Source organism: Nesoenas mayeri (assembly GCF_963082525.1).
Source record: "Nesoenas mayeri genome assembly, chromosome: 2".
In the NCBI taxonomy this organism is placed as follows: Eukaryota; Metazoa; Chordata; class Aves; order Columbiformes; family Columbidae; genus Nesoenas; species Nesoenas mayeri.
Window position 1 is genome coordinate 142,594,616 of NC_137543.1, and position 106,339 is coordinate 142,700,954.

A 106,339-nucleotide genomic window follows, 5' to 3' on the forward strand; every position below is an offset into this window, starting at 1 on the left:
CTCATGATTTCAAACCCATTGCTCCACAGAATGCCTAGATAAGACGACAATGGCTGTATGAAATGGAATAAAAGAGAACAAAGTTGTCGTGTCGTTGCTGTCCTGATTGCTTGGCAGGCTGCCGCAGCGTGTGTTCCTGCGCAGTGACACGCTGTGCTGGCTGACATGACAAATGGCACAGCTGCTGTTGTGCCTCCAGAAACTGTCTGGGAGGATCTCTGGTACCGAGCTGAACGCTGCAGCTATCTGAGTCCTGGGACTGCGACTGGAGGCAACCAGTCTAGTCTGGGTTTGAAGGCAGATAGCACAGTCAACTACTAGTCAATGAAAATGTTTTATCTATGGACTCTCACAGTGCTTGAATTTACAAAAGTGCTTTGAAATGTTAGGAAGTTTATTTTTGAAACCTCTAGGTTTGAACATCTTCCGTGAAATGGTGGTGATGGCAAATTACGGAAAAGACATTGTTCTAGATGAAGTGTGTCCAAAAAAAGGAAGACCTTTACCCTATCATGTAACTGTTCCAAACCTAACAGAGTAATTGTTTCCATTTGAATTTTTCTTATTTAACTGCCATTTTGCAGTTATCAATGTTTTTAAGGATCTCATCATGCAAAGTGATATATTGATTCCTCAGTTCTGAAATGATGAGGCGCAGACTAACGTACTCCTTCTTGTCATTCTCCGTCACTGTGCGGTGCTAATCCTCCACATGAGGGTACTTAGCTATTTTGGAAACCAACTTTGCTCTTGTGATATAATATCTAGAAATCTGGTCCAGGTAGATTTGCCCTCATCAATTTTGAGACATCACATTTAGCATTAAATCAAGAGCCGGGTTTCATATTTTCATTTTGATGCTCAGCTCCCCATGAAACTCACACGACTGTGGCCAATCTCTTGCTTCTAGCCAAGGAACCAGGGCAGGCAAGTAACTAGTTTCAAACTCTGCCTTGTCTTGAGATTATGTTACTTTTCTCCTAGGCACCTTCTACCAGATGTTCTTTCCCAAGTGTGGAGCTTTTTTTTTTTAATTGGACATACATAAGAAATGTCTTGTCCACCTATGGAAACACCTACAAAAGATGGCATCTGGGTCACTGATAAACAACCTGCATCTGTATGAAAAGAGGAGATGAAGATCTCCTGGTAACAGGACCATTGGTCTTTGGCCAGGTAGGATACAGGCCAATTTTGCAGGAAGGGAAGGGAGACTACATGAGGCTTCTCAGCTCTATAGTGCTGTCGATGTCCACATGTGGCGGGGCCGATCCCCACTTCTGGTGCAAAGAAGGATATAATAATTACAGAAAATAGTACTCTACTCTGAATTGTTTTGTGGGGCAGGACATTTTTGAGCTAGGGCCCAGACTGGATGCTGTTGCCTACTGGTTTGGTCTTTTACATGCTTTTCAGAACCATGTTGGAATTTGGCTCCCTGCTATTCCGAGGAAAGCTTTCATGATGGCAGTTTACCACTCACTCTGCAAACAAGTTTTACCATGATGAACGTTACAATCTTGCCTATAAGCGATCATCGTCTTGTAAGTATTGATTGACCTACACACTATGCTGTGTTAGCGTGCCTTAAACTACTGAAACGAGGCACACGCTGACTGTGCCGTGCACCACCAACACGCAGAAAGCCGGTAGCTGAGGTTAAATTCCAGAGGCTCTGGACTCTGGTCCTGTTTGTGCATCGTGAGAGTGCTGTTTCCCTGGATTCAAAATCTCTTGGCGTAGCTCCCAGGAATCTGGACTACTTCCCTTTCAAATTTTACAAAGTCAATATTCATAAATATTCTCAAGGAAATGCCTGTTGGGTCTGCTACACACTGGTACGAGACGTTTCACTTAAATCTCAACATTTTAAAATATTCCTTTTTAATTGGAAACCAGTTGGACAAGTAACAGTGAACTTGGCTGTTTTCCTTACGTATGCAACAGGTATAGCTTGGCTTTGAGGTAGTGTGAGATTTTCTGACTCCTTGTAATGCTTCCCGGTACAAGAGAAAAAGGTGATTCAGTCTCCTTGCTTTTTCATGCCAGGGCATTTCAGCTGAAAGTGCTGCCCAGGGAAGAGCTGAAGTGATGACTTACATTAGGATGCTTCTGGTCTGAGTCAATCATTTCACTACTGGTTCACTGAGCAGTTTTCAGATGGCAGGTTCTTTGGGGCAGTGTAGTGCTGTTCAAGTATTTAACATGTTGCCACATTTCTTAATCACTTTGGAGCTCTTGCCAAACTTCACAAAATTCAAGGCAAGGCTGTTGGAGTTCCCAGAAATTACAATTTACTGACTTAGACTCATCCCTCATATGTTATCAAAACTTCGTAAGAGGAAGGGAGCGGTTTAAACTTCTGTCTTCCCTTCACCTTTTTCCCGCTAAGACCTAGTGCAGGGGACACGGCATCAAGAGGAGGTGGTTCAGTGTTTATTGCCTGGAACAACGCTGCTCTGAAGTCCAGCTACAGATAAGCAAATGGAGTAAAAAGCCAGAAGGCTTGTTACTGCAGCTCCAGCGGCCTCGTGAGATCCAGGTAAGGATTAAGCCCCAAGGTATCATTTCACACCAGTCCCAGCCTCCTGTTTCAGCATGTACCTTCTCACAGCATCATCCCAGCCCCTCTTTCCCCCCAGCAGGTCTGTTCCCTCCAGCAGAGCTATTCCAACATTGTAGGTAGTACCAGCCTCCCTCCTTCAAGCCATCGTCCTTCCTGCATACCTCTTCAGACCACAATCTACACAATTGTTCCATTATTTTCATTTTACTGGAAATAGGCTCGAGGGTGGAATTGCTTTGAGACTGTTTCAGCCACTTTTTGGCTCAGAAATTTCACTATATTCAATAGTTAATGTACACATCACTACATTTGCTCCTCTATTAAGTTGAGAGAGGTAGTTAACCATGTCATTTTAAGGGTAAGGAAGTGGAGGGAGGAGTACAGTGAAACAGCATCACTCAGTGAGGTACTTAGAACTGGATTTATGGAGAACTGTGTGTTCATCAGGCCTGGCGATGGTCTGGAGTGACACTGCAGTGAGAGGACACGTGCTCTGCAGATCTGAATCTCACTGTGGGAGGCATCTGTCGCCGTTCACGTGCCCGGATCTAATGCACCCTGCTGTGGTCTAATGAGTCATCCCCTCGTGTGAATCCAGCATGACAGTCACTTCTCAAACAAACCTGGTGAACTGTGTCTGAACGTATAAACAGTGCTGGACTGATCAAAATGACATTGTTTGGCAACTAAATAATGGTAAATAAAAACATCATTATCCATCTTGGTCATTCTCAGGAGAAACAAACATAGCACGTTTATGAGCAAAACACACAGTGATGGGCAATAAGGCAGAGGGACAGCTCGTGGTTCTGGTGCTGGTTGAAAGAGACGTCACTGGGAGGGATGCTCGGTCTGTTCTGGCACTGACACAAGTGAGGTGTGGAAATTTTATTCTGTTCTGCAGGGAGTGTTACCAAAAGAAAAAATCCTGTTGTTGCAATTAGAATGAAATGTAACAAGGTTCTGCAAAATAAATTTTCTTTTTTTTTTCCCTATTATATTAAAAATGCAATAATATGTAACTCGGTGACTGTGTAGTTTACATAATACTTCATAATATTTCAGTTTTACTGAGTTCATTTTCTGATGAAAAAGGCTTTTTAAATTCTGTAAAAATGGTGAAAAAATCCAGACAGCACAGGCTTAAGGAGTTCATTGAATAAGACAAGGGGTTTGAACGTTAAATTATAGATGTAACTGCAATTTTCAGTGCCTTTAGTGAAATAAGGTGTATTTCTTTCAAAAAATCCAGTATTCTGCCCATGGATAAACCCTGTACTATGGGTAATGCTTCATAAACTTGAGGTTAGTATATGTTTAAACTTCTGTAACAATATCTGGCTAATACTATGGATAGTATCAATCTTTTAAAACATATGTACCTTTTTTTTTTTTACTCATATTATTGTTTAATTTCATAGTTCTTTGGGAAATTGCACTGCAACTTATTTCCTTTTTTCAAACAAAACTCCTCTGTCCCATGTGTGCAGTACTTTGCTGCTGTAAGAATCATGAATTAATATTCATCATCACATGGACTTACTGGCATACTGTTCACGGATGTAGACTTCTATTTATCATAAAGAATTTAGTAATGTCGCTCATATAACACCCAACAGAATAGTTGCCAATAAATGATTTAAAGATTTCTCAGGTACCCTCATAATACTTACAAGAATGACATGGTAGTGAGACAGGATCAAATCTCTGGTTAAGGTGTGTGGCCAAAATTAGGTTATTTGAAGTAAAGTTAAAACAAAGAAAGCCCTGAACACCCCTCTTTCCTGCAAACAAAGCCAACCCAAACTCTCTCGCTGACAGTTACCCAGCGATCCCATAACCCGCTCAGAGGAAGGTTCTTCCTAAATATTGCCTCCTACTGATTTATTTTTGTCCTAAAGGATGACAGTTCTTGAAGGACCTCTTACAGCTCATGTCCATGGTTATATTTTGAATTGATAGTGACAATGGATATGAAGACTGTTGTCTTTGAAAGAAACTGGATATTCTTGTGCTTATCCCACTGCATAGAAAATAGAAACAACTGACAAACTAGTTCTATATGGATTATTCTTTTAGCTTCCTCTTTCATGTCTCAACATTTGCCTTTTGTTTCTAAAAAACCCTATTTCCTGTTAAGAAAATGTATTCATCCATAAACTCTGTTTCATGCATGAACTATCCTATTTCCACTGCATCTCTTTTTATCCTTGATAAATAACAAGAAGTAAGTGTACAGCTCAAAGCTAGTAACTGTTATCAGTATGTTATGGCATTACATTAATTTCAAGGTGTGTTCTGCTCAGCTCCCACCGAGTTCCAAATTTTGCTGAACTTTGACTCTGCAATAATTTCCACATAGTTGGATATTATTATCCATGAAGAAAACTTACAGAGAACACTGGTGTACTTGTAAAGTTATGAGGAGGATTAAAGCTGTGTATGCGATAATTGACAAGTAGTTTTATTAAAAAGCTTATGGCACCTAGATAAATGAGAAATGTCAGTTTAGAGCTTTATAATTGTCTCTTGTGCAGATAATAGCACCATGGCTCCCACTGCTCTCACTGTGTACAGTTCTTTGCCATGTAGGACACTTTAATTAAACCAAAATTCCCACAGTTATCATTAGGAGTCCTTTAAAGAATGGGAGAGAAAACTGGATAGACTGAGCTAAAAATGGTTACTACGGTGGTGTTCCCTTTCTGCCTCCTGTCTGGAGGGGATTTAGAGCACAGATTTCATGTTTGAGAGCAATTCTACTCTTTTTGTTCTGGGAGTAAACTAAGTTACTTTACCTCCCAAACCAGTGATGCATTATTTTCTTGCTGTACAACATATATCTGCCATAGCTTGTAGGTAGATAGAGAAATGAAGTTAACCTGATTTGCTTTATGCTGTACATCTGAAAGATAAAAAAAAAAAATTAAAAGTTTTAGAAATTAAAGCATGTAGGGCTTCACAATAAGGTCTTGAGGTCTTGTATTGAGAAAAATGGAATGGTTAATCAGATTTAGTATTAATTCTATTGCTCTGCTTAGTACAATGGTGTTGTATCCTGTTGTGGAATACAAGGTCAGGCTCAAGTTAGATGTTGGACATCTGAGGTGTTCACACAGTGGTAACAGATACAAATTGCTGCTCTCTTTCTCTTCATGGACAGCAAAGGGAGGTTATGATGATTGTACTGCTGTCTTTGAAGTCGTGTAGGTAGCCTGAACACACCTGGTTATTTAGAGGAAATGTCTTTGAAGGGTTTGAAGTAATTACAGAATAATGAATCTACTTACTTGTCAGTGCTTTGCGGTTTTTTTTTTCTCACCAGTGGTCAACATTTCTTGTTGAGATAGAATAGTATCAGAGAATCGTTTATGTTGGAAAAGACCTTTAAGATCATTGAGTCCAACCATTAACCTAGCATGGCCAAATCCATCACTAAACCATGTCCATAAGCACTATGTCTACACGTCTTTTAAACACCTCCAGGGATGGTGACTCCACCACTTCCCTAGGTAGCCCATTCCCATGTCTGAGAACCCTTTCTGTGAAGAATTTTTCCCTAATATCCAATCTAAACCTCTCCTGGTGCAGCTTGAGGCCATTTCCTCTTGTCCTATTGCTTGTTACTTGGGAGAAGAGACCAACACCCATCAGCTGTGTCAGGAATTTATCTTCCACACACTCCAGGAAGCTCCTAGACTGTTTCCTCTCTGCTGGGTTGTATTTCCACCAGACATCTGGTAAGCTGAAGTTCCCCCATGAATACAAGGGCTAGTAACCGTGAGACTTCTCCCAGTTGCTTGTAGAATATTTAATCTGCCTCTTCATCCTGGTTGGGTGTTCTGTAACAGACTCCCACCACAATATCTGCCTTGTTGGCCTTCCCTCTGATTCTTACACATAAACATTCATTAAGCTCTGGACAATCAAACCACTTGCTAACACACAGGGCTATCCCAACTCCTCTCCTTCCTCACCTGTCCCTTCTGAAGAGTTGATCGCCATCCATCGCAGTGCTCCAGCTATGTCAGTCATCCCACTGTGTTTCTGTGATGGCAACAATATGGGAGTTTTCCTGCTGCACAATGGCTTCCAGCTCCGCCTGTTTGTTGCCCCTGCTGTGTGCACTGGTGTATATGCACCAGTTTTGTGGGGAGAAGCCCTAATTCCTATGTGACCATTCTCAGGTACTTCCATGGTTTCTAACACATCAAAAACCCTTACACCTTTGTTGCCACATGGATCTCCATCCCCTGTCTCCACTGAGAGGCAAACTGAAGGACCTCACTAGCACATTGTCCTTTGATTACTGGCATGCTGCCCCCAGGCTTATCTCTAGCAAGCCTGGTTTTATCCCTTTCCCCCTTCAAATCTAGTTTGAAGCTCTTTCAGTGAGTCCTGGTAACTCCTGTTCAAGGATCTTCTTTCCCCTATGAGACAGGTCTACCCCATCTGTCACCAGCAGGTCTGATGTCATCTAAACTGACCCATGATCAAAAACCCCAAATTTCTGCTGTTGACACCAGGCTTGGTGCCAGATATTGATCTACTGGGTCTTCCTGTATCTTTCGTCATCATTCCTTTCAATTGGAAGGACAGAGGAGAACACTGTGCTCCTGATCCTTTAAACAGTCGGCCCAAGGCCCTGAAGTCTCTCTTGATTGCTCTCTGACTTCTTGTTGCAACTTCATCACTACCTACCTGAAAAATCAATAACAGATAATAATCTGAGGGCTGTACCAGGGTAGGAAGCTTTCTCTTCACATCTTTAACCTGGCCCCAAGGAAAATGGGATTGTAAAATGAGTGCTGAACTGGATCCTACTTATGCACTGTTTTATTCACTCTTCCTATGAGCTGCCTTATTTCTATGTGCTTGCAGAAGTCAGTAGGATGAGCTCCAGCCTTGCAAAGCAAGAGATGAGAGGAATAAGTGCTGAAAGTTTTCATAACCCTTCTTTCTGCTAACTCCTCTATGGAGGAAAAGTGCCCAATTCAGCCTTTGCTACATTTGAAATCAGCTCCAGTGACTGTTGGTCACCATCCATAAGTTTGCATCTTGGTTCTTTTAGTTCATATGCATTTCTTCCTCAATTTGACAGTTACATTTAGTTTGCCTGTCACAGAAAATTATTGGAGAAACTTCAATCTTTCTATCAATTTCCTGTGTTTTTTCTCTTTTTTTTTTTAACTCCTCTAAAAGATTCTCATTTAGATAAAGCTACATTCTCTGACCTCTATGTCCTGATTAGAACGTATAGACTAGTGAAGTTCTTGAATTGTCTTCATAAATAATGTTTTAGCCTGTGTTTGTTGTGGGTTAACCCCAGTAGGCAGCTAAGCCCCACACAGCCACTCATTGCACTGCAGGGAAGTGGAGAAGAGAATCAGAAGGACAGAAGTGAGAAAACTTGTGGGTTGAGATAGAGACAGTTTAATAGGTAAAGCAAAAGCTGCATGCACAAGCAAAACAAAACAAGGCATTCATTTGCTACTTCCTCTCGGCAGGCAGTTGTTCAGCTGCTTTGCAAGGAAAGCAGGGCCTTGGGAAGACAAATGTCATAATTCCAAATGTTACCCCTTCCTCCCCCTTCTCCAGCTTTTATTGGTGAGTACAACATCACACATGGTACAACATCCCTTTGGTCAGTTGGGGTCAGCTGCCCCTGCTGTGTCTCCTCCTGACTTCTTGCTCACCCCCAGCAACAACTAAAACATCCCTGTTGTCAACACTGTTTTGGTCATAAATCCAAAACGTAGTACCACCTGAGCTGCTATGAAGAAAATTAACTCCATCTCAGCCAAAACCAGTACAGTATCTAACTTTAATTAGCTCTTCATAACAAGCTAACTTTCAAAAATCATTCAATAGTGTAAGAATGTTGCTTAAATGCTCTAGGACAACTAAAGAAATTCTGAAATATTTATAGGCTATTGTTACAGGTAACTCATTATAGCATCAAAAAAGCCTTGCTTAGTTGCATATAAACTACTTTACTGTTCACAGAATAAAAGCATAAGGTTTATATCAAGAGAGAAAGCATTTACAACTTCATATCTCACAAGCAAGTTGTAGTCAAGCATTTAAGAAAAAATACTGAGAAGAATTAAGCTAGAGAGAAGTCATCAGCATCTTCCACTGCAGAACTTCCAGATATCAGTGTCTTAATGCTGGAAGGCTTCATGATGCCCGTGGAAGAAGTCTTTCAATACAAAAGTCTTTGATATCTTTGGATCCTGTTTAAACTACGTGTTTTTTCTTGGTGGGTGGATAGAAAGTGGCTCGGTTTATGGTTGTATTCCTCTCTGTCCCTAAATATCTTTACTTTCTAGGCTGTCCTCTGAAACATATATAACTTACAGAGTTTCTGGTTTTAGTATAACAAAGTCATGTACACACTAAACTGGTGGCTTGTCTAAGGAGAAGTCCTTTCATTAAAAGAAGGTTAGTCTTGGCTGCATTCACCAAGTAGCCCCTAACATGCTAATTTTAAGATGTGAACACCTTATAACTAAGGACCTCTCATCTATACTTTATATGAAACATTCCCCACCTCACAATACAATATCTAGCTGTATTTTTGAAACATGACACAGTAGAATACCATGGAAAAATCAAATTAGAACTGATAAAAGGGATCTACAGGATCTACAAAGGCAGACTAGGTGTTTTACAGCTATGGATCTTCTTTCCTTTGACACTTAAGACTCTTCTATGATGATGGAAAGCAGAAACTTTCTGGAATTTCTTTACTTGGCCTGAGCAACTAAAAACTTTGGGCTGTATTTACTGTGGCTTTTACTATGCAGGCGACACTTATTTTAGCTGTAAGCAACCAGAAATGCAAGAGCATGGAAATTTCTCTTTATTTTCATAGTCTGGGTTAAGCATGAACTGAACTTGAAACGTTACAAGTCATAAGAGTACACATACATTCTCAATAGCCATCTATCTTTATGAAGCAATTAAAGTATATGCAAGGAACAACATTCTTGCTTTGCAGCGAAGGCAGAGTGTTGGAATTTTTAATGTTTTAAAATTTAAAGCACAGATAGAAGACTGTATCGGTTTTATTTAAAGTGAATATTACACATGATATTAATGGTATCCTCAAGGGACTTTCACTACATAAAGGTTCTCTGGTGACAGATATTAAAGCCTTGATTTTTCTCCTTCCTAAAACATTTTATTATATTTTCTTTTTAGAAATCAGAAACCTCAAAATTATTTTTTTGATAACATTTCAGAGGAGTCTGATTTGCATAAAAAAAGAAATATTAACTTTGCCAATTCCTACTTTTTTCCCTGCTCAACCTCTTGTTTCAATAGCTTCTTAATATAGCATAGGTATTACAAATGATGCACATGTTGTTCTGAAGTATATGTTTATTATATATGACCATGCAAACATCAGGAATGTATAGAAAACTACTGAATGCCATCTGAGAGATACAAGTTCACACATGAGACATCAAAAAACACCTTGGATGCAAATGTAGCAGGACTAGTTGTTTTGCTTCAACACAAACAGAATAGTCATAATATGTTTCAGGTCTGGATATGATTTAATTTAAACTGAACTTTCCATCTTCCTGTTGACTATCAAAGTCAAGGGCCACTGTGACTTCAGGATTTCAGGGTATTTTGCCAGGAACAGTCACCAGTTGCAAGTACTGGATATGCCAGAAGCAGAGAGCATGCGACCTGTTTCAGAGGAATTTAGGCCTTTTTGTTCCAAATGTAAATGACAGCTGGCTCACTACCCATGTAGAGAGATGAAAACATATGTCTATCTGGGGCACGTATCCTGTCATTAGTTATTTAGCAGATTGGACTTCTGGTAACTATTTGCCTACAAATCACTGTAGCCTGAGACTCTGATGAATCCTTTTGTCTCAAAAGAGAGAAAAATCTCTCCCTTGGACTATGTCAGATCAGAATATGGTTCATGTTTTGCATGACGTTTCCCAAAGAGCAAGTCAGATCCACACGATTGTTGAGGACTATGCTGCAGATCAAACATGGAGACTACATGAATAAGCTCATCCAGACCAGTGCTGCACTAGGCAGGGTATCTCTCTCTTTTTTTCTCTCTCTCTCTCTATATACACACACATGACACTCAAAATAGCTTTGAAGTGGCAGTATCTCCAGCGTGTGCAAGGACAATGAGAAAAAGGCAGTTTTCAGATCAGGAAGGGAGCTAATTTGTTAAGGAACAGATCCCAAGAAAGATTGGAATTCTTATCTTGTAAGCAGGTCTTCTGATGTCTCATTTTGACTGGAAAGAGACTTCTGGAGGTCATCTTGTATGACCCCCTCCCCAGAGCTCAGCTACCTTGACATTTCTATCAGCTTGCCCAGCTCCCTGTCAAGTTCAGTTTTCAGAATCTCTAAGAATGGCCTAATACAGTTCCTTCTGTCACTTCAGAGTATAGTTCATTCCTGGTACAGCCACTGACTGGCAAATAGGTGTAACTACTCAACTACTTACTGTCATTTTTCTGCCTATTCGTGTGACACATATCACTTCAGTTATGTGCAGCCTCCTCTGCTATTTGAATCATCTGTGTTTGATCCAAAATAATACCACAAATTTTGAAACTGTCAGTGACTGTCTTGCAAAAAACAGTATTGTATTGGGCAGCAGCATTATTCTTCATCTTCTGACTTGTTTCTTCCAGCCCTAGGTGCCTTCCTGGGCTTCCAGGTGTTGCTAACTGCTAATAAAGTAAATCTGTAAAGAAATATTAAAGTGACTTGAGAAAAAATTTTTTTCCACCTCTAAAAATATTTTTCATACATGCTTTGAATGCCTGAATATTTTGAAGATTGTAGTGCCAGAATATGGAGGGATTATTAATTTCTGAATTGTATTATGATTACTTAAGTAAGCTGTAATCTCCTCAGTGCAAGAGCTTGAATTTTTTTTTTTTTGTTCATCATAAAGGTCATTGCAAATAGCTAGTGACTAATATATATCTGCCATATACTGCAGCAAGTGATGAAGTTTCCCAGGTGAGAATTCATCAACATAACAATATAGAACATTGCCAATTACGGCTGAAATTCTTCCTACCTCCTGTCCCTGGGCCAGGCTGTTTCTGACCTTTACATGGGTACATACATCAAGTGAAATTATGAAGCCCTTCCTTTTCCCTCCTGCACGTGTTCCACATAGGGCACAGCACAGCTGGTCTGCCTGGCTGGAAACCCTTCCGATGTTAATGGGAGTTTCATCGTTGACTTCAAATGAGCTTGGACTTCATTTCCATTGTCTCTTCTCCTCTAATATTGTCAAAGTACTTCTTCACACTGCCTTGTCTCCTTCTATACTAATCTCACATTGGTGTTTCCCTGGACTTGCTCTACTTTTGCACCCAGAATATCTAGCAAGGATGCTCTCAAAGATTTTCAGTATTTACCAGAGATTTCTGAGTGCATGCCAGGATAGGGAGACCTGCTGTATAATATGCTTCATACACATGGTAGGTTTGATGCTTCGCAAATTCGTGTAAACTGTATCACAATGCTCACTGAGTCCCATATGTTACAAAAGCCTCTATATTTAAATCAGCAGCAAAAGTGCTTCCCACAAAAAAGCACATGGGACATCTACCCAGCACAGCAAGAAGCCATAAAAACCTCAAGGCAGATTGTGCTCTAAAATCACCTTTTCAGAAAGATCATTTAATTCCACCTAGGTGCTTCAGCTTGTGAAAACCCAGCTAGCAAGCAAGCTTCTGTTTTTCTCACACTCTGATTCATGAACAAGATTTGAATCCTGTCAACAGCACATACAGCCACCACAGTCAGATGACTAAATAAACGAAAAGGTTGGATTTCATTTATTGGAGCTCAGAAAGTGCCTCGTTAAGCGTTTCTAAGCCATTTTGTCCCCCCCGGCTCTCCCGTCCACCCTGCGGCACGGCACGGCACGGCACGGCCCGGCCGCCTTCCCAGTCCCGCTCCCCGGCGGCCGCCGGAGCGACCTGCTCGCACATGGGGGAGGAGTGATGGGGGACGGGGGCGGCAGCCCAAATCCCGGTTCCCCAAAAGTAGGTCTCTGCTGCTTCTGCAGCCCTCGCTCTCGGGATACACCCGGCCCTGCGAGCGAGGGTTTTGAGGTTCCCCTCTGGGAGGAAGCAGGGAGGGGGGTGTCCTGCTCCCCCGGCGCGCGTTTGGTTAATTTTCTTGGAAAACAAACCACTGACCCACATGCAGCGCTGACAGGGTGGCAAAGGGGATAAATAAAAATAACCACCACAATGACAACAAAACAAACAAACCCCCAGCCCTCCTCTCAGCTATCACCACTTTATCACCTGCGTGTGCCTGGAAGGAGGCTCTTCCCTCCCCTGAGGAAAAAAAATCAGCTTAGGAAAGCAAAGTTTGAACAGCGAATTCCTGTTATTTCAAAACGCCCCATGTGACAGGATATTTCCTTATCATTTCGAGCGCAGAGCTTTCCCCTGATCCACCAGCCCTTCACAAGTGCGGAGGACCTGCCCCGCGGGAAGTCCTCTCCTAAGGGCGGCGATGGCTCCCGCCCTACTCCTGCTGCTGCTCGCACTGCTCCCCCAGGGGTTTCCGCTGCTGGGTAAGTGCCCGCAGGGGCTGTGCGGGATGAGACGTGCCGAGAAAAGAACGGGGTCGCGGCGGGACCGAACCCGATGTGACCTGGAGCTTGAGTGGGGGGAAACGGGGGAGAGCATCCACATTTTAACCCCCTCGGTGCTGCTGAGGGGCGCCTCGATGCTGCAGGACGGCCGGCTGAGAGAGCCACCTGTGTCCCCCTCCTTGCCCGCACCCTGAGGTGCCCACGGGGCAAAGCTGCCCGACATGGTGGCCTTTTGGGTACCCACGGTGTCGTGTCACTGGTGGTGCCTCAGTTTCCCCCACTGCTCTGGGGACTCAGTCTCTGATTGATTAAACGCCATTATCCAGCTTCCCCTGAGATACCTGCTCACTGCTGAGGTCTGTAGAAGGACCTGGTGTTGGGACTCTGCCCTCCGGTCTTTGATGCGTGTGGGGATCTGCTGTTGGCAGATGGCTTTTGTAGGGCGATGTTAAGGTGACTGAGGCATTGGCACAGATTAGAGTTGTGAAACCAGGTTAAAGCCGTGGTTCTTGGTAGAACCTAGAACTTGAACCCCCTCACTCTGAGAATTTCCATGATTTCCAGTGTGCAGCTATTTTTCAGTGAAAGTTTTGCATCTGCCGTTCCTCAAAGCCTCTCAGCATCCTTTGCTCCTCAGTTGCAGGTATACTGAAGCAAAACTTCATAAGACTGCCTTGTAACCTTTCTTGCTTTGTGTAGTTAGCAGCGATCATCATAGCCCATCTGGTGAGTGAAAGTCTGCGTGGACAAGACAGTCATTCTACCTGCTTGCTGCCTCATTGCCCCCAGTCTCTTGCTTATGGGTTTGGGTGCTCTTCTGGTGCTCTCCATTAGTGTTTAACACTGGTAGCACTTCACTGGCTTCACAAGTTATTTCGTGATTTACACTTGCATAATCTGTGATAGTTTGCAAATGCAGTGGAGTGTGAAGGCACCTTGACATACTGAAAATCTCTGCTGTGGAAAAGATAATTGGTCAGTGAGATTTCACAGTACTTGGCACAATTCTTTGGATATAAGCTAGGTCAGATATATCCAAATAGTCAACGTGTGGTGGGTGAAGAAAAATGAAAGCCTGTGAGAAAAATTCTATCAGGATCTGCTTTGGACATTTAAAGGGCAAGATGCCATATCTCCCTGGATGGTTTATAATGGTGAGGTTAGTTCCTCTGCCTGGCATGTTCTGAGGCATTTTAAAGAACCTGCTTCCAGGAGTGAGGTTCAAAATAGGGATTAATCTGCCAGAAATTAGTGTAATTCAAAGTACCAAGACTGTAGTACTCATGATCAGGCTGTGGTGGACCTTTAAGTGTACCACCTGCAGCTCATCTACTATGAAGAATGGCAACCTGTTATGGGACCTATAACAACTATTGTCAGTAATTCTGCTCATCCCATTTTACAGACACAATTAATCATGTTGACAGGAGTGATATCAAGTGTTTACAGGGAAGAGCTGGCAGGGCATAGAAAGTGTTGCACAAATGCCTGGCTTATTTCATATTCTTCTAGACTATCCAATAACTCACAAGGAAAGTGTGGTAAGGGAATTCCCTTTGGTGTCCAAGCAGGCAGAAAAAACACAGAAATAGAACTGTAAACTAGAGCAATACAGGACCATGCTACAAGTCTGCTGTATGGTCATGGATGAGACAGCAGCAGCTCTGAGGGGAAGGAAATCCTGCAGCTGTAGTTTCAGCCACAGTTGGTCCTGCATCCTGCTACCTCCTGTTGTGTCCTCCCATTTTGGTGCCAACTTATTTTCAATGCCTGGTTATCTGTGTTGGCCCTTTAACTGCTTACCTATGTGTTATTCCCTGTCAGAGCCCTGTGTACCCTGGGTCTGTTTTATAAACAGCTGTGTTGTGTTTACATGCTGCTACTAGCAGAAAAGGGTAAAAGATATGTCTTCTTTTTTTCTTTTTTTTGTTTTTTTTTTTTTTTCCCCCCACTGGCCAGACTTCTTTATTCAGCTTTCTAACCTTGTTTCTGAAGCCAAAACTGCACCCTTTCAGGCTTGGTTGCAGCAGCCTGGGCTTTTGGCTTTGGAGTACCTTCTTCATGTGCATAGCATCCTCTCTTTAACACCATAAGCTGTATAAAATAAGGAATGTTATTTTGGACCACAAATACAATTTTAACAGTTTGAAAGATCAGGCAGTGTTTTCCATACATGTGAATGTCTGATGTCTCTTTTATCCAGAAATTTTAAATAAGATTTCAGGAAAAGGATAGTTGCAAGCCTTGCATATATCAGTTTGCAATAACATTGTGCTAAATGCTAGCAGCAAAGCAGAATAGAAAAGCTATCACCAGCAGTGATAATTATACATTTCCTTGTATTGTCTGTGAGTGAAACAGATTGGCAAAAGGCAACAATTTCTGTCTCCAGTGCTCATCAGTTTTACACTACTTCCCAGTAAGCTGGAAGCCAAAGGACAGGAGAAGGAAACTGAAACATCAATGGGATAAGCCTAGGTCAGCTCTTTCTCTGAGAGAGAGGTTGTCTGTTCCCAGGTTGTTCTTCTGCAAAAAAGTATGTTCATTGCCACAGTGGAGCCTCAGCAGAGAAGGGAAATTTTTCTGTGGTTAACCTGTCTTCCCTTAAATATTTCTCCATTATAGAATTGGTTTAACTTGGTAGTCATACACTAAAATAATAATATTTTAATTAACTTCAGTCCCCAGAGTCAAATAAATTAGTAATTCTCTTTCCTACCTTGTAGTCCTGTTAAAATACAGTTTTAAGACCTTGTTCATCCTATTACATTACATCCTGATTCAATAGCAGAGATAACTACTAAGTTACTGTGCTAAAATGTATCTCAAGTTGATCAGAAAAGAGAAATTCTCAGTCTTTGGGCAAGAGCAGCTCAGAAATGTTGCACTCCAAAATACGCTCCAAAATGTACTCCAAAAAGCATAAAAGATGCCAAAAACATTTCTAGTGGTTACAATCTTGAAATAAACCTTGAATAGATGAAAAAGCATGCTGTGAAGCACAATTTACTAAGAGGGAGAAATAACTTTGGGAGCTCTGAAGAGCCTAGTAGATTTTCCTAGGTCACTAAGAGTCATACCTGATGATGGCGAATCCCACTGTTGTCAGTATTTCAGCCATAATGGCAAAATGTAAGAACAGAGAAAGAAATCACTGATTACTGCACTTGAGTGAAAAATGAGTATGTTGTTCTAGCCCTACAAGCAGTATGTATAGAAAGCTTACAAATAGATCTTTCCTCTCAGTTAAGACTTGGAGGATTTTAGCACAGTTTATGGGAAGAGAGCTCCTCACTGTGGGGAATTGGAGCCAGAAGAACTTAGTGGCTCTTGTCAGGATGGAGGAGCCGGTGCTGCTGGAATGAATGCTCAGTGTGGGGATCTGTAGTGTGTGCTGTGCGAGCTCCCTTGTTTCAGGAGCTCCCACAGGTACAGCTTGGAATAATATAATGAGTGTGGTTTTTATCTCCAATTTAACCCATGCTTTAAAGCTACAGGAAACGCTGGATCTGCACCTTGGTTGCCTTGCACTTTTGAATGTAGATGCTTTCACTAATGCAAAATTGTTAAAATGTCCTGAAATCTGAACTAGTTTCTTTTTATAGTCACTTTAACAGTTGTAGGCTGCTGGAGTACTGCACTTTCTTCTGCTGAATAGATAAGGTTTTAACCCCAAGAGTACTGGCCAGATTCATATTTCATTTATATAGTTGGTAAGATTACGTCAAACCAAATGATTCCAGTGTTGTTTTTTTTGTGTGTGTGTGTGTGTTACAGATACTAGCATCTTCTTAATATATAATGAAGATCACAAGCTCTGTGTATTGGCTCAAAGTTCTAATTCAGTGACTACTGCTCCTTGTGTTCAAGAAAATGAGTCACAAAAATTCAGGTGGGTCTCAGATCACCAGCTTATGAGCATAGCATTCAAATTGTGCTTGGGAGTGCCTTCGAAGAAAGACTGGGTTCCGATCACTCTGTATCCTTGTGACAAGGCTAGTGAACTTCAGCGATGGGAATGCAGAAATGAGACCCTCTTTGCAATCCAAGGGGAAGATTTGTTTTTCAACTATGGAAACAGACAGGAAAGGAATATTATGCTGTACAAGGGATCTGGTTTATGGAGTAGGTGGAAAGTCTACGGAACCACAGACGATCTGTGTTCTCGAGGCTATGAAGGTAAAGTTCTGTAAATTTGTATTTCAAACTCATTTCTATGTATATCTAATAAAAATATTTAGAAGTGTAGGCAAATATTGTTGTTTTCATTAATGATCTGGAAGTGTGACTTCTGGTGAAATCAGCAATACTTGAGTGTGTGTTGTATGTTTTTTGAGGGGTTCATTTTGCTTTTTTTGTCAAAGTTGTCTAAGCTCTGATAGATAATTAACCATGCATGGTACTGATTCATTTGGAGAGGGGAGAAAAAGTCTATGGTTATTCAGAACATGCGTATAACTATTACACAACAGTTAATAATAGCTTGTACTGGATATCTTCAGCTCCACTATATTGAAGATGCTTCCTAGGTGTTTGAAGTGAGTCTCAGAATTGATGCTGAAGTGCTTGACAAAGAAATGAAGTATTATAAATAGTTAAATTTGAAAAAATTCTGTATGATACATACATACATACATACATACATATATTTATGATAAGTATCCGGAAATACGTTTAGCTTACAATTTAGTATTCTTTGATAAACAGAAAGGGTCACAGAGTGGGTTAAGGATGCATTTTGTAGGGTTTACACAAAGGCTAATTACAGTATTAGTCCTTGGTCTAGAGCCAGAATAAAAGAACCCTAGCAGAGCAAATTATGTGAAAGTAGGTGGGGGAAGATGGCGTGCTGGCCTGCCAGCCTGTCCTCCTTTGTTTTCTAGTAGCTCTGTGAGACAGTGATCTTGCAGTCCTTTTCAAGTAATGTTTCATTCTGTGTACTCCCATTGATGCACGTGCATTATATGTGCACACACAGAAAGCTGCTTTAGTTACCTTGCTAAGTTTCGAGTCAGGTTTCTAATGAAACAAAAAGTACCTTTAGATACCAATGGAAGTTTTATTTGGGCATAGTATGTTGGAGTCACTCTGTGGTATACATCTTCCAAGTACATACATATGTCCTCTTCCCTGTCTACAATGGTTAGTGATTGAGTGGGTTATTGACAGAAGAACCAGCAGTTGTTTGTGCTTAGAAAGAAAATTGCTTAACTGTGTGGATTTTATACTTTTGAGTGTTACGCACGTAAAATAGGAATGTACTTGTCTTGGCTCTGTCAGTTCTGGTCAGTGTTCTCCTTAAGCAATAAAAATTTGTCTCGTTATTTACATGGGTATCAGCTTAGAGAGTAAAGTTATCAATGTCCCATTTCTGGTACAGTTTGTATACTAAGCTAGCAAGCTCTGCTTGCTATGATATGCTATAATATGATCACAAAGCTGAACTGATATATGTTGCACGTTTATTACTGCTTATACATTTTTAAATTGTGTCTCCTTAGATACCTACACAGTAAAAGGAAATGCCAATGGAGCACCTTGCGTATTCCCTTTTAAATTTGGTGATAAATGGTATGCCGACTGCACAGATGCAGGCAGATCAGATGGCTGGTTCTGGTGTGGAACCACTTCAGACTTTGATGTTGACAAGATATATGGATTTTGCCCATTGAAATGTAAGTTTTGTATGTTCAAGATTCTGCTGTGCTGTTATTCAGCTGCTTGGAAATATTGGTATCTTTATCATGTGCTTTCCTGTACAAAATACAGTTTGAAATCGTGCTTCTTTCTGTGTCCATGACCTCTGCTGTCCTTTTAGGAACTACTCAAATATGCAAATACAGGGGTTAGCATAAAAAATAACGAATTACTTCCAGGTGAAAGGCATGCAGTAGAAGTTTATTCAACAGACTTGGAAGCTAGGATATAGCTTAACTGAAAATTAAGACTACTTTGTGTAATGAGTTGTCTTTTAAACACAAAGGGGCTTACATGAACCTTTTACTAAATCCCAGTATTTACCCAATCTGTGTGCTGCGTTGCAGTTCTGTATTTGAAATCAATGAGAAGTATTTATATTCTAAATTCCATGATTTGAGTAGTTTCAAGTGTAGTACTATGAATATACAGAACTTCATTTAGAAATGTTCGTATTACTGTAAGTAAATTGGAGTAATATGCCCATATGTATTTGAATTCTTTTAAATTTGGATAAAGTTACTCCGGACTTCTATAAAATACGTACTAAGCATTTTGCCTGCAAGCTGCTGCTTCTGCTGTCGTGCTGAGAGAGGTAGCACTTCTCTCTCCCTTCTTTATTATTGTGTTTTGCTGTAAAGCTCCAGCTGATCACAGACAGAGCTAAGGAGAAAAATATGTCTTTCCTTTGATGTGAAGAGAACAATGTAGGTTGATCTTAACTGGTTTGAAGAAATATCAGTGTCCTTGCCTGATTTCCATGAATGTTACATTTATTATTTCAGACAAATAAAAATGGCCTTTTTTTTTTTTCTTTCTATGCCAGTATTATTTTCAAGATATTAAAAACGTGTTGGGAATATCAGTCTCATTAATACAGCACATGCAAGATCAATTTAATGCTACCTGTCTAGCGTTCTTTGAGTAAAGCAAATAGGAGGCATCATTAAAATTTTGTTTAGTTCTTTGGCATAATTCAAGGAAATCCATTCAGATGGTTGTAATTGTTTTTGGAAAAAGCTGCTTTATGCTGATTGTCTGCATGTTTCCTTCCTGATTCTTCAGCCATAAAATATTCAGCTTTGGCTTGTATATTTTCATGAGAGACGGGCTGTGGTAGCAGCAGTTTCAGCCCTGTGAAAGAGGAATGCACTGCATAAGAAAGTGATAAGTTAGTAAACTTCAACAGCACCTTTAAACATAGAACGTTTAAGTCTTTGTCTGTTAGAGTTTATTAAATAAGATTAAAGTGTTTGTTTTTACTTAAACTGTCTGGGGCAGCAAAGATGCCGATATGAAAATACATGATGCAAACTGTTATAACTGTACTGGGGCCTGGACATGCAGTGGAATTACCATGATTGATTTTTCACTGTGAGCAAAACTGGCTCAAATGTTCTCCAAAATGAAGAGCACATAATGCTATAGTTGTAACAGTTATTTTACTCAATAGAAGCCTAGAAATTTGACCAATGGAGGTAATGTAATGTTGAGTATGAGCTCCTAACTTGGTGCTTTAAAAATGGGTTCTGATAGTGAGTGACAGTGGAAACGAATTCCACAAGAAGAAGCTGAGAATTGTTGCTATATCAGACAATTTTTAGTAGCCTAAGAAATACTGGTTCTTTACAGGTGACACTGCGTCTTTTTGAGCTGTATGTTGAACTGCCATGTAAAAGTAGGTGTTGGGGAAGAAAACAGGTTGCACAGTGTAAGAGCATTGGGAGAGTAAGTCATGAGGTGTGCTCATAGCTCTGTTCAAGTGGGCAAAAGTTTATTGAGGTCCCTTTCTTGACAGATGAAACAGCTAGAATTTCTGTGAAGAATTTAGAAAGCCTTATAAGTGGTCCATAAAACTTGCAGCTGACTAGGAAGGAAACAAATACTGCAGAGAATGAGGAAATATTTAAATAGCCTTGTATGTTAATCATTAGATATCTCTACATCCTTCTATTAATTTACAAACACAGATTTTTTTTTCTTATTTTTTTCTTTTTTTTTTTTTTCTTTTTTTTCTTTACAGGCTTTTGCCCTATGCTAGTGTTCCAGGATTTTTTGGAGGGTTTTTCATTATGTTTTTGTGTCTGGTTCAAAATACCTGGTGAACTGATCAATTAAGTTGTATGGGGTGGTTTGTGTTGTTTCTTCCGATTTATCTGGAACTCATAACCTGACTTTGGACCTCATCAATTTATGTAGGAAAAAAAATGAGAGCAGCATTTTAGGAAAAGATATCTAAATGAAGATAAGTATATGAAGGAAGTTTAGTGTACATTTTTACTGTTGACAGCAACATATCTTTATATACCACATTATAAAATCACATAAACCGTAATGTCTTTATTATGAGATTTCTCCCCTATTGTGTGCTCAGAGAGGAAGCGATGACAGTTATATTATAGACTGTCTAACAAGATTTATATTCAGTTTTTGTTTCCCATGATTCTGTTCATGCAGTTTCAAAGGATATTGGACCAAGATTACAACTTGTTTTAGGTGCATAGCTAAACAGGCAAGAACACTTTTATTTTTACTACTAGTCAAAGGCCATATTTCAGCTTGCAATTTTTAACTTAAAATCTCTCAAGACCATTACCAATCCCCTGATTTGTCCATTTCATAATTCAGGAGAAATACTGTAGTTTGATATGATAATCAAGTTGGCATTTTAAAAATTATAAATGTAATAATATTCGCATTGGTCAGGACTTACGCCTTTCCTATAAATTTGATCTTGTCTGTCAAGGGCTATGCCTGAAATTCAGTTCATTTTTGGTCTGCTTTGCTTTAAGGACTGAGAATGCTCAAAGACACAAATGAAATCTTTGGACTTACTATATTGTACTTTTGGGACTTTGATAGTAATCATAGTCGTAATAGCAGGATGTCACTAATTTCAGTGCACACAAAAACATATTGTGAGTTCATCTGTGTGGGCATAAAATTCTTTTTTTTTTTTTTTTTTTCCAGTTACAAACTAAGGACAGGTGTGGTTTAACATTAATTTAATTTAGATGCTAAAATGTATCATTCCAAGAAAAGTGATTCATCTTCTGGTTTCTCTGGGTACACTAAGCTTTAAACAATAGCATATGGATTTTCCAAAATCCTGCTCTGTGAAGACATTTGACTGCATTGAACTAAAATACCTCAGGACCTGTTTGCTCATTTGTTTCCACAGTGTTCAGAATGAACTTTATGTTTATGAAAGACCAAAGTTCTAGAGAAGAGCACGATATGCAAGTCAGCTATAAATTGTGAGACTGGAGGAGTGAGGCAGAAGACTGGTTGATGCCTGACACTTGTTTACCTCTTCCTCTGCAATAATTGTACAAGACTTATAAAATCCTTTCTATCAAGTCAGAGACAGTTTTCTTTATTGAATTACAGATTTCAGTATTTTTGCAATATCTGTTTTGTTCTAAGCTTGTACTCGTGCACAGGAATTTATGGTCTTCTAGAACATAGTGTTGTGCAGAAATTTTGTCTTCTGATAGTCATAAAATATTTTGGACAGAACTTGGTTTGTGGGATGAAAGTTCCCATATATAGTCATATGTCAATATTATAGTAGGTTTTGTTTGATTTTTCTTTTCTAAGGCTAATTTGAAAAGAAGCACTTTGTATTATCTGTAGACTATCAGATTTAATACAGGAAAAAGTGGAACTGGTTACTGACCTGGTGACATTTAACATGTATCATCTTTTGTCTTGAGTTTTGTTTATTGTACTGTTTTCCTCTTATTTGTACACTTAGATTTTCTGTGCTCTCTGAATTCAGAACAGGAAAAGACCTCTTTCTCTCAATTTTTTCACAGCTTGCAAGTTGAGAAACTGATACCGACTGCAGGAATTTCAGTTGTTATCCCGTTGTCAGCAGACATACAGTGACCTCTGCTATATTCCACTTTTGTCATGCAACCTTAATCTCTTTATGAAGTGATATTTAACTCGGTGTTGGGACCTCCATTTTGGGGAGAGCAAGATCACTGTTGTCTGTAGCTTGTTGTGGGTGTTCGATTGAGATGAACCAGGAGAGGCTTCAGCTGTGTAGGGAGTATGGTACCTTTTGAGGCCACGTCTAATGTTGGGCCCTGCTGGATGATATTTTCAGTGCTTTGGCATTGCCTAAAAGTGCCCAGTTGAGGTGTTCAGGGAGATCACAGTCAGGCCATGTGGCAGAGAAGGCGGCGTGGTGATGTGTCAGATACATGCATGAGACAAATCAGGAATTGCAGGAAAGAGTGAGATGGATAATGATAACGTAAGTTTTGTGTTCAGTGCTTGTGTCTGATTATATCTGTCACAGTAAGAAATTCCATAGGCACTTTACACAGTACGCAGAATTTGTAAAAAAATCTCAGAAAAGTGATCAGCTTGATGTACAATTTAGCTAGCGTGAGTCTGGAAGTTTTTAGTCTTTTTCTCCACAGTGAGAAATCAACTCTTTTAGCCTAACTTTAGCTACTCATGTTCCATCTTAAACAGCAGCTTTGTTATACGAGAGACAATGGTGGCATAATTTCATTATCTGTGTACTGTCCAACACGGTGTCATGGCTGAGCTTGACCCTGGTTTTACCAACACATTAGAGAGCTTCAGCGCTCCTTTCAAACGAGTTCCTTATTGCAGTGGTTAGGTTTGTGTATTTCTGCTCAGCGATTTATTCTGTGTTTCATCTGGTTCCATCTTCATGATCAGTTACAGCATTTCTTTTTCTCCCTACAGTTAATAGTATTGGTTTGTTGTGGAATACTGATCCTTTAACAAACGTCCAGTACCAGATAAACTCTGAGGCAGCTCTGAAATGGCACCAGGCAAGGAAAAGCTGTCAACAACAGAAGGCAGAATTATTAAGCATCACAGAGTTGCATGAACAAACATACCTGACAGGTATGACAATATTATCCATCGGTGTTGGTTTTTTTGTTTGTTTGTTTGTTTGTTTTTAAGTGCATTATTGTAACAGCAATATTCATATAGCATTTTCAGTCTCAAAAATGGGTATTTGTTCAGTCCATGTCACTGATGAAGATGTTTAATAGTATCATTCCAATACAGACCCTAAAGGGCCAACACTTGTTACTGGATTCTGCTTGGGCATTGAGCCATTGACTGTAACTCTTTGGATGCAGCCATCCAGCCAGTTCCTAATCTATCTAATAGTCCATCGATCAAATCCATATTTCTTCAATTTAGAGGAATGATAAATGTATTTTTAATGCTATGAACAGTCTGTTCTACCTAAACTTTTACTTTCAATTTAAGGATTTGGTCAAAACATGGGTCTTTTTTTTTAGTGAGTGTGATGAAATTATTGTTGAAATTAGTGCTCAAGGGAGCAATCTGGCACTGACATATATGAATGAGTTATTAGTAGGTGTGTTTTCATTGCAAGCTAATAGATATTGCTGCCAAATGTGTGTGAAAATCAGTTTTTCATTCTACAGCTCTGTGGGCAGAAAGAAGATTTCCTGTTATGCTCAGTTCTTGATTGTAACCACAACTTGTTTGTATAGAAGGAATACTGGAATGTATTAATGTGTTGGTGCCAAATCAGGCTTTGGTATGACATTCCAGTCCTTCCAGTGCTTAACTACCCCTCCTTTCAGCCTTGCAATGCTTCAAGTGCTACTCATAATCATGGTGTCAAAGAAAACTAAAATATATAGAGCAAAATTACATAGTGGCATGATGCCATTGGTAGAAGCAGAAATAAATATTATATATTGAGCAATGATTTTCTGTGAGCTATGCAGAAATACATCTAATTCAAGCAAATCAATGGTCATCCAACTGGGCTTCTAAGTCTTATATTAATACGAAAAGCAGCGATAGACAGTTGATTAATAATGACTATAAACAGTGCTAGAGAATTCACCAGTACCATAATTAAGCATGATATTTCTCAATGCTTTGCAGGCTGGAGGATTAATTTGAAACTTGTTTTAGAAGCCTGACTTATCCATGCCTAAAAAACTGAAATCAGATGAGTCTGAAAAGTGTATAAGAAGTGCTGTTAAAAATATGATATTTGGAATGATCACATTTTAGTACAGACTGGTGAAATGCAAACAATTTTTTTACTCTACAGTATTTTGAAAATTTGAAACTCACATTTGTTAATTTTGTCGGAAGCGAAAATACACAATAGGGAACTATTCGCATTTCATTTTAGAAAACAGATTTTTGGTTTTGTCACCTTTTGTGCAATTTTATTGATTTAATATTTAATATTTTTTTTCATATTTATAATCAATGGTTTACAAAGAGCATGCAGAAATGTCATTTTGTTTTCTCTTCTAATACAATTTTCCACACCTAATATTGTGAAAACTCTAAAGTGACCCAAGTGAGATGACATGTTGTGCAGGTTTAGAACAGCCACCTTAACTAAAAGGTTAAAAGTTGTTAAAGCTGGTATTGGAGAAAAAGAAGAAACAGACAGTTTAGCTTGAATTCACCTCTCAAGTTTTGAGAAAGTGTTTGCTCTTGCCATGCACTTCCAGTGTCTTTCTTTGTCTCTGTTGCCCAGGTTTGACTGGCAGACTGAGTTCTGCTCTCTGGTTTGGTCTTAACAGTTTGAATTTCAACAGCGGATGGCAGTGGGTTGGTGGTGCTCCTTTTCGATACTTAAATTGGGTTCCAGGTAAGGTTAAATATGTTGCTACTCAGTTTAAAAGGAAAAAGATTGGTCATCGTGTACCAAATTTCTTTTCTAGTACTCTCTTCTCCTGCAATTACTGAGCTTGTTTTGGTGTAGATAGATTCTGCTGTGGCCATAAACACTTTGAGAAACAGCTCATGCTAATGGTAGCCTCAAAACCCAGAGGAAAGTTTTAAAAGTCATCTATTTACACTTCATTTATATATCTTCTGAATTTACTTTATTTCTACGTGAATACATAATAAATCTGATGCTACATGTCTATTAATTTGAGATTAGTCTGGTCAGTGTATGTGTGGTGTGCCTTTTTTTTTTTCTCCCCAATTCCTTTCCTTTGTTTTGGTTATTTGCTTAAAAATTGGATTTTCATTTTCATTTGAGATTAACGTACCCTTGGCGGTAACATGTAAGCAAACTGAACACTTTAGGCTAGTCTACTTTTAAGCAGACCCAGCTAGTTCACACCTGTAGTTGCAATGTTGAACTCTGGTACCATTATCAAAAAGCTGGTCTCCTTTGCCATCTGTATACATGGTGAAAAAGGGGTGCTTTTCCAGTTTACTCTTCGGAGTGCCTATGTTGATGTGTCTTTTTGCAGGACTCTTAGTTTCCTTGCACCTGCTACTCAGGAAGCTTTTGGAGACTAATTTAAATTAGGTGTCTGAAGTTACGCCTTGTAAATACTCTGTCTTCATTGAGCATGTCACATGTATTTAATCTGCAGTAACTATAAATGCATGCTCCATCATACCACCCAGTATTTTCCTTGTGTAGATAAGACCAAAAGCACATTTTAGGTGGACAAACATCTTGAGTAGGTAAGCATTGAAGAATGAATTGAATTACTTTATAAATTGCTCTCCAATGGAGTGAGGACACAAGATAAACAGGTGGGCAGAACTGCAAGTTTCTGCAAAGATTTTTATAGGTCTGGCATCCAAGTGCACTGATGAAGATCTGCATGTCATGAAGAGGGGGAGAAAACTGGTTGTGAGGTGGAGCTAAAGCATCAAGGGGAGCGGTTTATGGCAGTTAAAACCTCGGAGAACTCTCAGTTATCCTCTAAAGAGTTAGACAGGTTTTGATGTAACCAAAATGGGCTCCATTTGTCTTTAACTCCTTATGTTCCTTAATTGCATTCAACAATAATACTCTTAAGTCCATAGACCTCTTTTATATTTGTGCTATATGTTTCATGACTTTCCTTTGGTCAACCTACTTCTACCTCATCCCCATTACCTTGCTGGTTCAAGAGCTGGCTCTTCTTCCTCTAGTATGTTCTAAAAAAATACATGGAAGCTTCATATTCTTCCGTTTCACTAGGTCTGAATAAATAACAGAAAACATGACAACTAAGTTGTCAACATATAAAATAAAATTATGCTGTTTAGGCATTTGGGAGAACTAAAACAATTTAAATTTGTATTTTTGAATTAAGCGTATCCTTTTCTCCCATGGAAAGAAGATACATGCAAATATAAGACTAACTGTAATCTAGAGGTAATGAAATCATAATGATATAAGAAAATTTTCAGTGAACAATCGTGCACACTAAAAAATATTGTTTGGCTGTGTTTATTGCTGAGTAGTACTGACACTTGCTTGTTATGTAATACGGTGGTATGTGTTCAGAAATGAAAGAAAATCCATGCTAGTTTTAATCACATTTGACTAGATCTTGAAAAGTTCATTCTGTTTATTGCAGAAATTTGTTCCATTCTGTACTTTCTAATTTCTTCTAGATTTTTCTGTTAGTGCTAATTCTAATCTTCAACTAAAAATATCCATATATCTTGCTATTGTTGTATTGTCTAGACAAGTAGACAAGAAGTTCATATTAGCAAAATAATTACTTATTACTTTTCTGTCTTTTCTGTTATCCTAAGTACAAAGTTTGACTAGCTTATTGAGGAGTATTTTCACCTAAAGATTGTCCTCTGGAGTTTAGACATTGTTCATTTAGAAAGGGAAAAAAAACCCAAACAAAATAAATAGGTGCACTGTAATTCCTTCCATCAGGACATTGAACCTGTGAAGAGACTGTTAAATTGTGAACTGGATAAATATCTCAACTTGTGGCTGCTGCCCCATTCCTTCTAAAGGACTGTTGAGAATCACAATTGTCTATATTAATGTATCTTATAATTAAAGCATGGAAAAGATTAGAATGTGAGAGTGATAGGAGGGTAACCATAATGTGCTTATACTTTTTCATTTTTAAAGGACATCCTTCTCCAGAACCTGGAAAAATCTGTGCAGCATTAAATCCTGGCAAAGGTGCTAAGTGGGAGAATCGGGAATGTGATCAGAAACTTGGCTATATTTGTAAACGAGGAAATGCTACCTTAGAATCTTTCATTATTCCTACAGGTAGGTTTGGTAATAAACCTTCAACAAATTATGAGTGACCAGTGGTTTTTATCTGTCATTCTAATAGGTTATTTGTTATTGCACATGGTAAAAGCAAACTGCGGCTTGAACAAGATTCCCTGTAAAAGTGACCAGTGTGAACTTCCTTTTTGTGCTGGCTTCTCTACTTCTTGTATAGTCATCTTTCTTCAGAAGCTTTGTGTTCGAAATTGGAGAAATGGTGAAGTTCTCTTTTCCAAAAACAAGCAGAACTGTCAGATTTTTTTCGTAAAACAAAAAGAGAATAATTTAATGTTTAAAAAAATGATGTATAGTTTCTATATCTATTCATTTTTTAACTCGATATATTTATATATAGATATATACAATTACTGATTTGTACATATGTAAAAACTATTCAAGTTATTTATGAAATTATTTAAATTATATGTATACAGGCACTTTTGCAGAAGAAATGTAGTTCTGGCACTTGCCTAATGTACACAGGAAAGACAAAACAGTCATAAGTTTTCATAGTTTTATTTAGACCTGTTTCCTTATTACCTCTCTGTGTACTATTAAAACCTTGTACCTTATTCATTTGTTTCATCACTCCTTTGTTCTGTTCTTTCCAAGTTTCTTTTTCTTTCCAGGACATACAGGTATCATCTCCTAAATCCACTGACATTATTTTCTATAGGTTTTAGAAGCAGAAAGCTAAACCTTTACTGGATTTCCAGTCCGTTTATTAATATGCATTGTTGGCAAACCAGATGTTTTGGAAACTAAGTGTTTGACATTTGGCTTCAAAACCATGTTTTTTATTGTTTTCCTTGCTTTTGCCAATATATAACCAGCCCTGTCAAAAACACTTAAGAGAGAGACTTCTGTCTAATTTGTTTTGCTTTATTGCTAAGAGAAAAAAACAAAGCCAAACAAACCCCAAAAGAATGAGCTCATTAATTAAATATTGAGTTAGAAATTTAATACTTTAATTAATTAAATTAATACTTCAGTCTTGAAATAAGCATATTTTTGCCTTAGCTGAGAAGGACTTTAGCGCATATTTCAATTCTTTCCTAAATTAAGTTGTAAAGTGTTATTAGTATTTGTATACAGTTGATAAGCAAATAGTTCATATTAAGTTGTCTCAGAATGTTCCATTGGCTACTGTTCAACTTTTCAGGTTTCATATGTGAATTCCTAAACACTGATGCCTATAAATACATGATCTATTAAACACTGACTGTTATCTTATTTATACTTACTTTCAGTTTTTTGGGGGGTCTAATGGCCATTTCTTTTTTATGCATTAGGCTTTTGATTCTCCACCCTGCCTCTATTTTACCAGTAACTTGGAGAAAGAACAGAAGTGAGACAAAAGTTTTCACATGTGCTGAAATGGCTGAGTAAACATGTTGACAGATTGACCAGAGATTGCCAGTTATTCAGTTCATAAAATATTGTTCAAACTGTCCCGTGGGGGGAAGTCATAAAAGAAATAAGCATGCCATCATGCAAGGTGTTAAGTGCCCTCAACTTTTAATGATGTAAAGGAAAACTCATGGTGGATGATGTTTTCCTAACTAGGGGTCCTGAGCCAAGAAATAAATTAATCATAAATTCATTTAGTTGTCCACTTAACATTAAACATAGGGGCAATTCTTTGAAGTTTTAACTCTGGAAGTTACAAATGAGTGTAACCAAAGCAGTATGTGAGGACTGTGGGACAGAAGAACACTTTACAACAGAATATAATTATACTTATAGCCAAAACAAAGTATAGAAAAATCTGTACAGCATAATCATTTTTGTTGCAGATGAAGATTTTCGTTATGTCAACTATACAGGGCTTTTTGTATCAGAAGTGTTTTTTCCAGCAGGGGGCCACATCATCGTGTATGTCAAAGTGATATAGAATCTTAGGGCTTCACAGCATTTGCCTTGTAACACAGCAAGGTGGATTAATAGGAACCTGTTAATTTCACCTGCAAAATTTGCTTACTTTTTAACATATTTTTTCTAAGGGAAGGCTGTCTGTCTACCTCTACCAAGTGACTGCCAAAATAGATTTCATCCCATTCTAACAAGGTGTAGTGATCTTAAAGTTTTAAGTTTCTAATGTTTCATAAAAAGTTTGATTAAAGGAAATAAGTGCTCTTAGAGTCACTGTTGTGTGAGCTCTCTCTTATCAGACCACAGAGGATGGGTGTGAGAGAGAGTAATGTGAATGCTGGAAACATGAGACAATCTTCAATTCGTGCTTTCATCATTTTAGATGCCCAAGTCAAACATGATGATGTCTTCAGACTTTGGGAAGTCAAGCTTATTGTTTAGAAAATATTTGCTCTCTGCTTGAGGAATAACCATTCTATGCTTACAAAGTTAATTTCTGTATCTTGATCTATTGCACAGTAAATTAATCAGCTTGATATGTGGAATAACATTTTTTAGACATTAATGTGTTTTCCTTTATTACATCTTATTTGTTTGAATTTGCATTGTTTCTTTTGCTTAAGTCAAATGAAGTTCAGGGAGTAGTATTTGTTTGCATTAGGATGAAAAATAGATGGTATGGCTTTGTGTTGTCATGTATTTTCTTAAAAAGGAGAATAGGGAAGCACAGAATTAATTTTTGCTGAGTATTGGAAATGAAGAACTGAAGACTTTCTCTTACTGAGAAATCCCCACTTACGTCACTCAGTAAGACCTGCACTGAGGAAACTAGACTGTCAACTGCTTTTCTTGTTTTGTGGCCTGAAATAAATTCCCTGGTGTTACTGGATTTACAAGCAAAAGAGCTGCCCACCTTGCCATAGCTGCTTTAGTGTTTACAGTAATAGTCTCATAGTCTCTTTCAGTCTGAGAAAGACTCACAGACTCCCTGGGGAATAAATACCTTTGTGACTGTGTCTATAGCCATGTCTGAACTACTGCTGCCTGTTCTGTTCTGTGTTCACAATTTGCAGAAAGGTGCACTAAGTGTGTTGAAGGTGCATATAAGCCTAGTTTTTTTTTTTCAAAGCAATTGGCTGCCTCTTACAGCAAAATGCATACGCTCAGAGCTGAGACCAGACATAGGACAAATCAGGCAGTTGTCTGAAACATCAAACTAACCTCTACAACAGCATTTGCCACTTTTGTCCTCTCTTTTTTTCTTCCAACATGACCACATACATTGTTCGTTCTATTCAGTTGATTCTATTCCAGTTCTTCCCCTGCCGTGGCAGGGCTGACAGGGCTCTGACCAAGCACCAAGACCCTTCTCCTTGGGTGAAAAAGTTCAGTTTTACTTAAACTTCGTGGGAACATGCTAGCACTTTTTGAGGCAGGTCTGCGAACAGCAGAATGTATTTGTTGCTGTGCTAGAAATCCATGTTGTGACAATAAGTATCTACTAATCATCAGCATATTCCAGTTGAAATAGGATACGTGCTTGCAAACTGGGCCTGACTGGTGATGTGGTTGTTGGCAGTACTCTGGTACTGTTCTGTTGAACTTTCACAAGCAAGTTTTAAGCATAAATCATTTACTCTGACAGCACAGTTTTCTCAATGAAGCTTTAAAAAACTATTCTTAAAAGCAGTATTCTTATTTGGGTTCTGTCGTGACCCTCTAGAACCAGCTAGTCTTTGCTTTGCTAGTCTAACAAATGGGACTAATCTGTAAAATGCCTAAGGTTTGGGGAAAGAAATTACCTTCATAAATGTTTTGTAAGCCCAGGTTCTTAACATACAGCTATACAGCATGGAGGAAGAAGAGATACGCTGACACAAGTGTAGAAAAATGATAAAGCACAGCTCTGCAGGCCTTACCTTTTAGTATGTATATATGCATTTAAAAGTCAAAACTTTGTTTTACGGTAATTTTTAAGTGTGTCTTTTCACAAGATGCAAGCACTTTTTTTGCAACTGTAGTATTCTTCCAAAAAGATCTGGAAATTTCAGGTTTGAATCATGCATGCAGATCATTATCCCTGTACATATTTTTCAGCTCTGCTGTTCTTCATGAGGAAAATCTATCATTAATTTGTTTGTTAGGTCTTCCCTTATGTGATTTTCAGTCTTTAGCTAAGAACATAATTCTGAAACACTTCATGGTCATTTTTCTTTTCAGAGACTAATGTGCCTATTAGATGTCCTGATCAATGGATGTCATATGCTGGTCACTGTTACATAATTCACAGAGACCCCAAAATATGGAAAGATGCCTTAACATCCTGCAGGAAAGAAGATGGGGATTTGGCAAGCATCCATAATGTTGAAGAGTACAGCTTTGTTATTTCTCAGCTTGGGTACCGTGAGTATTTTTTTACAATAGCATACATATTTGTTTATGCTGTGAAAATAAAGAGTATTGATTATGTCATACCTATTAATAAAAGGAGGAGACTATTTTTAAAAAATTGTCCTGATCACCGAGTGTAGAAGGAGTTAAATTTTAAAATTTAAAATTCTTTGGAAGGAAAAAAAAATACAAAACCAAACCACACAATAAGAACACAAAAGCCAAATAAACTATACTGACACAGAAAAGCTGTGGTCAATGTTATGAATTGAATCAACCTCAAACCTACTTTCTAGGATCTTCTTCTACCTCCTTTTACATGGATTAAAACAATTGTCAACCTTTTCAGAAGGTTGTTCTGCAAAGACAGGTGAGAGGAAGCCAAATCTGTTGGTCAAAGGCAGTTTGGGAATATTTCGGCCCTATTACCAGCACTTCTGTGTCCTTATTTTTCAAATTATGCTACTTGTGTTTCTTCTGAAAAAGGAAACTCTCTGTCCCAGTGTGTGGACTCAGATATGCCCCCAATTAAGTATGGTGCTTAGGTGCTTGGTTTCTGAGCACACACTCGAGTAGTTGCAAGGCAAGTTAACCTACAGATGCTGTGTGTTCATCAGGGGACATGCGACCATGCTGATGCTGAGGCAATTTTGTGGTGGCTATTGCTTTACACAGACTAGATTCTGCATGCAGGATCAGTTACTGCTTTTGATGGGAGCAGCATGTTCACACCTACTTATGCTTCTTTGCAGTAGCTATGTGTGCTTTTAGTGCCAGGTAAGTGTGAGTTAGTTTTTCCTTCACTGAAAATGCAGTGAGCTGCCTTGGGCCGCAATGTAACAGCAATCTAGGAGTGGCAATCATAAAATAGTTGGTATGCTTTAGTTTTGTGTCCATAGTTTAATGGCTTCTGCAAAGACCTTTTCTGGACTAACTGCATTGCACTGTTTTTGTAAAAGTGAATGTTTCTGAAAGGCAATAGCGCTGAAGGAAACCAGACTTCTCACATATGGCACACTTACTGCAACAAGCTATTTTGAAAGCATTCGTTTCAGAGGAGTAAAATTGGAACAACTAAAGAAGCCTTTTAAGGCAGTTTATGAAAAATATTGGATTACCCGTGTTCACCACTGAGATGAGAACACCGTGTATTGCAGTGCCTAGAAAATCTTGTCTGCATCAGAACCGTGCTGCAATAAGTGCTGTACAGAAAGAGCTAAAGTCTGTCTTTGCACAAAAGAATTCACAGTCCCATGATCAAACAAAGGAAGCAGGGGTACAATGAGATGAGTATTGTCATAGTAGCCAAGCTTTTGTTGGCATCGCCTACAAAGGAGAACTTTAGAGGGGAATATGAAGAAGAATAAAGAAAGGCATTCTGGATGTTTACACAGAAGTCCAGCATGTGATATGGCAGAAACACAGCCCAGTGCGTGTCTGAGAGAGTGGGAAACAGCTTATTTACGAGTGGCTGGGAAAAAATACCTTGGTATTTAGTCACCCAGCTTCAGAGATTATTGCAAAACTCCTTGACAGTATTTCTTCTTCAGAGTAGTAAATGTTATGTAGGAAGAGGCTGCACAGAGCCAGAAATGGCTCTTGGCCATTTCTGATTTATACAGCTTACTTAGATGACTTTGATGTAATAATTTTGTTAAAGAATGTAGTTTACTGTTTATATTACCATGGTGTGAGCCAACTGCAGTAGGAGCTCAGACCATGGATGAGGCCTCTGCTGTGCTAGGTGCTCAATAAACACAGACAGAAAGATTTTCACAGATAACTAAACAAAACAGAAATTGGAGAGCATGGATGGTCATAACTAAGGAGTGAATGAAACATCAGTGAACATGATGGGCAGTGGAATTGGGAGAGCTTTCAGTTTTGGTAGAAGAGAAGAGTTTAAAGGAAGGTAGTGAGGTGTGGAGCTCAGGGACTTCTGAACCTGAGGAGCAGTGTGGCAGAAGAGGTAAAGGTGCCTGTTTGAAAATGGAGCCTGATGTCCTGTGAATCTGAGTTTTTCTTATTGGGGGGAGATGGTAAGGACACTACTGGTGAGCTGTGAGGGCTGATCATAATTAGGTGCAGTAAAGAAGTGAGAGTCAAGGGAGGAGAAGAGAGAGAGAATTGACCCTATTAAAGTGGCAGTCTGGGAGAGATTTTTGGAGCAGCTTGGTTGGTCAAAAAGGGAAGCCTCCATGTTCCTGTAACTAGTGGATGGGAGAAATGTCACAGGAGAGTTTTATGTTGTAAGGGTATCTAGGAAGACCTCCATCTGAAATGTGTAATCAGAAAGGATTGCCATGGGGGCAATGACTTTTAACTGTCTTACAGGCACTTCTATTACTTGTAACAGGGTGCTTATAACTGGGTGGAGGATGTTAGAGGAAGGCTTACTGAAGAAGAGCTATGATAACAAACTGAACAGGAAAAACCTCTGAGTGTTGTACATGGGTTGTAGAAATGCCAGGTCATAAGATGTGAAAAAAAAATGTTAAAGAGCGATGTCCCTGTCATTCGTGAAAAATACTCGCAACAAAATAGTTCGTACTGTGCTTGGAAAGACTGCTGTCTAAGGGAAGGACTTTGCATGTAGTTGTTCAGTGTGATCTGAGTCATACTGCTGTGGACAAAAGGAAACGCTGCCTTTAGTATAGATCGACAGACTATAAATAATTAGTTAAATAATAATTAAAATGACACTGAACAAAGTCATAAAATCAGTTCTAGAGAGGAATGACTTTTGATGATTATGGAGTTCAGACTGATTATAAATGCCCAGATTTTTAATCCTCCTTATTCAAATAGTTTATTCAGAATAACACAAGGTATGAACATTATAGTAACAATGTGTTAGAGTGAAGGACTTTAAGCACAGATAAATAAACCTCTTTGAAAGAGCTTTGTAAAGTACCATTCTTGATCAATTCCACACATTCCTTCCAGCCAAAAACCAGCACTTAACTCCATTAACTGGAAACTGAAAAAAAGAACAACTACATGAATTTTGTCTTGCTCTGAAATAAAACAAAATAGAGGAACACATGAAAGTACTCTGATCGTCAGCTCCAAAAGACAACAGTGGGTGTCTGACCATTAGAAAAGAGGGAAGTTCTTTCTTCACTATACTAAAGACAGGAGGAAAAGGGAAGGTAGCCTTTTATTTAGGAGTTTATTCATACCTAGTTACACGAATTTTGAGCTGGAAAAAAATAATGAACCCAGTTATGTTGCAGCATAATTCATCAAAGAGATTAGTTTGGCTGTTGCATAGGAAGTTAAACACTCTTATTGCATTGGCACTAGAATGAGTGGATTTTCCTTGTGACTGAAGTGGTTATATGAGGTACAGTCTGCCCTCTTTATGAAACAGGGAGCCTTAATCTGCTGTGACTGCCTTTTAAACTTGCTGAGAATAAATGATTTTCTGTTCCATGAAGATAAAAATTCACATAATATAAAAGGACTGTTATCAACCTTGTAATCGTATGTCTTTAGGGCCAGCTGATGAGCTGTGGATTGGGTTGAATGACCTCAAGGTCCAGATGTATTTTGAATGGAGCGATGGGACACCTGTCACGTATACCAAGTGGCTTCGAGGAGAACCCACTCATGCAAACAACAGGCAAGAGGACTGTGTTGTTATGAAAGGAAAGGTAAAGTCATTTAACTATTGACTTGATTATAATTTTTTAATTATTCATTAATTACCAACTAAGTATTTTTTAAAAAATCTTCTCCATTGTGCTAGTGGATATGCTCTGGTGAGAAGAGTGTAAAAGTGTATTTCTTCCCTGGCAACCAGGCCAAGGTGCACATGTTAATTGAAACAGATTTTTAAGGGCCTGAGGATTTTTGTGCTCCTTTGTCTGAGCAGTGGCTATGCAGTGCTTGTTGAGGATGCAGTAGATGCTTTGTCTAACTTACAGAGTTATAGGGTCAGCCAGTGGAAGGAAGCTGAGTGCTCAAACGTGAGGGTCAGCCGATTTAGGTTGTAAATGGCTGTTGCTTTAAGGACTTTTATACCGATGAAGGCTGGAGAACTTGCTTAGGAACAGAAGGTTTGCAAGGTAGCTGGCCTTGGTGCATGTGTGTGGTGAGTTGCAAGGAACACATAGCTGAGATTTTGTCTCATGTGCCATTCTGTGCTCTTTAGTTACCCTCATCTGTTGGTGTGAAGTTTGGGGTTTTATGGTGTTGTACATGGTGCAGGAAGTATTAGAGAAGGTTGGAGGCTTGACAAGCATTTCATAATTTGGTTAGTACTTTGATAAAAGTAATAAGATTACTCTTGATATTCATAGTTCCTTGATGCAATATTTCATTTATTTATTTATTTATTTTTCCTGTTTGTTTGTTTGTTTGTTTGTTTATTTATTTATTTCTATTTTTTTGGAATATATAGGGTAGATTAAATGCATTGGTAAAGCCATTATTTTTATCAGAATGACCTGACTGCCTTCAAAACAAGAGTTTCAAGAAACAATAGCAAGGGACAGAATCTGTTTTGTGCCTCTCTGAGGATCTGGATGATATTTTATGGCCAAGCCAAGTGTTATAGAATTTTGGATTAGATTCAGGTTAAAAATCCCTATTTGTGTACAGAAGCTGGGATCCACTAAATTCTAATTGTCTGCGAAGTTAAGCAAATCACTTCTTGTGACAATTTGAATTCTGGTCCCTGTTGTATTTCTCTAGGAAAGACACAGCAAGTTTCTCTGGTGAAATTATAGGAAAGACATGTCTGGTTAATTCCATAAGACTTCAGGAGAAAGGTGTGGAAGGGAGACACTGCAAGTAGCTCTGGCAATATCTTCTGGTGCAGGGCAGGAGCAGCGTGGTTTGAAGTACATGGTACTCGGCAGTGCCAAGCCCTGAAAGAACCACTGTTGGTTTGCCTTATGTTTCCTTCCACTCCATGTGGCCATTCATTGAAACCTACTGAATAAAGAAAGGGATGGAAAAATAGGAGTCATTCCTAGTTACGTCCTCACCCTTGCCCAGACTGAACCACTGGAACGCACAACCAGTTCAGTTACAAGGAGACAAGAATAGCTACAGACACATACAGTGGTATGTGATTACCTGTATGTGTCTAGGCAGATCTGTTGATAGAAGATGACCTAAGATTATAAAAAGGGACCTAATATTTTGTTGGGTATTAAAATAAAATTAATTCAGTGCCCAAGGTCTCAAAGCATTAAGATTTGGACTCACTGGTCGTGTTGTATGTGCCATGCTAAAAGTGGCAGAATTCAGTGCAGGCAGATAACTTGTGATCATTGCTCAGAAGTAAAGCTTCTGATGACAGGCTGGTATGCTTAACACTGTCATCTAAAAACAGCTGAAAATACCGGTTCAGGCTGCTGGGCCTTGACTTGGGGAAGAAAGCAGGACTCCATCCTCTGGTAGACCAAGCCCTCTCTTCTTTCACCTAACATGTATCTGTCAGTACAGAAGGATATTGGGGTCCTCCAACACTGAATATGTATCTAAAACCCAGAGGCTTTTTTAATTCTAACAACAATAGATAGATACATTTAGCTATAAATAAAAGTAGCAGCTTGGTGTTCCATTCTGCTGCTTTAGAAGAGCTGTCATCCTTTCACTTGTATCAGCTCTCAAAAACAATATAGAAAGCATGATATAGATTTTGGCTGAAGAAATAAAGGGGGGCTTGATATGTAAAAGAGAAATCTGAAAAAGAGCAGAAGTCTTCAAGTATACATAGCTTGTTACAGAGGTTGCAATCAATTATTCCAATTGTATATTTAGTAAAAAGGAACAGACTACTTAGGGTGAGTTTTTTTTGTGTGGTTAAGAACAGGTTAGCTGGAAGCCAGCAGGGATATTGAGAATAAACTACTTCCTCTCTCACTTTGAGGGGTCGGGGTAGAGGATGTTTGGAGATCTTCCAACTAAATATTTCTATGGTTATCAGAGTGTGAGCTGTTACAAAAGTGTTCCATACCCATTTCTTTATGTGGCTGGTCTCTCTGCTGTTCATGTATGTAGCAACAGATAATTAACCTTCAAGGGTAATTTAAAACAGGAAGCACCAGGGAGCAGCAAGGATCAGCTCCTTTGTAACAGGTGAGGAGCTACAAGCCAAGAGTAATAGCCCAGTTTGCAGGGACAGAGCCTGTCCCGCTGTCCTCAGGAGAGAGCAGGGCAGGTGGGGTAGGCAGCTGGTGGCAGACCAGAGCCTGCATCCAGGATGGTGAGGTGTGTCCAAGGTCAAAGTCAAACCAAGTAGATGAGTCAGGATCAGGTCCCGAGAGAGTAATGAGGGTCAGAAACAAACTAATGATTGCTGGGTAAGTCCACAATGACAAGGCAAGTTCAAGATTGAGCCAGGAAGACAGTGCAAAGATGAGGGTCTGGATCAACAAGGCCCATAGCCAGGTACAGACATTGCTGGAGCTGGAGACCAGTATTTCAGTTCCAGAATGGGCTGGGATTGAAGGCCCAGATCTGAGCTTCAGTGGAGCCCCAGGGCCCATGTGCAGGCAGGTGGGTGGAGGCCCCAAGTTAAGGCAGTGGGGGCCATTAAGGTCTATTGGTGCCCTCATGCCACTAATGGAAGGTTAGAAATTAATTATAACATAAATCATAACCTTTTTTGAAGACTAAATCCCACTTGACTGTTATGTTCTGTTCTTCTGTCCAGGATGGATTTTGGGCAGACCATTCTTGTGAAAAGAAAATTGGCTACATCTGTAAAAGGAAACCCATGTCAGAAGCTCCTGCCGAAGAGGAAATTGATGTGGGCTGCCGGAGAGTAAGTGAAGAAAAAGCTGTCTGATCTGAATAGCCTGCTAGGAAAGATTAAGAAGAGAAAATGCCACCTAGGTGACAGATAAAACAGGAAAAATGAATTTTGTGTTGTCATTATCAAACCAGTTGGCCTTCTCATTTCTATGGCAGATGGGATAGGTGATACCTAATAACAAATCTAGGCTCTGACTGTCATTTGACTTCTGATGCTCCCTTTCTTTTTCCAGAAACCAAAACACCTGCAGTCTTTACAACAGGTCATTTTTCCCTGATTGGCATTTAAGCCTTCCTAAGGAATTTGCCTGTACCAGCAGTTGCTCTTCAGCTCTGCCTACTATTTTCTTCAAAATGAATCACAGCAGGAAGGGTGTGCTTGTCTACGTACTATTCTCAAGGCTTTGCTGTGGTCTCTGACAGTGCTCTGTACTTTGAAGAATTTCGTATGAGTGCCTCAGCAAAATGAATCCATTGTGCTCCTTCTGAACTGCTGGTGAATCTATTGTTTATTTGGTAATGCTTGCCTTCTGGTAACATAACACTCCAAAAAGCCTACGGTAATTTGTTATGCCATAGGGAATCCTACAGGGTTTTTGTCATCCATGAAGAAATTGTCTTTTCTCCTAAGTCTGCTTTACACAGCTACAGAGAAAGCCCTTGGTGTTTATTCCCAGATTTTGTAGAAGAGTACGTTGGTACCTTAAAAATATTCAACTGTTGGAGAACATAAAGGGATCCTAATGCTTATGGATGTTGTCTTTGCCTAGAGCACTAAGTCCATGCTCATAGAAAAAAACTCTCATAGGTGGGAAATCGAAAAACATTAGAAGAAAATTTGTGCCAGTTGTGGCTGGTCACAGCAAACTCTTCCTCTGTAAACATATTCCTGAGTTAATGACATTTGAATGAGAAAACAAAAGAGAGTGTAAATATTAGTTAATAATAAACAAATCTGTTTGAGGTGTCATTCTCTTTCTGAAAATTCTTATTCTCAGGCTGAAATTTGCTTCTCAAGAACATTCTCATGATTGCACAATGTCTGGCTATGTGCTAGTTATTATATAATCCTATGCATTCATAAGTGGAATACACTGGTTAAAAATTCATTATATGTGAAAAATTGTTTTCTGAAACACAATGTTTAAAAAAAAGCTTTGATCCTACCTGTTTCCACTTTGGCTTTTTGAGTTCACTTTTTCCTTTGTCTAATGGTTAGCTGACAGTGGTATAAATCAGTTTTGTTGGTTTTATGTGGTGTGGGTTTTTTTGGTTGTTGTCTTTTTGTTTTGTTTTGTTGTTTTTTTTTTTTTTCTTTTGGTGAAGAAGAAAAGCTGCAACATATGTGATCATTTAATGTTTATTTTGACAGGGTTGGAAAAGATATGGTTTTTATTGTTACTTCATTGGAAATACATTTGCATCATTTTCTCAAGCAAATCAAACCTGTGGAAGGCATCAGGCCTTTTTAGCAACCATCGAAGACAGGTATGTTAAGGTCTGCTGGCATGAGGGGATCACATGAAGGTTTCACATCTAGTGTTACCCGAATATCAAAATAAATATTCATATCTGAACAAAAATCTTGTTTGAGAGGACAGCTAGCTGTAGATACAGAACTCTTTGGTTTTTGCATGTATGGTCAAATCCAGATTTTTTTTTATTTTTTTATTTTTTTATTTTTAGTAAAAATAGGTGCTGGCTATGAAATCAATATTGATATAGATGGTTATATCAAGGAAAAAAAATATGTCTTATTTTTCCTTAATAGTTGTGGCTTGAGGATGAGTTTTACTTGAGTGAGGGATGCAGAACCCAATTTTGATTATTAGATGAAATATGGCTCTGAATTCCTTTCAAAAGGTAGTTCAAATGAGCAAGAGGATTTCATTTTCACCTATCCAGTCTTCTCAGAATGGAGCTACTTTTATAAAAAATAAATAAGAAACCAAATGATAATAACAGTGCTTGGTACCTGAAAATCCATTACAATTCAGGCAGTATTCAGTGTGCACTAAATTTCTGAACAACTGGTGCACATTGTTGGATGTGGAATATTGTGGAATGTTGAGGAAAAAAAAGTTAGGATTAAGAAATTAAGCTTATTTGGAGTTGACTTGATGCTTTACACTTTCTCTTACTTGTTTCTATATAGTCTAAATGTGTATGTTCTAGCGTGAAAGCTCTATCATGGATGGTATCTCTCTAAGTATATATATCACTGTAGCTGTCATAAAAATGGTTTAACATTAATGTGGTCTTCAGACTATACCCCTTAACAATAAGGAGATACTTCTCTTTGCTTTGATTTCTTAAGAGCTGTTTGTTTAAACACCATAATGAACTATGGCAAGCTTTACCTAAACATAGGTTTGTTTCCCAAACATAAATTTTCTTGCATGATCATTGCATCTAATTTGCAGTGTTCTTTAGTTTGATAATTTAGTATCACTCTACTCTAGCCTCTACTTCTGTATATTTCTTCAATAATAATAAGATTGCATATTTCTTCAGTAATAATGAGATTGCATTTTTCAGTTTTGGATTTGCTTGAAACAAGAAGCCATTAAAATACAAGGCTAGTAGAAACTCTCAAAAAATACAGTGGTTTTACACATAAGCCATGTCAGGTTTCTTCTTTCCCACCAATTTCATGTCTCTTTCTTTACTGGACATCCAAAGAGAAGACAGAATACTTTGGTATTCAAGCTTACAAAATATCTATTCTGTAATGTCTTGTTATATGCTTTGTTCAAGTAAATCCATCCAAGCTACACTTTCAAGACGGTACAGCAGTAATTCTGAAAAAATAACAAGTCTTTTACAACTTTCAAAAAGAAATTTGAGTATTATTTTAACGATCGTGTTCTTATGAACAGATACGAACAAGCCTATCTGACTAGCCTGGTTGGGCTGAGAACAGAAAGATACTTTTGGATTGGGCTCTCAGATGTAGAAGAAAAGGGAACGTTCAAGTGGACTAATGGCGATTCTGTCTTATTTACACACTGGAATTCTGAAATGCCTGGTAGGTATGACTCTATACTATTTAATGGGTTCAGTGCCCAAAATATAGGGCTCACTACCTGATTTATTTTTTTACTTCATTCCTTAGCCCTTGCTTGATGGTACAACAACTAATTACTCTCAAATGTATCTGGCTGCTTTCTTGAGCATGCAGTGCTGTTGGTAACTTCCTGCTTAGTGCTACAATGAGTTTTTAATGTGAGCTTGGGAAAACACTTTAAATTGAGATCAAGTTTGTGATTTGCATCTGTTCTGGGAAAGTTTGTGTCTGTACTACTTTGGAAGAGCAGTCTCTGCAGGCATACTGAGCCCTGCTAGCACGTCCTGCCCATTCAGCCATGTCTCACAGTGCACTTGCTCCCTGTGTGTTCTGAGGTGTGTGAGATCACGGCATGCTTGAAGCATCTCTGGTCTCAGAGAAAATGGATTGTAGGAAAGGACAAGAGAGCCAAGGGAAGATTTCTGTTTAATCTTTTTTGGTTAATATCTTTGCTAGATTAGTTGTGATTTCCTTATTTACTAAGTCTTGTTGATGAAAACATTGCTATTTTTTACTTTCTGATAAAATTGTGGGAGTGGGAAGTATTTTCATCTCTGACATGGTCACATCAGAAAGGGGATGGTCATCAAACTTCAAGGTTCTTGTGTATTGCATTTGCCTCTCAGGAGATCCTCTGATTTGTGAAGTGGCCGGCCCTCTGATGACTTTCGTTGCCATTCTCTGCACCTGCCCTAACATTAGAAACATGTTTGACTCTGTACAAAGACTTCATTTCTGTCAGGATAGAATACAAAGTTTTCTAAATCCTCACGACCCACAACTGTTGATTTTGTGCATTCCTGTTTGCAACCAGGAAGAAAGCCGGGCTGCGTTGCCATGAGGACTGGAATTGCTGGTGGATTATGGGATGTAATAAAGTGTGAAGAAAAGGCAAAGTTCCTATGCAAAGTGTGGGCAGAGGGAGTGACACCTCCACCTGTTCCTACAACAACTCCCATTCCCCGGTGTCCAGAGGGCTGGGACTCAAATAATCGTATAAGCTTGTGTTTCAAAGTAAGTATGTTGCTTATTTTTGCATTAAGGTAGTTTCTGTTTGCTGCATATATGTTCAATAAAAATTGGTATACATATGTCTTACTGTTTCATAAGCTTAAGTACAGATTGTACATAGAGGTCATGTTCCTTTCTGTTGAAATGCTTATGGTTTTATTTATTCCAATAACATCTGATCTTCTGATCTTAATTTCCCATTCTTAATAGATTAGAAGTGCCTTCCTTGTAGTTTTTGTCTTGCAGGCTCCTGTCAGCAATGCAGTTTGCTAATTTGGCTTAAAGAGACTCATACTGGGCCCGTGTTTCACATAGGTCAACACTCATAAACCCTATATTCAAAGTTTCTGTAACCCTCACAGAACAAGTTAATTGTAAATGAATTCCTTTTGGGTAGCTGATGTTTCTTGATCTTGTGATCTGTATTGCCTGTTTTGTCTGATTGCAAAATGCTCTTTTCAGCCTTTTTCAAGAGGAGAGGAAAAGAAAACATGGCTTGAATCTCAAGAGTTTTGTCGAGCTATAGGAGGAGATTTGGCCTCCATTAATGGTAAAGAAGAACAGCACGTGATATGGCGTTCTATTTCGTGAGTATCTGTAGTGTAGCCATCAATTCATTTCAATTAGTGTCTTGATATTTCTGGAATATTTCATTTTAGGTGTATGTTTTTACTTCACTAAAAGCCTGTCTGTATTCATTATCTGCATCTGTATCAAAAACAGAGCAAAAAAGCAGAGTTGATGAAATACCAGGAATTGTATGACTAGTGTCCAGCACCCCAGAAGCTAATGCTAAAAGGAGATTGGCAAGATATCTAGTTGAGGCAACATTTATTGTCTGATATGAAAATATTTACTGTGATTTGGTGATACTATAAAATTAACACAGATGCCTGTTGTCTTCCCATAAGCAAGTGTACAAATAGGGTAACAGTCATGATATAAATCTGGTCATTGTGTTCATCATTTGTCATTTTTATGAACTAATCAGATAGCAGAAGCAACTTCAGATTCATTTTTTCCTACACAAGTAATGTAAATAAGGTTAGTAAGTCTTTGAACTGGAAAAAAGCATGTGTAAGATTTCTCAATGAGATCGAATACTCTTAAAAAAGGTAGCACTTGCAATATGACCTGGATAGGCTCAATGAACTTGTATGTTGCTGTCTAACTAGGAAGCAAGACTCAAACATAGCAGCCTTGCAAAATGCTACAACCGTACCAGAATCCCAGCTGTGTACTTATAGTAAGGAAGAAGTTTCAGATGCTGCATTACCACAAATTGACTCAATAAATTCAGATAAATCAGTAAAGCATGTCTGGTTGCAGACAAGAATTAGTTTAAGGTGCTATTTTTTAAATATGATTCAACTACAGCAAGTAACTTTTTGTTTGGAAGCTATAAGTGTCTTTACAGAGAAAATGGAAAGTTGATAAATGGGACAACAATAGCCATTGAACTGTTTTACCAAAGTATTAAGCCATCTTATTTTCAGAAGTTGGATTGGATTTCAACATTTTCTTGGTCAACAACTCAGCTGTCCGAGTTAATGTATAGTGATAAATGCTAGAAGTGGTTGCTTTTATTCAATTTTCATCCTGTTTGGTTTTGTTTCTAGCAGCTTTATGGATTGTTTTTATAGAAAGTGATAGATTATTTAAAGTATTGTAATGCCCTTATTAGTTTTGGTTTTATGTTTAAACTTCTTATAAATGGGACTTTAAAAAAAGAATTTTTTTTAGGAGCAATGGCTTTTACAACCAGCGTTTCTGGATGGGTTTATATTACTTGAATCCTGATGATGGCTTCATTTGGAGTGATGGATCTCCAGTGAGTGATTCAAATTTCCACAGCTGTTATTTTGCATTCCCTGTGCTTCTCAAGTGTGTGTGGTGTATGTTTTTTGTCTAATTTTATGCTTAATCTTAACCCTCCACTGTGTCCTGCTCTCTTTAGGAATGCTTCTGAATAGCAGTTTCATGGTTTGATTTTTTTTTTTGACTAAAACATACTGAGTTTTTATAAGAAAATGTGCATTGAATCAACAAGAAAATTCATGTAGACTAAAAGATATTTTTATAAATACAAATAGGAGTAAAATAGTAAAATAGTCCATCTTTAGAATTTCTATTCTTTGCTAATTAGATCTTTATCTGAAATGGCCCACATTCCATGGAGCTGAAGGTGACTGTTTTATGCCAGCACAACTTGACTATACTTTAGACTACAAAATGAAAATGTAGAAACAAAACTAGTTTTGGAGATGTGGTTATATTTGATGCGAGGTTGGTTAAAATACATTGATAGAAATTTACCATACAGAAAACTGAAATTGGAATTCCTTCAAGAAAATTGGAAGTAATATTTTTCTGAAAAAAATGCCAAGACTTTTGTTGTGTCTTGATAATATCTTACTGTTTTACTCACCCAGGATATTTATTTAATTTAACATGCCCAGTCGTTGTTCTTAGATGAATTTTACAGAATTTAAGTCCTACAAAAAATGTCAATTTTCTTCTAAGTGTGATCAATAACAACTGTTATCTAAGCTGCAGTCCAGTGACAATCTGAAAAAAAACCCTGAAATGTCAGCATTTGCGTGGGGAGATTCTGGTTTCCTCTTACGTAAGTTTTTAAACAGGCAGTAGGAACAAATCATTGGTCTGTGGTTTGATATCTCCTCTCTCTCTCCATTATTTTCTTTCTGTATAACAGAATCTTTCCCAAATCTTTTCTGTCATAGGTGAGATATGAAAACTGGGGCTTTGGAGAACCCAATAATTATCAAGGAATTGAACTATGTGCAGAAGTCATTGGTGATTCCAGCATGCTATGGAATGACAGGCATTGTGATTATCTCTATGGGTGGATTTGTCAGATAAGAAAAGGTATAGCTTACTCCTGTGTATTAGTATCATAAGAAAAGATTTTACTCCATTCTTTCCTTAACTTTAAAAAATAAAAAATTTCAAACCCTGTTTGTTAGAATGGTTCCCTGTGGAATGTGCCATATCAAAGTGGTATAAGGATTTCCATGCCTTTGATGCATTTAAAGATACAGAGTCTTCGGTGCCTTGCTGGGACTTCTCACTGATCTTTCTTTATGATTTCAGAAGGGCGAATGTGATACTTGAATAATAGGAAGTGTTACTTTGAATATTCTCTTTCACTTTTGACTTTTCAGACGTTCATACCTTCTCCAACGAATAACTTGAGTTTCAAGTTATTAGAAAATAGTTTGCAGATCAGCTCACATACTTGCATTTTTATGTGTGGAAACTGCCTCCTTTACTTGGCTCAGGTATTGTTTTGTCAGCTAATTGAATCTGTAGTTGCAAGATGGATCCTGGTTTTGAGATAATTTATTTTGCTTTGACTGAGTTTTATATTCATATTTTGGTTTCTTGCTAAATTCTCTTCAGATCTGAGTTTGGAGGCTTTTTATTTTGTGAAGACATAAAGACAAAATTTTTAATTTGAGACAATCTTGAGTTCCACAACCAGTGCATCTACATAAGTTTATGTATTTTAGAAAGTGCTCATTTAAACTTTTAATGACATTCTTATATTGACAATAAATACCAGCTCCATTTTTTATTGGTAAAAGCAGAGAATGTTTCATTAAATGCTGGCATCTGTGAGATTATATTTTAGTACAAAATAAATAGGTAAACCTGTAAGACAGAGATATCCTCTATTAGAAATTGTTTGCCTGAGGTGCTAATGATGCTACCCAGGATGTCATCTCCATGATGCCAAAACAAAAACGAACAGGGGAGTTCTTTAGCCTGGAGCCTTCATTTAAGAAATGACCAGTTAATTTCTAACCTCAATCTGTAGTAGCTGGAGCACCACAGAAGAATATAACGCTGCCTGCATTCTTGCTGCCTCTGGTTTAAGCCAGAATTCATGTATAAGTGACCTGGGCACAGGAGGGAGAGGCAGTTATGAGACCGTCTTAATAGAGTTAATGCTTTGAGATGGAATATTTTCTGCATCCAGTAAATACCAAAATAATTACTTAATTCAGGCAAATTTCAAGGTGTTCTATTATATCTTGCACTTTAGGAATAACTTATATTTATAGCCTCAGGGAGAAAGAATATGTATTTAAAATTGAACAGTACACCAAGAGTAAGAATAAGCCTATTTAGTTCCTTCTGTTTTTTGGTGTTAAATCCATTGGTGATTGTAAAATTCAATGCAAATAGAAAAACATGCCTATGAATCATAGTAAATATTTTCTCTTCCAGCAGAAAGTGTACAATCATATTAAGTATTTGTTTCTTGCAGGGGCAAGTGTAAAGCCTGAACCAACAGAATCTCCTGCACCCAGTAAGCGTTATTGCTATTACTGTTCTTCTGTGTGTGTGTTTAAAAGCACTTTTAAAATTTTTGTAATGACAATGTCTTGTATCTGAGGAACAATGTAGTTAGCTTACCATTTATCTTACAGAATACAAGACTACTGAGGATGGATGGATTATGCTTGAGAACAAACAATATTATTTCAGCACGGAGAGTGTTCCTATGGAAAAAGGTCGGGAATTCTGCAAAAGAAACTTTGGAGACCTTGCCGTCATTGAAAGTGAAAGTGAAAGAAAGTTCCTCTGGCGATATGTAAGAAAAATCATTAGTACTATGGAATAAATCATCCAAAACAAGTGAGCATGGGCACAAATCCTTTTCACCCTGCCGTTTTCCCTACACATTTTATGATAGTGAAATTGCAGTAGCATTAAGCCAGATTAACATGAAAACCAAACTCAAGTCTTTTTTCTAGATCATTTTGTAGCTGAGATGAGGATAATTTTGGATTGGTGTTTTGTATAGAAATTAGCACAGTAAGCGTTAAGCACATAATTATCTGCTTTTCCTATTGAATGTGGCAGGTACACCACATTATATCTATCTGCAACTGGTAGGGTGCTCAGGTAAACCTTAACGCTTCTAATTGACCTGTGGCTTCATTTTAGCAAGAAGTGTTATACTTGTGAGCTGTGATTCTGTAAGGCAGGTGAGTTAACTGAAAGTAGTTTATCAACAGATAAACTCAAGATATCTTAAGTAGTGATCAAACCAGATATTGGTGTACCTAGCTTTTGATCCTGTCAGTGCATGTGGGGTGTAGTCCACCTAGCAGCCTCTTTTTGGTCCTCAAGTTTGACTCTTTGCCTCCTAATCCTTGGAGAGGGAAATATAATTATGCAGGAAGAACAACTTGACATATACTACTCATTATTAACATAATAGATTTCTGTGATAAAAAGAGGATATTTATGCAATTTTAATCTTTACATTCTAGATCCTGAAAAATGGCAAAGAGGATTCATATTTTATTGGTTTACAGCTGAGTGTTGACCAACGGACAAGGTAGGCCAACTGAATCCATCAAGTTTGTGTTGTGCTTTAAAATAAAGAAATCCACTGAGTGGAGCAAAACAAATGAAGTAATTGAATTAAATTGTGGCCTGTCAAAGGAAATGAGAATGGTTTTCCTCTGAATTCTGTGGAACTTCCATGGTTAGTGTTTTTTGATTATGAAGGTCATAAAAATGTATTCTGTAGTAAATATACCATAATGTGCTATTATGTTTAGCCCACTTTTTTTTTTTTTAAATTCCATTTCTGTTGTTAGGTATTCTCACACTAGTAACAGTACTGTTATTCTAGATTTGATTATAGCAGGAAAAAAGCTTGACTTGAATTTTCCCCTCAGCTGTTGTCTACCTTGTCCATACTCCAGTAAAATATAGCTAATATAGAATAATAGAATCATAGAATAGTTTGGGTTGGAAAGGACCTCCAAAGGCCATCTAGTCCAACCCCCCTGCAATGAGTAGGGACATCTTCAACTAGATCAGGTTGCTCAGAGCCCCTTCCAGCCCAGCCTTGAATGTCTCCAGGAATGGGGCATCTACCACCTCTCTGGGCAACCTGGGCCAGTGTTTCACTACCCTCATTGTAAAAAATTTCTTCCTAATGACCCTGCTGAAAAGACTGTCCCTATCTTTCTTATAGGCCCCTTTTAAGTATTGAAAGGTGGCAATAAAGTCTCCCCAGAGCCTTTTCTTTTCCAGGCAGAACAGCCTCAACTCTCTAAGGAATTTTTAAAAAGCATTTCCTGTTGCTACTGGTGAAATTTTTTGTTTGTAGAAGACCAACTCATTTTCAAGCAAATAGAATTTCTATTTGATACCACTGGAAGCTAGAATAGATCCATAAACTGTAAAACTTGACTTATTCTTTAACAACATAAAAGGATTAATTTTGTTTTTATAAGTTTACATCAGGTCTGTTAGATTTGGAAAGTTCGGCTTTACTGTTTAAGATTTTTGTAGTATGTAGGACCAAAAAAGTTAGCTCAATAGGTTGTGGATTTTCAAAGGACATAAGGCACATCATCACAGGAATTTCCTCACTGATGGTTTGTCATGCCCTTTTCCTCTGCATGGGGGAAAGATCAAGCATTCTACCAGTGTTATGAATGCGATCTCTTATCTCTGTAGTAGGCACAGAGAATGTATGATTTGGGGTAAATGGTGAGCATCTGGGCTCTCTCACGCTGAAATGATGTCATGTTGACTTGAATGATTATTTTGAGTATTGTCCTATCAGTTGCAAAAATGTCAGCATATTGCTTAAGTGCAGAGTAAACATAACTTCAACACATACCCTACACCTTTGCACAGAAAGTTTCCTGCAATTGGCAGAGGCAAATTGAAAAATAAGCCTTATGCATCTTAGACTGTGTGCAACCATGTTAAATGTATTGCAAAATTACTTTTTGTAACATGGAACCAATTCTATTTTTATGTTAAAGAAATTTTTTCTTGAATTGTTTTTCTTAAGCTGGATGGATGGCACTCCAGTGAATTATTTGGCATGGGCACCACATGAACCTAACTTTGCAAATAATGATGAAAACTGCGTAGTTATGTATAAGAATTTAGGTGAGTTTTGCATGTTTGTTCCTGAATGTCACTATTTATGTGTTTGTGTCACAACTATTTTTTTTCTTCTGAGAGGCACCGCTTCACCCCTTTTTTGTTATTTTGCAAAATGTTATAGAAGTAGACCATAGTATTATTTTCAGGACTTAATAGTTTTGTGCTCTTGTATTTGCCTTATACCTAGCATGGGGAGGTCTGATAGTGGTCTGTAGTTGTGATTGCTATACAACTGTTTTATATTTTTTATTAAAATTGGCTTAATGTGCCACTATAAAATCGAAATTTCTAGTATCTGGTTCTACTCTGCGTTTAATATTCTGTAATTACAGCGTGCATAAAGTGACATATAAAATGATAATAAACTGAGAGACTCTGGGGATTGATCTTGTCATTCAACTAAAAGCATTTGGTGTAACAATGAGTGAAACTGATTTTCATTTAACTAACTCTGGATGTGGTGTCATACAGTTCCCCATTTATCTTACCTTCAGGATTTTGGAACGACATAAACTGCGGTTACCCAAATCCCTACATATGTGAAAGGCACAACAGTTCAATTAATTCAACTCTTCCTCCAACAACATTTTCAACTCCAAGAGGATGTCATCCAACTTGGCTTTCCTTCCATAATAAGGTACCATAACAACTACAGCACGTTAGATGTTTGGCAAAGCATTAAATAGAAAACAAGGGAATTATTTAATAATATTGTTTCTTATTGAAGTAAAATACTATTTTTTTTTTTTTTTTGCAGAGAGCTTTTTGACTCCTGCATGCTTTTCTTTGTTTGTCCATCTACTGTTTTGCAGGAAAGGTGCTTTTTTGATGCTTCTAATGAAGTGGCAGATGAGCATATACAGTTGCAGTTGATGAAGTCGTTCTCTCATCATCTCTTCAAACCTTTTGATATGCATTTCCTAAAGAGTTTAGACTAAGAGTTCCTAAAATATTGATGCTTTGATTTTGTTTTTTAACCAAACCATAATGCTTTTTTGTTACTGACTACATTTTGCGTTCCTTAACTTTACCAGCATGCTATGCTTTGTAGACTCAAATAGGCAGACTAACATCAGTCACATATAACTTACTACTGGTAGCTGACTGTCTATAAAAAATCAGGTTTTGCTTATTTTTAGGGATCTCAGATCAAATCTAGTATGTTGTGTTGAGCAAAACACTTTCTTGAGACCTTCAATTTTATATAGAGCAAGGGCCAGCACAAAAAGTTCATTTTAAACTGAATGTGGTTTTTTTTTCAGATAAATGCATTATTTTACTGCCTTTTCTCCATCTTGTTTGCTTGAAGCAGAGGTTTTCAATCTTTGAGGGATATTCAAGTAAAGATAATACATAGAGAATTTGTTCATGTTTTAGTGTTACAAAATATTTGGATCTACAGAAGATGAACGTGTCACTTGGCATGCTGCACGAACAGCTTGCATGAATTTAGGAGGAAACCTGGCTACTGTCCCTAATGAACAAGTGCAAGGTACTGTGTATAGCGCTGTAGCAGCTAGATGAGATGACATACAAGTTTGCAGAATGGCTGATATATTTGTGTGAATATGCATAGGATTTGAACAATGACTGCACATCTGATTTTTGTCCAATACATATAATTTTTGGAAATTTCCAATAAAGTCTTCATCTGAATCTAGCAAATTAAATGTTGGCTTAGAAATATATATATATATATGCACGTATATTGTCCTGGCAGCCAAAGCAGTGCTTTTTCTGCCTACACATGAGAACAGCTGGACCCAGCAAGTTCCATTCCAAATGATGTAGTTTCACTAGGTGGCATTAACTCCCTGCATGGCTTTCCTTTTAACTCAAACAGAACACTGTTAGGATCAGAACTTGCTGTCTCAGGGCAACTTGATGCAGAAGTTTGCTCATGGACCTACCCGTAACTCAACACATCGATGTACCAGGGGCTAATTTGAATGAACCTAAGAGCTGCATTCCTGACTGAGAGAGAAGAGCAGAGGGAATTTGCCTCATGCTTGAATAAACATGGCACTCATTGAAATTAAATTTTGGGAAGACTTTGATAGAAGTCAATCACACACTCTTTTTAGAAATACTGTTTCATACTACAGTGATGAGAAACAGATGTTGCACAACACATACTGTCTGTGAACTCAAAAGTACATACTAAAAAATCAACCATTGTAAAACAAGTCTGTGTAGTATTCTGAGCCTAAATAATTTAAATTTAGGCCGCTGACATGAACTTAGTACTCATGATGTTTTCCACGTGTGAAGAATCAAACTTTCGCTTTTCAAACAAAGTTAAAATCTTATCCAGCAGAATTTCTGTAGTACAGATTTCAGGTGGTTCATGCACAGGGCTTGAAGCCGAGGTAACAGGGAAATGAGCAATAAAGCCATTAGCACAAATCTATTGTTATTGCTGGCAATGTAGGCATAAAGGCTTGAGTTCCTGTTACGTTTTCTGGCAGAACAACAGTGCTGACATTTGGCAAAGAAATCTACAGGTTTCAGTCCTGGAAGTGTAAGCTGCATTCATTTCAAAAGACTAAAAGGAGATGAATGGTTGATAGAGCAGACAGAAATTCATCTGTTGGTTACAGAGAAAAGTAAGCTCATAACAATGACTGTAGCAGTTGGCAAAAGCCATGATGTTTTATGCATTTTATCACGGTGTTTGATGAATTGTGGATTAGTGGGTTGATGAACGCTAGCTGACTCAGCCTGCTCTATTTGTGAGCTGGAACACATGAGCACCTCCCTGGACTGTGCAAGGCTCTGCTAATTGGTTTGCTTGTGATGAATAGTGCTGTTGGAGACTCATTTGACAAGTGTCACTTGTGCTTTCTGCTCCCTGCTAAGACAGCACAGGCTGTTGCCGAGGTGTCCCAGGTGGAGGGGAAGGGCACAGTTCTGTAACAGCACTGCTGGTGCCATGCACAAGTGGCGGGTGCTCAGTGGTGCTGTCTGATGCCATTGAATGGGAAGCCACTCTGGTGGGATTATCAAAAATACATGTGCTCTGCACAGCTGTATATTTCTAAGTCAATTGGATTGAAAAATGTCTCCAGACATTATAAAAAGCACTTCTGTCATGCTTTTGGGATTCATCCCAGTACCAGGATAGATACTTAGCTGAAGTATTTTGACCAAAGCCACAGTTATATATCTGTTTCCCTGTTCATTAAACTCAAAAGTCACCTCCTTTTCATCTCACCTGCTTGTGTTGTCAACAATGAAATGTTCTGTATTTCAGGAAAAATATTTAATATCACCGGTCTCAGTGAGTCTAGACATTTCAGTTATCCTTCATTAAAAGTATTTATCTTTTTCTTTGCCTTTATTTTACTCTAGCTTTCCTCACCTTCCACATGAAAGATTTTGTTACTGATACATGGATTGGATTAAATGACATAAATCATGAAAGAGTGTTCCTCTGGACAGATGGAACAGGAGTTTACTTTACAAACTGGGCCAAAGGCTTCCCATCAGGACATGCAGATTTCTACTCATATGAAGGCCAGGTAAATAGCAACCACAAATTGTTCACTGAAACTTGATTTTAGATTGCATTTATGCATTTGTTAGGATTTGAGACATGTTATTGCTTGATTTAGTACTTTCATACTTTTCTACATGCCAAATATAATTCCAAATAGAGGGAATGGTTTTGAGCCCTGGGGCACTATTAGCAGGTGCCAGGATCTGTGGAGTGCTCAAAGACTGATTTCAGATTCCTGTTTTGTGTGTCTGTGAAGGATACACTGCTTCTTTGTTAACCCTACTTTCTCTCATAGGCTCTGGTAAAGAGGACAATGGAATTTCTGCCTTGTGGCATTTGCCCCAAAATCCCACTGAACAAGCACATCCTCCTAGACCTCTGACCACAGTTCTGCCTGAACTTAGTGGCTTTCCCAGTTGGCGTCCTGCTTGCAAGGGAGACTTATAAGTATTCCCGTCCAACAGCCATGTCTTATGTTTGCAGAAAGGACGTTTCTATAAAAAGACAGCCATACAGTTGGTTTTTGTTTTTTTTTTCTTAAATAAAAAAAATCACTTCTATTTCTCTGTCATACAAACTGACCTGATAGATCATAGAGTTCCTCTCTGATCTTACGTGTTTAGTATGCTGTGGAACTACAACACATTATAGTACTAGCTCTATTTCGCTTGAATGCCAGTTTTAATGTAGAAATCTTATTTCTTCTTGTTTGTGAAAGTAGCAACTCTGAGTTTCTTATCTCTAATGGAGGGAGAAAACTGGGAGGATTTTAAGTCCAAAAGAGAAAACATATTTAAAGTGTTAGTTCTGGGAGGAACAATACATATTTTTCTCTTTTTATGAAAAAATAATAGGATTTTTATGAAGTCTCCTGTGAAAACTTTTAAAGTACCTATTTTATAAATTTCAGATTTATTTTTAAGTTTACTTGACCTTAATTAAAAATACATTATCATAGTTAATACAAAATACTATGCATTTAAATCTTAATGCATTTCACTCACAAACGAAGTGTTTCTCTCTGCATCTCCTCCTGGGCAGCAAAACCAACCAAATAAATAGAATAAAATAAATACAGATGCCTCATTGCACAAAACCATTTGTACACATGCAGCTTTTTGCATTCATCACTGTTTGTTTAATACATGAAAACCTAAGTTCTAGCTATCGTGTCCATGTCAGGGAAGATGAAATGTCACTGTAAGGGTGGTACTGACAGATCAATTGCTGCCTTTGGGCAGGAGCACTTCTCATTTTGCTGTCTATAGTATTACAGCTTGCAACAATAAATTTGAAGAGACTGATATGTCAGAAATGTTGCATTGCCCAAGGAGGGTGCAGGTTTTTCTGGGGCAAAGATAACCAGTCTTTTCTCTAGTAGTTGATTTCTCTTATCTTTAAATTGGCTGTGGCTTTCCTTCTCTCCATGCACTATGCCTGGAGATATGAGAATACTGGAATTTCTCTCGTCTGCTTATCCACCCCAGTGTTGCACAAGAGAGACCAACATTAAGAAATTTCTTAAGTGCAAGAGGAACAGAACCTTCGCATGATAAAACTTATGCTTTTACTTGTTAGAAGGATACAAGTGTGAAACTACAGCATCACTTGAGCCTGAAGGTGTGAAAGGGGGATAAAGTTTTGTATTCACTGCTTCTAGCAATTTGTAACTAATTTTGTATCTTTTTGCTCTGAGGCTGACTGTGTTGTCATGAGAAACAATCCTGTTAAAGAAGCAGGGAAGTGGGCTGATGAGACTTGTGGTAACAACAGAGGATATATATGCCAAATTAATGCAGGTACTTGCCTTTTTAGTTGAAACACAATCAAACATTATGTTTTTTCAGGCTGTGTGGATTTCAACATCATTTCACTTCCAGTAGAGATGTATCCACAAATTGTTTTTCAGGCAGGAACAAAAGGGACATATGTGTCAGAGGTCCAGTTAGTGTCACCACTCCCAGCTGACCCTTCCCAGTAACTGCCAGGTTGCTGCCTTCCTGAGCTGGAATTTGTATCTGCATCTTTGTGTTTAGTATGACCCTTGACATAATATTTTTTCCATGATTTTGTCTGTCATTTTCTGAACACATTGGCTTTCAAACAAGTTCTGGAAAACAGTGACTTGTACACATAGCATGAACTGTCTAGAGTGCGTCTGTAACGCACCCGTTGGAAACCTGAGCTTCAAAAAATTCAAAATTCAGCTCCAAAAAGGAAATTAAAAAGCAGCAAAACCATGGATTTAAATATCTGATTGATTTTTAAGGGCTTGTCTGTTGTGCAGTTTTCCTGTTCTCTGGAAAAAAAAATATGTTAGAAAGCAACACAGTTTCTGCAACGCATTTATTTTGATGAAAAGAAAATATTAAAGAAATTGTGACTTAATCTAAACCTAATTCATTTCAGTAATACTATTCCGGAGAATTTTAAAGAATGTTCCTTTACTCTTTTTCAGAGATTACTTTAAGCAGCTCTTTTCCTTTCTTCAGCTTTGTAATTGATTTTTACTACTGATTTTGGCCTGAAGAATAGTACGTCTAACCCACGCTCTTTGAAAGTCAGGGAATATGGAATAAAAAAAAAAAAAAAGGCTTTTTGTGAAATCTATTTGCAACCATAGTGAAATCATAATCCCCTTTTGAACAAGTATAAGGGTCTTTTTTCATCCTTTATTTTACAGATGCTGAGTTTCTGCCTTCTACAAGTTCATCCCCATCCAGCATTAGCCGTCATGGTAACAGTAGTTATTTTTTCGTCCTTACCAAAATGAATTGGGAGGATGCACGAAAAAACTGCAAACATGATCAATTTGACCTTTCTAGCATCTTAGACCCCTACAGTCATTCGTTCCTGTGGCTCAAGATATTAAAGTATGGGGTGCCTGCATGGATTGGTCTTAACAGTAATGTGGTAAGAACATCGAACTAATTGTATCTGATGCTACTTCTCTTATGGGCAAATCAGGAACTGAAAAGTCTTATTGACTAACATATTAGTTTATATATTGGTCCTAAATACTTCTGTGTGTTGTCAGATATACAGGTAGGAATCTACCCTCTTCCATCACTATGATTAATTTTTATGTATTTCACATGTTTTTAACACTTCCTGTGATTTGACACTCTCTGCACTTCAACAAGATTTTAATATTAAATTATCTCTTTGTATATATGATGTATTTGAGATAAAATCCACATATCTTAAGATATACAGTGGAAAAAATGTTATTCTAAGTAATAATAATTTTCATAAATAGAATAAGGTGCTGATGCTATGACTTTTTCAACATTTTTGATGATAGCCAAATAATCAACTGGTGTACCTAATTTAATTTTGTCTCTCCTCTCACTGTTCTTTGATATTTTGATACGTTCTGGATGTGAAAATATGCCATCCTTTCTTTTTGGTGCAGACACTTACCCCACATTCACTCCATTTGACTGAGCACATGAAAGAAATACAAATGAGTGAAAGTAGCCCACCTCTTCCTAAAAAAAAAAAATTCCCCTAACCTAATTAACAGGATGATTCACTGAGTTCACCAGCTTTAGTGGGAAATGATTAAGTTTTTAAATATATTTTAAGTTAAAATAATTGACCTTTCTTGAAATTTTGGGGGAAACAGAGAGTACAAAAATTGGTCACCAGACTTTTACTCTTACAAATAATTATAAATTAAATTTTTATTACTGCCAATTTTGTTATGTTCAATATTAATTTAAGGCCACTTACTCTGCATTTCCTTTTTCTGGAAAGCATTTGTTTTGCAGCTGCATTTTTCAATGAATAGCTGCTTGCCACAACATAAATTTAAAAGTTTGAGCCTTTTGTGTTTGTTATTGATTTCTAAAACAATGAAGTTCTAGCACAGAGTGCTGCATAGACAGACATTTGACTGACGAAGGAATGGCTAATGCTTAGAGATTGATTCTGTTGATTTGTTTTGTTCTTAGACCAATGGGCGTTACCAATGGGTTGATAACTGGAGAATGATGTATACTAAATGGGCTCAAGGGGAGCCAAAGCAGAAAATAGGCTGTGTCTATCTAGATGTTGCTGGAGCATGGAAGACAGGATCCTGCAATGAAAGTTACTTCTCCATTTGCAAAAAACCTGATGGTAAGAACTTGAATCTAACCATTGTCGTTCCAGTGATTCACTCTTTAGAGTTCATTGTGCTGGGTCGTCTGCTGATATAAACTGGTATATATGCTGGTTTGTATTTCAAGCGCTACATGGATGAAATCATTAAAATTTACTTGGGTTGAATGAAGCTGCTTTAAAATGTGGCCTACATATAGTAAAAAAGAGCTAGTGTGACTGCGAATAGCTATCACCTCACATTAATGAAGTTCGATATATTTCGCAAAGCTCAGACTCACATTATGCTGCTATTTATTCCAATAGTCAGCAAGCATACAAGACCAAAAACCTCAACCATCAAAAGGTAAGGAATGCTGGGCTGTAGTCACACAGGTGTGATGTTGAAAGGGGAAGAGCTGAATGACCAGGTCATAAGGTGTCACAAGGAATGTTTGCTTTCTGGCTTTTCTTTTTTATAACTGGATAACAAACTACAGGTGGTATAGAAATATTTAAGGATACTTCTTCAGGCCACCTTCTGTTCTTGACCTGAAACTCCTGTTGTTGTAATCTGATAGTGCCTTCTGCATTCCGTGATATTAGCTCACAACCCGTATGACGAAGCTCATTTGGGCCCTAGTTCACCAAAGCAGTCAGGTGTGAAAATATGCTTGTGACTAACAACTTGTCCTGAACTTAAGAATGTGTAAAAAGGAAAAAGTATGCTTGGATTCTTTGCTACATTAGATTTTTTTGGGACTACAGTTGCAGTACGTTTTGTTCATAAATCTGGCACTTTTTCCAATTATTATGTTGTAGCAAGCAGTACAGACTACCAAGATTAGTTTTTTTTAAAGATCTGAGTTTTCCAATATTTGGTTAGAATAATCCATTCATGACAAAAAAAAAATGTATAAGAAACTGTTTTGTTTTTTTTTAATGTTGTACTTTCTTTTTTATTTTTTTTAACAGTTCAAGCTCCCACTGAGCCCCCTCAGCTCCCAGGAAAGTGCCCTGAATCAGAAGGGCACAAGTCTTGGATCCCTTTCAGAGGTCATTGCTATTACATAGAATCTTCATCTACTAGAAATTGGGCCCAAGCATCTTTAGAATGTCTTCGATTGGGTAAGCATCCTCCTTAATCGAAGAGTACAACTTCGTGACTTGTTTATCCTCTCTGTGGAAAACTGAACATGTTCTATGTATTCTTGTGATTCCAAGGATGATCCGAGTGTTGAACAAGACAGTAGCATCCAATTATTGCCTTCATTTGGGAGGAGATGGGCAAAAACTGTCTACCAGTCCACACACTGTCTTTCATGTGTGTGAGACCAGGCATTAGACAGGCTGTGTGGCCTGGAGTGGAGATTACAAAAGTGGAAACTTTGTCCTTTGACCCTGCTAACAGGTAGTCAGCCTCATCCACAGCAGTCATGAAATCTTATTTTAGTGGCATTTCATATCTTTTGTATTCCTCATCTAATTTGCCCCTTGATTATTGCAGTTTTATGCCACCAGAATGAAAGTTACAGCTCTCTAGGCTGGAGAATATATTAGTAAACTAAGGTTGTTTTGTTGTTTCATTCTTCCAACTTCCTACTCTGGGAAAGTCACATAAGATTCATTATGCCAGACTTGATATGTCTATAAGAATGGTGTCTATAGCATTGATGGCAACGTGACTGAGGTGTCTAACCTCCTGTTAGAGGATGCAGAGATCTTGTTCATGCTGTCAGTGGAACTGAATACAGATTCATCTTCACTGGAAGTATGTATTGACATTTGGTTAGATTATATGGTGTACAGACTGAAGTTATACATGCTTTTTACTAAAAACTTTTCTAGAGTGTTTTTGTTTTTTCAAATAGTAACAAATCAGTAGAAATTTATGCTGAGGAAACAAACAGCATGCTAGTATGTAGTAAGGTTGTAGCTAGTAACGTAATGGGAATGATAGTAATTACATCAGCAACAGTGCCAGAATCCTTTATAAGATATTATTCAAAGTTAGCTTCTGTTTGGAACTTCCAACTTAGTTTGGAATTTAGCAAAGATAATAAGACTGACATGTGACAGGACAAAGAGAATGCTTTCCACTATGAAACTTGTGTCTCTGAGATATTTTCTTTTTTTCCTATGTGTCTTCCTAGGTGCCTCTTTGGTATCAATTGAAGACTCGGCTGAAGCCAGCTTTCTGACATACATCATTGAACCACTTGAAGAGAAAACATCAACTTTTTGGACAGGACTGTACAGAAATGTGGATGGTAATTTCTTTGCTTTTGACTTTGTTTTGTTTGATGAATAATTCTTACAAGCTGTTTGACATGGGTGTTGAATATGTCACATTATACTTCCGTAATACACAAAATGTGAGATTAGAAAAGGTAATATATTATCATCATAGGGGAAGATGGTCAGTTGTAATCAAGTAATAACCAGTTATATATAACAGTAAAACCAAGCAGAGAAATTTCAGCTTAAAACAAGAAAAGCAATCTGCAAAGAAGTAAGGTACTGAGGTGTGTATAGCAGGGTACAGACAGGACCATGTTGGGAGTTGAGCCAAGATGAAATGGTTCTTCTCAAATAGGGAGAGGCCCTGGGGCTGATGTGTCATTGAGATATTCCAGTTTTTGAGCTAGAGAGTACTGTGGCTAACCTCACTCATTTGGAACTACCAATCACCCAACTTTAGTTAGAGCTGGCCCTCAGAAAAGCTTCACTTTGAAGCTGGAATTGTTTGTATCTTTGGAATTGTGTATCACAAGTTTTTCTGTTTTCTGCCTCCATGTAAGGAAGGTAAGATGGAATAGGCAACAGGCTGCTTTAATTAAATCTTACATTTGCTGATTGTTACTTTTAAATGAATACAGCTAGTATTCACTGAAATAGATATTTCTGTCTTTATGACAGACCTAAAAGTTACTTCAGTCTTGTGCCGTTCAGACTAAAACTCCAGTATAATAACGTCGGAGGCAGGACTGCGGAATAGTTCAGGTGGCATTTTCTTGAATCTTGGAGGGGTTTTTGTACAACCACCTGCTCAGTCACTTCAGTGACAAACCAGCTGTGGAGAATACAAGTATTAAATTATATTACTTGAATCTTAACCAGGAAAAAGGAAAATTTTCAGCAGAGGAAGAAAGAATTCGGATAGAGTAATGATTCATAAGCATAACACAAAAAGAAAAGCTGAGGTTTACTCATGTGGTTAATTGACACATGAAATTTATTTTAAAGTGGTTCTAGAACAGATGCAGAACAATGCAGTTCTTACAGTGATCATAAACACAAGAGCTACTTCAGCATGTACCTGTCATTATGTTACTAGGTAGTGATGATAGCAATTCCAGCATAACTTTATAGCTACATTTCATGTCTTTGGAAAAATTATTGGATCCAGATGCCATGCCCTGACACAAAAGGTGGCAGGTAATTAAAAAAAAGGCAAAATATGAAGAATCTTGTAAGAAAACAAAACATAGCTTTCATGCTGAGTCCAAGAATTTGCTTGAGTACAACTTCAGAGTCACAAGGGGCACATTTATTCTAAATAAGTAACACTATTAAAAGAAAGAAAAAAAGGAACAGAAAGGAAGAGACAGAAAGTCCCAGCGTAGCTGAACAACAGTGATCACAAGATTTTCGAAGCAGATCTTTAAACAGGAAAATCGTGTGTGTAAAGTCAGTGGCGAATAGCAAAAACTGAAAAATAAAATGAAGAAAAATTGACTTAGAAAAACTCCAGTGGGGGCTTTGAAAAGAGTAATAAATTACTGAAATAAAGGGCATTCTGTTGAAGATAAATTATCTTTTGACTCCTATAATTGACACTGCCTAATTGCAATAAATTGTGGGAGATACTTCTTTAAACTTTTTTGCTTTTGTTAACATCCTAAGTCAGATTGGCCTGCCATTTTCCAAAAACTGATATTATATCATTTGCATAAAAACTTAGGGGTGACATGATATGTTAGACCAAAAATCTAAATAGTCTGTCTCCACGGGTGGCCACAAGTGAACTTCTCAGGAAGGCAATAAATGAAGAGCAGGTGTCAAGATGGAAGTTAAAATAATCTTGTTTTCCTGTATCCAATGTTTTTCCCATTAGGAGAATGGCTGTGGCTAGACAACAGTCCAGTGGATTTTGTCAACTGGAATGTAGGAGAACCTTCCCCTCAACAAAACGAGCACTGCGTTGAAATGTACGCAAACTCCGGGTACTGGAATAATATCTATTGCTTTTCCTACAAAGGCTACATTTGTAAAAAGCCAAAAAGTAAGTGCTACATTTGTACATTTGTTTTATGCATGGAGTATGGTCTTTGTGTGCTAGTATTAGTAGATGTCTGTTACACACAGTGCATTTAGCTGAGTGTTTTGAGGTTTTATAAATGCCAAGGAAGGCAGTTTTGCATGACAACAAAAAGGAAGAGTAACCCTTCTCAGAAAGTGGAAGTGCTGACCCATGCTCATGTCCTTTCAGAATTGTTTTTAAAAGTTTGTGTTCCTATTTTAACCGTAGCTAGTGTATACACTTCACAAGTTTGCCTGTTCTGTATCAATAATTGCTGAGTAATTACAAATCTGTCTCATCTATTTCAAAATATGTTCTTTAGGATTTCCTCTCTGCTCAGCACAGGGAATATCCTTTGCTTATTTCCGTTTGGAAGTCTCATGTGCATGTATTTTCTGAGTATGAAGTAGTGTTGCTGTGAATTGAGTTATTTATAGATTGCGAATTAATGAACAGTTTTGGACCTTTTATCTCTGTGTTCTCCTGTTTTGAGAAGGTGAATGAATGAAAAGCAAAGCAAATAGCATAGTCTGAATGTGCTAAACTGGAAATGTCCTGAAGTAATTGAATGTGCAAATTTGACAGTAAGGACATCTAGTGCATATGTTTTCCTGAAAGTCATCCTAATAATTTCTTTCAGCATGTATTGCAATATCAGAATCTCTTAGTAATGCTTACCAAGAAGAGTGAAATGCATGTAGTAGCTGAAATATGCCCACTTCCTCTACAAGACTGGAAATGAGTTAAATTCTGCTATATTTTCTATAAATTCATTCTCATGCAACATTATTCTTACTTACTCAGATGCTTGTAATGATGACTGGATCTTCTACAGGAAATACTGCAGAACTGTCATCTATAACCATCCACTCAGAGTCCACTTACCTGTCTTTTTACATTGTGATTGACAAACAAAAAGGCACTTTCTTTTCATTCTCTATCCAGAAGAGTCATAGATGTGGGTAACAAGTGTTAAAATCTAGATGTAAAACTAGGGCTAACAGAGACTCCAGCAGAGTTCTGGGAAATCTCAATCAGGCAATGTAAGCGGGGAAACTGGTAAAACAATTTAACTTCCTGGGCTCACGTTTTTCAGAATGAAACATGATGCATTCATTCAAGATTTAGTTATAGACTGATTTTATGTCCACGTGGAAAAATATGGATCTTCATCCCTAAATTGTGGCCCACTTTTGCAGCAAGCCAGATTTCATGGTCCAGATATTTACTTTTAAATGAGCTAGAAACATTTTAGTTTTGATGTGATACATGCTAAGACATTTTGGAGTTCATGAGTGGTTTCAGTTGTCTGTGCACGGAGGCCATTAAAGTCTCTTGGCAAACCAAATTTCTTACACTTGTGGTTCGTATAGGATACAAGTACTGCAAGAAATTATGATGATTTTGAGGATTATGTTTGATCATCTCTGTCGTTGTGGCTTTACACTGATCTCAGGATCTGTCTCCATGGAGTTCTTTGGTGTTTCTTCTTTTCTGCTAGTGTTACATATGAGACCAGAATACAAGACACCGTTGTGCTGTGCCTTTTGATAGGTGCATATAGATTCGTATGGACTAAACCAAGAAATTAAAAGAAAAAATAGAAATAAATAACAGAATAATATAATAACAATTCTTTTCCATTGTTTTGAAATGCCAGCAATTGAAATGCCACCAGCAGCTGAAATGCCACCAGCTGAAATGCCTACCAAGGGTAAGAATATTGTTTTGCAGGTATACAAAAACTAGAACCATGTAAGACCATAAACAGAACAAATCATATTCCATATTATGTCTCTTACATTTTCTGATATACCTGAGTACCATGTCCACTTCCTAAGAACGTATTATTTCCTAGTAGAATACAATATATTCCATTCAGTGTCCAAATGCAGATTTAAAAGAAAATAATTTGTGATATAGCATGCGATATTAGCATTTTAAAATCAATTAATTTTATGTTGCTACCTTTATCTCTCATAATTTTGAAACAAACGGAACACTTTTGCTTAAAACATCATGCTTTCTAAAGAAATTGTTTCCAGTAATCAGATAAAGAGTATGTAACATCCTCTTGATTTCTTTGTTTTCAGCAATGACAAAGGACGAGAAGACTCCTACTCTGAACCACAGTAAAACAGGAATTGTAGTTATTGTTGTCATCCTCATCCTAGTTGGAAGTAGCCTTGCAGGATATCTCTTCTACAAAAGAAGAAAGAATCGCTTGTCAACACATGATAGCTTTGAGAACAATTTGTATTTTAATAGTGATGCAGTTCCTGGAACTAGTGACACAAAGGATCTTGTGACCAACATAGAACGGAATGAACATGCGACACTGTAATGTAACAAAATGAAATGTCATATGTAATGTAAAATGTAATGTAATAAAATAAAATGTGCCTTGTTTTAATAAAATTATGCAATTAGAATTAAGACAAAGCTATTTTCTCATGTGCAAATATTGTAGTAGCCAGTTTCAGTGTGTGAGTAATGTTATACACAGCAGTTACTTTATTTTGTAACCATTGTGTAATGTGTAAGATTTCAGATCTCATGGTTTGATGACTCACACTGCTGAGTGTGGCTCTTAACAAAAGAGGTAATATTGGTTAATTATTAAATGGAAAAATAAAAATGGATGCAATAAAGGAAGTAAAATGTAGATAGATCCACTTGAGAAGGCTTCCAAGATTTGAAGTTTCTGCATCAAATTTATTTCAAATGATGCTAGTGTATAAATTCTCCAGGCCATTCAGCAAACATCCCTCTAATTCTGCCATCTTTCAAATATTCCTAGGAACTTAACTACAGGCATATTTGCTAGATGAAAACTTTGTATTTGGGTATATCCTCTTTGAACCCTGTGAGGAAATAAATCCTTTTATGATATAATTACAGTTCCCACAATTTCACGCAACCAAGAGAACTGAATAGTTCTTGTAGTTCATGTATTCTTGGATTTACTCAGGTAAAGTCTCGGGGAGGCCTCTGGACTGGAGAAGTGTGGTTGGCGATAACTGCCAGCGTTCTGGCTGGCCACCGGTGGGTTTGTCTGGGAGAGGTGAGGAAGGTCGTGGCAAATCTTCCTTCTTATCAGGACAGCTGCCACTGGGGAGGAACATGACCTACCCATGTTCTGAAGGTTTACAGGAGCACTGGGCAGCTGTTGGGGTGATCACATGTTGGTCCTGCTCTCCTGCAGTCTCTCCATCAGTAGCGTGGGTGTGGGTGGAAGTCAAGAACAATTTAGGTCTACCAATGTTTATTTACTGTTGATTGTATTTCCTTTCTAAAATGGGTAGATCAGTTACCATTTATGGAAATCTTGGATTCCTGATGTGGAGTTTATATTCTTAATTTTTGTAAATCTTGTAAATGTAAATCATGCATGATTCCTCACTTGCATACAAAGGTTTGCAAGATTTGGTTTTTAGGTTTCAGATTTTGTTCTGTGAAATAAACAGTAACTAGCTTTGTTTTTTAAAATAGTTTTTCATTTTATAGTCTTGTCTGTATAAGGCTTTGTAAAGTTAAAAATGAGATGATATAACAGTGGAGACATTCCATCCGCAGTTGTGATCAAGTAATGTTTTGACCGTATTTTCCTGAATCTGTCCAGAGATTGTTTGCTTAAAACCAAGATAAAAATGTAGCTGAGTGATTTAGTGAAAATCTTGAATTACATATGTGTATAGGTAAGATGGGAAATTTTGTCTTGGAATTCCTTTTCTCCTCTGGCTCTGCTCCCTTTCTCCCAGTACTTTCCTTGTCTCTGTTGCTCCTCCTGTTTCCATTTCTGGTGCACCGTTTTCTGAGCATGTCTTTGCAAGAATTAGTGCTTCTAGTGGTCCTTCATGCCACCTGTTGTGGCTTATGTGCCAGAAACCTCCTGATGGACTGGTTAAGATGTTAAGGATGATGTTGTTTCAATGATATGGAGAAATGGTGCCAGCTAGAAAGGTGTGTGAAAGGACAGTGAAAGGTCGAGAGGCCCTGAGTGGAGTCCCAGCCTCACCGCACTGGCTGCTGTGCCAACCACAAACAGCTTCTGTCTCTACCCAAAAGAAGTTCAGTCCTGTTCTGCAGTCCTGCACAATCTTAAGGCAGTGACTGTACACTGAGTGGTTCTTCCTGAGAACATTTCATCACATGTACACATGCAAAAGTATGATTGGAAAGAAAATAAAGATTGAGGGGACATCTCATTTCTGGTGCTTTGCCATACTTACCAGGTACATCTCATCTGGTTGAACCTGGAGGGACTCACCCATGCATTTCTGTTGGCAGATGAGGAATTGACTTGATGGCAATAATCAGTAGTGTGTCAGGTTCATCTCTTTGCACACTGTTACATGTCTTGATACCCTCGCACGTAATTTTCATTTCCCCTTTTCTCCAGCAGAGTTCAGACTTCAGAGGAAAGGTGGCGAATCTGCTCACTGCAAGTGGAACTTCCTGCCTGGGAGAAGAGATTGCGCAAGGAACAATGCTGACTCCACACAAACGCCAGCAGCCGCTCTTCCTCGCCACTTCTACAATTTCAGGCTGTGCCTTGCCAAGTGGGAGATGCTGGAGTGCACCTTTGCAATCTGCTGATTTTCCTTCCCACTTTCTGGGCTGTGATGTGGTCTGCTCAGACAAACACACAATTGCTGAGGTGAAGCTGACCTTAGTACACTTTGCTCTTTTTCAGCCTCTCTCAGCAGATCGTTGATAACAGTCCTTCACCAGACACCGGCCCTTCTTCAGAACAGAACTCGTTTCCTTTTTCCTGTTACAATTGTCCTTGTTGCCTCACAGTAGCTTTGGAGGTGCTGAGATGTTGTACACAGCAGAACCACAAGACATTTATCCTTCCTAAATAATAAATATATTTTTTTCCATCTGCACAGCTAGACCTGCTGAGCAAGGAAGCAAGGAGAGCTGGAAGGCTGAGGCTGCAGAGTCAAGCATTCCTGTGTTGGGGAGTACTGGAAAACTTCAGACTCAGTGCAGCCGTCTTTGTATATGTATCATAATTCACTGAGTGACTGACCATTTGCTGCTTTGTGGAGGCAGCCCTCTCTTCTGTCCCACTTTCCTCAGGTCCCAGGCTCCTTCTCACGCTCCCATTCTTTCCATGTTTTTGGTCTAGCTGTACCTGCTGGCCTTCACATCTCATTACTTTCTGTCACTGTTGTAATTCTTTTTCTACTCTAATTTTCCAGCGAGTAGTCCATCTGCATCAGACTCAGAACAACAGAAGCAGGATCCCACATCTTCATATAGGTGGCTAGGGTTTTCATTGCCTGCAAAAACAGCAATTTTCAGGGAAAATCTTGTTGCAAATATAATATTAGAGAAGTTACCCCAAACCAGGCTCCCCTGAAGATAAGGGAAGTAGGGTTTTTCAAAGGCCATGCGCAAATGGATGTAAACCTTCCCTGGGAGCGTATTTTCCCTACCCTCTCTGTGATTCTAATAATTTTGCCTATCATAAAGGTTTTTCAAAGTAAAAATTGGAATTTTGTCAGAATGCCTGAAACACATGCCATTTTTGGGGTGCAAACTTTCACAGCCTGGCAGGATAAAAAAATGTGGCAGTATTCCTTATCAGTTTAGTTTTCCTCTCTAGCAATAACTGAAAATCCACCATTTTTCCAGTTACAGTTAACATTCTTCCTAGAAGAGGGTGGTTTCATTTTGGATTTTCTTTTTGGATGTTATCAGTTTGGGTGTATTGCTCTTACATATAGTCAGGAATGGAGCAAAAGAAGGCACAGGTGCCTCCTGGAGAGGCATCCTATTATCTACAACTTTTCTGCAGACACAGGAGTTCTAGTTCTCTCTGATTCCAGGGTCCTAGATACTTTATTTGCATGGTGTATCAGCCATTTTTTCACAGTATTGCATTGCACTTTGGTTTTTTCATAATTTATTAATCTTCCTCTTATTTTTTTACCTTTTTCCTTTATTTTCAGTAAGGAGACATTCATGTCACCTTCTTCGTAAAAATAAAGATCCTGAATTGTAAAGCATGTCTCCAAAAATCCTCACTAAAACATTACCTATGTTACCTCTTAGATCTCATATTTCCATGGAAGATAAAACTTCTATGCAGCAGATAAACTGGCTTAGAAAGCAAAGTTTATTCATTAACATATTATTTCAAAATTACTCATGTGACATGATAGAGTTCCTTATTTGCGGCTCAGAACTTCCCGGTATCTGTCGGGTCTTAACCAAAAAGGATTTGTCACTTTGGTTCAGTGCAGAATAGTTATCTTAAAAGGCACAGATTTGGTCTTCAGCATCAATTTGAGGTGAAGAGGAGAAGGGAGTGAAGTGTTTGGCCATGACTGTCTTCCTGCTCCTGATTTTTCTCTTTTCTTTTACTACGTCTCTTCAAGTGTCTGGTAAGTCCTTGTCCTCTACTGAGTATGGAGGTTTGCAAGCTCTTTCTCATGCTTTCCTGATGTCCTCCTTGGTGGACAGTGAGTTTAGATCTAGTCACAGCATGTAATTTGAAACAGTTCTATTCAGCTCTTAAACTTAGTGGTATCTACACAGGCCTTCTGTTTCCTTAACCCAGTTTTCAAGGTAATGTATGAGTGAAAGAAATATGCCAACAGATGTGGACGTAACCGATTCTTGAAATTCAGCTGAATGTGGACAAAACCTGATCTGAAATTGCTCCATTGGAGGTTAGAACTGCTCAGATGTCCAGGGCACTGTCCTCTCAGCATACATAGAACCCCTGGCTGATGTGTGCTTCCAGGTTTCTTAGGCAGCTCAGGCAGACTATGGCACACTGATCATTGGATGTTGGAATCTTACTTCCAACCTGATGGCTTTAGGAAGGACCTTAAAATCTTCTTACTGCTGAGTGGAAAACAGATGACGCTGTGATTGCAGCTCCTTCCTGCAGGACGCTCTCAGGTGGAGAACTTCAGGGACCTGTGCTATTGCTTGAATGGCAGCAGGGACTGGCCAACACTGATCTAATCCAGTGCTGGAGAATTTTTTCTGTGTGTGTTTTTGGGTGAGATCAAGCTGGCTCTAACTGCTAATCTTCTGAAGAATCGCTGCAGCAGGAGAGCTGTGCCAGAGGAAGCGCCATCTAGCTTGTTCAGCTCTGCATCTGTTCAGAGAAACAGAAAAAAGCTGTTCAGCTGCTTCCTGGCAGCTCTGGGCTGAGGAGGATTATGAAGCCCCATTTAACTATTCCACTCCTGGCAAGAAAGCCTGGGTGGCAGGAAAACTCAGTGGCATGGCAGAGCGAGTTGGTTGATGTTGCTGTCACATAGCGGGGAATTAGGGGAGGCAAAGCAAACTCTAGAAATGGTCAAAGTTTGGTGCGGGCTGAAGTTGTGCCCCTTTTTTGAAATAGGTTTTAAGAAACAAACCATTGTTGTGTAGCGTCTCACATTTCTGTTTACAAGTGTAGCTATTAATGGCACTCAGGATACTTACTTAGCCTGACTGTGCTCAGAACTGAAATGATGATGCTGCAAGTTGTGGCTTCCCACCCAAGAAATTCACAAGTTGAACTCTGTGAAGAAATGTCTTTTTGCAGCTGCCAAAAATTTCAATAATAATTAACAAAAACTGAAAAATACCCCAATTGCTTGATGAGCTAAAAACCACAATGTCATTCCAGAGCAAATGTAAAAATGGTTGAATTTTGAGTATGTAAAACATTTTTAATAACTCTAAAGAAAAAATCCTTTTACTTGCAAAATTAAAGTCTTTTTAATATGCAGTGTGAAGGTGGAACTTTGAAGAACTCATGAAATTTAATAGAGATCATTGGCATTTTGAGAACAGTGTCCTTTCAGGAGGGATGTGAAGAAGAGCAATTTCTCTTGAAAGAGCAATATGTTCAGCTTCTGTGTTGCTTGCATCTTAAGAGCATTTTGATGAATATCCTTCATACTGATGGTGAACTTCCCTTGATTTCTTTATATATGCTATATATTCTCTTTTTTTAAATTATTATTATTATAACAGACTGTCAAATCACAATTAACTGATTTATCTGCTAGGAAAGCTCTTGTCAGATGTTTGCATTTTATTTTATAGGCAGTGGAATATTTTCAATCTACAATGAAGACAGCAAGCTCTGCGCTGAAGCTCAAAACTCTAGCTCAGTCATAACTACTACTTGTGATGAGCACAATGAGTTTCAGAAGTTCAGGTGGGTCTCTGCCACGCAGCTGCTGAGCATGGCACTCAAGCTGTGCCTGGGAGTGCTCACCAAGGCCGATGAGGCTGCTGTCACATTGGAGTCCTGCAACAGGACGAATGAGCTCCAGTGGTGGGAATGTAAAAATGGGACACTTGCAACCCATGGCAAGGATTTATTTTTCAACTACGGCAAAGGGAAGGGGAAGAAAATCAGGCTGTCCAGATTATTGGGCAAAGGAAGCAAGTGGAAAATCCATGGAACCGAATATAGCGTGTGCTCCCAGCGCTATGAGGGTGAGTACTAAAAATTAATCCCTATTTCTAGGTAACCTGTCTGCCCCTATTTACAAAGCATTCTGCTGCCTGCTTGTCATGCAACAACCCTTTTCTTACAGTAACATCAGTAGCAGAGCTGCCTACAAATAGGGTATAGAAATGCAAGGCAAACATAACTGTATACATTTCTGCATAGCTTGGAAAGTGCAATTCTGTCAAATGAAAGAATAAAATGACAAAAGCTTATGATGCAATCATAAGGAAGAATGGGAACACTGTTTACACAGTAACAGCAGGAAGAAATCTATGACTTTCAAAATAGTCTGATCGATTTGTAGAAGAAGTGGGGACTGTGTTATATTTAAATATTTATTGATGCTATCAATTGGTTTGACCATGTACTATCTCTAAGAAGTGAATTTCTAATTAACATAGATCTGATCAACTTTTAACAGTACTTACCTGGTGTTTCCCAGGCTCAGCAAAAAGAAAAAGTCGGAAAAAGCAAAAGCAAATACAGTGTTTTAGTGGTTTAAGATGCAATAAGGCCTAACATCCCGACAAAGGAACACTGGAGAGTCAGATCTCCTTTTCCTGCACCATTATCTCTCTGGGGCTATGTGGAGTTGGCATCCAGGCTTGAGTGATTAATCTCCTTTCTACTGTGAGTCTGGTATGGTGGGAAATTAAATAACAAGGGATGAAATTGTTGCTGTGCCCTACAACAGTTCCAGCTGGAATTAAGTTTGTTATGATTTTGTTTAGATAGCAGCATAGAGATGGGAGGATCACTTCCCAGCAGAGTCACTTGCAGATTTAAGATATAGCTTGCTTTCACAAAGACCAATAGAAATACTCTGATATCTCCTTTCCAAATCTCTTCAACCATACAGAGAAAAAAGATCCTGCATATCTAAGAACAGAAGTGCGTATGCAATGGAGAAGCTGGGTCACAAGCACCTCTGATGCAGTTGTTCAGACAGCAATTAAAAGAAAAAGACAGAAAATAGTTAGAGGGCAAATTAAGGGTTATTTGAGTCTTAATGCTGAATATCTTGCCATAGTCACATCTAATTGGCACAACAGCCTTGGAAATCTTTGTACTAATGAAGTCCTGCTGTGTTGAGCCCATGCACAACTCAGCTGTGTTCACAGAGTGCTGCCTATGAGCAGACACCACAGTGATCATCTGATACCCGCTGACTGCTATTGCTCTGTGTTTCTCTCCACAGAGATCTATACATTGGGAGGAAATGCCTTTGGTGCACCTTGCGTGTTCCCTTTTAAGCTCAATGGTAAATGGTACGCTGAGTGCATCCCTCGGAGTGATGATGCAAGCTCTTTCTGGTGTGCAACTTCTTCAGATTTTGATAAAGACCAATTGTTTGGAAATTGTCCGCTAAGAGGTAATCTACTTTGAAAGATTTCAGAAAAGACATTAAGCAAAACTTTCATCCATTTTCATGGTCAAAATCTCCTTGAGCTGTGGAAGTGGCATTGGACGGTGAGCTGTACTCTGGCTAGCCTGGTTCACTGGTGAGCTAGGAAATGGCCAACTGAGGTGTCTGCTCTTCACTCTCACTGTTTCTTCAACTGAGATGAGTAGTCCCACAGCATTCCTGAGACTGGTGCATATGGGGAGTATTGTGAGGGTGGTGAATGGGACTGATGGAGAAAGGAGTGGGTAAGAAGAAAGGGCAAATGGAAGGCAGAAAGAAGTGCAATGGATGAAGAAGGTGAGATGGGGAAGCAGGAGATAGTGGTGTGTCATAGGATGGAGCAGAGAACAGGAGGGCTGGAGTGAATGGAAGGGTGCAGGACACAGGCAGTGGCCTTCATCTGCCTTCAGTGCTCCTTCCCCCCACACATCACCAACAGCTGCCCAGTAACCCCAGCACAAATACCCTGCCCCTTCACCCCTGCTTCCCAGCTGATTGGGAAGAAAAATGAGGTATGTAAGGACAAATAATTCCTTCTGTTCTTAATTTATAATTAATATTGAATGGACAAAGTATAAGTGTGGGACAATCTATGTGTGAAAACTTAGTAAATCATGCAATTGCATAGTTTTAGTCTGCAATTAAGATTTTATTTTCTGTTTTAGCAAGTACAATTATCTTTCTAAATTACTGTTATATTTTATAGACACCATCCACAGCAACCTTTGGAAAACAAATCCTGTGACAGAAACCCACTATCAGATAAACTCAGAGTCACTTTTGACATGGCACCAAGCAAGAAAAAGCTGCCAGCAGCAGAATGCAGAATTGTTAAGTGTCACAGACCTTCATGAAGAAATGTATTTATTAGGTAAAGCACGCAAACCAACAAACAAATTATTGCATACAGTTACAATGTAGCTCAGCTCCAATACCTTTAATATGGATACTTATATTTACCTTGTGAAAATAGGTGTTAGTGACATCCTTAAAAATCTTGTCACCTTCTCACAAAAAAAAAAGTATTACAACAGTGGAAAAAAATCTAACCTATGTTAAAAAAAAGCTACTATGACAGTCTTTCTTTCTTTTTCCACTTTAAAAATTTTATTTCAGGTTTTACTGAATAACTTACAAAATCAGAGGTCAAGACTTGACTGTTCATTTCTTTTGGCCATTTAGGTCTCACTAGTGACCTGGGTGTCAATGCGAAGCTTTGGACTGGTCTTTTCAGTGCACTTGACAGTGGCTGGCAATGGATTGGGGGCAGGCCTTTCAGATACCTAAACTGGGCTCCAGGTAAGTGCACTTTTCTGAAATGATGATCAGCATCTGGGCCAAAATTCTCTTCCCTTCCCCAAATTCCTGTTACCTAATTCTTTTGGTTTCATATAATTTGCATAGGATACAGGGGATTATGGGAAAGGTACAATATTACTGTAAGAGGGATCACACCAGAGACAGATCATCATTAATTCTATTTTTCCCAGAAAAAGTAGGTAGCTCATACAAGAAAACAATAACAACCAAATATCTACACCTCATTCTATTTTTTCCATTCACAGTTTTCTCATTAGGCATTTTTTCAAACCAAAGGAAAAGCTCATGAAAAATGACATAATTTAAAAAAAAAAAAAAAAAAAAAGAGAGAAAAAACAAAGAATAGAAACATTGCATTAAAAATATTTTCATTTTTTTTCTCCTCACTTACTGCTTATGACACTTATCTGTTATACATTATCCTAGTAAGTTTTCAGTCTTTTCTTTGGATATAAGTCACCATTTTGCATATTGCCATATTATGTATTTTCATAACAACTGTTGTGACAACAGGGAGATCCAAAGGGTGAATGCTTCTGTGGAATTTCGTGTCCAGTAAAGAATCTTGAGTTGTTGCAATACTATCACCCCATAAGGAATTTATATAAAAGCTTTATTTGTATAACATTTTTTTTCTGTATGCTGCAGTACTTCAAACACACTGAACTTCTTCTTAAGCAGTGCATGGGAGAAGAGGGATGAGTATCATGTTTGAAATGTCCCTCTTGGACACCCCAGTGGTGCTCCCTCATTTCCTCACTTGGGAATTATCACTCTAAAACAGAAGACACTTGTGGCTTTGCAGCTTGGAAAAGATGTACATGTTCCTTCTTGTGATGAGGTGAAAACTGTCAGCATTAACAGAGAGATTCTCTGTATGTTGTGCCTCTTTCCTAAAGGAAATCCCTCTGTGGAATCTGGAAAAATATGTGGGACCTTCCAAGGTAGGAATGGCAAATGGGAAAACCAGGTGTGTGATCGGAAACTCGGATATATCTGCCAAAAGAGAAACTCCTCCTCAGATTCCTCCACTATTACCTCAGGTAAGTTCATAAAAAAATAAGGTTATTTTTGCAGTGAGTGGGAAATACTAGGAGGATGCCATATATTAAATGACAGTATATTATCAAAACAAAAAGGTTACACTTGTTGTCCTGGGTCAAACACTGAGAAGAATTTAATTTTCTGGCTTATTTTAAAGATGATATCTAGATGTTGTTAATAATTTTGGAAGGATCATTCGGTGCTAAAGAAGGCAGGATTATGTATTTAGTCATATTATCCAGAACACAAAATGCTGATGAATATCTTGTGCTCTGTGAAATATGCTAAAAGTGTGTTTTGCAAAAAGATACAAGCCAGAGTTCATGTTCCCCCTGCTCTCTCTCTGATCCTTTTTGCTCTATTCTGAAAGGAAAAATTTAGAATATGGGACTTTCACCTTTTCCCAGTTGAGCTCCCTTTCCACTTGAGGAAAACTAGGTCTTATCTATGTGAAGAGAATGGTGTGCAATTACTTAACTTGGTAATTCCCAGCACGTTACTCTCCCTACAGTAACTCCCTCAGCTACATATATACTACTATATAGGATTATTCTCTGGCTCAGGGAATGAATGACACGTCACGGTTGGCATCGTGTACATTCTGGCTGCATCTGGACAGCTTGCTGGGCATGGTTTCTGACTCATGTCAACCTCCAAACCATATGTGGATGTTGCCTAGGGGAATGCAAGTTTGCACAGATCAAAACCACATCCAGGCAGCACTGAAAAATGTGGTTGATCACAAACCAATGTTGGGTGCACAACCTGCCCTCTCCAGTTTACTATGTAGGTGCAGATCATGTGAACCTTCAAAGCAGTGGAAAATGGTTGGTGTTAATTTGCACCAAAAAAGAGCTGCTGAAGGAAATGTGCTGCATTTCCGTGCACCTGGGATTTCTGACATGTCTGATATAACATAAACATTTTTGGGCTCTCTGATATGTGATTTGGGCTGTGCAGGAGCTCCACTGGCTGATGAGCACCTGAGGTAGCCAGAGAAAAAAATTTAGAAAATCTCCAAAATTCACCAAGATAAGGTCCCTGTGTAGGAAAAGAGGCCCTTTTCTGTAAAACAGAGAGTTGTGCCCTGCAAGTTTGCATTCCAAATTACTTTGTAGTTATTCCATTCTGTAAAAGAGTTTTTGGGTTGCTCCCAGCACAATGTGGATGGAAAAATCTGTTTTGTGCTCTTGGTGATCCTCAGATTTTTGCTTCTCTCCTCTGCCAGTATGTGCTCCAATATTTCAAATTCATATCAGTACAGGTCATCTTCTTTTTGATTAAAAGAAACCACTGAATAGGACTGCTCATTAATTGTTTTGAAATTATTTTTTTAGGTGACTTTAAGCCGTTTAAGTGCCCGAGGGGTTGGGTGGCCTATGCAGGTCATTGCTATAGAATTTACAGAACACCCAAAATATGGAAAGAAGCTCAGTCTTCCTGTAGAAAAGAAGATGGAGATCTGGCGAGTATTCATAATATTGAGGAGTACAGTTTTACAGTGTCTCAGCTTGGGTACAGTGAGTATTCCTGCGGGTCACTTTTTTTATCTGGAATTATACTGTTTCTATTATTCATTTAATGAATGTAACTATGACCTTAAATGCTTTTTAAAGAGTCAAAAGTGGGTGTAAGATGTGGTTGTTCCATTTTAAGACATTCGCCTACCTACAATTACATTTCTGTTCCCAGAACCAGACGATGAGCTGTGGATTGGTCTAAATGACTTCAGGGTTCCAATGTATTTTGAATGGAGTGATGGGACACCTGTGACTTACACCAAATGGCACCACGGAGAGCCGACCCACACACGGAATAAGGCAGACTGTGTCATTATAAAGGGAGAGGTAAAAATCCCTCTCCCACTTGCATGTTTTCTTCTCTTCTTTGTGCCCCAAAAAGGAAACATCTGTGACAAAACAAATGAAAAAAAAAAAAGTAAAAGGGACAAGTGCCTTAAAGATTTTTATGAACTTGGTTTAATTCAGAATATTTTAGTGTGGAGGAATAATGGAGACACATCTAGGAAAGTGTATGGTGGCCCACCAGAAGCAGTGTGCTGTGCAGAGACATGATCTGCTCTGTAACAGTTACAGAAAATTTCCCATCTGAAATTGATTGAAGTAACTCATCATTCACATTCAATATGGCTGTTCATAGCTGCATAATAGGATTCTTGGAGCAGGGACTTTCTTATGTTTCCCCTAAAACACCTAAAATATAGGTTTATTAGAGCTACTTTGGAGTCTCATGTTACTAGAGGTACAAAAAAATAGGTACCAAAAATATCTTGTTTTACACTAAGCTTAGAATGATATAGCATAATACTATGGGAGAAGCCTTAAATAATACATTTTTAATATTTTATGTTTAGTTTATCCAGCATTTCCTTGCTACTGTCAACTGGTTATATGAACATAAATACTATGCTGGTGAGAATAGAGGAACATGTTGTTTCCTCCCTGGTCTCATCAGCCATTGAACCCTCAGGACATTCAAAACTCATTCTCACACCTCTGAGGAAATGTGGCCCTCACTGTCTTTATTGTGTTGCCCATTTGGAGGTTTTGGAGAGAGCATCAGGGCAAGGAAGAGAGCTGAAACAGCCTTGGCCATATGAAGAGAGAAGGGTTCTGTCTGAAGATGGTGAATATTCCTGTGGGATCTGGATTTTCTCTAGATTTCACTTCTCTTTGTGCTTTCTTCTTATCATGCACAGGATGGATCCTGGGCTGACAGTCCTTGTGAAACAAAACTTGGTTACGTCTGTAAAAGGAAGCCTTTGGCAGAAGAACCAGGGGAAGCTGAGTTTACTTACCCAGGCTGCCAGAAAGTAAGTGTAAAACAAAGCAGTGAAAGGTGGTTGCAACATACTTTCACTTCCAGGATGGCAAGTGTCACAGAAGTCAATTGTTGTGGCTCTTCTTGGTGGAGCCCTAGAAAACCGTTAATTTTGTATGTGCTGATATTTCTTAGACTAATAGGGATTTTTATTTATTTAATCAAAACTTAGTTTGACTTTTTGTTTATTTGTTTGTTTTCTTATTTTCCCCCTCCCTTACACGCACTCTTCAGTCAGCTCTCTCCCAGTCAGAACTGGTCATGTCACCTATAAAAGACACTCTCTGCAGAACACGTCAGTATTTTTTCATGCTGTAACTCCTTGGTCTTGCATTGCATGCAGCCTTCTCAGTGCCACAGGAGGTAGGAATATTTGAGCCAACTGTTTTGCAGATCGTTTGTAGCCTCTTGCAACAGCTACACTTACACAGGGAGAAATCAGAGCAGGCTTTACCCAAGGACCTGCAAAGGTGCTGTAAGTGTGCTCGGCAGCTCCTAGTAATAATCATGGCCCACTGCTCACAAAGACCCTTTGTGTGTCCTTCATCAAGGGGTGAGACATACAGTTGTGGCTACAAAAGCTATGTTTGAGTATCCTCTTCATTTCTTCTCATGACTTCTGAGATTAATTTTGCTTTGGGATGTGGTTTTAACGTGGCTTTTGGAAGCGTCCTGCTCAATCTGACAGCCCCTCTGTGCGTCTCTGCTGTTGACCCTGACAGGGCTGGATAAAACACGGCTTCTACTGCTACTCCGTGGGGCAGCTGCCAGCAACATTTTCAGAAGCAAAACAAATCTGTGAAAAAAACAATGGTTACCTGGCTACTGTGAGAGACAGGTATGGAAACATAATTCTTGTCCTTTAGCACGTGCAACTGAGATAGAAGGGTCAAACAGAAATCTCTTCTTTCTTTGCAGCTATTCGTAGTGGTTAGTGTCACAGCACTCCTTTGCTGGAAAGTTTATGGTAGAACTGAAGAAGTATTACAAAAGACATTAGGGGCTTGTATGTCATCAATAAGAACAGTCAAACTACTACACACCAAACTGGTTTTGACTCCAGGAATTGAAAAATTGAGTTAGTCCTTCAACAACCCCAAATTGCAAGATTGTTTTAAAACTTATTGTACTAAAAATAGATGGATAAGCATGGAACTATTTATTTCTTCTGGATCTGAGCTTTTCAGCTTTTCCCTTGCAACAGGGAGATATGGAAACTTACCCTTTTTTAGAATAAAAGTAGATTTTTTTCCCTAGAGTAAAAAGATTTAAAGAGCTAGACCTTATCGTAAAGCTCTATAAAACACTGCAACACTTATTTATACAGAATAAATAATATACATGCATTAAGACAAGTTGTGTTGTCCATTGTGCAGTGCAAAAGGGGAATAGAATCACTCTACAGCCTAAACATGATTTACATTACCAAAATATAAAATAAAAAATATTTTTTATGACAATTAGAACTGTAAAAGTAAAATCATTACCCTTGCTTCAATCCGTACTTATCTTTTCCCCCACATTAACAAATAACCTTTACCAGATTCGCTACAATGAATTGTTTGAAGAAATTACTATAAAATGTGATACAACAGCTTCATACTTATTATTCACAGATATGAACAAGCTTTTTTGACTTCTGTAATTGGATTCAATCCAGCAAAGTATTTCTGGATTGGTCTCTCAGACACAGAGGAGCAGGGAACATTCAGGTGGGCCAGTGAGGACCCTGTCACCTTCACTCACTGGAATGCAGGAATGCCTGGTAAGTGCCATGCCACTTAGTTTCTGCTCTGGGGGCCCGAGAAGTGGGGATTTGGAAGCTAAACAGTGGGTTTGAAACTCTGCTAGCATGAAGTGGCAGAAATATCATTTCAAGTTTCCATTTGTGCCAAAGGAATTAAATCAGAGATCATGGTAACTCCTTCCAACAGATCATCCAGAACCATAAGCATCTGTTGTTCTCATTCACTCTTTGTTGTTTGATGGTTTTGATAGGTGAGTCATAGTATAATGTAAAAAGAATTTGATGCAATTTATTTATAATTTCATTGAAATGTATGTGAGCTACTGTGAGCTATTGGCATCCAACCACAGTGGGGACAGGTTACAGTTAGTTAAGTAGCATATGCTTTGAGAAGATGCAGCTATTTATTAATACGATTTTAAAATGTTATGTTTTGTGAAGGAGGGGAGTCAGGCTGCGTGGCCATGATAACAGGAACTTCAGCTGGATTATGGGATGTTTTGAACTGTGAAGAAACAAACATGTTTCTGTGCAAGCAGCTGGTGAAGGGAGCGAGCCCCCCTCCTCCTCCTCCAACAACAACCCCTCTCCCATCGTGCCCAGAGGGATGGAAATCCATTCCTCAGAGCAGCTCCTGCTTCAAAGTAAGTGTTTAATTTCTGAATGTGAACGCTGGTCATTTTGAATGAGAATATGTTTTGTGTATGCATGGAAGGTGGATTTCACCCTGCCTGCCTGCCTGAGAGGTGGTCTGTGGTAGCAGGTCTCCAGCTACCCCTGGGTGGAAGGTTAAGGAGGTGCTCACAAGTGCTGTATTTAGGTTGAATTGAAGTTTGGAGTGACAGGGGCTCTGAGATGACAAGAAAGGCAAAGTTGTAGTAATTAAATTTGATAGATGGCCACAGACCTATGGTTTCATAATAAAATAGTAAGTGATGAAACTAGAGACCAGGAGACCAGAATAAAGATAGAAGCCCAGAATTCTGTTTCTAAATTTCTGTAATACCCAGCACAGTATATAATTTTCCATTTTTTATAGATTTTTCAGGGAGGAAGGGACAAAATGCAAACATGGTTTGGTGCAAGAGATTTTTGCAGAGCCATTGGAGGAGATCTGGCATGTATCCATAGCGAAGAAGAACAAGACCTGATAGCTAGCTTGTAAGTATCTACAAAGTCCATTGTTTAAATATAGGGAAAAAAACTCCAAACATTTAAAAAATTACCTTTCTGAAAGACACAAGAGTTTCTAGTGGTCAGTTTCTACTTCGCAAAGATGGTTAATATCTTTGCAAAATGGTGGAAGGAAATGAGGATGAGGTGGCGCTATGCATTGAAGTAGCCTGAACATACACAACCATGAAAGAAGGATCATTAATACTGGTTTCAGCTCTCTTTAGTTCAAAGAGATAAAACTGATCTTTTCAGCTCATTTGTAGTTAATCACCACATGAAATACTCTTGATTAAAATAATAATTTGTGCTACTTTCTTTCCTTAGTTAAAGGGAAAAATTGGGAGACTGAGAAAAGCCTGATCTATTGATGTTCTAATATAAATGTTTAAATCAAGTACAGACAGATCTGAATTTGGATGCCCAAGCTCCTTGGTAGAACCAAGACCTGAGAATGTATTTTCATTTAAATCAGTGTTGGTGGACTTGTGACACCAGTGATCTTTCCCATGAAGCTCTGTGTTTCACTGCTTCCTGCCAGATGTGTGTGTTTTTCCCAACCTGATAGTTGAATGATTACTTTATATGACTGTCTCAGATGACACTTGAAGTATCAAAACACTGAGAATAATAGAATGATATATATTCTCCTTCTCTGTTTCACACCGTGTCTGATTATCTGTATTTGTAATCATTCAGAAAGAGAGACTATATTTTCCGTTCTTACTGGATGGGTTTAAGTGCCTTGGATTCTGACAGTGGATTTGCATGGAGTGATGGCTCACCAGTGAGTAAATAATTTCTTGTTCCAGGTTTTTTTTTCTAATTTTCCATGTATATCTTGGCAGACAGGTCTCACAACTCTATACAAGCCACAAGTGACATTAGGTCTGATTCCAGTCTAGGAATTAGTTTTTATCTTTTGGTAGTTCAATGTTATAGATAACAGCATGACATGTTGAGTAATGAAATAACACCAAAGGTGATGGAATATCTCTCCTGATCTAAGAAAACCAGATTGTACTAATCTCTATATTCCCTTTTGTCATTTAGTGTTAGAAATAATTTTGTATGTCTACACAAGTTAAGCTGCCCTTGCAAATCTGTAAGGTCTGCAAGGCCCCCGTCCGTATGGCAGCACTGATGGGTTGTCTCAAGTTGAAACATCAGAGCAGGATAACCAACCCAGGGGTCAGAGGACGGTACTTAGATAATTCTTTCTAGAGTTTATTAGGAGAAATTCATCTCTGCTGGTAATAAAAAGTGCAGCAGCTCTTGGCTTACTAACATGGCTTATAAATACACAAATGAAACATTTATGAAATTCAAGGGTCATGTTCTTCTCCTTACAAGGTCTGGGATCAAAGCACAAGACAGACCATGAAATCAAATGTAGTACATTCTTTAACAGGATGATATAAGACAATTATTTCATTGTAAAAGGAAAATAGTAACAAAGCTGTGTTTCCATAATAGGTAAATTTTGAAAAATGGGCAAATGGAGAACCAAACAATTATGACGGAAATGAAAAATGTGTCGTGTTTAATGGCTACACTAGTATGAACTGGAATGATTTATTTTGTGACCATATGCAGGAATATGTTTGCCAAATTAAAAAAGGTAAGATAACTTTCTTCCTTAAGCAACTTTTAGAAGCAGATAAGAACATCCTTTCTAGGTTGGATCACACTATCTGTGTGCAATGGAGCCAGCTGCACCATCAAGCACAATGAAATGCTTAATACATTTTAATTTAAATAAAACCAGTTGTAAACTATGAATTAATCAATGAGATACACATGTGAGTTTGCTATGTATATGCAGCATATTGAGGAAGTGAAATAGAACAGCCAACAGTTGGGCACAGCTTCTCTAAGCTTAACTTGTGATTAGCTATAACATGGTATTTGCTGAGTGTAACACATATTCTGAGAAATTCTGTGACAAAAAAATAACCATACTGAGTAACCCTTAAGATTAAGTTTGTTACTTGGAATTAAAATGCCAACAACTGTATAAATACAGGAAATTGACACACGTCTGAGAAATGCAATATACTCAGATATTTATTTACATTGCAGGAACACCACTGAAACCAGAGCCTGCTTCCACATTCCGTAAGTCTTGTACCTCTAATAACAAACAAATTAACACACAATGATGTTAATTTCTATTACAGACTGCTTAACGTTTTACCTTGCAGATGCTCAATATAATGTTACTGAAGATGACTGGATAATATATAATCAAACGGAATACTACTTCAGCAAGGAACGCATGCCTGTGGAAAAAGCCAGGAACTTTTGCAAGAAGAACGGTGGTGATCTTGCTGTCATTGAAAGTGAAAGTGAAAAAAATTTTCTTTGGAAATATGTAAGAAACATGTTTTATTTGAAAAATTCACTGTTCTTTCTGACACTGAAGCACCTTTTTCAGCTGGTTTGTGAAATATTAGAAAGTGATCCCCATGATAAAAAAAACCCCACAGTGTCACATTTCATGGGCTTATCTGGTCAGGAACTTTACCGTAATCATTATTTTGATAAATTGCTACGTGTAGACAAATTGTCAGCTTTTTTTCACGAATACTTGTAACCTTTTGGTAAATTCTTACTATGCTTTCTTAAAATTATTAAAAATATTACTTTATTTTATAGCTTGCTTAAGAGGTCATTCTTATCTTCTTAACATACCTGTTCTCAATTTCTTTTTCATTCCATTCTGCTTTTTTATTTTTTTTCCTTCTTCTAAATTAAATACTGGAAATTGGAGGAAAATTTTGCATTTTTAATTTCAGACACATATCCCGAACAACGCCCTGCACGTTGCATACTACGAAATTGTACAACTGAAACCAGAGTGGTTTTTAAGAGCTTGTTAATTTAATTTGAATTCTTACATCTCATTAAAATTCTTATTTTTTTGTGTTTTAGATTTTCTATAAAGACTGGGGGAATAGCTTTTATATTGGCTTAAGTGTGAGCCTTGATAAGACATTCCGGTAAGTAAAAAAAGGTTAAATTTGCCAGACTTATAATGTGAATATTTTGCATGGCTGGCTGTAGGAAACTGTTGAAGTTTAATGACTGACAAAACATGTCTAGAGCCATGGCTTGACATAAAGTTTTAAAACATGATCCTGATTCTTAGGGGAGCATTTATCCTGTGCTATTTTCACTATTCATTTCCCTTTCTTTTCATCCTATGCTTTGCTTTTTTATTGTGAGGCTGAGATGTTCACTCACAGTCAGTCCAGAGTCATCCCCTTTTCCTTGTTAGATGAAAGATAAAAATAGTTGGAGGTCTCTGGGATGTTTCAGATGGTACTTGCAGACATTATCAAATACTCAGATTATCAAAGAAAAAGAACCCTCCAAACCTGCAGTCGGGCATCACGGTGGTTTATAGAGGTGAAATATCACTACAGGAGAACCCTTGTCTGGAAGGTAATTCCCAGATGGTTGTACTGTCAGAGCACAAGGCAGGACAGCTTCAGGCTACATGGAGTCTTTACTCTTCTCCAAATGTATTTAGGAGTGAAGTGCCCTGGGAATATCCCAACCCCTCCCTGTGGAGCCTTATATGAGTTCCAGACATATTTCTTCTGTGGCACGATTTTTCTCTCTTCTCTTGGGATTTGAAGCTTGGTCAAATGAGTCTCAGCCACTTCATTTCAGCTGTTCTTCTGTTCTTTGAGGATCTGTTTCTTGTCCACAAGCCAGAGACACTGGATAGTCTCCTCTCCTGGAACTTCTGCCTTCTACATCACATCCACTGCTCAGAAAACACTGTTCTTTGTCCAGTTCTCCCTTACTCTCTCACTAGTTTCAGTCTCCTCCCTGTTGGATGATGCTGCCACTATTTGTCTTTCTATCATTCCTCCCAGTTTATTATGTATTGCTTTTTCCTATTTGGCTGAGGAAGATTTGCAAGTGGGAGCAACGAGATGTTCTGTTGAATGCCTTATTTGCAGTGTTCTTGCAAACACACACATACAGTTGCCTAGTCTCCAAAACACTAAACTGTGCTGGAGCTGATGATGTCTGAAGGCTCTAGATCTTGGCAGATTCTCCACTTAACTCTCCTTCCAGTACACTGAGGCTTTTTAACTTTTTTTCTTGTCTATTTTTTGAGAATAAATTTGTGAATTACCAAACTAGGAAATTATTGTTACATGACTGAAAGAGATAGCTGTATGATATTAAAGATTTGCTTTGTTTAACAAGATGGTTCCCAGTGCTCCCTCTGGTTCAGGGCTCTCTCTTACCCTACAAGATCTTATATTATTGCTTTTGGACCCAGGAAATTACTAAACGAGGCTCAGGTTTGTGTTTCTGTGAAACACAGGTGCAGTGCTGCAAGGGGGTGTTTCCTGCAGGCTAGCAGAGCTCAGAGATCTGGAACCACCAGTTGAGGCGATTAGTTCAGACTTGGTCCAGGCCAACAGAGTAGGCAGTTTACATAAAGATATTTTTTACTAATTCCAAGTGGAAGGTCATGTTTTTCTTTTACAAGAGAACAATATATGTTTGTAAGCTAGGATATAGGAAACTTAATGTCCTTTATGAAGAATTATTATGGCCCCTAAATGGCTTCTTTCAGATGGATGGATGGGACTCCGGTGAACTACGTTGCCTGGGCTCCAAATGAACCCAATTTTGCAAATAATGACGAAAACTGTGTGGTCATGTATACCCAAACAGGTGGGTGCTGTAACAACATTCGGTCTGCAGGGTGGTGTAGGCTTGGCAGGTCTGTATGTTTGAGGCTGGGTGAATTATTATGAGCAAGCTGGTGTTTGACAGAGTGTTTAAAAAGCATAGGAAAATAAATCATGTTGTCATCTTTCATTTATGCACTTTTAAAAAATTCAGCTCGACATAGCTAATACATTGGATTACATCTGCAATTTGATGCCTAGTTTTGCCAGAAAATTTCATCACGAACAAATAATTTAAGCATCAGACCATTTGCAGATAGAGTCGGTATTGTTTTTCCTTTAACCTCTGTCCATTTTATTACTACCTCTCGAGGACATCAGCTGCCTATTATCATTTGTGCAGTTCCTAAAAATCTATGGCTTGGGTATGGCTTTGATTATTATGAAACAATACTATACGCTATTTTAATTAAAATAACTACAAATATCCTTTAATACAGAGAGTTCAAAGTAATTCTGCTTACACTAGCCAGGCACTTAGTCTTCTTTGGAGCAGTTGATCTCTTCAACTTTTAAACATTTCTAATCTCAAATCCATAGCTAAGGTAATCTCCCTAGGCTCTGTTAGAGGTCAATAGACGTGAACACTTTTGGGGAATAAATTTCATGTCCTGTTTTGGAGATCTTTTTTTCTAAGGTAAGATGAATTATGTCCTTAACATCACTGAATTATAATGACGATCTATCCATTAAATATAGGAGGTGGTTAGTTCTGCTCTAGATAATTACCTTGTAACTGTCTGCAGCTAATGAAATAAATGCCATCTACTTATTCATTCCTGATCTGCAAAATGGGGATGATGATGTTAATGTTATATTCTTACATCACAATCCTTTAGGGAGAAAAGAAACCCAGAGGACTATAAGAATATGAGAAGCTCAGGTAGTAACGTAACAGGGACCAAGTTCTCAGGAACATATATAAAATTTACTCATTATTTCTGGGGGAGCGAAATACAAATACTACAATCAGTTCTACTTGCTGTGATATACTTGCTTTAGGAAAGGACATTTTTTACCCCAGTCTTAGTTGCATTTTGTTTTTCTTTTATTCTAACTTGCTTTCAGGTACATGGAATGATCTCAATTGTGGCAGTGTAGAGTTATTCATCTGTGAAAGGCTTAACAGTACCGTTCGTCCAACTGTTGCTCCTACTTCACCACCACCACAGGGTGGGTGTCCAGAAGACTGGTTCCTCTTTGATAACAAGGTGCAGTATGACATTCCAGTGTATTGCGTTTTAAAAAGAGCAGAATTTAGAAAACATATTCGATTCTGTTTTTCAGTTGTAGCAGTTTTCAGTTATCACAAAATGTGTTCTCACTGTATATAGTCAAAGACTCTAAAAATACAATTCCTGAAATAGAAATAATAGCCTCTATTGGGATCACAGCAGTCATGAGGGAGGTCATGAACCATACAAGAAGAAAGCTTCATCTTGTATTTTTGCTGCCAAAGATGGCTGAGCAACTTTCCTTGTGTGGAGCTGTTATATGTTCTTCTTTACTGTGCTGAGCTTATCTGGCTGTCACAGGTTTCCTGGACACTTCTTTGTCCCGTGCCTACTATGCACTGGCTCTTAAACCACAAAGGCACCTTCCTTTGAGAAAATTTATCAGTTTTTTCTACAACCAAACACCTGTTAAGGTTTCAAAATAATCTAGTAACAAGCTTCACTACACTTTATTATGTAAGGTCACTCTCATCCTTCTCAAAAGACAAAAGTTCAGGTTAAGAGAGTGCATGCATTTAAAACCCATAGATTGTCATCAACAGAGCTATAAAAGCTATTAAACAAGAACGTTCACTGTTGAGAATACACCTAGCAATGAAGATAATTCTTGATTATATTGGCTTGTCTGGCTTCGTCTCTCTTCCTTTTGGCTAAGCCAAAATACAACTTCAGTTTGGCAGAGCTCCTCTTTTCTTTCCTCTCTTAGACCTGAGGAAAAGAGTCACAAAATCAGAGTTGGTTCCCTTTCATGGTGCTCTCTCAAGATAAAATGTCTCTCTCTTCCTTACTTCCTGGAAGAGTAGCTTCCACGGTCTCCTTCCTTCACTCCTCTCCAAGTCCACTGCTGAGCATCATGGAGCTACCTCCCTTTTGCCCAACTTTTTGCCCAAATTGCCTAATTAACTTCTCAGTTGCATGTTTCAGTTACCACACTTCAGTTGCTAGACTCTGACAAAGCTGTCTAATGACATCTTGGTAGATCATATTACATCATGGATCGTATTACAAGAAATGATAAATTCATGTTTTTCTTTGTAATGTCAAAATCATTCTTTTTTCTGGGATTATCCTGTGAAAACCAAACCTGGTATGACAAACAAGGCAACAGAAGCTGTTTTGCTTCAATAACCTCTACCTTTGTTTTCTGAGGCCTTCTTAGGCATTCCTCCCGCAAAGTCACACCTCAGACATGTGCTCAGAAGCTTTAATGTAATTTCTACTGAAAGCATTAGACTGACATATTCCTTCTTCTAAGTGTATGCTAAAATATTGAGATTTATACTAGTTTTCTAGTATAAATTCATTAAGACCTAAAGACAAGCTAGAGAGGACTGTTGATTCAGCTAATCTCACCTTTCATTTAAAATATCCAGTTTATCTTTTTTTGTTACAGAGATGTTTTCACTGGAAAATAAAACACTACCTGCTTACCAATTTGGCATACTTCTGTTTTTCAGTGTTTCAAACTATTTGGTCTTGATGAAAATGATACATTGACGTGGCATGCTGCGCGGAACAACTGCATTAGTTTTGAAGGAAACCTGGCTACTATATCAAGAAAGGAAATGCAAGGTATAAAGCACCAATGCTTTGACACTGGATGAGATGTCAAGTAATTCCTGATAAACAGATCAAAACAGATGTTATAGCCTCTGCAATATATGCTATTTGCTATATGCATGCTTGGTAATTGAGTAGTTTATTTGTGTTGTATCTGTTTAGAAACCAAGCTATTAAGTCTGGTTCACAAAGAAGTTAACAAAGAAAAAACGGCAGCACACGCTCTGTAGACACATTGCCAAGGTGTGGAGTTCTCACATTAATTCCTGTCATCCCATTAAAACATTTTCCTTGCTTCCTCAGATGTTCAACAACACAGAAGAGAGCAAACACAAATTCCTTAGAAGAGGTTGAAAACAATTTTATGTAGAAAAATGTGCCCACTTTGAGTTTGTAAATACTTTTTCTGACCATAAGATCACAACCTTATTAAAATCGAGAAAAAAACTCACCATCTTGGTTCCAGACACTATAGGATCTGCACAGTTTCCCTCCTTGTACAATTTGTTTGTTTCTTTGTTTTTTTAATTCAGCTTTCCTCATGTCCCTCTTAAAAAATGCTGCAACTGATGCTTGGATTGGACTGAATGACATAAATTCAGAGCACACATACTTATGGACAGATGGAAGCCCAGTTTACTACACAAATTGGGCAAAAGGTTCCCGCAGTTATTACAGTAAGGTAAACATTAATTTCTGTTTATCACTTAAACATTTGAACTTTGATAGATGAATAAAATGTATGTAGCTACAACTGTATTACCTGTAAAGTTTCATTTATGAAGATTTTTAGCAATCTTGTTGCTTTTAAAAGCAGAGTAATCATGTGGGAGATCTACCTTCACACATTTTTTTTCAACGTTTGTGTTCTGACATGATTCTATATGAATCCAGATATAGGTTTGGAAGCATTATACAAAACTCAGACAAGTGAGTAATTTCCCTCACTTTACCATGACTGATCAGAAGATTCATATAAACTGTAGAATAGCAGTAACTGTGTAATTTTGGGATACAGCTAATGTTATTTAGACTTGATGAAAATACTAAAAAAACTGCATATATTTACATCACTTGGAATGGAGCTTATTAAGATAAGTGAATTGAACAAAATTATCAAAAGAAGGAGACTGGGTTTTCCTTTCTCATTTTTGTCTTCTCTCTCTAATCTGCCTTCTGAAAGATCTCTTCTGCATGCTTTGAAACTTTCAGCACTGCTGCGCCACTTTGTGTTTAATTGCAAGACAAAATTGAGTGTTATTCAATAATTGTAAAATGGCTAACGTAGAATACTGCTGACTAGTACTTTTTCTGTACTTCTGTCCTAGCTGTGCCAAGTTCCTCTCTTTTTCATAACAGAGCTGCTTTGAGTTCAGCTAAAATGTAAAAAAGTTCTGTGAGGTCCAACATCCATCCAGACTAGAGCTGGGTTTTGGGATGTCCAGGACTTCCCTATCTCACACAAGCATATGCTTTCTGTAGGATGCTGAGCCCATTGCCCTGCACAAGCTGCTCCACATACACCTTCCTTCACTTGCAGCCAAGACCTGGGCTAACGCCCCTGAGGGAATTTGGCAGTAGCATGAGGTTATGCTGATATGAGGTAGGGAGAGCCGCTGACTCCTGCTGCAGAAAGCCAAGCAGCAGCTTCTTATGCTGTGGGGGGAAATGGAGGAAGGTAAAGAGCCCAAATTGCAGTGGAAAGTCTCAGGAGCTGTCTCCCACAAAAGGTTTTTCCTGATTGCTATCTCTGCATTACTGCACCCTGGTGACAACTTTGGTTCCTGGTGCCTAGCTGTGTTAGGAAGATTTGAACTCTCCAGGCAACCTTCAGTGCTGAGGAGAGTTTCCCCACAACCTCCAGGAAAACGGCAACAGAGCTGAAATGTCCTGTGACCCAGAGCCAGCACACACGTGTCTACCTGCACACACACACACACGTATGCACCGAGACTGTATGTATACATACAGGTACTCCCAGACACTTGCTCCTGCCCCTGTGCTGTGCAATTCCCTCCATCATCCAAGTGCAAACTTTCCTAGGGATGAGTTCTAAATGCTTATTGTCATATTACTGCTCCTGACCATTGCTTGTATGAGTTCACACATATGACCTTCATATTATTAATCTGTGTGTGCCTGTGTGTGGTACATCAGTCTGTGTACCCAGAAGGAGTAGGAACGTTTCCTATCTATCCACATCTTTCCCTTGTTAATCTCATTTTCCCTGCAGGATGACTGTGTCTTCATGATAAAGAACCCTATTGAACAGGCCGGAAAATGGAAAGAAGAAGAATGTAAAACAAGTAAAAGCTACATATGCCAGAAAAATTCTGGTGAGTTTTTGCCACTTTCTAGTACAGTTGATTTATTGTGGTTATGTCAAAGTGGTGTTAAAAGTAACTTTCCTGTATTCAACACTATTTTAACTGAAAATAATCAGACAGTATCACATGCACTACAAGCCATTTTATAAAAAATGATGACACATTTTGTATTTTGGATACAAACTTTTAACCTTTCTTATTTTAAGAACTAGACCAGTAAATTTAAAAAAATATATCAATGGTTCATCATGTATTTCATTATTTTGGGTGATCAGGTAGGAAAGAGAGAGAAAAATACTTTGTCTTTATTTGGGTAAATTATTCAAAACAGAAATTCTACTGTTATACTTTAAAGCTCTGCAACTTCTTTACTTTGACAAACTGCCCTGCTTGATTTCCTTTACAGTTTTTACTCAGGCAATGCCACCATGAGCTGTTATATTCCTCTGCTTGCTCATGATGTGCTTACCGTAGCCTGTTCCTTGTCAGAAAGGCAACAAATGCTAAAATATGATGGAAAAAGTGGGGGGATTGTTCCCTTCAATGCCCCACACAGTTTCAGTATGCTTTGGGAAGGGGTAGAGCTTGCGGAGTGTGTTCCTAGAGGTGGTGGAGTTATTTATGCTTAAAGGTCATTCTGACAAAAATTATAAAATTTTGTCACAGAAGATGAAAAAATGGCTTTCATCAAAGCAGTGATAGATGGGACACAATTTATATTCCAGCCTCTCTTAATTACTTGGCTACTCTAGCACACTAGATCTTCTCTCAGCGCTACATGTTTAGCCAATATAAAGCATGTGACTTTTTGTTTGTTTGTTTGTTTGTTACAGACCCTAAACTGCAAATCTCCCAACCAATAGTTCCAATGCTTGGCTTTAACAATTATGGTGATGACCGCTATGCAGTCATCAACTACAGAATGACCTGGGAAGAAGCACAGAAGAACTGCAGAGAACAGGCTGCAGAACTTGCCAGCGTTTTGGATCCTTATGCTGAATCTTACCTGTGGTTACAAATATTAAAGCACGGAGAGCCTGTATGGATTGGTCTTAACAGCAACACAGTGAGTCAATCAAATGCTTTTGATAATCCTACCGCTATCCTAGATCAGCCATATTTTTTGCTCAGAGGTTGACAGGGTCCACTGTCGTAGTCGCTATTTGCTCCCATGTGAGCGCTGTCAGTCAGATCTGTGAATGTGTGGCAGGCATCAAAATCTTACTGAGGTACCTGGCTTCCCTCTACTTCAGGGGATTCACACATCTAAATGTTTGGCCATGATGCAAGTAACAACTGCCACAGCCACATTTCAGGGGACACCAAGGTTGAAGCTGCAGTGGTTTCAGCAGTAAAAGTGTCTATGGAGTTTCCACTTCCTATGTCAAGGTCTACCACAGGTTGATGTGGGGGAGCACTGCTGTTTCTGGACACATTGTGGAGCACACCACAGAAACAACTTGGGTTAAAACTGTTCTTTCTTTGTGACATTATTTTAAACCTTGTTTCAGTTTACAGACTAGCACTACAAGAGCTTGTGCTGGGCAATAGGGGAAATGGCAATGGGCAGTGTAGAGGCAGGAACAGGCCTATGGTGACTGGTGTATGGAGCTGAAACCAGTGCCTTGTGAAAAACAGGCTCAGTCAGCGAAGAGCAGAAAGGTCTAACAGGGGAAACACCTATTAGAGGCATGTAAAAAGAACATACAAAAGAGAGGATGCAGCTGGATATTTGTGGAACCGGAGTTGTGAGAAAAACGAGAGAAGAGAGGTAGAGCTGGAGCTTGGTGGGACATGGGACTGAGAGCAGGTACAGGTGCTGAGATGAGAGGAACTGGAGCTGCACTTTGGTGAGAACCGGCACTGAGAAACCAGGATTAGACAGGAATCTGGGATGAAACACGGCCAGGGACTTCAAAGGAAAAAGGACTGGAAAGGAACTGGCACAAAGAGCTGTATGGGAGCCAGCCTCCAAAGATCACAGGAAGAAGAGCCTGAGCTGTGCAGGACAGGATGACAGGAGCCATGGCTGTGGCTAATGTTAGTCATTGTCTGAAAATAGTGGTGAAGTCCACTGAAAAAATACACACTCGACCTATGTCTACAAGCTGGTCCTTGCAACAGCTAGAAAACTACCACAAGCCCTGTCAGCATGAGTGGCAGAGGTCTGTGGTGTGTGCCCCATGACAAACATCCTCAGTAGTGTATTCCTCTCTCCAGTGGAACTTCTGCTTTTTGACTTTGCTTTCTAAAAATATAGAGAAGCCTGTGCTAGAAGAATGGTAACAATAGTTTCTCTGCAAGCTTTATTTGATCTCTGTGTATATGTGTTCTCAATCTTCAACTGTATGTTCACATTTGTTATCACAAGACCCTTTGCCCATCTACTGCGCACAACAGATGGTGTGAACTGAATAATGCAGGTTGCCTACTAAATCAACGTCTTTAGGACCACTGTTCTCACTGCTATGGAGAGTGGAAGACTGGGCCATACTGTTACGTATTCATGATACAGGATGAACTAATTTTGTGTGATAAAATGTCATTCTGATGTTTTCTAACTTCTACATACCTGCAAGTCCAATCTTCAAATTCTTTCAATAGTATGTGACATAATCTTTATTGTAATTTGCTTTTAGACTCCTGGCCATTACACATGGTCAGATAGAAGGAGAAGCAGATATCATAACTGGGCCAGTGGAGAACCAAATAAGAACACAGCCTGTGTCTACTTAGATTTGGATGGTTTTTGGAAGACAGCATCTTGCAATGAAACATTTTTATCTCTCTGTAAACAATCTGATGGTAAGTTGTGAATGCAAGAAATGTGATTAGGTAGGCTGGAATTTAAATTCATGGCTTAATTTGAATTTAGCTTTTCTGCATATGCAAAGATTGTGGTGGATGGTATATGCCTTGTGATAAAATACTGCTTTTGTTAAGGAAGAACTCCCAGATCTAGTCTGTCTTGACGGGTTTTCAGACATTGCATTTCACAGGCAGATCAACACATGCACATCATAAAGACAACTACAACATTTCGTGCCACAAGCAATACATCTTTTCTACACCCTTATTTGTAAGAAACCGCAGAGTTGATTAACTTTAGCCTAACTATAAATACATTAATGATATATTTTTACATTTAAAAGTATATTTTGTAATATTGGAAAATAAGAAACTTCCGTCAGCATAGCAGCTGAATTAATCAATTTGTATTTATTAAAAGTATAAGATCCAGGGAAACTTCTACTGAGATACTTTAGAGTTCAAATATTGCACCTAATTTTCAAACAAATTTTAAATCATGTATGAAATTTATGATCTCATCACCATACTTTACAGCAAACTATATTCATTTAAGCTCTGCTTTGGCTTTAATCAGGTGATGCAATAGGTTACTAATTCTACTTTCACATAGTTTAGGATGCATGTACAAGGGCAGGTAGAGACAACTTCTCTGATGAACCTTGCTACAAACTGGACACAAGCGACTGGCTTGTGGTGGTGGTGTTGACATCCTTTGTGTGTACTGACTCATTCCTTACTCTGTTTTGCAAGTTTTGAGTAAAAATTGCTTTGCTGAAGACAATTGCAATAGGACTGGTGTAAGTCTTCTTTAGCAGATTGGAGAACCAGCTCCAATCATTACAGTTTATTACTAGTTTACCATGATTAGTTCAATCTTTTATCATTAGTTAAGTCTATGTGACATTCCTTTTACTGGAATCACTGTCAGATTTGTAGGCCTGATATGGGGTGCAATTTCCTTTGGCTTTTGAGACCCTGCTGAAACCTGTTTGTGTCCTCTTTAGAGTTAATCCCTAGTGAACCACCACAGCTTCCTGGAAAGTGTCCTGCACCGAAGCGTGGTAGATCTTGGATTCCCTTCCGTGGTCATTGCTACTATGTTCACACCACTTCTGAGGAGAGCTGGCCTGATGCTTCCATGGCGTGCATTCGGATGGGTAAGTGCATTTTTAAAATTAGGATATTTTACAGGTTGTGTGTTTGTTTTTTTAATCCAGAACCCAGAAATAATGCATAGATGTGTGTGTATGTATATAATTTATAAGCTACAGGTAGTTTAAATTTATTATCAAGATTTTCTACTATATGAAAAGACTAATCACAAAAGATGTCATAATTGTTGACTGAGATAATTAATTTCTAATGGAAAATCTTGCTAAAATTACATATAATATTTAATTGATATTTTTTAGGTGCTTCTCTGGTTTCCATAGAAGATTCAGCTGAAATGAGCTTTCTCTTACTTCATTTATCTCCACTTGCAAGTGACTTCAGGAAGTTTTGGATAGGATTGTTCAAAAATATTGAGGGTAATTATTTCACAATGCATACTGAGACGAAAATAAACACTAAATAAAGAATATTAAATAACACTAACATACTCAATACTGATATACTAAATATTAAATAGTCAAAGAGCAATCAACTGTTAAATGTTTAATAGCTTTTCTGCTAGAATACCACCAAGAGATCTACGCTTTTTCTTTCTTTAGTGTGGCTAGAGTATATTTCAGTCTGTGAAAGGTTCTAGCTTAACACTACAGTAGTTGATTAAAAGGATTCCTGTTACTTTTTAAATTCGTATTGCTTGATATTTAGCCAGTATTAGTCTTTCAAGAAAAATTTTGTCTTGTAATTAAAAGCTGACACAGCCTTAAATTGAAATTTATTTCTAAACAATACAGGGGATAGCAGCTCATATGAGCTGCCTAGTATTATTTCTAAATATAAATTTCAGTGGTTTTATTTTAATCCAAAAATATTTCAGCTTTTTTTTAATGCAAATTTGATTTGGTTTCCTATAACATTGTAATTTGGAAGCCTGTTATTCATGGCAGACTTTGAGGGTATAGTTCTCGAGCAAGTCTGGACTGGGCTGCAGTGAGTGGCATTGGCCATGGCTGCTTGAGTCCCAGCTCTCACTACCAGCAAAGGCACAGGCACTCTGTTGCATGGTGGGTCAAGTTCATCTGTTCCAGCTCAAAACTAATAGTACAAAAGCATTGATTTGTTCCTAACCTGGCACACTACACTGCCACATTGCTGCTTGCAATGTGAGCAGAGACAGCAAGGAAGCACAGCTGCAAGCAAGGGAATGGAGAAGGTAGCATGGAGTCAGTTGCAAGTTATATCACGATACTCTGCCATAGAAGTACACCCTGAAGGAGCAGAGATGGCAGTTATTCCTACTTACTTAATGGGCCTCAGCAGAAGATAAGAAGAGAACTATTACTAAAGAGCTGATTCAGTCTGCAAAAATAATTTATTAATCTAGCTCTTATAAAGCAGCTGTTCACTGATGTTGGATGCATGCATAAAGAAAATCTCCTGAGCAATCTGGATCCTTGAACTGCAGAGCTTGGCTTGTACAGGTGTTCTGCTTTTCTTAAGGCTCCCAGACACAGGTGTGCCCTGGGCACAGGCTTCAGCTAAAACCCCTTGGGCAGCCTGGGCATGTCATCTTGATGTCTCTGACAGCCATGGTCCTGAAGGCTACTGAGGTTAACTTTGTCTGCGAACATTTACATTTGGTACACTCCCATCTGAGTATCTCTGGCTTTTAAAAGAGTGAGATATGAGCCCTCTGTAATGCTAATTTAATCAATTAATACACGCAATATCTGTTGTGCCTAGTAGCCTATAAATGATTCTCCATTCACTCATCAGTTAATACTTTTAATTTTAGGGGAATGGATATGGACAGACAGAAGTGCAGTAGAATTTGTCAACTGGGAGAAAGGAGAGCCTACAGTAGTATTTGAAGAACACTGTGTTGACATGGATGTCTCAAGTGGAGCCTGGAGGAACTATTACTGCTCTGTTGACCAGAATTTTATTTGCAAAATACCAAAAAGTAAGTTTGGAATTTCTGTGCATTGGGTTATTTCAGAAGTAGTGGTTAATATACATCAAGCCAAACTGCTCAAGCACTGGGCACATTTTATGCGTTGATGTTGATGTATGTGGATCATGTTGGAGAAGAACCCGAGTCACCGTTTCCTCATCTCATTTTAAAAGCATTGGCATTTGCTGTACTGTAGGGTAGGGGAGAACATATCACCTGGTGAAAGTGTGGAGAAAACTCATAGTCATCATGGTTAGAGTGTGAAGGGCTGTAGATGATAAATAGATTACTAAACTAGTGCTGAGGGAAAAGGCAAACACTCTCCTGATAGCTGAGAAGCAGCAGTTGAAAGTCTCTGAGCTCCTGCAGAAGGAAGGTAGGTGCTGCTGGTGGGGTTGGTACCAGTGAAGTGTTTTGGGGTCTTCTTGTCAGCCAAGCAGAAAGTGTTAAGTGATGGTGGGCAGTAGGGCCCAATTAATTTCTCTGCTGATACAGGCATAGGGAGACATGTCAAGACAACCAAACAGCATAGTACATTTCATTTTTAATGATTACTTTTGACCCTGTGGTTTTTGGATGTCAAGCCATGTGAAATCTGAATATGTGACAGGCTGGGCTGAATCCTTCTTGCAGGCACAGCAGTGTTGCATAGAGCATGAAGGATGTAAACCTGCACATATGCAGTAGTGTGAGCTACCATAAACACATGGATTTAGCTGTGTTTGCACACATCATCTGGGAGACGATTTCAAACAGGCCAGATTTGCCATCATCAGACAGATCCACTACACAAATATAATAGATGAAATGTGGAACCAATTGAGTCTCCTGCTTGTGGATCCCCACATGTTGGGAGGCTGGCAATGAAGTCATCCATGAGCTCTATAGGGCCTGGCCAGCCAGTCCTGCAAGCAATTAATTGAATCATACTCACCCAGCAGTGGAGGGAAGAAAAGGAAGTTGTCTGAATATGCTTAAGTACAGATCAAATGTGCTTTGCACTTTGGCAAGTGTAAAAAATTGACTTCTTCAGTGTGAATTGTTAGACTGAAAAAGTGTAAAAACTTTGATTGTCTCCCCTACCAAAAAGAAGTGTTCAAAGAAATTGGTAGTGAAACAGGTTTGTGGGGGTTTTTTTTGTTTGTTTTGTTTTGTTTGTTTGTTTTTTACCCCCTAAAAATATTTTTAACAAGAATATTTGATGTATTCAACCTGAATTGTCAGGGAAAATGTTTTCATAAACTTTTCCATCTTCATGTACTGTGTTCAGCTCTGGGGCCCCCAGCATAAGAAAGACACAGAGCTACTTGAGTGGGTCCAGAGCAGGACCATAAAGATGAATAGGGACTGGAGCACCTCCCATATGAAGACAGGCTGAGAGAGTTGGCAGTGTGTAGCCTGGAGAAAAGAAGGCTCTGGTGAGACCTTATAGCAGCCTTCTAATACTATAAGGGGGCTAGAGCAAAGATAGAGAAGGAGACTTTGTCAAGGAGTGTAGTGATATGTTGCGGGGTAACAGTTTTAAGACGAAAGAGGGTAGATTTAGATTAGATACTTGGAAGAAATTCTTTACTGTGAGGGTGGTGAGACACTGGAACAGGCTGCCCAGATAAGCTGTGGATGCCCCATCCCTGGAAGTGTTCAGGGCCAGGGTGGGCAAGGCTTGAGCAACCCAGTCTAGTGGAAGGTGTCCCTGGCTATGGCAGGGGCATTGAAACAAGGTGGTATTTAAGGTCCCTTCAAATCCAAACCATTCTATGTTTATTTAAAATTTGTTAGGAATGCAAAATAAAAATTATTTGTGCGGTATTTATTTAATCTTTGAATGGTTGATTGCAAATTGTGTATAATATATATATCTTTTTAATTTTAAAGTTATTGAAGCTGAGCCAACCCATGACTCACCTGTCAATAAAGGTAGGTTGGTTTCTTACATGCACATTAAACAGAAATTTCAATAAATTTATAGGCATTTATTATTTACAAGTAAAATTGCTTCCAGAAAAGTTTCATTTAAATATCCATTTAATGGTCACTGATGATTTCTTCAAAATAGCTGTTTAAAAGGAGAGCTCTTCTCTCAAACTGGATGTCTTATTGATTTTTTTTTTTTTTTTTCTAAACGAATGGTATGCTGTGGTATAATATAACATTCCTTTTGAGAGATATATAGAAGAGACTGAGCCAAATTTTGCATTGTCCATCCAGAACATACATAAATTTTAACTGCTGTTATGGTTGTTCAGTAATGTACAGTTCACCTACTTGATTTACTTAGGGAGGTGTTTGTTGTATGCAATAGCAGTCTCTGGCCATTTGCAGTAACTGTTCTGTTTTGTCTTTCACAGCATCAAAAAATGAAGCTGCTACTTCGTCTTCAAATAATTTAGGCGGGATGATTGTTATACTGATCTTCCTTCTGCTAACAGGAACTGGCCTTACACTCTATTTCTTCTATAAAAAAAGACGTGATCGGCAAACAATTACAGCCAGTTTTGACAATGCCATATACTGTGGTGGTTCTGACCTTGGAACTCAGGAATCAAATTGTCTTGTGACCAATATTGAAGAAAATGAGCAGGCAATAGTTTAATAAACAGGCTGATCTTGTGTCTGATTTTGAAAGGAATTAAAGTGCTGGAATACAAGAATTTTTAAGGCAAAGCAATTTTCTCCTTACGAAATTCTAGTTCATTTTGCATAGGATGCTTCTTGCTTTCTGTACTAGCAGGAACAATCTTGCAAAGCAGATCCAGAGATCTGCTCACAAACAGTAGTAACTGGAAGGACTGTTGAACATATGCGTACGCTGTGCAAATGAACACTTGGGCATTTCTGGTCTCTGTAGGGGTTCAGCGTCACGTTTAGGCACAAGAAGAACCATGCTCACCACAGGCAACTGTGAGAAAAAGCTCCTTAGCACGCTTCAAAAAGTATATCCAGATCTGTAGGTATCCTGACAATGGCGCCCCTGCTCTCCAGCACAGGCTGGCAGAATAATGCGGGTGGGATGGGACCTCCAAGATCACCTGGCACAGGTCCCTGCCCAAAGCAGGACCAGGTCAGGCAGCCTGCTCCAGTGCTGTGCATCCGCATCTTCCTTATGCCACTGAGGTACCCACAGAAACCCTTCATGTTCCCCCTAGTACCTGAATTAACACATTTTCCTCCTCTATATACAACTGATAGAAAGGAAAGTGTAAATTGTTTTTCTTCTGCTTTAATTCTGTAACATAAGCATTGAAAGATCAACTACAATAAGAGGATTGAATGTATTGTGAATAGGAGTTGTTTTTCTCATTTAAATAATAGAATGGGGATCTCAAAGGATTCTCCAAAGGGAGGAATAGGCAGGATGAAATATATTAAATTCATACCTGAAAAAAATATATGAAATTTATTCTGGAAATCTCCAATACCAGTCAAGATTTCGTATATTTTAGGCCGTTTTTTCAAAGCCTAATGAAATTACCATTAGAAAGTATTTTCTGTTTCTAAGCAAACTCCCCCTGTCCAAGTCTATTTTAATCCTTTGAGTATCATTCCAGAGTTCAGGCATGACTAAGGTGTTAACATTGCATGTTAGACTGTTCTACTTGTATATTCTTTGGGTTCAGAAACCCTAAAAATACACAGTAGGTTCACATATAATTTTTGTAGGGTTTTTTTTGTTTGTTTGTTTTTGTTTATGTGGGTTTTTTTTTTTTTTTACTTTTACAGTGTATTTTATGCCAAATGTAAATAAACAAATGACTCAAAACTCTTAGTCTAGAGAAGGTCCTTATTTAATTTGAAATTTTTTGATATTTTAATATTTTGACAGATTTTAATTGTGTTTAAATTAAAATATTTTGTGTCTGTGTGAAATACATGTAAGTAAGTTTTTATTCTACTTTGGTTCACTAAATAGGCATTAAAAGACTAGTATTAAGTAAAAGTTTGTGTGTCTTCTTAAACAGAACGATTTATCACAGAAGTGAAAGTAACAGGAAGGAGGGATGAGATTCTTAAACTTCTATACATAAATAAGCATCCACTTTTCCTTATCTAGCATGTTCTCAAATGCCATTAGAGATGTGTCTTTACCATCCTGTGAAACAGTGTCTTATTGCTTCTTCATCCCTGATATCTGGAAGTTTACCCTAATCGATGTCTAATGAAATTGTTGTAATTTAACACTACTTACGTGCCGTACTGCTCTAGCATGTTCTGAGACAGATTCTTCTATATTTGATAGCTCTTGTTACATGTCTCCATATTTTCAGGTAGTAACACTGGCTACATCTTCTAGACCTCTCATCCTTTTCACTTTCCCTTCTAGATCCTGCTCTGTGGTATGTAGGTCCTTCTGACAGTTTGATGTGATGGTGGATAAGGTATTTCAGGTGAAATCCTAACAACACTGAACAGCTCAAAAAGATTAATCCACCATTGTAACTTGCCATAAAGGACCCTTCTGTCTGAGGTCGTCTGAATTGGTTCTATAGGATGCATAGGTTTGGAGGTGGAAATGGTTACCAGAAGACAGTAGGCCAAAGACAGAAAAGGTGCCTAATGAGGAGTTAGTTTGTGAAGCTTTCCAAGGACTGACAAGTTTTATAGATGAGTATTCCTTTTGCATCTGTGAGAACTGAACCAAGAGTTTGCTGGGACTATAGAGGGCTACTAGTGCACACAAGCATCAGCAGAGGGTTGTGTAACTTTGCCAAGACAGCAGTGGCTGCTATCTGATAATGACGAGTATGACTCTCTGAGGGACCTTCCAGACATCTCCTGAGCATCCCCCTCAGTGCCAGTACGGCTCTCTGTAACTAAACCTACAGTTGGGATTGGTTCCTAAATATTGCTCCAACCAGGTAGCCTAGACAACTTCAGGATTAGGCTGCATTAAGCAGAGGTTTGGGGGATCACAATTTGGCAACTTTGTCCAATTTCCACATAGATTCTGTATTTGGGCTTAGGTGCCATATAATAGGATTTATAAAATCCCTGTTCACATAGACAAGATGTGGAGATCTACTTTCTCAATTTGCTTACCCTTTTTTTATGTGAGGGTGGTCTTTTAGAGAGAATATCCTGCCTTTTCTCACTATTTCATGGCATTATATCCCTAAATGGAAAATACATCATGGCTGGAAAAGCAGTAGCTGCCTTTAGGGAAGGAAAAGCTGTGGAAGAATTCACTATTGTAACTTTCTGTAATGTCAGATGGTGACACAGCCATGGCAGACAGATGTACAAAGACAAATGGAACATCCTCTTCCTCTAAAAGAATACCAATTTACAGAGAAATTAATTGCTAATATGGTTACCAGTAACTTGTAACAGAAAAGAAAACAGTAGCTGCAGTTCCTTGGCTAAAGCAAGAATCTAAAAAGTTTTGAACTGGAAGTGGTTAATTTTCTGATTTACATTTCTGAAACTAGAAGACTAAAAAAGGAAGTGAAGAATAGTTGGGAACAAAATGTAAGAAAGATCTATAAATACAAACAGAACAGATAGTTGTGAAATGAACTAGGGCCCTTCAGGCTGGATTCCAATGGGCAAGAGCCAGATTTTCCGGGGTCAATAGGAAAGGTTTGAACTGCTCCATAAGCATAAAGTTGTCCTGATGTCACCGTATCCGGGCACAGGAACAGTCAGGGTTCATTTTGTCTCTTCTCAGATGTGTACTTATCTGACATATCCAGCTTTCTCCTTTCTATGACATTCTGCAGGGCATGACTTTTAATTCAGTATCTGTTAAACAATATCTAAAGCTTTTTAAGAATATGGTTAGCAGTTCTGGTTCCTCTGAGAAAATATTTGCTCTTGTTTAAGGAGAATGCACACAGTGCAACCATTATACTACCTTTTAATCCAGATTCTTGATCTAGATAGCTAGATGAATTTAATCTCACCTACTTTTCGAACTAGTTGTCATAATTCTGCATTATAGTCAATAGTCAGCAATATATGTGCAGGACTTGAAGTTGTTCCATGATCCACTAGAAGAGGCTAGTGATGGAACGGAAGTTCCAAAGATGGGAAGAAATTATATTCAGCAATGGGGGGAATAGGGACTCACGTTGCAAGAAATATAGACTGCGATTGGTACAAAAACACGAGACAGCAGTGAGAGTGTGAGGTGATTGAAGGGAAATGCCAAAATAGAAACAAAGGAGTTTGAACTGGACCAGAAGTGCTGGCCATCCCTGGGAGAGACTCGGCAAAGCAGAAGCTGGGAAACGCAGATGCTGCTGAGAGAAGTTCAGGGGGTTCAGGGTTCTGCTTATGGGGAAGCAATGGGGGAGTGAGGATGCTTTGTGTACCAAGAGAAGCAGCCAGCTGAAGGGAACTGCAGCCCCAGGAGCCCAGCTGTGGTGGTCAGGCCAGGGAAGAGGGTGTGTGTGTGGATGGGGAGGGGGCAGAGGGTATGAGATATCTGTATGTTTGTTCCCCATTTGTCTGGGTACTCTGTGTTCTTTAGAAAGGTCATGGCTGGGGATCAGAGAAGAAAACAGCCTGCCTCTCCACCTTGCCCTGGCTCTTGACACCTTGCATAGGGCAGAGCTGTCTAGAAAGATGAGGACGTGGTTTCTTCCTTGGGAGTGATGATTCTGCACAGAATGGGAACGTTTGAGTTTTATGGGGTTTAATATGTAGGATGTGAGCTATATGCCCGAGTATGTATCGATGTGTTCAGTGCATGCATTATATGGGGTTTCCTAAGTAAATGAGGATTATAAATATGGTAGGGGGAAGGGGAAGATGCTTTGGAGGATCACGCTGGAGTGCAGAGGATGGGAAGGAAACCACAGTTTTCTTAAGAGGAACAGAAAGTGAACCTGTGGGGAGGCCTCTCGGGTGATGACAGGGAAGGGGTTTCTCCTAGAGAGCTACAAAGGAACTGTAGGAGTTGTTTTGCAACCAAAGGAGCCACTGAGAGAAAGCTCACAGGCAAGCACTTTCTCTGCAAAGATAATATGGAGAGTAGAGAGATTTGTTTTTAAATAACCTGCTAAGGAACACAACTCCCTCTGGTGTCCTGGAATGTGTTCAGTTTGAAGAAAAGGTGCCAAAAATTCCACCTGCTTAGGGTCTACTCAATGACAAGGGGAAAGCAAGAAAAACAGGAAGAAGAAAAGATATATTGGGTGTATGATGCCTGTGATCAGTGTGGGGAGTTAGTGGGATGAATCAGCTATCAAGAGGCAGATGGAACAGTAATGAGGTTGAATACACATCTCCCATCCGCCCAAAGATTTCTCATGCACCTCATGTTGTAAGAAAATAGGTTTTTATTACTGTGCAGTAGGAACAGCAGCTTTTTCTCCTGGTGACTGTACTTTTAATTTCAGAGCTACCACATGGATGGTGATGGATGTTAGGCTGCTATCTGAAAGTAAGCTTCTGTTAAAGACACAGTTTGCTGTGTAATATGACTTGATGCATTTTAAAACAAGCAAAACTGAGGATCTATTCAGAGTTAAATCTGTTTACAACAAATTTTTAACAGGAAATGGGAAAGTAGAAATGTGCAATCTCCACACATTGCAAAGATAAAAAATGTCTGGGAAAGAAGAGACCATTTTGCTTCTTGACTGATTGTTTGTCAAAACAGCTACATTCAGAGCACATAACAATGAAGCTGTTCATACTTAGTTGGATTAAAAATGAAAGGGAATTGATTAAGCCACTAAAAACTGGTTACATTATAATTACTTTACTGAAGTTGTGAAATATAACGATATCAAAACTTAGCAGAGTGACACAAAATAAGGAAAGGATTTTAAATAAATGAGGAAGCTAGAAATAAGATAAAAAGGAAGGAAATCCTTAAATTTTGCAGGAGAGCTATTTACATTCAGCTTAAGAATCATAAGAGACAAGCACACTCTGTGAATTGTCTTCCTTTAACTGTTTTCCATTGCTTCTTGTCCACTTTCATAATTTGACTGAAATTGCACATAATACTAGAATCATTTCAGCTCCAGAAGTTTGATATTTTATCATAACTCGCTCCAAATACTCATAAGGTGGGTTTTTTTTGCTCAATTATTCATTAGGTGTTTGGTAGCTCAGACAATTAGAGTGTTATTCAGTGCTAATTTTGCAAGCACTTTCTTCCCATTCTCACACTTAGTGTGTCAACATGGATAAGTTTTTTTCTACAGAAATATCATTCTTTGTTGTTGGAATACTTAATACTAATCTGGAAAAGGTCCTGAGCAACCTTTGAAATAGTATATAGCTTTCGGAACCTGCTTTGAGCAAGGGTTTCAACCAAATGACCTCCAGACATCTCTTCCAGTGTGAACTATTCTATAATTCTGTAGTCAGTAGTGCTATACCGGATTATGCATTTAGGATGGTATACAGGATTATGCACTTTTGACGGGTTAAGGCCTGTGTTGTTGGAAAAAGTAAAGAAAGTAGGTAGAAAACATGGCAGAGGCAGGGGAGAGGCATGGTCAACCCTGTAGGAAGCAGCACTGGTCTCTTGGCTGCATGACTGGTGGCCGTATGGGCAGTGCTAACACCCATGTCAGGCTTAAGTTTTCCACTAACATGAATTCAAAGCACAGGCACCACAAGCATACTCCATCAATGTAATTTTTGTGTTGTCTAATCTGAGGCTACCAACTTGAGAACCACTGTTTATCCTCTCCATTGTCGTCAACACTGTCCATAAGTGGAGCAATGTCACTCACTGTCCCTGCTAGCCTTGCAGAACCCAGTGGCAGGAATTGTACCAAAGAGTGGAAGAAGAAGATGCTCCAGGACTCCTCAGTCACAGTCATCATGTCTCTGTAGCAGCTGCCCATGCCATGCCAAACTAGAAAAGACAAAGAGATGGGTTCTCCCTCCTAGCTGTAGGCTCTTGGATCCCAGAAAGTTCTCCTTCTCAATTGGCATTTGATAGATGGCACAATACCTGGGCCAGAGGAGCTCCTGCTGGGGTAGGGAGGCCAGCAAACCAGCTGCCTGGGAGAAAGGTCAACAGCCTGCTGCAAGTAATGTTACAGAAGGGATGATAATGTATGATAATGGCTGCTCAAGACAATCTCGTGCCCTGTCCTTTGAACGTGATGGGTTCTGCCTTGGGTTTGTGAGCCTAGATTGGCTGATAAGGTGGTTTTGGCTAAGCAAAAACCTTAAAGTTTACCTTAGAGGTTAATTACAATGCCCAAGGCAAAGGGAAGTAGTCAGTTATGACTGAAAACTTCATATTTCTAAGTCCCATATAAATACTATTTATAAGTATTTCCTGATACCTGTCAATATCCTCTAAAGCCCATATGAAGTCAGTAGTTGGCAAAGTTGCGGGATAATTGCTGTTTAGAAAACAATATACACTGAAATTTGTTTTAATGCAGCATGGTTTTGTACAGTTGAAACTCAAGTATAGAGTCCCTGCTATAGCCAAATCCAGCAGTTGTATCCATTTTTTTTTTTTTTTTTAACATGCTTGGAAAAATTCCATTATCCCAAATAGATTTTTCTAAACTTTTTCCAAGTCTGTTCGAAATGGTCTACAGACTGGCTTATGTAGAGTGTCCTGAAGTGACCAAGAACAGCAGGAAGGGCTGACTGAGACTGCATATATGACCCATTGTCTGTGAGACAGGGTTTTATCCAGCCATAGAAACACAGCTCCTATCAGACCTACACAATAGGATTGATAGAGATGTCTGCTTGAATTAAGCTACAACTTAAGAACAGTTCTACTGGGCCATATCAAAGGTTTGTTTACCTTGCATTCTGTCCCTCATGGTGTCCAAAAGCAGGTGCTTAATGAAGAGCGCTAGAGCTGGTGAACATCAAGCGATAGGTCTTTATTTGCCTCAGCATCTGTAGCTCAGGGTTTCCCTGAGCCAGAAGTGATGTTTTTGCATTCACCTGTGTATAGAAATTAGCATGCAATTAACCCTGGATTTGAATTTTACAATTCAGAAAATTTTAATGTGCAAAAAATGTGAGGTGATTTACTGATTTGCATGGAATAGGAAAAAAATTTCCATGCAGAATCTTATCAACAGGCTTGCTAATACACTAGTGTATATCGTTACAAAATTTTCCTATATAAATAAGCTCCCAGAAAGCCAACAGAGAAAAAATACAGTATTGTAATACTTCTGGGAAATAGTACATTATTTAGTATTTCTTCAGCATACTTACTTCTTTTTTAGTTCCCATTGAATCCCTTTGGATGTTCTGATACTTCACATGTATCAAGACAATTTCTGACAAGAGTCCTCTTCACTGTGTTTTCTAACCATTTCAAAATTTCAATTTATTTTCTGACAAATTCTTCCTAAGATTGAACATCTTAGGGCAGTGTAGGATAACTTACAGAGTGTCCAAATATGAAAAGATTTGCTAGTGGCCTGTACATCAGAGGGCAGAGATTGGTGTGCTTGAAGAGATATATTGGGTTTTTTTCCTCAGACTTAAAGACATTCTATAATCCTGCTTAACTCCTGTTCTCATGCAAACACAGCTTGACTCATGTTTTTTCAGCTGATGACTTCTAAAATAAAACATCTTTGAAGGAAAATATGCTTCTCTTTTTGTAAGTAGCCCCATGGTAGACTATTCTGGTTTAGTTCAGAGAACTAAAACATTGATTCACACCTTTCCATGAAGACGTGGTAGCTCTGTGTGTGCATTATCTTTTATTATTGCTTTCATTAAAGTAAGCTTTCTCTGGTCAGTCTTTTCTTGCGCAAGAATCTTCAATTTTGTATTTAATTTCAC

General features: G+C 38.5%; 2 protein-coding genes across 2 annotated transcripts; both read left to right on the forward strand.

Annotated features, from left to right (window-relative positions):
* Positions 1–13,105: 13,105 nt before the first annotated feature.
* Positions 13,106–64,216, forward strand: MRC1 (mannose receptor C-type 1; the record flags this gene model as incomplete). Its single annotated transcript, XM_080340638.1, has 30 exons — positions 13,106–13,166; positions 16,965–17,366; positions 18,689–18,862; positions 23,613–23,777; positions 25,420–25,533; positions 27,775–27,921; positions 32,017–32,199; positions 35,686–35,843; positions 38,858–38,968; positions 40,331–40,446; positions 41,838–41,986; positions 42,840–43,039; positions 43,499–43,623; positions 44,780–44,867; positions 45,781–45,925; positions 47,331–47,372; positions 47,494–47,657; positions 48,343–48,410; positions 49,890–49,990; positions 50,482–50,624; positions 51,365–51,479; positions 53,339–53,508; positions 55,183–55,285; positions 56,170–56,399; positions 57,443–57,608; positions 58,545–58,697; positions 59,723–59,839; positions 61,687–61,854; positions 63,533–63,586; positions 63,966–64,216. The coding sequence occupies 30 exons, from the start codon at positions 13,106–13,108 to the stop codon at positions 64,214–64,216; spliced, it is 4,383 nt and encodes a 1,460-aa protein (XP_080196764.1).
* Positions 64,217–68,209: 3,993 nt separating this feature from the next.
* On the forward strand, positions 68,210–98,192 carry LOC308038280 (macrophage mannose receptor 1-like; the record flags this gene model as incomplete). Its single annotated transcript, XM_080340637.1, has 30 exons — positions 68,210–68,270; positions 69,937–70,335; positions 71,550–71,723; positions 72,463–72,627; positions 72,939–73,055; positions 73,976–74,119; positions 75,458–75,640; positions 75,813–75,967; positions 76,840–76,953; positions 77,684–77,799; positions 78,578–78,726; positions 79,150–79,352; positions 79,748–79,869; positions 80,581–80,668; positions 81,358–81,502; positions 81,964–81,999; positions 82,086–82,255; positions 82,816–82,883; positions 84,485–84,585; positions 85,671–85,813; positions 87,295–87,409; positions 87,931–88,079; positions 89,631–89,733; positions 90,558–90,790; positions 92,364–92,529; positions 93,540–93,692; positions 93,948–94,064; positions 95,441–95,608; positions 97,475–97,516; positions 97,948–98,192. The coding sequence occupies 30 exons, from the start codon at positions 68,210–68,212 to the stop codon at positions 98,190–98,192; spliced, it is 4,344 nt and encodes a 1,447-aa protein (XP_080196763.1).
* Positions 98,193–106,339: the final 8,147 nt, after the last annotated feature.